The following is a 144,179-nucleotide window of genomic DNA, read 5'->3' on the forward strand; positions in this document are numbered from 1 at the left end:
GTATATCCTCTACACATTACACTCATCGCAAGCATCTTAGAAATAAGATAATGTGGCTAGATATACTGAGAAATGTTAGACGTAACCTTGAGTGCATCACTTGATCGCATAATCCACTTAGTTGTTTAGGAAGTGTTGGTGATAATTCTTCTCAACCCTTTCATCATATATCTGTCATTAGATTCACACTGCTTCATTTGGACATAATTTTCATCGCATAATACTTAGATTTAAAATAGGTCATTCACTCAACCATTTTGAACATTTTAATTTGCACTACGATCATATCTTTACTTTCACCGCACGTTGGCAACAATCCCTGCATTCGACCCTAGACTCACCAGCACTCTGGTTGAATTTGCACTTGGGTTCAACCAGATAAAACTAAGCGTTAAACCACAATAGTCTTATCAATCTATCGCATGTTACTAATGCATCAAGTTTTTGGCATCATTGTCGGGGATTGTGATAACTAAGTGTGTTAAAACTATTCTTATTGATCTTTGCAGACCTTGACTTTATGGAGTATTGTACCTTAATTGCAAGAAAGGCGCAAGTGCTGTATGAGCAAAGGAAATACTCTCGAGCTCGTATACGACCCTGAAATTGAGAAAACTTTTCGCAGAAGACAGAGAGCCAATAGAAGAAGACGATAAAATAGAGCTCGTAGGATGGCCGAATAGCAGAACCACTTAGAGGAACTACAAGAGGAAAATGATCACAATGAAGCACTTGCCAACCCAATTTTGTTGGCAAATGATTGCAATAGACCCATCATGGACTATGTGTCACGTCATGCAACTTGTATGATTTCTCTTCATGAATCATACAACCAGCCTTGGATGGACCAAGATTTGAAATGAAGCCCGTAATGCTTCAAATGATTCAAGTGGCCGGTCAATTCGGAGGAAGACGCAGTGAAGATCCCCATGCTCACCTGAGGGGTTTTATTGAAATATGCAACACCTTTGTATTTCCAAACATCACACCAGAGGAAGTACAACTTACATTATTCCCATTTTCACTATACGACGAAGCTAGAAAATGGGCATACTCACTTGAACCAGGGGAGATAACTTAATGGGAACAAGTAGTAGAGAAGTTTATGAAAAAGTATTTCCCACTAACAGAAAATGTAAAGAGAAGAAGGCTGATTACAAACTTTCAGTAGGGAGAATTAGAAACGCTCAACGATGCGTGGGCGAGATTCAAAAGATTAGTTAGGGATTGTCTGCATTATGGATTTTCTTACTGTCTCCAGATGGAAATCTTTTATTATGGTTTGAACTCAGGATCACAGACCGCTGTGAATGCTGCCGCGGCAGGAGGACTACTGGACAAGACATATACTGAGGCCAAGAATATTTTGGATCGGATCTCGAAGAATCACGAAGATTGGCAGGAAAATGAGTATGGGTCCAGGATGAACAGAACTCATAATAATGACACTATTGAAGGAAATCGAACATGAGGATTTCCATGAGTAGCTGAATATATCATTCCAAATTACAATCATGAATGAACATTAAAAATTAAAGTCGTAAACAAAACAAGCAGTTATGCAATCAATATAGAAATTACAGCATGAAACTACAACTGAACAAGGAGAAAAGCTACGAACGTTTGTCAACTCATCTCCACGCTCCTTGCTCACGAACACTAGAACACAACAACCTCGAACGCTCGAACAACACGACCACTCCGAGCACGAACACCGCGCACTAAAACTCCGCAATCGCCTCGGTCACGAACTACCCAGCAACACAAGCGGCCTCCACAGAACCTCAGCAGTGTCGAGTTGAGTATGACACCACCAAGAAGGCTACCTTGGTATTCTCGGTGTAAGAATCCAGAGGGTGGGCTCTGTGTTGACTTGGTTTGAGGCAAAGGAAGGAGGAATCAACAATCGTGTACACGATTGGGCAAGTGAAAGATGGCTGAAACTTATCGTATAGGTTGATGCCTAATCATTTAGCAAAATTTAAGCAATCATCTAACACAAGCTAAGCGATCGTTGAGCTCATCGTTTACCAGCGTATCTGCCGCTTACAAATACTACACGATCGTTTACCTTTTGTTAAGTTGTCGCTTAGTAAATCTGTATTTACTTGACAAGCTTCGTGAGTTTCTTTTTCCAAGAGAAATCTCAATACATTTTTGCGAAAACTTACTAAAATTAGGAAAAAAAATTTCCTTTTATCTCATGGTTACCATGAACCACCAATAACCTCCCACTCAATTGGTTATTAGAGAAAAAGGTTTATTTATCCAATAATTAATATTATTATAAATATAAATGATAACGAACTTATCATACCATATTTATAACCTATAGTTTTAATATTTCATGTCATCAAACATATAAACCATAGTTCTTTTTCTATTCCATGGTACTTAATGTAAATCTCATTTACATTAATCCTCCACTAGACGTATCTCATACATCATTCTGATCATATCATATATAATCAAAATACCTCTTGTCAATTTGAACATTTCAAATCAACACCAAGAACTGATCCTTATTTGAATCCATTGAGCTACCAAGGGGACCTTATGGACCTGTAGCTCGAAGCTCGACCGGTATATGAATAACTGACTAAACTCTTTAATCATGGGATCCACCATTCGTTAACTGTTAGGCATTCCACTAAAGACCAACAACTGAACTCTCCTTCCCACAAATATATTATGTGTCCATCTTAACCAATCAGAAGTGCGACAACCCTTCACAGATTGCTCGTAAGTACAACTCGGCCAATAACCGTTATGCTCCTGTAGATACATCTAACTCCTTAAGTACCATTGATCCCTCTAATGAACATAAGTCATAGTCCTACTATGACTGAGTACTCTCTTCCAAAGAGAAGTTGTGGCCACTATGTTCAAGCCCCAGAATCAGCCCTTAAGGGAGCAATCTCTCTACTTATCCCTGCTTTGGGAAAGAAGTGAATTCCATCTTGTGGATTGAGTTCCCAGCTCCCAGATCAGACAAGTACCCAAAAAGGTAGGCATGTTGAGTTGGCAATCTGGCCACTCTCACCCATACTAATCAAAGGACTGCCCTCAAATGCAAGAGTTCCCAAAACACTCAAAATTGAGGTCGTGTCACCTATGGTCGTTTAAGTGAGATGTAAGTCTCTAGTATCAACGACGTTATATACAGAGTCTAGTCATCTCGTAGTCCGGGTATTTTACAAACTCTTTGTATAGAATACCCCCGCTCAGACATCTCTGATCCATTTATAAAGGCCCTCACGGCTAAGGTGTTTGAGGGTCACCTGCAGAGTATGGGTCTACAGGACAGGCCACATCTAGTCTAGATCAAATGGGATATTTTGTATTGGGCACATGTCCTAGTTTACTGTTTTGTGTACTTTTATATTATTATGACTTTTATGATGTACACTCCACTAACTTTAGGATAAGTGAGAGACTATTGGGTTTAATGCCTTAAATCTCGTGGGTCCTGTGGTTTGTAATTGTAATGTATAAACGATTTATTTATTTAATAAAATATGAAAGGTTTTATTTGGCATTGAGTAGCATTAACCAATAAACTAACATCCGAGGTTATCTTCTGTAGCATAAACATGTATGTAGAGACATACATGTGGATCATGTTTAAATTATAACCTAAATGGTCTGTAGTAGATGGATAAGATTTGGTACCTTATCCTGGTGACACTATGAATATGACCTGCTTTGTAGATGTTACAATTGTTGTAATGTCACACCCCCTCCCTAGCCTTAGCTCCAAGACTTGGAAGAGAGCATGAAGATATACTAGTAGCATTCCAAGACAACATTTTAATTTAACATTTCCCCTTTTATCTATTAAAAACCTTAACATGTTTACAGTAATCTATTTAAATTTCATACATATAGCTCAATTTCCTATACTCTTCTATTACATGATCTGAGCCGTGCCCTGAGAAATTTTTAAGTCCTGGTGTTTTGGTGGTTGTAGACTCCTTCTTGAACGCTCCGCTTTGTAACCTGGGGGGGGGGGGGGATTGAAGAAAATATTTGAAAGAGTGTGAGCTAATAAGCCCAGTGAGTGGTGCCTTTTAAAATAATAATCACTTTACAAAACATATTTTTGAGAAGTCAATCACATAATCACAATTTTAGTATAATCTATGCATGATCATGTGTAATTTCAGTAAATCATTATCCTCCAGTCTCATGCTATACTTGGCATGTTCACATCATGCATATATTAACAATCATAATAACTTTTTATGGAAACTTTCCTATACCCTGCTTTCCCCGCCATTGTGCACATCGACAATTATTTCCCGCTAGTCATGCTTAGGTATCTTGACTATATTTCTCGTCGGTCGTCACCGACTATCATTTCTCGTCGACTGAAGCCGACTATATTTTCCCGTCAAGTACCCTTTTTAAGCATGCTAACTTATGTATTTCGGTTATAATCTTAGTTTCCATAGAAATTTCACAGACAATATCATGGCAAGCAAAACATCATAATCATGCATCTTGTACGCCATGCATTTACTCATATAGCATTGCATAAAGCTAAATAACCACTCATCATAAGCACGATTTTCTACTAAAATCACTTTGAGAATACCTTCCTGAGAGTTCTTCCATATCAATGAAAATTCCTCAATTAACATTTGTTATTTCAGTAAATAATGCTAAAATAGCCAAAATACCATTATATAATAAAAGTACTAGCTTACCCCACTCCAAACCTAGCCAAAATCCTAAAATCATCCTCTTTTGAGGTTATTTGGACTGTGGCAGACAGCTAGGCGTTTGACTGTGTGTAGGGTTGGCGTGCTGTGTCGCACAGTGGGCTGCTGCATGCATGATGTGTTGCACAGTGGCTGCTGCATGCGTGATGCGTCGCACGGTAGGCTGCTGTGTTGGGCTGGCGTGCGAGGCGCGTTGATCGATGGACGCAACGATGCAAGGCGCAAGACGTGCGCGCTGTGTGCTAGATGTGTTGGCTGGCTATGCGTCCGGGCTGGCTTCAATGTTTCACTAATGCAACCTTAGCTCCTTTGGACCCCAATTAACTTGGCAGCCTAAATACTCAAGCATAACACTCTAAATAAGCTCTCAACACAGAGATTTTGGTGATGGCATGAATAAATTCTTTTCGTCCAACCTCTCTATTTATAGCCATCCCAAAATCACCCCTTTGTGATAACTCAACTCCCATTTGTCCCTTTTTGAAGCTGGAAACACTTAGCCTATTCCAGCACAGCCTTGAGTTGTTCTCACCTTAGTTTACTAGCCAAAATCCCCATTTTTCATGCAACCACCTTCATCCACCTCTTGTTTAGGATGATAAGACCTTTCTTGCATGTAATGTCCTTTGTTCACCTTCTGCTTAGAGCTTTATGTGAACCTCCTTTTGCCACCTCAATCACTTAAATACTTAACATGTTCATCTATCTAATTTGTTAGGCTTATCAACGCATTTCATAAATATTTCCATCTCCTCTTATAATTCTTTTCCCCATCAATTAGCCTTTCTTTTGTCAACAACGCATAGCAAGCAAACTTACTTCCATCGAAATCCCACATAGCCATCGCATAAGTCAGTCATCACCAACGCATAGGGTGGCCGCTCATCCTCGACGCATGGCTCACTATGTATGTTCGCTCAGCTTGCTTGGCATGGACGCATGGCACTTGGCATAGCCGCTGACCATCGACGCATAGGCGTGTTGCATAGGCGCTGATCATCGCTTGCTTGCTCAGCCGCATGGGCGTACTTCGATGTATTAATGCTCGGCAGGGCTCTTCGACGCACGACCATTCAACAATGTGCTTGCAACATATGTTGGCCGCTCAACACCTGGGCTATGTGCTCGGTATAAGGCATCGACGCATGGCTGCTCGGTAGGCTCAATAGCACTCGACGCATAGGCATGGCCACTCGGCAGGCTTGACAGCGTTCGACGCATAGGCATGGGTGTTTGGCATACTTGCTCGATGCATGGGCTGTGCGCTTAACATGTTCGACGCATGCCTCCAACGCATGCCTTGTGTCTGCATGCCCTTGCATTAGTTGCATGCAAGCCTACGACTATTGCCCAAGTCTTCTTGCTTCCATCCTCCCACACACTCTTGCGTTCAATGTGCTTAAGCCTTCCATATGTGTTGGCCCACTTGCCACCTTTTGACATAATTTAGAACTAATGCTTTCTCCCTTGCCCTAATATCTTTATTACTTAAGATTTTCCTTCTCCAAATAACCTTCCACCTTGGATTTAGCGTTAAGGTCTCACATATAAAATGCTATAAATGGTTTGATCCTAATGATTCATTTGGAGACATGTAAGCGAGGGTATTCTATATAAAGAAGTTTGTATAAGATCGAACCACGAAATGACTAGTCTCATTATATAATATCGTTAATAATAGAAACTTACATTTCATTAGGATGACTATAGGCAACATGATCTGAATCTTGAGTGGGTTGTGAACTCCTGCCTATGAAGGCGGTTTTTTGATTTGTATGGGTGAGAATTGCCAGATCGCCAACTCAATAAGCCTACCATTTGGGGGATTCGTCAGATTGGGAAGTTGAGAACACAGCTACACAAGACAGCATTCACTCGTTCCCTAACGTCGATGTAATAGATAAATTGCTCTCTTAGAACTAATTTCGACGCTTGAAGAATGCGGCGTCACACCCTCTTTTAGCCCGATAGGGGTTTTGTCATAGTTGGACTATGACTTATTGTTTACAGATCATGCATTTAATTAAAAAAAAAACATACAACATGCTCGAGAAACTAAGAAGAGAAAAAAGGAATAGAAGACTTACCTTGAAGAACGTAATCTTGACGTTTCCTCTTCACTGTGAAAAATACGAACACCAAAAAGGGCACTACCACAAAAGCAACCTCGGTATTCTCTGGATGAGAATCCAAGAGGAGTAGGCTTTGATTATTTTGGTGAGGGAAGAGATTGAGAGATGAGAAGAAAAGAAAAGTAGAGGAAAGCCTGAGATATCAGAACACCAAAAAAAAAAGGTTTCTTTGTTTCTTTTCTTCACCATACTGAGAAGAAGAAGGTGTAACCAACCCACATACACAATCTAGAGACAAAGAGGAAGGAGGGAGTTACAACTCCCTCCCAAATAACATTAATTCAAAAATAAATAATTAAATTAAATCAAATTAATAAATTATTTAAAATATATTCATATGATAACTACCCTATCATATAATATATATTAAACTATATGTTATATCAAATGTAATATACCTTTCTTTCACCAATGGTTTTTAATATAAATCACATTTATATTAATTTTAACGATATGAATCCAATTCATATAATTAATATTTGAATCATATTCAAATATTTATTCCCTCTCATACATACTTAATATTATAATGTATCAAATATATTACAGTAATTATATCATATATAATAATTAATTCCCTCAATTAATTTGAACAATTCAAATTAATCCAAAAGTTGATTCTCATTAAATCCCATTGAGCTACCGAAGGGACCTCATGGACTTGTAACTTGAAGCTTCAACTGTATGTGAATAATTAATTACTCTTTAATTTAAATTATTCACCATCCATTAACTGACGGGCACTCCACTAAATACCGTCAGCTGCACTCTTCACACTACAAATATATTTCTGTGTCCATTGGATATAACCTATCAACAGTACGATGACTCTTCACAAATTGCTCGTAAGTACAACTAGGCTAAAATTACCGTTTTGCCCTTGTAGTTACATCTAACTCCTTAATTACCACTAATCCCTCTAATGAACAATAAATCATAGTCCAACTATGACCAAACCCCTCTTGGGCCATGAGAGGGTGTGACTCCACATTGTTCAAGCCCCAGAATCAGCCCTTAAGGGAGCAATTTATCGGAAGGAGTGAATTCCTTCTTGTGAAGCTGTGTTCCCAGCTCCCCAATCAGACGAATCCCCAAAATGCTAGGCTTGTTGAGTCGGCGATCTGGCCACTCTCACCCATACAAATCAAAGGATTGCCTTCATAGGCAGGAGTTCATAACTTACTCGGGATTAGGTCATATTACCTATGGTCATCCTTGTGAAATGTAAGTCTCTATTATGAACGGCGTTATATAATAAGACTAAGCATTTCATGGTTCGGTCTTATACAAATTCCTTTGTATAGAATATCCCCGCTCATATGTCTCCACATGAATGATTAGGATCAGATCATTTATAGCACTTTACAACAATTGTAACATCTACAAAATAGGTCATACTCGTAGTGTGACCAGGATAAGGTATTAGGCCTTATCCAACTACTACAGACCATTTAGGTTATCACTTAAACATGATCCGTAACTCTTTACATAGATGTTTAAGCTACAAGATAACCTTGGATGTTAGTTTATTAGTTTGTGGTTAATGCAACTATTTTTGAAATAAAATATAAAATATTTTAGGGTAATTTCAACTGGTAGGTTTTTTAGGAATAATAACAAAGTGTATAACATCATTTTAAAAAAAACTACAAATATAGACAAGTCTATCAGCGATAGACTTCTATCGTTGATAGACTCCCAAGTCTATCAGCATAGACTTCTATCGTTGATAGACTCCCAAGTCTGTCAGCATAGACTTCTATCGTTGGTAGACTCTTACCAGTGATATGGTCTATCACTGATAGACTCCTACCAATAATATGGTTTATCACTGATAGACTAATTAAATTTGGCCATATTTGCAATTTTTTTTACATTATGTTATATCTGCTAATACTTTGGGTCTAATGTCTATATTTGCATCTGTCACAATATTTTATTACATAAATAAAATGTTTATATATTACAATTACAAACTAAAGGACCCTACACGATTTAGGGCAATAACCACAATAATGCAAAGTACACAAAGCAATAAACTAGACCTGAAGCTAGTGAGGTATACAGTGTAAAAGTCAAACTATAATGCAAAGTACACAAAGCAATAAACTAGAGCATAAACTGCCCAGTACAAAATCTCCCACTTGCCCTAGTCTAAACGTGGCTTGTCCCATAGACCCATACTCTGCAGGTGACGCTCAAACACCTTAGCCGTGGGGGCCCTTATAAACAGATCAGAAACATTGTGCTCTGAAGCTACCTGCGTGACGATCACGTCCCCTCGATGCACAATCTCTCGGATGAGATGATATTTTCGCTCTATGGTTTCCCGCGCTTGTGACTCCTAGGTTCTCGGGAATTAACCACATCACCACTATTATCACAATAAAGTGTGATGGGCTTTGACGTTTCTGGAACGACTTCTAGATACGTCAAGAATTTCCTAAGCCAAACAACTTTCTTAGTAGCTTCACAAGCTACTACATACTCAGCCTCTATTATGGAGTCAACGATGCACCCTTACTTGGTGCTCCTTCAGACTACTTCTTCTCTGTTAAAAGTGAACACTGATCCTGAAATGGATTTCCTAGAATCCTTATCAGTCTGAAAATCAGAGTTTGTGTATCCAGTAAGGATCAGATCCTTAGAACCATAAACGAGCATGAAGTCTCTCGTTCTCCACAGATACTTGAGGATATTTTTAATAGTGGTCCAGTGGTCAAATCTTGGATTAGAGTGATATCTATTGACTATCCCCACTAAAATCGCATACATCAGGCTGCCAACAGCCGATGCATAGGAAATTTGTCTTATTTCCTCAGCGTCTTGAGGTGTCTTAGTAGGGTTGGAAACGGGGTCGGGGCGGGGTAGGGGGGGGCGCTGGGGGTATTTCCCTCTATCCCCACGGGGACCTATCTGAAAGAACTCTTAAACAAGAGCATCCCTGAGCACATGCGGATCTTACAGATTTCATTGTGACCGAATTACCCCACATACATTCTAACAAACAAATATGCATTGTAACACTAATTATAGGCATGCTTTAACAATTAAAATACAACAGATTGAGTAAATGTACCACTTGAAGACAATCTTCACTTGAACTCAATCCAGCGAAAGCGAACACCTCTACGCTTCTATCGCTCAACAATCAGTCGCCTAACAGCACCACGATCGTCTACACGAATGGTAATGCACAAACAAACAACAACCGAGGACGACACCACCACTTGAAACCCTCGGTATTCCTGAAGTGAGAATCCAAAGAGTGGACTTTGATGGAATTGGTAGAGGGAGGAGGAAAAGATGATCGTGTAGAACGAACAAGCAAGTGGGAATAGTAGATGACTATCATATAGTCGGGTGCTTGTCGTTTAGGAAAAGGTACACGATCGTATAGGTTTTACTAAGTGATCGTCTAGTAAATAGTAAGCAATCGTTTAGATCAGCTCAAGGCACTAAGCGATCGTTCAGAGAAGGTAAGCGATCGTTTAGAAATCGCATGCGATCGTTTAGTGCGCAAGTGTACGATCGTTTAGGATGATGGGCGCTATCGTATAGGCTCTCAATGCTAAGTGATCGTGAAGTTTTCACACCGTGAGCAAATTTTCGAACCCTTTAGCGAATGAAATCAATTTTCATTTTATTCTTCAGTTACAAGAATCGAAATCAATCTTCCTACTTTCGCACGATTCAGGAGAAATTCTCGGCCCATTATCTCATAACTGCTTATTTAATTAAATAATGAATATAATCATATTATATTCTTAACCTATAGTTTGATATCACATATCTACTATAGTAATTTCTCATCTACTTGATATAAATCATATTTATATCTAATTTCCTCCAAAATAATGTATCTCATACATTTAGTCAGTTATATCATATATAATTAACCAGTTCAATTATATCATATATAATTAACCAGTTCAATTATATCATATATAATCAAACTCCCTCTTGTCAATTTGAACATTTCAAACTGACCCAAAAACTGATTCTCAACTTTATCCAAGCTACCAAGAGGACCTTATGGATCTGTGGCTCGAAGTTCCAACGGTACATTAATAGCATGCTAAACTCATTAGCCACGAGATCCACCATCCGATAACTGTCAAGCATTCCACTAAAGACCAACAACTAAACTCTTCTTACCACAGATATATTTCTGTGTCCATTGGATATAACCAATCATGAGTACAATGACCCTTCACAGATGCTCATAAGTACAGCTGGGTCAATTTACCATTTTGCCCCTGTAGCTACATCTCACTCTTTAAGTACCACTGATCCCTCTAATGACAATACAACATAGTCCAACTATGTGTGAACACCTCTCGGGCCAAGAGAAGGTGTGTGGCGCCATATCGTTCAAGCCTTGGAATTAGCCCTTAAGGGAGCTATCTATCTACTTGCCCCTACTTTGGGGAATGAGTGAATTTCATCTTGTGTAGCTGAGTTCCCAGCTCATAAATCAAACGAATCCCCAAAGTGGTAGGTTTGAGTCGGTGGCCTGGCCACTCACACCCATGCAAATCAAAGGATTGCCCTCAATGGCAGGAGTTCCCAACTCACTCAGGATTGAGGTAATGTTACCTATGGTCATCCTAGTGAAGTAAAGTCTCTGTCATGAACGGTGTTATATAACGAGACATTGACACTTCGTGCTCTGGTCTTATACAAACTCTTTATATAGGACGTCATCGCTCGCATGTCCCCTACAGAATGATCAGGATCAGACCATCTGTGACAAGTCACAACACTTGTGACTATTACACAAAGCGGGTCGCATTCGTAGCGTTGCCAGGATAAGGTTTCCCTCCTATATCCATATACTACAAACCATTTTGGTTATCACTTAAGACATGATTCACTTGTATGTCACCACATACATGCTTAAGTTACATCCAGATAACTAGGGATTTTAGGTTTACTGGTTTGTGGTAAAACAAATAATACAATTAACTGAGTAGAATCAAGAAGTGAACTAAAATATCATATATTATACATCACAAGCGTTCGTACAAACTGTTTACAAACTACAGGACACGAGACTTTAGGGCATCAACCCCAACATTATATATATATATATATATATATATATTAAAAAATAAAAAATTTAATCAAGGACGGGGCGAGGATACCCTCCCCGTCCTCAATCGGGGACCCAATTAGAATCCCCAGTTTGACCCCCTTCCTCAGTCAAATCGAGGATTCCTCGCCCCAATTGGGCCCACCCTATGTCCTAGGACACTGTTCCGTAGACAATATTACTCCATACCTGAAAGGTAGTAAGCCTCTCTTAGAGTTCTGCATCGAATATTTGACAAGCATCTTGTCAATGTATGATGCTTGAGACAAAGCTAGCGTTTTGTTCTTTTGATCTCTAAAGATCTGAATTCCTAGAACAAACTGAGCCTCTCCCAAATCTTTCATTTGGAATTTGGTCACTAGCAAGTTCTTAACTTCAGTTAGTAGACCTGCCTCATTTCCAATGATTAGGATATCATCTACATATAACACTAAGAAAGCTACTGAATTGTTGATGATCCTCTTGTAAACACAAGGCTCATCCACATTTTGATCAAAGCCGTAAGGTTTGATCGTAGTATCAAACCTTATGTTCTAAGATCGAGAAGCTTGCTTCAGTCAATAAATGGACCAATTAAGCTTGCAAACCCTTTGCTTTTGACCTTGGATTATGAATCCTTCGAGCTGCTCTATATAAATGGTCTCATCAAGACTGCCATTCAGAATGTCAAACTTGACATCCATCTGCCACATCTCATAGTCATAATATGAGGCAATGGACAAAAGGATCCGAATAGACTTAAGTATGGTAGCAGGTGAGAAAGTCTTCTCATAGTCAACTCCCCCAACCTGAATATAACCCTCTGGCACCAGTCTAGCCTTAGAGGTTTATACCTTCCCATCAGCACCTCATTTTCTCTTGTAGATCCATTTGCAACCTATAAATTCTACCCCATCAAGTTGATCTACAAGATCCCATACTGAATTGAAGTACATTGACACTATTTCGAGATCCATAGCTTTGATCCATTCATCTTTGTCAACATCCTCCATTGCCTTCTTGTAAGACAATGGATCCTCAACATCTCTGTCAACTACCATAGCTAGGATTTCAGTTAAACTCATTTAACGGACAGGTGGGTTTGCAACCCTCCCATTGCGTCCAGGTTCCCTCAACACTTGAGGTGGATTTGACCTACTAGATGATCCAACTTCAACAATTATTGTTGAGGTATTGGGTTCTTCAACAACTCTTGTTGAAGGTTCAGTAGTTTCTTTGGAAAGATTATTCAAATAATTTTACTGCGGAGCTTTTGCTCCCTTATGTGGTTTTCTTCAAGAAAAGTAGTGTTTGTCAATACAAAAACTTTGTTTTCTTTTGGGTCAAAGAAGTAACCACCTCCCGTTCCTTTGGGGTAGCCTAAAAATAGGTACAATTTTGAACGAGATTCCAGTTTCTTAGGATTTGCCTCAAGAACATATTTTGGGCAACTCCAGATTTTGAAATGAAATAAACTAGCTTTATGATCATTCCATAACTCCAAAGGTGTTCTGATAATACTCTTAGATGGAACACAGTTCAAAATGTACGTTGTAGTCTCCACTGCATAACCCTAAAACGAGTCAGGTAAGCAAGCGTAACTCACATAGACCGAACCATGTTCAACAAGGTTCAATTTCTCATTTTTGATACACCATTCTACTGAGGTGTACCAGGTGCTGAGAGTTGGGATACAATTTCATATTCTATCAAATAGTTTTGGAATGTTAGATCCATAAACTCTCCACCTCGATCAGATTGAAATGTCTATATTGTTTTACTTAATGCATTTTCAACTTCAGCCTTGAATTCTTTGAACTTTTCAAAAAATTTAGACTTATTGCATTAAATTCTTGAATAATCATTAGTAAAGTTGATGAAATATTTGTAACCCCCCCAGCTTTTACATTTAACGGACCATAGAGGTTTGAATGTACTAGCTCTAAAGGTTCTTTGGCCCTATGACCTTTTCGAATGAAGGGTCTCTTAGTCATTTTGCCTCCAAGGTATGACTTGCACACAGGTAAAGAATTTTCTTCTAACTCGTTTAGAAGTCTATTCTTCATCAATCTCTCAATCCTATTGAGATTAATGTATCCTAACCTCAGGTGCCAAAGTTGGGCATTTTCTTTAGGAGAAATTTCAAGCCTTTTATGTTGAGTTACTACAGTTTTAAACATTTCAGTGTTATTGAGGAATTTAGTTGCTAACGACCTTAGCACATATAAATTATTTTCCAGTTCAGCTGAACAAATATTGACATCATTTTTTGAAATAAACACTTTATTTATAGAGAAATTTATACAATATTTTTTGTTCAAATAAACACTTTACAGAAATTAAGTTCCTCTTCAAACCAAGAACTACATATACATTTTCTAGTAAAATGAATTTATTCTATAAAGTCAACTGGAGACCTCCCACTACCACAGCCGAGACGACGTGCCCGATTCTAACCCGCATTGTCATCTCACTTGTATTTAGTTGCCTTCAAGAACTAATTCCTAGAAATGAAGCACAAACATGGTTAGTGGCGCCAGAATCTATAATCCATGCAGAATCATCATTCTCCACTAAACATGTTTCCAATACAAGCAAATAACATTTACCTTGCATGGCCTTCTTCTTTTCTGCGAAGTACTTGGGGCAGTTCCTTTTCCAATGTCCCCTTTGGTTGCAATGGAAATAGATTCCCTTTGCAACCTCGGCTTTCTTTTGAGCAGTTGCTAGTAGGTTAGCTTTCCCCTTTCCATCTTTCTTCTTCTTCCACTTTTTATTGCCAGAGGAAGAAGGTACAGACTTTTTCCCCGAAGTCGTGTTGGGGATGATGCCCTAAAGTCTCGTGTCCTGTAGTTTGTAAATACAGTTTGTACGAATGCTTGTGATGTATAATATATGATATATTCTTCACTACTTGACTTTGCACATTGGATGTTTTATTTGCTTTACCATAAACCAATAAACTAAAATCCCTGGTTGTCATGATGTAACTTAAGCATGTATCTGGTGACATACAAGTGGATCATGTCTTAAGTAATAACCAAAATGGTCTGTAATATATGGATATAAGAGGGAAACCTTATCCTAGTAACACTACGGATGTGACCCAATGGTTACAAATGTTGTGACTTGCCATAGATGGTCTGATCCTGATCATTCGTGTGGGGACATACGAGCGGTGGCGTCCTATACAAAGAGTTTATATAAGACCTGACCAGAAAGTGTTAACGTCTTGTTATATAACGTTGTTAATGACAGAGACTTCACTTCACTAGGATGACTATAGGTAACATGGCCTCAATCTTGAGTGAGTTGGGAACTCCTGCCATTGAGGTCAGTCCTTTGATTTGCATAAGTGCGAGTGGCCAGGACATCGATTCAAACCTACCACATTGGGGATTCGTTTGATTTGGGAGCTGGGAACTCAACTACATAAGATGGAATTCACTCCTTCCCCGGAGCAGGGGTAAGTAGATAGATTGTTCCCTTAAGCGCTGATCCCAGGGCTTGAACGATGTGGCGTCACACACCTTCTCATGACCCGAGAGGTGTTCACACATTGTAGGACTTAAGAAGAAAGATGTAACTACAAAGGCAAAACAGTAAATTGGCCCAGTTGTACTTACGAGCATCTGTGAAGGGTTATCGTACTGATGATCGGTTATATCGGATGGACATAGAAATATATCTATGGTAAGAAGAGTTCAGCTGTCGGTCTTTAGTGGAATGCCTGACAGTTAACGGATGGTGGATCTCGTGGCTAAAGAGTTTAGTCAGCTATTCACGTACCGTTGGAACTTCGAGCCATAGGTCCATAAGGTCCCCTTGGTAGCTTAGATTCAAGTTGCGAATCAGTTTTGGGTCAGTTTGAAATGTTCAAATTGACAAGAGGGAGTTCAATTATATATGATATGATTGAACTAGTTAATTATATATGATATAATTGACTTTATGTATGAGATACATTAATTTGGAGGAAATTGAATATAAATATGATTTATATCTAGTGAAGAAGAAACCACTATGGTTAATATACGATATTAAACTATAGGTTAATGAATATAATATGATTATATTTATTATTTTTTAATTGGACAGTTATGGGATAATTGACCGTCGTTTTCTCCATAACCATGCGTTAGTGGGAAGTTCCATTCGGTTTTCGTAACTGAAAAATAAAATGAAGATTATTTTCATTTTGCAAAAGAACATGGTTAATTAGCTCACGAAGTGTTTGCATTCTATCGCTTAGTGAATGGAGAGAGTATACGATAGCTCAAGTTTACTAGATGTTGATAATTTAGGGAATAACTTTGTTTTATTTTATTTATTAAGGACGGATGAGGTTGTACACGAATTCATGCGTTAGACATGGCTTATGCATTCGCACCCATGCGTCTGAGGTCATGCGTCAGAATGTAGATGTGTTACAGTAATATGCAATGACCACGCGTACCTATCACAAGTTTTCTTACGCTCGCATCAAGTATAACGCAAACGCAAGTTTCTCGGGTAATTCGAGGTCGAACACAGGGACTTGTCACTCAATAATTCTTGTGAAGTAATGCGTTTGAGGCGATGAAAAGAAAAATAAAAAGAAGTTTATTAGATGTACAGACTATTCCTACGCCTAACTAAATAGATTGAGCAATAGAAGACTTGCAATGAGAATAAGTAGAGACACAACAACCATTAACGCATAGTAATGTTTATCATCTTAAATCGCCCGAGTAATCCCAGTTCATTGCACTAATGCGTCCCACACCTCTCGATGGTGAGCCGCATGACTATATCTCTATAGTGCATGGGTGCGTCGAGCATAAGATTTTGCCTATCTCTAGGGACAATGCGAACTTTGCTTGAGTGCGTTCCATCTCTTACCTTCTCAAGTAGTTAGACGCGACTATTTAACTTATAGACAAGCAATGCAACATCCCATAGACAGGCGTTGCTACAGCCTTTCACCAAGCAAAGAGGATTAACTCACTATACTCGCACAATGCACACCTCTCGGTGGGTTGCTTCATCTCTAAGCTACACGATTAAGCATGCGATTGTCTTTGATAAATAAACACAGAAGATAAACTATGATAGAGATGAAGATGATGGAAAAGACAACAATGAAGGAGTTAAGATTTCCATTAATCACAAAATATCTTAATAACTTAAGTTGAAATGTAATACAATACAAAGATTAGAAGAGAAAGGAAGGACTCTGCGTCAAGGCTACCGGTGGTGCCATGATTGAATGGTGGAGATATCTCTCTCAAGCTCTATCTCCAACGAATGCTCTGATCGCCACTCAATCTGGGTTGTGGAGATGAAGAATTCTTACTGAAAATCTCTTTCAAGCTCTCATCTGTGATCACAAACTTCTACCTTGAGGCAGAAACTTGGATGTCTTAAAATGAAGGTCCCAAGGGTTATTTATAGAGTTTGGATGCCAACAGCTATAATGATGATGGTATGGCTCACTGCTGCTTTTGTCGCAGTATGGGCATTGTCACATCGCCTTATCTTGTTGATACTCCTAAGGTATGCGTCCAAACTTGATTTAGCTGAAGCATCAACGCGTTCTACCCATCTTGCAATCTTCTATTATGGCTGTCACCCCATGGCCATAATCTCCATTTGGTCACCGCAATTCCCATGTGTTGGACGCATGCGATTACCGCAACTTCCATGTGTTGGACAAATGCGATTACTGCAACTTCGATATGTTGGACGCATGTGATTACCGTCTGCGATTGCTTAGCTCATGCGTTTGTCTTTTCGATCGCTTGGCTTCAGCACATGCACTCGTCTGCAATAGCTACAAAAATAGACACTTTGGCATGGAGTAATGCATAGTGTTGGGGTCAGTGAGGATTTAGGTGCTAATTGACGCAAAACTCAATTTCTCGAAAATTCTAAGTATTATCACCGCATTTTCTACTTATTAGCCCTCATGATTCTAAATAAAAGGCTTATAATAACTGACATTTCTGCCAGTTATCACTAGATGATTGCTTACACGTGTGCGCTGCTTTCTAAATGATCGCCCATGTTTTATTAAACGATCGCTTAGCGCCGAGCTTTTACTAAACGATTGTATAGACAATCGCTTACCTTTTCATACACAATTGTATATCTCATCTAAACGATCAAGCACTTTGTCTATACGATAGACTTAGCTTTCTCCCACTTGCTTGATCGTTGTATACGATCTTTTTTCTTCCTCCCCTCTACCAAATCCGAACAGAGCCCACTCTTTGGATTCTTACTCCGAGAATACTAAGGGTTCCAAGTGGTGGTGTTATCCCCATTCTTCATATGTTCTTGTGGAGTCTATTTGTGGTAGACGATCGGGTGTTGCTGAATGATAGCTTGTCGTTTCAGCAAGAGCGAGAGCATCCGTACGTAGAGAAAGTGAAATTTGCCTAGAAAAAAGTCTTCAACTGGTAAGTTCTCTTGTTCTCGTATTGGTTTATCTTTAAGCATGTCGGTAATTTTCTATATGATGCATATTTGTATGTTTGAATGTAAATGTGGAAAAATTCTGTCACAATGCTTTTGGAAAGATTCGCTTCCGCTCATAGGTACTCTTGTATAAGAGTTCTTTCAGGTTGAACCTTTGTGGAACTTCTTAGAGGAAGAAGCAACATTTGTTTCACCCTTCAGTCCCTTGCTTTTCATTAAGTACTGGAAGGTCTGTAGCTCATTGAGGAGGATGGTTAGGTTGTAGCAATCCTATTCAGAACAACATTGCTATGAAAATGTAGGAAACTTTCAGGTAAAGATTCCAAAATGAAGCTAACCTGGCTAGCTTCATCGATGATAGACCCATTCATCTCCGCCACGTTGAAATGGATCATCATGTTGAGAATATGTTATCGGACATATGCTTTTTCTTGCATACGGTCATTGAAGATGTGTTTGAGAGCTGAAAGATCTCTAAATATAGAGAACCAATGAGTGGAAGCAGATCGTTCCAAATCCCATTGTGAAAGAAAAAGATATTTACAATCAAATAACAACAATTATGCATAAGGAGTAAATTACAACACGCTATAAAGGTAAACACAAACAAGGGATCGAGTAAACATACCTTTGAAGAACTTTTTCTTCTAATATTTCCTCGATCCAACAGCAAAGCGGCCAACAACACGAACGCAACGCGAGTAATTCCAGCAAATAGCACGAACTGGTAAATACTCGATCACAATCAAGTTAAACTCGATACTCGACCCTCGAATCAAAACTCAATACTACCACGAGAATACCTTGGCATTCTCGGTGTGAGAATCCAAGAAGTGTGGACTCTGTATGGATTTGGTAGAGAGAAGGAGGAACAGGATGATCGAGTAGTCGATCAAGTAAGTGAGAGAAGGAAGAAGTCTATCGTTTAGACTTGGGTACTCGATCGTTTAGCAGCGAGTAGCTATCATATAGGATACTCGTTCAATCGTTTACTCTCACAAAGCTATCGTTTAACTTTTTTCTTTATACGCGTTGGATTGAAAAATGAAAACGATTTTCACTTTTACCATTCGATTGCCATAAACTTACTAAAATCACCCACTAAGGTGGTTATTTGGAGAAAAACTGAAATCAATTATCTTATAATTTATTATCTCATAACTGACTTAATTATAAATAAATATAATAAATAATTTATCATATTATATTTATAACCTATAGTTTTAATATCACATCATATGTAATATATAAACTATAGTTCTTTTTCTCCTTTATGGTATTTAATATAAATCATATTTATATTAATTCCTTCAATCAATTAATATATCAAATACATCAAATCAATTATATCACATATAATTAAATTAAATTAATTATATCATATATATAATCAAGTTCCCTCTTTTTAATTTGACCACTTCAAACTAACCCAAAAAATGATTCTCAACATGAATCCATTGAGCTATCAAGGGGACCTTATGAACCTGTAGCTTGAAGCTCCAACGGTACGTGAATAACTGACTAAACTCTTTAATCACGATATCCACCATCCGTTAACTATTGGGCACTCTACTAAAGACCGACAGCTACACTCTTTGCACTACAGATATATTTCTGTGTCCATCAGATATAACCAATCAACAGTAAGATGACCCTTCACAAATTGCTCGTAAGTACAACTGGGTCAATTTACCGTTTTGTCCTTGTAGTTACATCTAACTTCTTAAGTACCACTGATTTCTCTAATGAACAATACGTCATAGTCCCACTATGAGTAAACCCTTCTCGGGCCAAGAGAAGGTGTGGTGCCACATTGTTCAAGCCCCGAAATCAGCCCTTAAGGGAGCAATTTATCTACTTAGCCCTTCTTCGGGGAAGGAGTGAATTCCGTCTTGTGTAGTTGAGCCAACTCCCCAATCAGACGAATCCTCAAAGTGGTAGGTTTGAGTCCGTGATCTGGTCACTCGCACCCATGCAAATCAAAGAACTTCCCTCATAGGAAGGAGTTTACAACTCACTCAGGATTAAGGTCATGTTATCTATCGTCATCCTAGTGAAATGAAAGTTTCTATCATGAACGACGTTATATAACGAGACTAAACATTTCATGGTTCGGTATTATACAAACTTCTTTGTATAAAGCATCCCCGCTCGCATATATAAAATACGAATGGTTAGGATCAGACTATTTGTAGCACTTTACAACATGTGTAACACCTACAAAGTGGGCCACACTCTTGGCATCACTAGGATAAGGTTTTCCTCCTTTATCCATATACTACAGACCATTTAGATTATCACTTAAAGCACGATCCACTTGTATGTCTCCACATACATGCTTAAGTTACAACAATAATTAAGGATCTTAGTTTATTGGTTTGTGGTTAATGCAACTAAAATATCTCATATTTTATAGACTGAAGTGAATAAAATATCTCATATTATAAATCACAAAACTGTTTATTCATACATATGTTTACAAACTATAGGACCTTACAAGATTTAGGACATCAATCCAAACAAGAGCATCATGCCTAAGTTGTTCGGACGGTTGTCCAAACATTCCCTTCAAGGACTCCATGATCTCATGAGTTGTGAGCATGAGCTCATGCTTCTTGGTTAATACTTCAGAAAGACTCGCAAAGATATATACTTGGGTTTTTTCGTTTGCTCGTGTCCAATGCTCGTATGCTTTTCGAACATTTTGAGCAACATTTGGAGCTAGAATGAGGGACATTCCTCCATTAGGACAATACAAAGGTCATCGATTACTAAAATTGTGTTTGATCATGTTTTTCCATGAAGCGTAGTTTTCGCCCGTTAATTTTTTAGTGGCGAGAAGATTTAAAGTAGCGGTAACCATTGAAACAAATTTGCTGAAACATACAAATTATTTATAATTAGTTTATTTACATTAAACCACTAAGACAACCAATCAGTTTTTAGCAAAATAGTCTAGTGTACCCTAAGTTACATCTATTTTGTAATGATGTTTCAGTGAGGCAGGACAAAAGTCACCGTAGGATGATCAAGTGCCTCTTCACTGAAATGAGACATTCTCAACTATTAGACAGGAACAACACTTTGTCACTGTAACTAACAGTCACCATTGTTCGGTCCAGAATTTGTTAACTTGCTTAAAAATTCTTGTAAGTGTGACCCCTCATTTTAGGTTCTAAAGTACCGCCCCAATGAGCCAACCGTAGGGAAAAAAAACTGATTGAGACATGAAACTAAAGCAACCCAATAATTTCTAGAGATTGAATAAAGCATCATGCAAAAATGTCATCCTTTAGGGGGACACCCACAGTGTCACGAGGCCATGCATGAGACTTTAGTTTAACCTAATGAGAGAGACCGAGGGATGTGTTGTCACACATTCTGCTCCCACTTACTATAAACACTTTCTCCATTCACCTTGATATTGATCTATACAAATGCCACCCGTAGGGGGACACCCATGGTGCCTCAAGGCCGAGTATATACCTTACGGTGTGAATTTTAAGGAGAAACGTGAAGATGATAAAATGAAGTATCATATACCCTATTTTCCTCCCCTGAGTATTTTACCTAAGGTTAATTAACTTAGAAAAAATCAACTACTGGTTTTTAAATAAATGAATGTTTAATTTGCCCAAAAACAATATTTGTCTTTGGATAGTTAAATAATTTTGATTGAATTCTTATTAAACTCTTTAATAAAATTTAATCAAACTTGCATGTATGTAATAAATCTATCTAATTCACTTTTCCAGGTAAGTTCCCAAGTAGGGGTGTTAAGTTTCTGTCAACTTAAATACCCCAGCCTAGATAGAGCTCGCCTTAGACAAAATATCCCTTATAGATATATTTGTTACATTGTTAATCTTTTATTAAGATCAATTTAATCCTATTAAAATGATTTAAAAGATTAAACTAAGATTTTTAATCTCATTAGAATCATGATCTTAGGTCTATGTGAATCATATTTTAAAACAATTTTAAAAGATGATTTTAACCTAAGGTTTGCATGCAAATCTGAATTAGTGATTTTAATTTCTAAATTCATTTAATTATAACGATTATAAAAAAAATGAAACAAAATTAAAACTAATCAATTGCATGAGTGACATACTTAGTAAATTATAACAATTATAAATTACCTAAGGTAATGTCATGCTTCATGCATTTCCATTTCATTACTGACTATATATAACAATTATATAATAATGTAATTAATAACAATCATCCATATATACTCAAAACTATATATTATAACATTTATAATATAAATGATGCATGACAATGTTATTAATGCATGCAAACATATAGTATAACACTTATATTATAAGATGCATGAGCATGTTATATTAATTAAATCATGTAATTATATATATTATAACACTTATAATACAAATGATGCATGAAATTAAATGCATAACCTATGGTAAGATTTTTTTTTTCTTTTTTACTATATGACATACATTATGACATATAATAATAAAAATAAATCATACATCAAATACATAATTAAAAAAATTATTGAAACGGGATTGGACACCTAGACAACTAATTAAATTAATATAACACTTATATTAATTTAATCAACAAAAGTAACTATCTATTACAAGTTAAAAGTCATCCAGTTCGAAACGAGTGAACCGGGCCTTGAGTCGCTCGAACGAACTGTCCACCAACAATTTCTCAGCAACGATCTCATAACAAACCCCGGCTGATCATGTAGCAAATGTTGGCAGATCTCGTAGAAAACGCTACATTATCTCGTAGTAAAAGCTAGCAGATCTTGTAGCAAACACTGGCAGATCTCATAGCAAACGCTACACGATCTCGTAGCAAAACACTGGTAGATCTCATAGCAAACACCGCATGATCTCGTAGAAAACGCTACGCGATCTAGGAAAAGCTATGCGATCTCGTATAAAAAAAAAAGTGTGATCTCTTAGCAAAAGGTTTCTTCCTCATTGTAGAATTACTATGAATTTCCTCCAAAACTCACTGGGAACAACACGAGCGACTCGAAAATTTAAATTATAAACTTGATCGCAAACAAATAAGCCCAAAACAGGGTCCTTACAAATAAATTTGTAAACCAAAACACTGTCAATCCCATAAATTATCCAATAATTTCAAACACCCACATTCTTAAACATTCATCACGTGAAAAAAAATTACAGAATGCTTAAATCCCACAAAAAAACTGTAAAAATTAAAATGAAATTTTTGAAAATTTGGGCCAACCTGGCTATGATACCAATTGAAGGATCCCTGTGAAGGGTCCGCAGCGGAAGCGGATCGTCTCAATTCTAAAAAATTTACAGATCACAATTTTCAGAGAAACAAAACAGATCATGCATTTAATTAAACAAAACATATAGCATGCTTTAGAAACTAAAGAGAGAAAAAGGGAATAGAAGACTTACCCTTGAAAAACGTAATCTTCACATTTCCTCTTCATCGTGAAAAACACAAACACCAAAAAGGGCACTACCACAAAGCAACCTCGGTATTCTCTGGATGAGAATCCAGGAGGAGTGGGCTCTGACTATTTTGGTAAGGGAAGAGAAAAGAAAAGCAGGGGAAAGCCTGAGATATCAGAACACAAAAGAAAAGGTTTCTTTGTTTCTTTTCTTCACCACATTGAGAAGATTAAGGTGTAACCATCCCACATACACAATCTAGAGAGAAAGAGGGGGGAGAGAGTTACAACTCCCTCCCAAATAACATTAATTCAAAAATAAATAAATTAAATTATTTATTTAATAAATTATTTAATATATATTCATATGATAACGACTATCTTATCATATAATATATATTAAACTATATGTTATATCAAATATAACATACCTTTCTCTCACCAATGACTTTTAATATAAATCACATTTATATTAATTATAACCATATGAATCTAATTCATATAATTAATATTTGAATCATATTCAAATATTTGTTTTCTCTCATAAATACTTAATATTATAATGTATCAAATATATTATAGTAATTATATCATATATAATTAAATTTAATTAATTATACCACATATAATTAATTCTCTCAATTAATTTGAACAATCCAAAATAATCCAAAAATTGATTCTCATTAAATCCCGCCGAGCTACCGAGGGGACCTCATGGACCTGTAGCTTGAAGCTCCAACGGTACATGAATAATTAATTAAACTCTTTAATTTAAATTATTCACCATCCGTAACTGACGAACACTCCACTAAGGACCGTCAGCTGCACTATTCGCATTATAGATATATTTCTGTGTTCATTGGATATAACAAATCAATAGTACAATGACCTTTCATAAATTGCTCGTAAGTACAGCTAGGCCAAGATTACCATTTTGTGCCTATAGTTACATCTAAATCCTTAAGTACCACTGATCCCTCGAATGAACAATAAATCATAGTCCAACTATGACCAAACCCCTTTTGGGCCAAGAGATGGTGTGGCGCCATATTGTTCAATCTCGGAATCAGCCCTTAAGGAAGCAATTTATCTACTTACCCCAACGTTAGGGAAGGAGTGAATTCCTTCTTGTGTAGCTGTGTTCCCAACTCCTCAATCAGATGAATCCCCAAAATGGTAGGCTTGTTGAGTCAGCGATCTGGTCACTCTCACCCAACAAATCAAAGGACTGTCTCCACAAGCACGAGTTCATAACTCACTCAGGATTCAGGTCATGTTACCTGTGGTCATCATGGTGAAATGTAAGTCTCTATTATGAACGACGTAGACTAAACATTTCATGGTCCGGTCTTATACAAACTCCTTTGTATAGAATATCCCGGCTTACATGTCTCCACTTGAATGATCAGGATCAGATCATTTGTAGCATTTTACAACAATTGTAACATTTACAAAATAGGCCATACTCATAGTGTCACCAGGATAAGATATCTAGCCTTATCCATCTACTACAGACCATTTAAATCATCACTTAAACATGATTCACCTGTATGTCTCTACATATATGTTTAAGCTACAAGATAACCTTGGATGTTGGTTTATTGGTTTCTGGTTAATGCAACTACTTTTGAAATAAAACATCAAATATTTTATTACATAAATAAAATGTTTGTACATTACAATTACAAACTATAGGACCCTACGAGATTTAGGACATCAACCCCAACAAGATGTAACTACATGGGCAAAACAATAATTTAGGTTCAATTGTACTTACGAGAAATTTGTAAAGGGTCACCGCACTGTTGATTGGTTATATCCAATTGACACATAAATATATCTGTAGTATGAAGAGTGCAGTTGTTGATCTTTAGTGGAGTGACCGACATTTAATAGATGTTGAATAGAGTTTAATTAATTATTCAAGTACAATTGGAGCTTCAATCTACAGGTCCATAAGGTCCCTCTGTAGCTCAACATGGATTATTGATAATTAATTTTGGATTAATTTGAATTGTTCAAATTAATTGAGAGAATTAATTATATGTGATATAATTAATATAATGTATTTGTAGTATAACGTTTATTTATAGAGGAATTAAATTTGAATATAATTCAAATATTAGTTATATGGATGAGCTTCATATAACTGAATTTAGTATAAGTGTAATATATATTAAATACCATGCATTAAGGAGAAAATTAAAAACTATAGATTATATTGTATTTAATACAATATAAAAGCTATAGTTTATGTGTTATATATATATATATATATAGTAAATTAATTATTATATATATAATATATATTTATTTAAATTAAAATCATTTTTAAATTTATTTTTAAAATTAAAGAGAGAGAAATAACTTCTCTCCCCTTATTTCTCTCATCAAATCGTGTTGAGTAGAAAGTTTTCAACCATTGATCTTATTCTTCGCAGAGAAGATTTGAGTTGAATGTGTGTTTTACAATCTCCCTGCAAAAAGATTTTCTCCTTTCTAATTCTACTCTCCCTCTCTCAAAATTCAGAGTCTACACCTCTTGAGAATTTTATACCTAAAAGATAATACAGAGGAAGATCTTGTGGGTGGTGGTCATTCTATTTTTTTTCTTGGTTCAATTTGGAGGAGGGGATGTCGTGAACATGAATTAGATTCTATTTGTCTTCTTTATTCTTAAGAGAACCCCCCACCCGAACATTCAGATTCTTTATTCCCCCCAAGCCGGTTCATCTTTGCTTCCTTGCATGCCGCTTTGTTAACAACCGGCGAGACTCTCCTTCTCAAGCCAACCCCAAGTCGGGACGAGACTTTCTTTGAGCTACTGGGGAGCTACTTTCTACCCTAGATCTTCTCATTGCCTTCAAAGGAATGCTGAATCCCTCTACAACCGCCTAGAATTCGTGAAAAAATCACTTGATTCGCTTATCCAGTTTGCGTTCTATTCTACTCCAGCTTTCCTTGCTAGGTCCAATAGGCTGTTAGAAAGCGTTTGTTTACCCCAGTAAGAGAGGAGGATTTTGTATTATGTGAAATTTAAAATTTGGGATGATCTCGCTTCCGTAATGGAACTTCATCGTTCCTTCACTCCCAAGAAATATTTTAGATGATTAATTGGTTGATTTTTTTATTATTTTATTTTTGGTTAAATATATATCTTGGACTTGGAAGTGACTAAGATAGTCTTCTTTTGCTAAGTAAATTAATGGGGTAACATCACATGTGGCTTAAGTTGATTAGTAGGGGAAAAAAAGTTCATAATTGATGATTGAATTAACAAAAACGAATAAATCACGTGAAATTTATTTTTGAAAATTTCATTTGTTTTTTTTTTTTTTCGAGAATGTACATTCAAGCTATTTCAATATAGTTCAAGCATCAATTACCATTATACAAATCGATTGATTTATACTCATAATTTTATAGCATAAAATTGGAAAATTAAATTTAAAATCATGAAAGTTAAAGAATAAAAATAACAAAGAAGGATGAATAACAACATAATTTAGCATAAAATTGGAAAATTAATTTAAAATCATAAAAGTTAGAGAATAAAGATAACGAAGAAGGATGAACAACAAAATAATTAAAGCCCTATTCGATAACTATTTCGTTTTTTGTTTTTTATTTTTAAAAATTAAATATATTTTCTTCTTATTTCTTATCATGATTTATATATTTTTTAATTATAATTGTTGAATTCTTAATTAAATTCTAAAAATAAAAATAATCTTTTAATTTTTTTTTAATTTTAGATTTTGACTTGGTTTTTTAAACTATCGGTAAAAAGTACATAACAAAGGTAAAAAATTGGAGGGAAAAATAGTGTATATAAACTTAATTTTTTTTAAAAAAAAATTAAAATCAAATAATTACCAAATTAAACCTAAATAATGTTAAATTTCAAATCGATCTTCATAATTTGGGTTAAAGTTTCAATTTGATGCTGATAATTTTGTTATAGTTTTGCTTTTGGACCTTTGGTTAAACTTTCAGAAATTCAAATTAAATAGTTGAAATCAAAACTTTAAAAATCACATCGACCAAATTAAAAATAATGCCTCAAAGTCTAAAATGTGTACCCAAAAAAGTTTATTGAAAGTATGAGTCTTTCAATGTATATTCAACATGAATTTATTTATCTTTTAAAAGTAAAATTTTGCAATCTTCTAATTTGTATCGAATAAGCTTGTAAACTTTAAAACTATCGAATATAATTAAAATCTATTAGATTCAGAAATCGAAAGTTATCTATACATACAAGTTCAAGCATGTGTGAAGTTGAAGAAATTTGAATATGTGATTTTTTGATCAACGATATAAGCCTAATGACGTATTTAGGAGTGATTCTAAAATGGTTAAAAATCACTTTTTGTCATTTTTAAAATAACTCATAAAATGATTTAATCATTCAAAAACAATTTTAATAACATGAAAAATGCGTTTAAAAGTACAAATTTAAACATTAAGTCAATCTTTAGTGATATAATCTATCTTTCAGAGTGATTTTGAGTGTGTTTGGAATATATTGAAGTGTTAATTTAAAAAAATAAGTTATTTTAGAACAAATTGAAGTGCTTGACAACTAGTCAAAATAGCTTTTAAAGTGTATTTTAAAAATTTTGATCAGAAATATTTAAATAAAAATGAATTTTTGAAAAACATTTTTTAAGTTAATCCAAACAGGTCATTTATCTATTTAGGAGTGTTTTTTCTCATATTTAAAATTACTCATAAACATGCATTAAATCAGTCGAGTTATGTTTTTTTAATACAAAATTTGCAGGGGTAGGGAACAAACCTCCAACCTCCGGTGTAAAACGTCATGCCAATTATCATTCAACTAAGTTCAGTTTGGCTCAATTGAGCCATGTTGAAAGTTACAAGAATATAAGAAAAATGTCCATCTTAATAGGTTAAAATATTATTTTAATCTCCATATTTTGAAGTTTGTTCAATTTTAGTGTCAATACTTTTAATCGTCTAATTTGAATCATTGCAATTTAAATATATCTTAAATCTAGTCCTCAAAGCTTTTTTTTTAACAAAAAGTTTTTAAAAAAACCAACAATAAACTAACAGTGATGGCTAAATTTATTATTTTAAAAATCAACGATAAACTAGCAGTGATGACTAAATTTAACATTTTAAAAAATCAACAATAAACCAAAAGTAACAACTAAATTTAAGTTTTATTAAAAGTATATTGATTAAATATGACAATTGAAAGTACTAAGTCTAAGATTGAACTAACTTAAAAAATAAGGATCAAAAGGAAAATTATTTTAAATGACAAAATTGTTGAAAATATTTACAAATAATAATAAAATTTTACTGTCTATCGTGGCTGATCTATCATAAATAGATAATAAAATTTTGCTATATTTATAAATATTATAGTATGTTTTACTACATTTGAAAACAAGCTAGTGAAAATGGTATTTTAACCATCTTAATTAGATTTTGTAAGTGTGAGTATTGCAATGAATCCACAAGAGATGAAGGGAGGAAAAAACAGGTGGAGGAAAAAGGGAAAAGGGTGGGGCTGGCAGCCGGTAGCCGGTGGGAAGGTGGTTTGACCGTTCAAACGGTGGAAATGAAAAATAAAAATAAAATATAAAATAAAAAAACGAAATCAATGACAAAATAGAAAAAGGAAAATGTAAGCCCTTGAGCCAGCTCTCTACAGCAAACCAAACCCAACGACTTCTCTTCTTTCTTTCGTTTCCATTTCAACCCACCCCGAATTTTTCTTCCAATTTCCTTTTCTCCCTCTCTTATGGAAGCTCTGAATCTCTGCATCTTCCCAATTTCATCTCTCTTTCTTCTTCTTCTTCCGCTCTAGCATTTTCCCTTCAATTCTCCTCGGTCCTGTTGCGGTCAACGGGGTTTCCTCACGTTTTGAGCAGCTTCCTCGAAGTTTCCCACAGAATCAATCGGTCAATGAACATGGAGCTTTGATTCGAGGATTCTGTTGGGTTTTTTCATTCATGTCCTTCCAAATCCCCTTCTGCCTCGCTATGTCAAATTGTTTCGACTGTACAATTTAGTGCGGGATTTTGTTCTGCGTTATGTCGGTGATGTTGGGTTCTTCCTATTCTTCTCTATGGATCATTTTCTTGCTGGGTTTTGCTTCCTTGCTCTCTGCTAATCCTGAAGGTCTGCTTCTTGAATTTTCTCATTATTTCTTATCCGCTGTGGCTTATCTTTGATCATTGAGTTTTGTTTCTGTTTCTGTTTTTATGACTTTATGAATGCGACCCATCTGTGTTGTTTCACTTGTTTGATCGCCCGGAAATCTTATTATGTAAATTGGGATGCTTGGGAATTATTTAGCTATTTGGGTATAGCTGAAATGAAACAGCTCTAGATTTTTTCTTTTGGGTTTCATTATTTCCACTCGCCGTTTTTCTTCCCAGCTATGTTGCACATACTTTAATACAAGCCGATCCGTGTGATTACATTTTGGGATAGCACTGAACAGTTTGGAATAAGAAACATGGTTTATGGAGATTTTGAAGTATGTTGCTCATTTATTGGCTAAGCTTTAGCTATATGGGAACTTAATCGAACTTAAAGTTTTGTTTGGCTCGAGACTGGCTTTCTAAAGATTGCAACGTCCACTTTACCTAGTTTATTTGTTTCTCCCCTTACTTTTCATTTCTGATTAAAGTTTTGAATGCATGAACTGGGATGTGGATATGTGCATACTTGTTTCTTGGACTAACTATTATGAACTTCTGTGGGGGCAGGCGATGCTTTGAATGCATTAAAGTCAAATTTACAAGATCCCAATGGTGTACTACAGAGTTGGGATCCTACACTTGTTAATCCTTGCACATGGTTCCATGTCACCTGTGACAGTGAGAATAGTGTCACTCGAGTGTAAGCTTCTATGCCTACTGGGAGCTTCAAACAAATGTTGCTTTTGGGATTTATTATTATGAATGCTGCCCCTCAATCTTTTCCTTTTTATTTGACCAGTGATCTTGGAAATGCCAATCTATCTGGTACGTTGGTTCCACAACTTGGTGATCTTCCGAATTTGCAATATTTGTGAGTCTTCATCAATTTATGCTTATACTGATCTTTTTTATTTTAGATTTTCCATCTTGATTACGTCTCTCTCGTCCGGGTTGGGTTGTAGAAATTCAAGGAATTTATAGATCAAGTTTACTTGTGTTTTGTTTATTTACCTTTTTTTCCCTGATTGATCAAGGTCATATAGTTTCTTATCAAATTTTATGATTTACATTACTCATAAGTGTAACACATCTTAGTCTTTAAGCCTTTACCTAGAGTTGGATTAGAAAGAAATGGTAGAAACTATCTCAAAGATCCAATTGACTGGATTTCTTGTAAAGTAAAAGTGAGGGAGTGCAATTATTTTTTATAGTTATTTTTGTAGCAAATAATTTTAACTGGTATGATATGACAGGGAGCTTTACAGTAACAATATTAGTGGAGAAATTCCGTTGGAGATTGGGCTTTTGACAAACCTGGTGAGCTTGGATCTTTACTTGAACAATTTAACTGGTCCCATACCAATCACACTTGGCGAGCTTCAAAAACTGCGTTTCCTGTATGGTTACACATCCTTAATCTTTTCCCCCTTTAGTAATCTTGTTTAGTGTCTGCTTTAATTTTTCTCTACCGTTTTCCCATGCTTTTGCTACATGGTTTATTTATTTGATAGTCATTTTTTGTATTGCTTAAACATATAGTAGATATTTGCTATTCCAACTATTCATAAAAAAAGATGCGAATAGTTGGAACATCTACTTTATTCTACACATTTTGCCACTTAATGTTTTAAAATTTAGAATGAGGATACTGCACATTGGCGTTCTTTGTAACGAGCTTGCTTCTTCAAGTAGAACCCAACCTATACTTGACAAGGTGCTGCTCCCTTCTTCTCAGCCACAAGTGGCTTATCTTTGACCAGTCGACTTACTTACGTGCTCCCTCCCCATTGCTAAAGATATGTAACGCCCCAAGTTTAGGAGTGGGACATGAATGAACTGAGATCACATCTAAATGAGGGGGACTTTAAGGATATAAAAGTATGGTTAACGAAAGGTTAAAAAAGAATTTAAAGTTACTACCTATATCAATAAGGTACACCTTCCTTTTTTGTGACTCAATGATAAGAACTTCATAGTTAAGCGTGCTTAGCTTGAAGCAATTCTTATGTTGGGTGACTTCCAGGGAATTTTCCTAGGAAGCATGTGAGTGAGGAAAATATATGCTGAAAGGACCCTTGTTGGTTTGTGGGGATAGTCTTCACCCTTGGAAGCATCCAAGACAAGCAATGATGACATCACTAGGTTGCAGGTGATATAGGGAAATGTCGGGGCCATCAAGTGTCGAATCTAGATTCCGAATCCTAGGCTTGGGGCATCACACTTCCTCTCAGCCACTGGTGGCTTATCTTTGACCAGTCGACTTGCGTACATACTCCTTCCCCATTGCTCACCCATTGAAGAAGCAGAAGGTGATCTTTGGATGTTGATGTTTTGATGCTCTGTTCGTGAAGGCTCCTTGGTCTAGGTTATGGATGGATTCAATCAACGGAAGTGCTTCAAACTCAATCATGGTATGACTACTTAGGTTGGTTGATTTTGTAAATAAAAAATAGAAAAGCATTTTAGGAGTGCATTATTTAGTCATCTCCTAGTGTTAGTTGGTTTCGTTTGTTGTCATCCATCTCTGGTTAGCTGGAATGGTTTGGCCATTCCTTTCTATTTAAGAAGAGTCAATTGTCTATGGTCCTTCTTCTTTGCTTTGTTGGATGATGTGATGTTCTCATTCAAATATATGGGCATATTTGTTCTAGTCTTTAAGGATCCAATGTGATAAATTAGGTCGGATATTGATACTACAATTTTTTCCTACAGACGTTTGCAAGATGTTTTTCTTTTGGTGTTGTAGAGGGAGAGAATGATCGGCACAAATAAGATTGATTGGGTAATTACAAGAAGAATTATGAAGTGAGCTCCAATTTGAAGCCAAAAAACCATTTGGGATGTAAATTGATGTTAGGGTGTGTCTTTTGTTCTAGATTTTCCTTTGAGAAGGAATGAAAAGGATGTATTGGTTATGCAACTATTTATCCACAGAACACCAATCGACTTTATCAAAAGCCTTATAGATCCTCTTTTATGATCCTGGTTCCTTGCATTTTACCTTTTCTATTAGTAGGATTTTCAGAAGTCGTTAGTGTAGATGAACTACCTCCACTAAACTAATAGTTAGGGTAGGGGCACTAATGCCTTTAGTAGTCTAATAAGGGCACAAATAAAGTAAAAAATTTCTCGTAACTCAATCCCAAACTTGTGCTTGATGCATACTATGTTGGCTTCCATTGAGTCAAGTGTCTGAAATTGGTAAAGATCCACCCTTTGTTTTAGTTAGAATTAGTTTCTCGGACACTTGTACTATTGGGTCATGCCAACAATAGACTATAAGGATCACATTTGCACATTTCCTACATTATAGCCAGAAACTTATTTAGCTTGTGTTTATGGGATATCAAACAAAACTAAATTTTATCTTTTTGCCAAACTAGAAACAAAAACATAATCAATACAAGGAACTGGGGAATGTTGGATCATATATTCTTATGTCATGATGATCTCACTTGGACTATGGGATCTACTCATATTAGTATAGTATATCAGGATCTTTAATTAAATCCACATGTGTAAGTTACCTTCATTTCTTTATGCCTTTTGAGGCACTAAATTTGACTGTGACTCTACTTGGAGAAAGAAGAAGTAACAAGGCTTGGTTAATTCTTTTTCAAGCCCACCTAAAATTTGATTTAGTAGTTGAGGCAAGCCCTAGGGAAGTAAAGATTGGTTTCTAGCTCCATCTAGGACAGCATCATATTCTTGTGGCAGAGTCTTGGAGCAAACTATTAATTACTTTGTTGCTCCAATCCAAGAAAGTGATTTCAGCACGGAGCATTATTTTTAGGGGAAGGGAAGCATGGTTGACAAGCCAAGTTTGAGGGCTGGTTTGGTGTTTTGAGTGCATTTATCAAATGATGCATGTGGCTCAAGTCATACCTACCTTAAGTGGTGGCCTGATTCAGCCTGGCTGTGAAGAGATTCTCATTGATACTTTTACTATTAGATAATTTCTTTCTATGTTAGCTAGTGGGGGGCAGGCTTGTGTAGTTGAGATTGTTGTACACGACCTCTTTGTAAAAAATGAAAAGAAAAAAAAAAAAGAGAGAGAGATGCTAATAGCTTTTGGTGTAGTGTTGATTTGATATAATTAAATTTATCATAACCTATTAGCTTAAGTTTTTTGGTTAATCGATGATTTAACCTGGTATTAGAGTAGGAGGTCCGATGTTCAAACCCCAGTAATGTCATTTCCTCCCCAATTAATACCGATCTCCACTTGTAGGGTCGTCTACAAATTTTCAAGCCTACAAGCGAGGGGGAGTGTTAGTATGAGTGGAAATCAAAGAGTAGTTACGAGCAAAGGAAAAAAGGATGAATTTATTGTGCCGAGAAGTGAGATCTTCTTTTGTAGTGAATGCATCAAGTAGGCGTTAGGAGGATGTTAGGAACCGAGGTAGTATGGGATGTCTTTGTCCGACATTGGTTAGAATGGGATGACCAAATGTGGTACTTAAGTGGCTTGATTCTCCCACCCCAATAGCTAGCTTTTGGGGTGTGGTTCTCTAAGGTGCTTAAGTACTTAACACGCCTTACCGATGCATTTTTACATCCCATAGCTTTGGAAAATCGCTTAGCCCCGTTCATCTTCGACGCAAGAGCGCTTGAGCTATTACGCACTCTTTCAAGGGTGGCTGCTTCTAGGCAAACCTCTTGGCTGTCTCTACACCCCTACCTCCTTTATCACTGAGCGGTCATTTAGGGGCCTTAGTTGGTGATCTGGGATGTTTCCCTCTTGATGATGAAGCTTATCCCCCATCGTCTCACTGGCCGACCTTGACCCCTGTTATTTTGAGATCATATCTAGTATTTAGAGAGTGCCTCGATTTGGTATGCTCTCGCAGCCCATACCAAAACAGTGCTTTACCTCTAGATGTCCAGTCAACTGCTGCACCTCAAGGCATTTCAGGGAGAACCAGCTAGCTCTGGGTTCGAGTGACATTTCACTCCTAACCACAACTCATCCGCTGATTCTTCAACATCAGTCGGTTTAGATCTCCACTTAGTTTCACCCAAGCTTCATCTTGGTCATGGATAGATCACCTAGATTCGGGTCCATAAACAGTGACAATTGCCCCATGAAGACTCGCTTTCGCTTCGGCTCAGGTGGGTTCACTTAACCAAGCCACTGCCTATGAGTCGCTGGCTCATTCTTCAACAGGCATGCAGTGGGAGGAGACCATGTTAGGTACTTAAGCACCTTGAAGAACCACACCCCAAAAGCTAGCGATTGGGGTGGGAGAGCCAAACCACTTAAGTACCACATTGGTCATCCCATTCTAACCAATGTGGGACAAAGACATCCCATACTACCTCGGTTCCTAACAGAGGAGGTTAGGATTCCTTATTTGTGCTTCGGCCTTCCAAGCAAGGAGACCAAAGAAGAATTTACATTTTGGTATTATCTACATCCGCCTCCACTGCATGCTTTATATGCATATTTGTCTACATCCAAGCAAAGATGTCTATAGCACCTCCGCTTTCTCCTATAAAATGGTTTTTTCATGACAAATATGGAAGGACAGTTCTCTTGATGCATTCTGATTGTTAATGAAAAGAGGGGGGCTTTGTACCCGTTTAGGTTGGAAAACAATTGCTAATACTGGCAGACATATTTTCTGCTATGCTTTAAATTTCTGTTATCCCCAATCTCCCCTTCCCCCACTGTATACTTTATATGCGTATTTGTCTACATCCAGGCAAAGTTGTCTATAGCACCTCCGCTTTCTTCTATGAAATGGTTTTTTTTCATGACAAAAATGGAAGGAGAGTTCTCTTGATGCACTCTGATTGTTAATGAAAAGAGGGGGGCTTTATACCCGTTTAGGTTGGAAAACAATTGCTAATACTGGCAGACATATTTTCTGCTTTGCTTTAAATTTCTGTCATCCCCAATCTCTCCCCTCCCCCCGGTTATATTTATGTGCCTTTTCTGAACTCACTATTAAGTGGTTCTCTAACATGATTTTCTTCTTCATATGTGAATTAGGCGTCTTAACAACAACAGCTTATCGGGAACGATTCCAATGTCATTAACTAATGTTAAATCCTTACAAGTCCTGTGAGTGTTGTGCTTATTAATATTTATCCTAAGGACCAGTAATTCTTGCACTTTTCCTATCATTTTCATTTTTCTGTTTTAGGTAACATTATCATTCAACTTTGCTGTAGGGATCTTTCATACAACAAGCTAACTGGAGATATCCCGGTCAATGGTTCCTTTTCTCTTTTTACCCCTATCAGGTAATAAACTTTGTGTGATTATTATTAGTTCTTTATCTTATTACAATAGCCCAGTAGAGTTGATGACCATCCTTCTACACGCAGTTTTGCCCAAAATCGTCTTAATGAATCTACTGCACATACTCCACCACCTCCTCTACCTTCTTCACCAAGCCCCGTATCAGGTTTGTTAGCTTTTTACCGATTTTCTTGTCTATTTTCGTGTGTTCAAGTTAAGAGAGAACTCCAAGCCTCTCTAAAGCTTAAAGGTCTTCAAATTGTCTGATTGGTTTAGTACATTTTGACTTTATTTTCCCATATTTTCTTGTGGTTGTTTAAGTAACCTTTTAACTTCTATTATTTCTTATTTACTCTGTACAAACTGCCCCTGGATGGGGATGGGGATAGTGTGGTATTTCTTCTGTATTGTAGCATACCTTATGCCTTGTTCATTTTTTAAAATACAATTATTTCCAGTGTTTTTCTAGCTGCCATTTACAGTACTAGACATGTTCAAATAGATATAGCCAATACTAGACTGTTCCATCTTTGGCATTTGAAATAAAGATGATATGGGGAAACATGGTTTTTGGAAATATGGTTGGAAAGAAAGCAGAATATATTTGAAGACAAACATTCTGAGTGGTGTGAGAGAGTGGATGTAGCTAGATATCAATATAAAACTGTTGCGTTGTGTTCTTTATTTTCTTTGTTCAGCAACTACTATACAACATGAAACCTCTTTTTACTTTATTTATTTTTCTAAGTTTTCCAGATAAAGTTGGTTATGAATTGAGGTTTTAAGCTTTATTCTCCCTGTTGAAGATTACTTTCTTGTTTTTGTTGCAACTTCTAAATAATCAATATCAACAAAAAGTTTGTTTCTTAAAAGGACAAAAAAATATATCTGGTCATTTATCACTGTTGGTTAATCTATGACTTTATGACGCAATTATCCCTTTTCAATTTGGTGCATGGCCTTAGGTAATAGTGCCACTGGAGCTATTGCTGGTGGAGTTGCTGCTGCTGCTGCTTTACTGTTTGCTGCTCCTGCTGTTGCTGTTGCTCTGTGGCGTCGGAAGAAACCACAAGATCATTTCTTTGATGTACCTGGTCAGTGTACTGGCAACAAAGTTAAGAAAATGTTATGTTCCTTTGTTATTTTAGAGGATTCCTTATTCCATTTCAATTCTTCTACAGCCGAAGAGGATCCCGAAGTTCATCTTGGTCAGCTCAAGAGGTTCTCTCTTCGGGAACTACAAGTTGCAACAGATCATTTTAGCAACAAACATATTCTAGGTAGAGGTGGTTTTGGCAAGGTCTATAAGGGACGGCTGGCTGATGGATCTCTGGTAGCAGTTAAAAGACTCAAAGAGGAGCGTTCACAGGGTGGGGAGCTGCAATTCCAAACAGAAGTAGAGATGATCAGCATGGCTGTGCATCGTAATCTGCTCCGCTTGCGTGGCTTTTGTATGACACCAACTGAGCGGTTGTTGGTCTACCCATTTATGGTTAACGGAAGTGTAGCATCATGTTTGAGAGGTACTATTTCATAGTATTACATATATTATGGATCTTAAACCACTGTATCCTTGCAGTCGGTAACAAAGGATTACATACTGATCAGGTCTCTCATAAATCCCAATCACATGAAAGGACTGTATGGTTGAACTTTAAAAGTATTGCAAGTAAACATAATGATTAATAGCGATATCAGTGAATGAAAATCAACTGTTATGCACAAGCATAGCACATGCTTAATTTTCACATGACACTCTTGTTTTTGGTTATACATTATTGCAGAACGTCCAGACGCACAACCTCCACTTAATTGGTTGAATCGAAAACGCATTGCTTTGGGAGCGGCAAGGGGGCTTGCTTATCTACATGATCATTGTGATCCTAAGATTATTCATCGTGATGTGAAAGCTGCAAATATTTTGCTTGACGAGGAGTATGAAGCTGTTGTTGGTGATTTTGGGTTGGCTAAACTCATGGACTACAAAGATACTCATGTCACAACTGCAGTACGAGGAACAATTGGGCATATAGCTCCTGAATACCTTTCGACTGGAAAATCTTCTGAAAAGACTGATGTTTTTGGGTATGGGGTAATGCTTCTTGAACTCATAACTGGACAGAGGGCCTTTGATCTTGCCCGGCTTGCAAATGATGACGATGTCATGCTTCTTGATTGGGTATGTTTTGCCTTACCTCAATATGTTTGGATTCTTCTCATTAATATTTTGACACCTAGAAATTATGGTTTAGTCTATTAGTTTAGTATCACTAAAAGTAGTACAATTAATTGAAAAGGGTTTTCATCATGTAGTCTATTAGTATCTCTTGAGGGTGTTTGGAGCAAGAAGTGGAGTCGTGGATTCCAAAGAGTTATGAAATCTGGGGAGTTGTGGACTCGAGCCCACAGTGTAAGAAGTTAATAAGGCATAAAATTGATATTTTTTTTAGTAGTGGGACTCACGAACTCCTAGGGCTAAACAAGGTGTGGAGTTTACAACTTCACACTTCCCAACTACTTGGCCCAAACACCTAATTTTTTTAAAGGTTTGCTTCCTCAACCTGTTAGGACTACATTCTCACGGTGTCATAAGTATTATTTGTTCATCTAATAATGCATATTGGCTTTGTATTTGAATAGACAGGTATGAATTTAGAGGCCTTAAAAGTTTTATGATTCAGGCCTTGCTCGTTACTTGATAATCGATATATACATACAAGGTAGCTTGGACCCTAGGGAATTATTCACTTTTATATTCACGCTGGAAATTATAGGTGAAAGGACTTCTGAAAGACAAGAGGTTGGAAACACTAGTTGATCCCGATCTTGCGGGAAAATATCCCGACGACGAAGTCGAGCAGCTTATACAAGTTGCCTTGTTGTGCACACAAGGGACTCCAACAGAACGGCCTAAGATGTCAGAGGTTGTACGGATGCTTGAGGGTGATGGTTTAGCTGAAAGATGGGAAGAATGGCAAAAAGAGGAGCGGTTTCATCAAGACTTAAGCCGCAATCCCCACCCAAGTACGACTTGGATTCTTGACTCTACTGCTGAAATTCCTCCCGATGAATTGTCCGGTCCAAGATGATTTCTGGAAGTCCCCTCATGTAAGTTAAAAGAGTGATATATGTGTATATCTATCACACATATATACATATATCACATTTGTGCATATAGTTTTCTTTTCTTTTCTTTTTCTTTTTTCGAAAAAAAATAATTTTATCATAATTTTTCTGCTCTGTTCATCTTGTATCACATATCTGAGTTTAAGTAATTTGTAGAGGGGTTGCTAATCAAATTACCAACAAAAACAATATTGCACAATGCAGGAGATTAATAGCAACACCCCCCTCCCCCTCCTTCAGATAACTCTTAAATTTTTGGGAATTCAACTGATTTTTCAAATCTGATCTGATAAAGTGATGTTACATATAAATGTATTGGCTTGAATAATCAAACATCTCTTCTTTCTCTACTAATAAATTTATATTACATCACTTTGGTGGATTAAGTTTGATAAATCGTTGAATTCTCATAATTTGTTTTCCCAGGATTAGATTTTGTCATACAATAACAGTGTTTGTATCTTGATTTCTGGAGAACCCAGAGTACATATTGTTATAATCATGAAGATCATTGGCCTTTCTTCTCTTGTTTCTCTCATCCTTCTTTCCTTTCTAGGAATATTATGCGTGATTAGTTGACACTGAGTTATCTAACTTCCTCCTCCTGCATCTTGAGACATTTTATGCCTTTTGATAAGGAGAAAAATCGGGCTTATAGTGACAATTTTTCTTTACGGATATGTCGTTTGAGAGTAATTTTGAAATAGTTAAAATCACGTTTTTTCATCTAAACACATCTTTAAAATGTCTCTTTTTTTTAAATACTTCTTAAATTTCCGATGATGCATTCGATTATTGAGCCGAATACAGTGCTAAGTCACTGCTATTTTAAGGAGGTTATGGATCAGACTCAAGCAAATTAAGGGCAGAATCGTAAAAGGAAATGGGGCAAATGAATCAAATACTCTAATATCTGTTCTAACTTCAGCCTTTTCTTCATGTACAGATTCTCAAGATGCAGACGAGTTTTAGTTCTGAATCTTCTGTTATAAACTAAGAACAATGTAGAACAAGATTAAGAAATAGTGCTCATTTCTCAACTCATTTCATTAGTATTTATATTCAGGTTAATTAAATGAGATTTATTTATTCTCAATGTTTTCTATGTATTTATAAAAAATATATCGATCAATCTTAGTATTGTTGTTGAACCATCAATTCGTATATATAGAATTTCAATTCTTAATCTTAGTAATGTTATACAAATTTAATCTTGTTTTAAGGGGAAAAAAAAAACTAAACTAAGATTTGGTAGACCCATACAGATTAAAAAAATTACAAATTATGACGACAGTTGTGAAACAATGTAAACAAGGGAAATTAGTGGGGTAATAATCAGTTCGGTTTCGAACTAATTGATTTTATAATCAAATGATGTCTAATAAAGGACAAAACCAATGATTTGGATTGGTTCCATGTTGGTTTGGTTTTCGGTTTTGGACCTAATGGGTTATTTTCCTTATTCTTCTTCTTCTTTTTTCAATTTTATTTTGATTTTTGTTTTGAATTGGTCTTCTATTTTTTTTTTTTTTTTATCTCAAATTAAAATTGGGTGGCCTTTTATTTTTTTTTTAGATTGAAAGTAGATATTTTTTCTTTTCTTTTTAGATAATAATAATTAGATCTTGTCTAAATAGTAAATATATACTTACACCTAAAGTACTAAAAATAAAAGTCATAGTACAATTCATCGGTTAACCAAGAAATGAAATACTAATAGTACATCATCCATTAAAATTTAAGTGTATATATATTATGGTTTGGTTTGATTTTAATTGATTTTCAATTAAAAAACCAAAATCGATCCAATAACTTTTGGTTTTCTTTGAAGACAAATTAATATGTCCAGAACGAGACCAAACCAATGGATCAGTCTGAATTGGTTCGATTTGTCGGTTTTTTTAGTTTTTTTTTGTTGCACTCCTAGAAATTAGAGTCTTTTTAAAAAAAATTATTTTTTAAACAATTATATATATATAAAGGAAATTGCAGCAAATTTGTCCATATCTTATGGAAACATGCAAATCATAATGAGAGTATTTGACTTTATATATTCAATAATTTGTTGGTTATTTTTGTCAAAGAAAGCTAAAGATCAACGCAATTCTAAATATTTAGTGGTACATTAAAATAAAAAGGTTGAAGAATTTTTTAATATATTTTTTTATTCAAAGCAGCAAATGACAAACACAATCACATGTTCATATGACTCCTCATCAAGAATGAAGAGGAGAATACTATCTAGAAAAAAATATATTTTTTCAAATCAAAGAACCTTAAAAAAATAACCAAACTACAATAGCATGTAATATTTTGCATTTTTGTCACATTCCTGGAGAGGAAAATAAATAACCTTGATTCCTATATTAGGGACAAGTGTTTCATATCCTTCATTCGAATGAGGTGAACTTTTTTTGTTTTGGTTCCATCAATGAAGATATTCAAGATTTAACATAATGTTTTAAGTATAACTACTTATTCTTTATTGACGATCTATGAATAGAGTGACGTGTGAGATGGTGAAGTGGTGTATGAATGAAAATATCTATCTACATGCAATATTTTCGTAGATCGAAGGATCCTATATATTGATATTAAATATTCATCGATATCTCTTATATCTTTTCTAAATGTTTGTAAAACATAAAAATATCATTTATTTAATCCAATATGAATATGAATACTAATAACAATATTCATAACTTAGATAGGGAGTTAAAACAACTTAATTAATAATTTAAATAAAATTTATAAAATTTCGAGACTTATAAAAATATATGTCGATATTGATATTCCGTTTGATTTATGTTTCTAAACTATGTGAAAACTCCCTGCTTTATTAATTGGAGGGTTTTAGTTTTCATCATGTTTATGTATTATCCCGTAAAAACAAAGGGAAAAAATATCAATTTACCCTAACTTGGTTGTATAAATTTATGTCATGGACTAATAGTAATATCAATGTAAACTCTAAAATTTTGTAAGTGTATCACTTTACATCCTCCATTATATTTCTTATGGAAAATCTCCCGTGAAACTTATAATTGTATTAATTAAACTCCAAAACTTTCATAAATGAATCAATTTAAGACTCTTAGACAAATTTCTCTTTGAAAATCGCCCATGCATTTAGTATCATCATCCATTTTATAAAACCAATATTTGAAGAAGTTTATACACATTTAAAAATTGATGCATGAATTATTTTTAAAGATAGTCGTAGTGAAAGATCTAAATTGATTGACTTATGAAAATTTAAGAGTTTGATTGACTCAAATTATAAATTAATCAAACTCTTAAATTTGACACGATAATGGTAAAAAAAAATACAGAAGAGGATCTAAATTGATACACTTACGAAAGTTAAACTTAAATTAATATAAACCATAAATTTAGGAATATAAATTTATATTTACTATATAAAAAAAAAAATAGAACATAGTTCCCTTATATCCTTCATAAAGTTGAAATTTTATGTCATCAACTTTATAAATTAAATTCTCATCTTAATCTCTCTCTCTTTTTTTAAGGAAATTTTAATATCTGTGTTCTATGATTGGTTTTAGTGGCTCCTTCAAATTTAGTAAATGCGTCTTTTTAAATATAAAATTTTTTTAAAAATGTTTACATTTTATATCAAAGAGTTCTAAAAATGTAAATATTTTTTGAATTTTTCTATTTATAAGAATTTCTATGTAGTAAAATATCTCAAACTATTCTTTATTTTCATTATCACATATTTAAAAGTTTAGGCAAAATATACTTTTGACTCCTGAGATTTGGATTTAATATCTATTTGGTCTTTCAAGTTTCAAAATTAAATATTTTAGTCCGTAAATTAGTTCTAAATAGGCCCTAGTCTATTTTGACCGTTAATTGATCACTAATGATAGAATGATGTGGCAATGATTATCATAGTTGATTTAGTCATATATAATAATTTAATATATTTTTGTTGAGTAAAAAATTGAATAACCTTTTTTTTTTTTAAGGAAATAAACTTCTCCCATCTCTAGCAAAAGGTTTGCAACTATTGAGTATAGTTTAAGGATAAAACAGTGGTATTAATTTTATTTTGGGTTAAAATACAATTTTGGTCCATATACTTAAGACTATTTTTAAATATAGAAAAATTAGCTAAATTATTTATAAATATAACAAAATATCATTATCTATTAGTGATAGACATCGATAGATATTGACATTTTGCTATGTTTAAAAATATTTCTAACAATTTTACTATTTAAGACAATTACTCTATATTCTTTTAAGTTTGATCCATTTTAGTTTTTGTAATTACAATTTTTATATTCTCAATATAAATCTTACTTTTAGTCTTATTGCTAATTTTCTTAAAACTTTCTTTTTGTTATTTATTAACCTTTTACTATAAATTTTGAAAACATATTAACTTATTGTAATTCTTTTTACATGTGAATTATTATTCTCATTATTATTTGATCAATTATTGAAAATATTAACTTTGAAGGACTACATATAAGATTAATTGAAAGTAGACTAAAATTAGACAATTGAAAGTACAAATACTAAAATTAAACAAAAATTATAATATAGAAACTAAAATGATATTTTAACCTATTATTTTTTTTATAGGCCGGAAGTTCAAAGTCTTATCCTACAATTTTAATATTATATTTTCAAAAGAAAAAAATTGATGTGAAAATTTGACTTGGATTTTCCTTATGGTAAAACATTGCGGGATTTCATCGCATTTAGCGACAAATAATTTATTTAATTTTGTCATATTTTATTTATTTTTAATAATAAATCAATTTTAAAAGCCTATATTAGCAATCATTTTATTCTATTTTATTTTATTTTTTTCCAACTACCTTTCAATTCCGAGGGCTCGGAACCTTTAGTAAAAAAGCAAATTAAAATTTAAAAACTTTTTTTTGAAAGGTAAAAATTTAAAAACTTAAACCTAACTCAACTAGTATAATTTATACTATTAACTAATAAGGTCAAAGAACCCTACTTGTTTCAAACTCGAGCAAAAAAAAAAAAAAAAATCACTTTGGTAAAAAAAATTTTAACAAACAAAATTCATAGATTTCGGATCATATTATTTAAGAACTTATTGATTTTAAATTATATGATTTGAAATCTTTTTTTAAAATTAAATTATAAATTTAGTCCTTATAATTTGAAGAAGTTAAAATTTAATCCTTACAATTTATAATTATAATTTACTCTCCATGGTTTGATAAATCTAGATCAAATAGTCCCAATGTTAAATTTAGTCCCTTTGAACTATTTAGGAGAGTTTTATCCCTATGAATTATTTTGGAGAGTTTTATCAAATCATAGAGATTATACTCAAACTTTTAAAATTATAAAGACTAAGTTCTAACTTTCATCAAACTATAGAGATCAAATTTTTAATTTAATCATTTTTTAACTTGATTTTCAATTGAGTAGACACCTAAACCATTTTACCTTTTGTTTATAGACTTAAGGGATGTTTGTGACACTGAGTTGAGTAGGGTCGACAAAAATCCCCGTGAGGTCGGGTCCCCGCAGGTACCTATCCTTAGGGAGGAATCCTCGATTTGATCCGAGATGGGGGTTAAATCGAAAACACAAAATGGGTTCCCGATCGGGGATAGGGCAGGGACTGGGAGGGTATCCCTACCCCGTCCCCACCCTAAATATATTTTTTAAAAATATTTTTTATATATAACTTATTATTTTATTAATTTTTATTATTCTTTAATATTATTTATTTATATTTATATATGTCTTTTATTATTATTATTTTTTAAAATTTCATTTCTAATATAATTCATGTTAACTTTTTATTAATTTTATGATAAAAAATCTTCAACGTTTTTTAATTATTAATTTAAATAAATACAAATATAAACATGGAATTTTTTATCGGAGACAGGGATGATGAGTGCATCTACGACCCTACTTTGTTCTGTTGCCAACCCTAGAGTTGAGTTATGGAATCTAAATTTAATAGGTTGAAACTAAAAAATTTGTATTTGACGTATAGGAGTTGTAAGATAAAATTTATTGATAAATATGTAAAATAGAAAAAGATGAATGATAGAATTTTTCGATAAATATATAGAATTGAATAATATTTATTATTAAAGTTGAATTATTAATCTTATATAAAGTTGTTTTCTCAACATTTGAGGTAAGAAAGAGATTTCTTTTTTCTTTCTTTTTTTGAATTGAACAATTATGATGGAAGATGAAAGTATAAAAAAAACAATGGATAATTTATTGTTGGGATTGGGTTAAAAAGAAATAATCCATAACCAAAGAAGGGGCCTAATTCCTATAATCCTGCCTCATCCTTGTTTCTCAAATCAGATCTCTATGCCAAAAAAGAAGAAAAAGAAAAAGGGAAAAACTGCCGTCGGTTCTCTTCCTCACCTATCGGACGTCGCCGCCGGCTGAACCTCCGATCACTGCGCCGGTGGTGGTGGTGGTGGGTTTTTTATTGCACGGTCCTGGATTTCTTTGACAGGTATAAGAGGTGGGGGAAAATTTTGGGTCGGGGTTTGATTGGGGTTTTGGAATTAATTCTAGGAAATCACTATTTGTATTTGATTTTTTCAAGAAACGCCCAATTCTGCTAAACCCCTATTTTCTCCGCATTTATGCACGTGAAATTCGACTGATTCTTTCACTCGAGCGCAATTTTGCTTACGAATTCAAGCATTCAACGGCCAGACTTACCCACCCCTGTACCTGAGTTGACTTGCTGGTTTTGGTTAGTCTGGAAGGCACATTTCTGCAGGATTTTTGTTTCAATTTTCTTTTTCTGGGTCTCTGTTGCTGGAATTGTGATCTTCCTCTGCTGAATTGGAGCCATTTTGCAGGAATTCGACCTACCCATTTGTTGTTTTTGAGGTATAATCTCTGCAATTATTCTTCATCCTTGAGGTTTGCTTTTAATTCGTGGTTTTATTTCTCCTCTCTTCAAATCTCTGCGTTCTGCTTGTGTCACTTCGATAAGGAATCGTCTGTTTGATCAATCTAGGTCGTTAGAGCATAGATTATCTTTCAATTTAGTGTATTTTCAGTCCCTGTTTTTTGATTCTCGATGTGCACTTCGTCTAATTCATTTAACTGCCTTCTGGAGCCGGTTTTCTTTTCGATTCCTGAGTTTAGAATCTGGGATAGTAACCCAAGTTGGATCATCAGACGACTTTTCTCATTTCTTCGTAAATCCTGATCGCATTGCTAGATTTATGTGAATGCGATGTGGTCACTCGAATCACCCATTGGCTCTACTGATCAGATACTGGGTTTAAGTGATGATTTTTGCGATTCTTAGATCTGGTGTTGAATAAGATTATACCATCTGCCAATGCATCCATTTTTTTATCTGAATATTTCGACTAACCGGGAATGTCTAAATGAAGCATGAGAAAAGAAATCCTCTATCCTTCATTAGGCTGTATTGTGCCCATTTACCATCTTCTAAGAAGAGAAGAAATGATTAACTTTCTTATTCATATTTAAGTTAGAATGTCCAAAATGAGCATAGCTCGAGTTAGTACTATCAACCTCGATGTTAGAGGTTCGATTCTTCCACCTACGTATAGTAAAAAAAAAAAAGAAGTTAGAATCAAGTAAGAGATGAACAATATTAATGAAAGGCCGAACAGCTATATTTCCATCTTTTTGGATAGTATCCTTTATACAGGTCCTTCTCAGAGAAAAAGTACAGTGAAGCTCAAATGTGTGCTTTCATCTCTCCCTCTTTCTCTCAAGAGATTCTTCCACAATTTATATACGTACCAGCCACCAGTACTGATGCTCGACACATGCTGTTTGCTTAATTTTTCTTGTGTAAAAATAATGTGTTGGTTGATTTCGTGCAATTATTTTGTTCATAATGAGAAGATGGTTTCTATTTTATGTTTCATGTCCTAATTTTTTCCTCTCCTTTTTCCAGGCACTTTTTATAATTCTAGATAATGTTGAAAGATATGAAATTTTTTTCAATATCTCCTCAGTCACTTGCTTCTGAAAAGTGAGCCACGAGGGATTTTGCTCTATCTTCAACGGTGAAGGTTCTTAAAAGCATGCATAGATTTTTTGGTGAAGTATGTTAATGATGAAAATTCCAAAGCGTTATTGGATCGTTCTTTTAACCTTCATCTGTACCTCTGTTTGTTATGTGGAACGTGTTGGCTTCTCAATTGCTTATACCTTTGCAGCTGATGCTGTGGGGGTAGACCAGTCAAGCAAAGGCACTATTCTTTCAACCTTTTACTATGGGTATGCCTGTTCCCAGGTTCCTGGAGGATGGGCAGCTCAAAAAATTGGAGGGAAAAGGGTTCTTTTGATCTCGTTTATTTTATGGTCCCTGACCTGTGCATTGGTCCCACTCAATCCGAGTCGGGTGATGGTCTTGGTAATTGCACGGTTGCTTGTTGGTGTGGCACAAGGCTTTATTTTCCCTTCAATCCACACTGTTTTAGCACAGTGGGTACCTCCTCATGAGAGATCGAGATCTGTTTCTCTTACGACCTCTGGAATGTACCTAGGTGCCGCTGCTGGAATGCTTATCCTTCCGAGCCTGGTGAAGTATAGAGGGCCTCAGTCAGTATTTGCTGCTGAGGCATTGTTAGGTGCCACATGGTCTGTACTTTGGCTCAAGTACGCAAGCGACCCCCCACGTTCTGAACATCCTAAAGCTGCTGCTGCAGGTTTTGGTGAATCTTTGCTGCCAATCAAAGGAAACCAGAAAGTAAAAGTAGAGAATGGAGGAACTTCAACCCGAACTTCAAACATTCCATGGAAGAAAATCTTGTTGAGCTTGCCAGTCTGGGCCATCGTCGTAAACAATTTTACCTTCCATTATGCATTATATGTGTTGATGAACTGGCTTCCTACTTACTTTGAGCTTGGTCTAAAACTTAGCCTTCAGGAGATGGGTTCTTCTAAGATGTTGCCTTACCTTAACATGTTCTTATTTTCGAATATCGGTGGGATAGCTGCTGATCACTTGGTCACAAAAAGAATTTTATCTGTTACTAGAACCCGGAAATTCTTGAATACGATAGGCTTTGCTGTAGCATCACTGGCATTGATGGCTATCCCCATCTTCAGAACTTCTGGTGGGGCTATCTTCTGCTCATCCGTGGCTCTTGGTTTCTTAGCTTTAGGGAGAGCAGGATTTGCTGTTAATCATATGGATATTGCTCCTCGATATGCTGGTATCGTTATGGGAGTCTCCAACACTGCTGGTACGTTAGCTGGTATTATCGGGGTCGATTTGACTGGCAAACTACTGGAAGCTGCGAAGGCTACCAATTCAGATCTCTCAAGTCCAGAAAGCTGGAGAGCAGTTTTCTCCATACCAGGGTTGCTCTGCATTCTTAGCTCTATAATATTTTTGCTCTTCTCAACTGGCGAGAGAATTTTTGACTGAGGTGAGCTTCCTTTTTTCTTCGTGGAACTTCCCTCGCATTCACCATTAATGCCACTGATTTGTGATCATCACACCGATCGGATTTATAAACTTCAAATTGCCACAAAGAGTTTAAAATGGCTGTAGGATTAGGAGGAAATCTTATGATTTCATATGCCACATGTTTCAATTTCTAAGTTAAAGTTTTTTTCATCTTCTGTTAATTAAGAAAAAAAATTGTGTACCATGATTTAGCATCAATGTAGTTGATATTGGTATTTCTTTGTGACATTTGTTTTGTGGATTACTTATACATGAAAATAAAAGTGGGTGGAGTTACAAATTTGTGACTGTGGGGTATGATACATCGTTTCTGATTCCTTCAACTAATTCTGTAGACTTTGATATCAATGATATATGCATAAATAAAGTTTGATCCACTTCCATTATGTTTCATGTCTCTCTCTCCCCTCTCTCTCTCATCTCTCTCACACACAGAAGACAATTTTATATCATTGGATGCATGAGAGAAACCGAAATCTGTTTTTTTCTTCGAGAATATGTGTGGTGGGGAATCAAACCTCTAGTTTCGAGGTTGATAGTTCAAGCATTATGACCATTGAGCTATGTTCGTTTTTGCTTTACAATCTCAATTTTCATCATCTATCAAATGATTAAGAGGAGTTGTGGTTGTTGTTTCTTCGATATATCCTCTTCTTTCCACTCGTTTTCTCTCGGAAAACTGTCTTGTTGATCTCTCTCTCATATCATAGTGGACACATTCCTCTCTTTTCCCATCTCACGTTTCTTTCTCTCCTGAATTTGTCATCCAAAGGAAGAATTCCCTAGCTGCCCTTGCATACACAGCATAACTATCATTCATGATTTATAATTTTATGTAGTTTTAAACATGAAACTACGTTCCTGATTGCAGCTTCTTTTTAACCAATTTAAAAGCTATACTTGCATGTGCTCAACGAGGATCGACCGTGTCATCTATATCACAATCATCTGTTTCACCTCTAAGTTTCACACTGTTTAGTACTTTAATATGCCATTTAAATGTCAACAATACACTTTGGTACATACATGTGTAGTTCCTATCCTATTAAAGCGCTTGCATTACATATAGAAAAGCTAATACTATTCAACATTAATTTTGTACATATACTCAACCATATAGTGCTGCTTCATATTCTTGTATTAATGTGGGGGGAAATTTAATATTTACAAAAGGATGTGAGCTAAAATAAATTAAATTAAAACTGAAGGATTTATTAATTATTGTGGTACATTTTCACACATTAAATAACAAGTAACTGCTTGAAGTTCAACCTCCATAATTGACCTATTACCTATAACTTCCCATTGAATTTGACTCGGTTGAATTTCAAATTCAATGTGCAATTAAAAGACTCAAACAAAAAGGAAAAGAAAACTCACTCAACCCATTTACACTATATATCCCATAAATTTTTGTACTTGAATAGGTAATAAAATTAATATCTACTCAAATAAGTGACAAAATCAATCTCTTACTAAAAATTGTCTAAAGTATAACTTTTTTTTTTTTTAATATAATTAAAATATAACTTCCTAATCTAACCAAAAGAAATACTTGATGCAATTAAAAAAAATAAATACATTAAAAAAAGTAGTCTTGTTTAGATAATCCTACTCACTCCTATAATAACAAAAACTCTTAAAAAGCATTTGAGACAAATAATGAAATTGTGAAATATGAGAAATTGTGAAGCATTTGAGACAAATAATGAAATTGTGAAATATGAGAAATTGTGAAGTTTGGAGAGTTACAAAGTTATAGAACTCACACAGGAAATTAATAAAACACGAAACTAATATTTTTTAGTCAATGAAAATCAAGTACTCCTTGGCTCAACAATGAGTGTCCACTTCCCCAACTCTAACTCCTTGGACTAAGCATCCTCTAAATTCGTAATGGATGATTTTTAATAATTTTAGTAATTATTTAATTTTTCAAGTGCTAAATTGATAAAACAAAAACTTGAAATATGAAAGAAATGAAAATAAATTCTCTCTAAATTTTTTAAAGGAGGTGACTTAAGCATAGTTCGACGGACAATCTCTATCTCTTGAAAGAGTCGTTAATACAACAAATACAAGAGTGAAGATTTGAACTTATGAATCCAACAATAAAGAGATTAATAGATGCCTTAACCACTAAACTATACTAACGGTTCATATTAGCAAATTTCAAACGTTTTACCTTCTTCATTCCTATATTTGTGAAAGAAAATAGTTTAGTAAATTAGTAGATAAGATATCAATTACGATCCAAAAAATCAACTGTTGGATGTCTATCACAGGTCATCAACTGGAAAAAAAGAAAGAAAAAGGGTTGGGGGCAAATTTGAGACTTTGAAAAAGTAGAAGGTCAAATTTGAAAAGAAAAGAGGACTAATCCAAAAGCATGATTCACTTATATGTATTTGTCTCCACGATTGACCCATTGGCTTCGTCGTCCCCCCTGAAAGCAGGGGGCTCAGATCAAAGCCTCCGAACAATAACGCCGTAATGGACTTCCACCGGAATCCCTCCCTCAACAACCGCCATTCCTCTTCCCCCTCCTCCTCCTCCGCCTCCTCAACCACCGCCCCTCATAATCCCTCTGCCTCCGCCACTGCCACCGCCACCGCCTCCGCCGACACCGACCCTATGCACTCCTGGTGGGAGTCCGTTTCCAAAGCCCGCTCTCGTATCCACGCCCTTTCCTCTATTCTTCCCCCTCATTCCGACTCTTTTTTCCTCTCCTCCGTCGCCGATTCCGACCGTCCGGCCCTCTCTCTTTTGTCTTCTCATGATGCTTACTCCGCCATCTCCTCTGCCCTTGCCTCCTCCCTCTCTGGATCTGGTTCTGACCCTCTTTGCCACTGGCTTTACGATACTTTTCTCTCTTCCGATCCCCATCTCCGCCTTGTTGTTCTTTCTTTCCTTCCTCTTCTTTCCTCCTTGTACCTTTCTCGTGTCCATTCTACTTCCTCCGATTCCCCTTCTCTCCCTTCCCTCGCCGGTTTTGAGGCTGTGCTTCTCGCGCTTTATTCCTCTGAGGTTAAGTCTCGGGCGGGGAAGCCTGTTCTTGTCTCCATTCCTGATCTTTCGCTGCCTTCTCTTTATCATTCTCCTCGGAATAAGCCCAATTCTGGTGCCCAAGCTCAACTCAGGCCGTCTGTTGGGGTTCTTTCCCCTTCCCTCGAACCACAGAACGCGGTGAAGTCGACCAAAAGAGCTTGCATTGTTGGGGTTGCTCTTGATTGCTATTACAAGCAGATCTCACAGATGCCGAGCTGGTCGAAGCTTGAATTCTGCCGATCTGCGGCGTCGTGGGCTGGGCAAGATTGTTGCTGCAGGAGAGAGTTTGATAAAGAGGATGGTTTGGATATTGGTGGGTTTTCGGAGAAAAGGGCGTTGGAGTATACGGATGAGATAGAAGATGTTTCGGAAGAAATGGGTAGACTACAAATTGAAAAGTGTGGGAACAATTCCAATGATTCAGAATCTAAGGGGTCCAGAATTCCGCTGCCATGGGAGCTTTTGCAGCCAGTGCTTAGAATTTTAGGACATTGTTTACTGGCTCCTTTGAATTCGCAAGATGTTAAGGATGCAGCTTCCGTTGCTGTCAGGTGTTTATATGCGAGGGCATCTCATGATTTGGTACCACAGGTAATATTGGCCACTCGGAGTCTTATTCAACTTGACAACAGAACTCGTGCGGCTGCAAAGGCTGCAGCAGCAGCAGCAAATTCTTCTTCTAATGCTAATACACCCAGCAAAGATAAGAAACCAGAAATCCTATTAGTCTCAAAATAAACGATCTGAATGTCATTTGGTTTGCAGGTAACAGATGTTGTATAGTGAATCTGAAGCGGTTGAACATTACTTTGTTTAGGACAATACTGTATGGATGTCTGTATTCTTATATGATGGTTAAATCTCTCACCAAGTTACAAGCCTTTTGAGTTGTACTTTCATAGGATTTTATAGTACTTGTGTTTCATGGCTGAGTAGACCTCTTTGGTTAGAATTTCATGTGCTTGCCTATACGTGGAGGGTAATTTTTTGTTCTTTTTCCATTTTTGATTTTTTTTTTTTAATTACGGTTGGTGTGTATTGTCAAGGCTTAAATAACTCAAGTTTTATACTTGTTATGTGCTTCATTTTGATAGTGATGGTTCAGATTTATGCCATATACAATTCACTTGTGTTTGCCTATTCAATTCATACCATACATTAAGGTGAGCAGCTTAAGCTGAATTTCTTTTCTTGACTTTATTTGGGAATTTTGATTGTAGGTTAAACAAATAATCTCCTTTATTGGTAATGGTTGAACATGTTTACGAACCTACCGATTATTTTGTTCCTTAAATAAGATTTGGTGGTCTATTCTGAACTTAATGTTCTAAGGTCCCCTTGCTAATAAGGGGCATGGTATCCTAAGTAGTAGAGTTGTCGATGTAGGTCTTATGTTTTCCTAGACATCTTTGTTTATCTTACCATTTATTGTCTGGTGACTTGCCTTATACGTGATGTTTCTAATAGTTGTAACATTGCCTTCTCTGATGCTCACAGGGCAAGTTATCATTAGTAATTGAGTTCCCATTGTAGATCTTTTGTTTGCCTTCTGTTCATTCTCCTTCCCTGTTTTTGTTTCTCTCTTAAACCACCTTCTCCTCCTCTCAAACTAGAATCTACTATACACTCACTCTGTTTTCTACTTTAGAGATAGAACCTTGCGCGTGTCTATTTGGTTCCTTTTTCTTCCCTCCTTTCAAACCACCATCTACCTAAGAGCGACTCCATTTTTCTTCTTTAGATATAATCTTGTCTATTTGTTTGCCTCCTGTTTCTTCTCTTCTTTACTCTCTACCTTAGACCACTCTGCTTCTCCTTCTAAGAATGCCCTGAGGTTTATCTGGTCGTTTGCCTCCTGTTTTTCTACTTCTTTTTCTCAAATCATTGTACCTTCTTGATAATGTTGAAGTTGGGATGAATGCGTTTGAGCTTCAGTCAAATCATGGTAGGTTTCTTGTTGAAATGTAGGCTGTGCGTGAGGGGAATCTTGGCAGAGAAAAGCACTGGCATAACTTTTACATGATATGCTTGCAAACGATTGTAGAATTTGGAATTTTGAAGATGTTCTCTGGTGTCAAAACATTCTACATAACTGATGAATTTGGAATTTAAACTAGTGATTTCAGATCACTCAGAAACTTAATTCCCCTACACAACTCCCAGTCTCCAAATCCTGTCTTTAAGCCGCTGGATCTGGATATATGCTATTAACTCTGAGTCTCTGACATTGTGATTGAATACGACCTGATCGATTCTATTGGTTTGATAATTGTGTCCTTGAGTTCTAGTAATCTGTTGTGGGTTCTGTCACTATTATTTTGAACCCGCTTCCTCTCCAGCGGATCAACGTTTTTGGTTGCTGTGAAACTTCGATTAATTTTTGTTCCCATTTATTGGGCAGGATAGTAAATTGGTTGATTCAATGAAATGCTTATTTGATTTCATTTGTTTGTGTTATCGATCTAGAGTTGGTATTACAATTTGATTTTAAAGATGTACTCCATCAAAGATAAGGGGTATCTTCTAAAATTGAGTACAACAATTTAAATTTTGAAGTACTTTAATTTTTGACGAGGCTAAATATTTGTTGAAATATTTTACCACTCAATAATTTAACAGTGCAAGCATGTTTTTTAAACCACATATTTTTTAGTCACTAACGTGTGCAGATGAGTTGTTTTTAATTTTTTTTTTTTCTAAGAAAGTAATTACATAAATTTGAAAGAGAGATGTAACAACTTTCTTTCCTATCTTCTATGTGTATCTTGTTGTGTCAAATTACTTTACAAATGTTTGAAGATCATGTTACCTCACCATTAGTTAATATAATAGCATTAGAAACTTTTAAAGATTTAGAAATAGAAATTATAAATAAAAGCTAAACAAATACACTTATTAGAGACTAGTGATTAAATTTATAATAGGGTAAAAAAGAAGAAAAAAAAAGGAACGAAGATTTGAAGGACTTAAACATTGACGGTCATCCAATGATCAATCCTCATTTTCAAGCTTTGTTCTTAAAATGCTACAAGACAAGAAAGCCTACACCTTTAGTAACAGTCAAAAAGTTTAGCAAATTCCTATGCTTATCTTGTCTCATATGCTCGATGTTGTGAGCAGCTTACCTCACATACATTTGGTCTTTGGCCGTGTTTGCAAATATCAGTATTTAAAGTTTAGGATATTTTTTAAACTTTTGGAAGTTTGAGGATATTTTTTATCAAGTATAAAGTCGCAACACATTTATCGGAAACAAATCAAAACATTTGAACTTCCCAAATGTCATCATTAAATACAACTACAAACAGACATGGTTTTAGATGTCTACTTGCCTGTTCTGTTCAAGCTGGATTGGAAACAATGTCGAACAACCAACCTTGTACAATTGCTGGAATATCCATTTTTCAATATAAAAATGAGTGAATCATTCCCTTGTTTTTATCTTTAAGATAAATATAAAAATTCAGATTGGTTAGCTGTAATAGGAACTTAAAACAAAGATGGTTTTGATCTCATCGACATCGTTTAGTAGAAATCTGTTGCCAATGAACATTTGCTCAGAGTTGGACTTTTGAGCATGGAGTTTTCTTTGTTCTTCATTGCAGCAATACTATTGTTTAGATCTGTTGTGGCTCAAGTTGATATTCTTGTTGGCTTTAATGGAGATGAAAGAGATGCTTTGTATGCATTGAAGAAAACTTTCAATGACTCTTTTCTTAACAGAAACTGGACTGGAACTCACTGCCACAACAATCAGCCTCCTCTTTGGTATGGCCTTCAATGTGGCGATGGCCGAGTCACGGCGATATCATTGGATAGTTTGGGATTGGTGGGCAATATGAATATCAATGCATTCAACAAATTCACTGAATTGTCTGCATTAAGCTTGAAGAACAATTCCTTGTCAGGAAATGTATTCAATTTCACTTCCAACAAGAAGATGAAGGCTATAGATCTATCATCCAATGCGTTTGATGGGCCGATTCCGGATTCCCTTGTGAGTTTAAGTTCATTGGAATCATTGCAGCTTCAAAACAACAAGCTTACAGGTTCCATACCTGAACTCAATCAGTCTTCCTTAGCAGTATTTAATGTCTCAAACAACAACATCAAGGGTTTCATTCCAAGAACAAAGGCTCTTCAATCATTTGGGCCGGGGTCGTACCGCGATAATCCGGGACTCTGCGGTCCACCCTCTGATGTCTGCAACTCAATCATAAAAGGGTCAAATAACACAGCAGCACCTCCTGATTCTAATAAAGCCACTAATGATAATTCTTCTTCCAAGGCTCACGTCATTTTGTTGCTGGTTCTTGTTATTGTACTTTTTTTTGTTGCTAATCTATTGCTGCTCCTTCTCTACTTCAAGAAACATCTAGAGCTAAAGGAGCTCATAAAGCAACTAGGCACTAATGAAACAAAAGAGAAGAAAAATGAAAGCGTGACTGAAATCTCAATTCAGAACCAAGAACCTGCAGCAGATGAAGGAGGAAAGCTCATCTTCATGGAGGAGGGAGAAAATTTCCAACTTGGAGATCTTCTAAAAGCTTCAGCTGAGGGACTAGGTAAGGGGATATTTGGAAATAGTTATAAGGCAATGCTTGAAGGCAGGTCGCCTATCGTGGTCAAGCGGCTCAGAGATCTGAAACCGTTAACCGTTGGCGAATTCATGAAGCAAGTACAACTCATTGCTAAGCTAAGGCATCCAAACCTGCTTCCACTTGTTGCCTATTTCTATACAAAAGAAGAAAAGCTTTTGCTCTACAAGTATGCTGAAAAAGGAAACTTGTTTGATAGAATCCATGGTATGCTCTAGCTCTTTAGCTTCTCATTCTCTTCTTCCCTTCTATAAATTGCAACAGATTAGTTAAATCATGTAGTTGAAAACTGTTAAATCACTGGTGAACTTAAAAGCTAAGTTGATGGGTTACAAAAAATTTAATTATTTTAATGCTTCAACCCTCCACAAGTGTGTGGGCTTGAGAATTCGAATTAATCCTAACAACTGGAAATTAATACGAACTGGGGAGGAAAGACATTACAAAGATTTGAACACATGACCTACCTTCTGCTCTAATACTACAAAAATCATTAATCAATCCAAAAGCTTAAGCACATAAATTATGGTAAATATTATTATATAATACTTCAACAAAAACATATATAACTAAGGTAGATTAGATTGTTCTTAACTTGAAAGAATGATTCTTATTGTGTACCACAGGAGGCAGAGGTGTGGGGAGAGTTCCATTCAGATGGAGTTCACGACTGATTGTTGCTCAAGGAGTGGCAAGAGCTTTGGAATTTCTCCATTTCAATAGCAAGCCAAATAGCAGCAGCATCCCACATGGAAACTTAAAATCTTCAAATGTTTTACTTGGAGAGAATGATGAAGTTCTTGTTTCAGATTATGGCTTTGCTTCACTTGTAGCCCTTCCCATTGCAGCTCAATGCATGGTTTCATATAGATCACCTGAATATCAACAAATGAAGAGAGTATCAAGAAAATCAGATGTTTGGAGCTTTGGTTGCCTTCTTATTGAGCTATTGACAGGAAAAATCTCATCTCACTCAGCACCAGAAGAATCTCATGGCATTGATTTATGTGCTTGGGTTAATAGAGCGGTTAGAGAAGAATGGACAGCAGAAATATTTGACTCAGAAATAGCTTCACAAAGGTCTGCTATTCCAGGAATGCTGAATCTATTGCAAATTGCAATACGTTGTTCCAATATTTCACCTGATAAAAGACCCGAGATGAGTGAAGTTGTTAAAGAGGTTGAAAATATCAAACTTATAGAAAATGGAGACGAATATAGCTCTTCATTTGATCGATCTTTGACAGATGATTCAATGTCCACTGTTGGGTCAGGCATTGCAATGGATGAGAGATGAAAGATGCAAACTACTTCAATCCTAGATTTTAAAGATCATCTTAGCATACTGTTATTAAGACTCATATCTTTCATTGTTTTCTTTATGTGATATGAATAATGCAACAAACTATTTGTTATTTCTTAGATTTTGTGGATTGGAAATGCATATATGAGCAAGAATTTCAAAATCATTTGCTTGTACTTTGTTGAAATAAGCTATAGGAATAATGCTCTAATTGGAGCATTTTTCTACTGTGCATTTAAAGAGAAAACATACGCTACTTTTATCATTATATTTCATTAGAATAAATAAATAAATAACTTCGGGACATTTTATGAAAAGCAAAGAAGGCTGGCGCAAGCGCCAAGTATTTTGCATTTGTCTGATTTTTTTTTTAAAAAAATATAATTTAATTAAATATGGACAAAAATAGGGTGAGTGGAAAAGTATTGACAAATTTAGGGTTGTTAAATTGCATATCCCGTACACGATTTAGCGTTAATGTAATTCGGGGTACACGATTCTAGGCCACCCTAGTTAAAAAATCACTCATCGAGCAAAAAAAAAACCAACCAGCAGGCCATTCGCGTCAAAATCATACAAAATTGTGGATCCTGTCCACAATTTGGGGAGAGAAATTTAGAGAATCTAATTTTGGAGAAAATTTGATTTTAGAAGGAAAAAAAATGTTTTTGTTTCCCCTTTTATAGGGTTTTTTTTTTTTTTTTTTAATCTTAGTCTCTATGATCTAATTTTATAGAGAATTTGATGAGACTTTATAAGATTTTTCCACTACTTTAGTCATCATATATGATATGTTGTAATACAGGTCTACTGTTTCAATCCCTCCATATTTCTTTTTTTTTCCCTTCCTTTTCTTCTTTTTCAAATTATGTTGTCTTCAACTTTTTTCGATCAAAACATTTTTGTGTTTTGTTTCAAGGAGTTGAGAGAACTTAGCTTTTGTCTTCCTCATCTTGTAATTTTGAATTAATGAAGTCTTGAAGGTTTTATATAGTTGATGTAGACACGCCAAACATAATTGCTATGTACGTTTCTTCTTCCTTTTCTCTCTTTGAAATCTTGAAGATTTGTGAATGCCTTCTTTTTGTCTCTTAAATAATCGAGAGAGAAGAGAGGGGACTACAATTTGTATTCTTCCTTGATTTGCATGAGTAAAAATATGAATTTGGTAGAGTGATTTAATAAAGAAAATACACTTTCAAGAAAGGGAGATATGTGGCATGAATTGCTAAAACTAAGGTTGGTTATTCTTTATTTATTTTTGAGTATTTATGAATATTTCAAAGAAAAATAAAAGAAAACTCGTGTATCTAGATTTATTAGAACACTAAAATTGAGGATGATTATTCTTTATTTAAATTGAGGATGATTATTCTTTATTTATCTTTTTGTATTTATGAATATTTCAAAAAAAAAAGATAGAAAACTCCGGGTTCCACATGACCAACAACGTGGCAGCAACGTGAAAAGATGTTAGGAAGAGAATGAACCCGTATACCTGGTACACGAGTTTTCTACCAATTTTTCACAAATTTATTATTTCTTTTCAATATTATTAAAATCATTTTTTCATAACTACCCTATATTTATCATTTCTTTTTAAACATACAAAATTCTTGACCTTAACCCCATCATTTTTTATTCTTTTTTAATGTTTGGGTTTCAGTTGAGCACATTTTTAACTTCGGGGGTATTTTTGTCTTTCATAATTACTAATTAATAATTATAAAAATTAACTTTGCGGTTTTTTTTTTTAATTTACAAACTTTTTTACCATTTCTACGAATGAAACTAAAAAATTTGCTATTCTTTAAATCTAACCCTAACGAAGGAGGAGAAGAAAAGGGAGTAATTTGATGGTTTTGGTATTGGACATCGATGTTCATTCATTTGAATAGAATATCTCGCTTCACTTTGATTCATAGGAGTAATTTAATTAAGTTTCATTTTTCTTTTAAATGGGTTAACAAATAGCTCTTTTATTGATTCTGGTTTGACTTGATTCATAAAAGTTGAACAAGTTCAAACATTGGAAATCATAGGGAGCAAAATTTAAACCTAAACTTCATAAAATAGCTACCAGTGTTCACCCACACATCTCATCATCACCAAATATAGATAAAAAGATTCAAACTTTTAACCTTTTGGCTAAACACAATGAATTTACAACAGAATAATTTACCAAAAAAGGGAAGGAAAAAAACTCAAACCAATTGAAATGATGATGAATCTCAAATTCTCAATCACAACCTCCATTAAAACCCAAGTTATACTTGTATAGTAATTTACAAATTGTCAGAAGGAGATGTGGGTGTAACAGGAACTTCTTGTATCTTACATTAAATTTGTTTTTCCCCCCTTGTGTGGTGATATGTGAAAGAGAACTTGATTTTAACCTCTGTTTGGAAATGAATCTAATTCCATGGAATATAAATACTACTTTCAGAACACCCAAATGATGACAGAATTGTATTTTGATTCTAAAATGAAATTTTGCATCAGCTTGATCAAAACTGGTCTAACGTGAAAGGGAGCTGAGACATCAACCAAATTTTCCGATTTCGACTTTCTTCTTCATTTTTCTTTGACCATGATATATGAATGCATCTACAATTCCTGCAACGCTGAAAATACCTGCAAAACAAAGATCGGACTTTAGTCCTATGGCCGAGGGATTGTACCGGGGTACAATTATGTCGTACCAAATGAAGAGTCTTAAAGATAAATCAAGAAATTTTTTTGAAGAATGAATGTTTTCACTAAACAACAGCGATTCAAATAAAAAAACCCTCACGTCCATCTTGTCAAATTGGCATTTTTTGTACCCAATCTAAAAAAAACACTCATTCTTCCATTGTCTTCTCATGTCAGAAACTTTAGTCCTTCAAGAGTTCATTTGGTTGGCTCTTCATTCATTCGACTATATAATGTATTCTCTACGCCCTTGAAGTGAAAGCCCCCAAATTAAGCTTATATCTTGATCATTAGTCCCTTAAGTTGAAACCAAGGATCTTGTGAGATTGTATTCTCTACGCCCTTGAAGTGTGGTTGAAAAAAAAAAACACCCTTTAGACAATTGTATGGAAGAGGCCATCATTTAGAATTCACTTTCGAAATGACTTCTTAGATACGGTAAAGCAAATCTCTTCAATGGGATGATCATTTTGATTTTTGAAGCCACCAGACTCGATGCATCTGCCTGGTATTCTCTTTCTAAGCTTTATGTTTATTTTTCTATTCAAGATATAAGCTTAATTTGGGGGCTTTCATTTTTTCTGTTTAATTTACCTTTCTTTGGGTATTCTTAGTTCATGGCCTTTTTGGTTACTAGTTCGTATCTTTGTATTTTGAATTTTAGTCTTTTTTCATTATATCAATGAAAAGTTTTGTTTTCTTCTAAAAAGATCACTCTCACAAAGCCATCAACCCCCGTGAGTTTGCTGTGAAATTTTGGAGCTTCATTCTACATTGGTTTGGGCGGTTTACGGTCTTACCAGAGGACCCAAAACAGTTGCTGTACTTAACACTTGAGGGACATCAATTCACGTTATTGGAAAAAACTCAGAAAATTAATAGAGCACTCTGCAGAACCATTTGGCAATAGAGGATTTTCCAAGATAAGGAACTTCTGTATCACAGATTTTCTGAAGCTAACGTTAATCTGGTTGTTTCATGGTGCAAACGCTACCCTTTTCCACTACCATAACTTTTCCTCCATTCCCTCCTATTGGAGAGGTCTTTTATTTTCTCCCCCGTTTGAAATTTCACACTAACAAAAAGATATATGGAGAAAGAAACCACTTGTAAACAAACATATAAATATGCACGTGGTTATACTTGGGTTGGGAAGAGAAAAGAGAGCATATGGTACCTCCAATTATGGCACAAATGTGCGTCATGAAGTGTAAAAATGGAACATGCTCCTCTGTATAGGTCACCTGAACAATGAATAGAAAGAGAAGTCAAACACAGCGCCTTGTGGTTCGCTTCTAAAAGAACTTAAATGACATTTAATTTACAGATATCCTTCGTTTCCTACTTTATTTTTACCCCACTAGAAAACTAAAAAATTCATGTTCTTTTATCATTTCACATAAAGATGACCCATTCAAACATCTAAAAGAACTTAAGGTAATATTTAGGCCCCAACCAATAAATGACTTCGTTTTTAGTTTTCTATCCATAGAATTTATTATCCACTCCACCCCCTAAATATTCAACAACAAAACACATTTTTTAGAACTATTATTAGTTTTTAAAATTTGACAAGGAACAAAAAAATAAATTATTTAACAAGAAATAATTTGTAAACAAGTTCAACTAGAAAAACTAATCAAAGGGGTTGAGCATGGAGTGGAGTTGTAAAATCTAGTGAGCATGGACCCAATGTAACATTTTTTTATGATACAGCGTAAGAAGTTAATAAGGCATAAAATTAATTTTTTTGGTCGTGGGACCCATGAACTCCTTGGACCAAATAAGAAATGGAATTCAAAACTTTTACTCTGAACAACCCCAAAATAGTTGTCTGTCAAAGATAACATTCAGTTACCATATCATATTCGTATGATGTTGATTCATTCAATTATTTATGGTAAAATGGTAAAATCATACTTTCTGATAGTTATTTGAGGTGTTAAAACCCTTCAAACACTTTCGATAATCAAGAAATAAGGTGAACTGGGTAAAAAGTATCTGATTATCATCACCCACCAATGACAGCTGAAGTTCCAATATTACAATAAAGAACAATGTAGTTTTTGTTTTCAGATACATTTCGGATGTAGATATATTACCAACCTTAACAGGAGAAAGGTCATAGTAGAAGAAGACTCCAGGTATAGTCTGAGAACTTCCGAACTCCACACTCTTAAAATGCTCCGTGACAGAGTACTGCACAGAATCATCGATATGAAGTTCGAGGCATCATCCAAGTGAAAATATAACATCCATAAGTCCATCTCCAAGTACTTTCAGTAATACCTGATTTGAATGAACAGTACGGCCTTTGATGTTTGTATATATAGTTGGAACCACCTGCGATTTAGATATATTCAGATTTCTTCCTAACAGCTTATAAGTACCAGAGAGAACATTGCACCTATCTAACCAACAAGGCTCACGTGAATGAATGCTGGTTTAACAAGACGGGCAGATCTAAACTCCACACTCATCATACGATAGTGAATGGACCAGCTTTAAATTGTAAAAGCACTTTCCCAAGCCCCCCTGGCCACGAGAAGTGAATTCATGACTTGTCAATTGTATGACAAGAGGAAACGACTTTATAAAAGGAAAATGGGATACTCACTTATTGTAAATCCTTACCCTCTCTATCATTATATATATATATATATAAAGAAACAACTAGAGAAAAAAAATGAAAGAATACAAGGGCAAACCCTCAAATCATCGCATTTAGTCTTAATTCCTACCATTCATTTTTTATTAAAAAATTTGGTACAGAGGTAGATTATGGTGTATCACCGTCCATTAGCATGAAGTCTGATAAGTAAATATGTCAAGTATCCAAACAACATTTATATTCATTTTTTAACAGAAACGGGGTATTAAGATTGTCTATCCCTGAAGCAGGGACACAAAAACCCATTTAAAAAGAGGATTGTGCTTCTTACCTTGACAAAGTATTGGTGCATGACATTCTGTTTATCATATTCCCAATGCACCCTGAATAAGCAACGAAAGCACATCTCTTAGACGGGGTAATTTTGTGAAGTAAAATTGATTTGATTATATGAAGCTTGGAGTTTATGGCATTGAGTATGCACTAGGTTTGAGAGAAAATTTAAATATATATATATATATATATATATATATATATTTATCAGATAATTGACTTGAATGATTCTGGCCAGAAAAATATATCTTTAAAAAAACTAGAAATACAAAGTTAAATAAGAAACCGTCATGCTTCAGCTGAAATTATTAATAGTACTAGAATCATTTTTTACAACTTAAAATCTATAGAGGCAGCGGAAAAAATAATTACCCATCAAGGGGATTTACCAAGCCATCATAGTGGTCGCCAAAAGCTAATCTGTTTATCCTGTGACTTACCTGCATCATGTATGTAGAACTTAAAATGTAAGACAGGATGAAAATATATATCAGAGCAAGAAAGAGAGATTGATTATAAACAATGCTTGGGCTATGCATGCCTTCTGCATTGCATGTTTCAAATTTACACAAGTACAAACCCATACATTATAATCGCTCGTTTGTAAAGCAAGCAGCCCAAGAAAATTGAAACTTGACTGATGAAAGCTTTTTCCAGGCACAAAGTGGAAACTTCCAGCTACTTTATTAACTTCAAGAGATCCTTCGATGTTACACCCTTCACCTTCTTCATCCTTTACCTTCTGTATGAAACCTTCTCGTTGGCACTGAAAATAAAAGGCATAAATCTTAATTGGCGACAAAAACTGACTACACCATTCACTTGTAGTATGGAAACAACACAAATAAACAAAGTGCAGAGAGAATCTTCCTCAGTTTCATGCAATGGTTGGGAACACAAAATTAGCAACAAAATTGAATGACTTTAGGAATAAGGGCATTGAAAAAGTTATATATTTGAAAGAGATTGTTGCACATGTAATCCTGTATGGGCATCTATTATCCCTCGACATTTAAAACCAATGCCTCAATCAAAACTCAATATTTATAATTCCAAATTTAATCCCAAAAGGATATACAAACAAGAAATGGATGCAAATAGATGGTGTCTTCCGTTGACAGCAGCACAGTATCCAACTAGAACTCCTTGGGGCTTTCGTCAATTTCACAAATCATAGAAGTTAAAAGCTGAGGACCTTGAAAAGTGACATATCATCATATCGGTGTTGCATTCTGTTTCATGCCTCTTTGTATAAGCATAATGTCAACCCCCTCCACAAAGACGTGCCCCCAACCTTTAACTAATAATAATAAGTAACTTGTGTAAAACTTTCGGTGACTGAAGGCCAATGTCTGATCTCTCTATCTTTTGTACTCTGCCTTTCACTAATTAATTTTTTCCCTAATCAATTTTAATTTATCTAACGAGGATCATAAAAATCAGAACACACTCAAAGAGTCAAGTTTCCAGGAATCAGATACCACAAACGTTAAAGTACCATTTACCAAAAAAAACAAAGTATCGAAGTAACCAAGTTGGATTTGATTAACTTTTTCTTTCTTTTATATTACTCCATCAAACTACAAGTCATATAAACCTTGTACAAAAATGAATGTTGATGTACATTTTTGCCTTGTATAATCTATTATTTCTCTCCATGAAAGTGTGGTTTCTTAAAAATTTAAAAATAAAAAATAAAAAATCAATGGATATAATTCCAACCTCTAAACATTACATTATAAGGAAAAACATGGCATTTTTCCCTTCTTGGTGGGACTGCACTTAGTGATTAGCCACGTGCGTGCCTCCTATAGTTCTATGCAGCATATAATATCCTATAAATGGCAATTATTACAATCTGACGTACCTGGTCTATCAAATCTTGATTGGTAATAGCCCAACCTTTCTTTCTGTATGCTTCACGAACTTCTTCACATGAATTACAACAATCATCATCAGACTGCAAAGAAAAGAAGGGGGAAAAGCCTTCACATTTCTGATACAATTTCAAGAAATATGTGCAATTTTAAAGGAAAAAAATCAAAAGCAGAAAAACTGTAAATGATTTCTACTTCAGCAATATGCCAGTCACTCGTAAACATTACACTTAGGCAAAAGAATACATAAAATTTAAAAAGAATAACAATGCTCTAAGAAACCAAAATGAATAACAAAATTATATGATAGCTTCATACCAATATGAAGTGCTATAAAGCAAAATAAAGCAATGGAAACCAGAAAGGATATCTTTAATAATCATAATTATTATTATTATTTTAAAAAAAAAAAAAAAAAAAACCCTCTTTTTGGCTCCAGAATCATAATCAAAGCTGCACAAAGAATAAAGCGAAACCCACAGAAGTAAACAAAGGATAACAAATGGTCAAAAGTACCTCTTCTGCTCCAAAACATGAACCACAATACGTTTCATTGTGCTCCAGCCTGCCACCATGCCTCTGCAATGGTTTCTCAATCTAGAGAACGAAAAAAACAAAAATGATTATAGGGAAAGAAATACCAATAGCCAAAAGAAATATTAACAGGGAAAAAAGAAAAAGAACAAGTGGTGGAACTTCTAAAATAAGAAACCAACAGAAGAATCCAAGATAAATCATTGTCTCCACGAAGGGAGCTGGTGAGAAATATTACACAAGTCTCATATTTAACTTCTTTGGTCATCCCTAGGCAACCTCAGAACTTGCACTGTATGATCTATTCTAATAAGAAAATCTATATTCGAGATCTTTATCCTATATGATTATTTTTCCATCAGTCATCAGTTCTCCATTATCAATGAATTCATGGAGGAATCTGATTCCTAAATTATATGCTACTCAGAGGGATATTGTGAGGAGATAGAGAACTGGCCTGGGAATTGGAGAACTCGGGATGTATCCTAGCAATTTATGGGGGCTATTTTCAGTAAGGGTCAAAGTATTCCTTGTGAATTGCCAATATGGTATTTGAATTGATTTATCCAGTAGAAGCCTTGGATGTTCGTTTGACTCCGTTCCCATTTCTTACTTTGGCTTCCCCTAGGGAGGTAATCAAAAGTTTGTGGCCGTATGAGATCTGATTATATGCAGAGGAAGTTAGACATATGGAGAGGGTTGCTTCTTTCAAATGGGGGAGGTTGATTTTAGGCTTTTAGCCTAGGTCCTCCTCAACAGCCTGCCCATCTATCTGTTTTCTCTTCTGAAGGCCCCTTGAAAAGTCATCAACTCCATGGGTAACCAAAAAAAATCATCAGGAACTTCATATGGTCTTGGGAGTCTATAAGCTGGGAGCCACTTGGTGAATTGGAGCCTCTCCTCTCTGCCTTTAAAGAGGAAAGGTTCCGTGGGCTCCTTGTTTCACAGAAACAGAAATGGCTAAGGAGATTTAGTACTGAACAGATGCTTTTTGGAGGAGGTGGTTGTAGCTATTTACGGTGATAGAGGGTGGATGATGAAGCAAATAAATGGGAAAGCGGGGGGGTAGACCATGGAAAGATATTGCCAAGAACAGTAAGTGGTTTGTCCTCTTCACTAAGTTTTTGGCAAAGAATGGCCATAGCATCAGATTGTGAGAAGAGGGTTATACGAATGGGGGTGCCTTTGCACTTTGCAGATAGATTCCCAAAAATCATGTTCTGTCCTCCAAAAATGATGCCCCAATCGCTTCGAGTTGGGTTGCTGATCAACAAGATGTGGAACTTCCTGAATAGTTGGGAGGCCCTAGCAACATTTTGGAGAAACTGTAGCTCGAGGATAGCCTTCTGTGGATCTTAGATTCTGGCGGCAGATTTTCCTCAAAATCTGCATTTCTCTCCCTCACCCAATGTTTGCCAAGTCAGGAACTTTCCATCAAGGCATCAATTGAGCTGATATAATTTGGAGGCAAAATATTCCTCAAAAATTGAATTTTTTTCTTGTGGTCTGTGATGTATATAAGTATTAACACAACTGAGAAGCTTCAGAAGAAGTTAACAAATAGGGCATTATGCCTACGGTTTTCTGCCTCTGCGTGGAAGGAAGAGGAGCTGAATCATTACATCATTTACTGCTGCATTGTCCTTTTACTGCTAGAGGGTGGAGTTAAATTCTTAAGGAGCTCGATCTCTCTATGCCTTCAGGATAAAGTAGATAACTGGTTTTTGGAAGCCCGCTGGAGCATGAATTTTAAAGGGAAAACAAAAATTCTGTGGACTTGCTTGGTGAAGGCTACTCTTTGATTGACGTGGAAGGAGAGAAATTCTATAATTTTTAAAACAAGTGGAATATAGAAGCTTCTTTTGTCTATAGTATACAGCATATGGCCTCTTGCTCGAGTTCAAACCACAAAGACTTTTGTAATTACAGTCTTTTCATGATTATTAGAAATTGATGATAGCTTTCCTTAGGGAGAGAGCACCCTCGGCCCCCAGGTATTCCTAGTGTTCTTTTTATTAGAATATATTCATTTCATAATAAAAAAAATAATAAATAATAACAATCAGATTAACTTATCATAATCAGTAAAAAGAAAACATTTGTGTCTGGCCATTTTCATTAAAACTCTGAAACCTCGCATGGTCAATTATGATGAATAATCATAATAAAACAGATAACACAAGAAATAATTTTTTGTCAGCAAAAACCATCAAAATACAGTCTATTAACCTTGGGTGCACCAATGCCATCTGGTCTGGCTTCTATAACCTTTCCATGATAGTCAATTCTTTTCTTGATTATATTATGTCTCTGAAAGCAAACAATGTATCCAAACATAAGAAAATATGAGACTATATTCAAGTATATGGTAAGATAAGATACTAGCCAAGTTACGAGATAGAATGGCAAGATAATATGAAAAAAAAAAAGGGATACAGTGACAAAGTATTAATATTTGCAGCACATACAATATCAAGATGTTGCTCTCCACTGATATCTATGGCATCAAGACTGAGTATAGAACACGGAATTGCAGGAAAACTCAAATCAAACTGCATCAAGAAGAAAAGAATAAGGTTTAAGTCCATAGAACATAGACAATTGAACTAGGTCAAGAGGGACATAAATTGTAATTCACATCTACATCTATACAGTTCATCAATTTTAAAAAATAATCATATGAACCTATTTCAAAAGTGATATTTCACATTTAGGTAAGATGTCGATTAGTTGAACAAGATTGATAAACAATATCCAGACTACAGACAAAGTTCCTCCCAACCCACGGCTACCAGCATTTAAAACAGATATAAACTTGGCAGTTTTCCTCGTTGGAAACTTAAAATGGTTATCAATCGAAACTTCCTCTCCAGCTCTATATTTTAGTTGAACTGCATGAAACTAAAATGTTTCCAAACCTCAACAATAAAAAGGGAATAGATAATGACTTAAGAGCTTTTAAGGGCGAACGTTAAACCTAAAATGTAATGCATAGACACAAAGAAAGAACAATATAGTATCAATGCCTCAAAAAACTCGTAATTACATTTATGTGTAATTTTCCTCCCCTTGATGTATCTACAACAAGCTTTGTCTCGGTTGTAGCATGGAGGTACATTCCTGCAACCACACATCACAAATGATGGTCATAAAAGGCTTGAAAGCAACAGAAAATGTAAAATACCAAATAATAAAAGGCTTAACATATATTTTCAAACTACATAATAGCTGAACAGCCTGAACTATAGGCTCATACGAAAAGAAGGGAAAAAAATGTATGAAGGTTAATGGGAGTCGAATATCATGGGTCAAACCTGATATGATAAACATAGCTTAAATGGAGAATTAATATCTTTCAATACCCAACAAGAAATTGTTGGCCATAGCCCATTAAAGAGTCCATAAAATGTAAATGAATTGCCTGCATAAAAGACCCTTGCCTTGAAAAGCCAAGTTTGGTAATTAGAAAATTGCTGGAATAGGAATACATCCGATACTTGCAATGAGAACTTGGCAACATTGATGTCACTTGGGGGAGGTGAATAAATCAGGGCATTTTAGTGAGCAACAGTACTCATACGTCTGAAGTTGCATGACTCTTAAAGAACCCGTAGAATGTAGTGTTCCAAGTTACATATGAATGAGGTCCTGTACTTTTTTTTTTTTTCAATCTTAAAAGGTTTTCCACATTAAAACTTCTTTTGCCTGCTGAACAGCCATGAAAGACAAAGAGGAAAGGCAAATCGCATAACAGTAAAAACAACAACATCAAATTGCATCGTCCCATAACTTTCAGATATAAAAACAAATTCAAACTAAAATCAAACCCATTAATCAGATAACCGAAGGAGGGTAGACAATACTTTCAGAAAATTTAAAAAATAATAATAATAATAAAAGAAAGAACAACAGAACATACTTAGCTCAGAGAAGAAGAGGAAGAGCATGATAAAGGAGGAAGCGAGGGTGATTAAACCACCAGAAAAGGTGCGCCTATAGAAATCTTCATTGATTTTAGGGTAGGCATCCAAATTGCGGAGCTTGTTGAAGACGGCATCCATGGATTGAAGGAAGAAAAGCAAGGAACTTTGAAGATTGAAGGCTTCGGAATGCGAATTCCGAACAAATCAGAAGAAGAGTAACATATATAGAAATTGATTTGACTAAATCAAGAAATGTAGGAATGGCGGAATAGTCGGTAATTGCATAGATTTGCGGTACGCGATTTGAGCTTCGGTGTAGATTTGGGTTGCTTCGCCGTATACGGTGAACATACGGAATCCATTCTGAACTTTGTGTTTTACCAAACGACGACGTTTTCTTCCCTATCCATTGATTTCATGATTCATTTAAGATTTGCATTTTTAACTCTATTTTTTTATTAAATAATCACATTTTCGCCTTTAACTTAATTTTTAATTTGAAAAATAAAAAGAACTATAATTGATTAAGTTTCTCTCATTTTTTCAACACAATTAGAAGATGTGTCATTGCCAACTGAGCTATCCTTTTTGGTTGTGTTTACATTATTTTGTTACATAAATATTGTGTTTTGAAAATTCTAATATAAAATCATTTTAGTCCAATTGACTCCATCTTTATTTTTTTGTTTTTAGTACATTCATTTTTAAAAGTTAAAAGATTATGAGAGGTGAATTTTCAAAAATAGAAAAATAAAGAAATTATTTATATTATAAATCTATCGATGTCTATCTATATATATTTTTTTTTTTACTATTTCTATAAATAGTTTGATATTTTTCTATGCGTGAAAATTTCCCATTATGAAAACTATATATAAATATTTTCAAAACTATATATAGTTAATCTTGTTTTTTCTTTAAAAAAATAGATTTAAAAGCTCCGCTAAATAATCATTTAGGTCATATTTGATAATCATTTCGTTTTTTGTTTTTGTTTTTTAAAATTAAGTCTATTTCCTCTCCATTTCTTACCCTATTTCCTCTTCATTTCTTACCATGATTTGCATTTTTACTAAGTATAATGGTTGAATTCTTAAAAAAACATAATGAAATTTGGAGGTAAAAGTAATATCTATAAACTTAATTTTCAAAAGCAAAAACAAAAAACGAAATAATTGTCAAAAGAAGCCTTAGTTTCTTTGTTTTTGAAAATTGTGTTTTTGTGACACAATTTATTGATCATGATCTTCATATTTTTTTATGTAAACGCATGAATCCTTAGCAAAATTCCAAATGCAATTTTTTTAAAATTATTATTTTTAGTTATCAAATTTTAACTTGGATTTTTGAAACACTCTTAAAATATAAATAACAAAATACACAAATCAAATATATGAAAGTGGTTATTATAAGTTTAATTTTTTTTTAAAAAAAACAAACAAACAAAAAATAAAATGATTATTAAACCAGCCAAAGAATCTACTTTTAGTATTAAAATTTTGATTAAGATTGTAAATGAAATTATCGAAATTTAAAGGAGTGTATAGGGCAGATATTAATTAAAAAAGAACATAAACAAAACATATTAATGCAGAATTGAAACATCATCTTCACCCAATCATTTCCATTTTCTTTACAGCATTTCCATTTTTACCAAAAATACATAGTGAATGGAGGAGGAATACAAAGAAAATAACCTGAGTGACAATTGGACTCCTAATATTCACTTTAAATTATAGAACACTGAAGTAAATTGTGTTAGAACTTAGAACTGGATCACCTCAAATACAAGTTGCCAAAACTTGAAAGCAAAACTTTGCTCTATGTGCCCATACATGTTTCCCTAACATAAAAATGAATAAACTGAATCTTGTATATTGTATGTTCTTTCTGAAAATGTCACCAATAATCACCACAGGAACAAACTCCATCTTTGAAATGATGAAATCGGTTCGAATCTCTTACAATGATCTCTCTTTCAGTAATTTTAGATATGAACTTAGTAGCGTTATGGCAGTCTCCACAAACCCGCAAGTTTTTGAAGATCTGAAGAGTTGTTTTTGGCGGCGTACTGATAATCCCAAATGCCATCGCTAATCGCTCACTATGGCTTGTAAGAATGTTTTCTTTTTCATCATCCTCCACATCCTGCAACACAAAATTATAGTCTGGAACATAACCAAGACCCTTCATTTTAGCAGTTAGATTCCTCAATTCATTGTATATCTCCTCACATTTTGGATGTGTTTGATTGCCAGTGTAAAAGACATCAATTTTCTTATCTACTTCAATTGAACTCCACCCAGGAGTCTTCTTCAATCCCCTGTCTCGAGCTAACGATCGCACTTCATTGACTCCTTCCCACTGGCCGTGTTTAGCATAAATATTCGATAACAAAACGTAGTAGCCAACATTTTCTGATTCAACCTCCAACAAATGATCTGAGATAGTTCTGACCAACTCCACATTCTCATGTATCCTACAAGCACCAAGAAGTGCACCCCACACAGAAGCATCAGGTCGTATCGGCATATTTTTTACAAAATTATAAGCTTTTTCGAGATCGCCAGCCCTACCGAACAAATCTACCATGCAACCATAATGCTTCAAGCCAGGCTTTATCCCATGAGTCTTTTCCATCAATTGGAAGCACCACTGACCCTCATCAACCAAACCTGAATGGCTACAAGCAGATAACAAAGATACAAAAGTGATATGGTCTGGCTTCACTCCTTCACTTTGCATTTCCCTAAATAACTCTACAGCTTTTAAACCGTATCCATGGAGTCCGTGACAAGATATGATAGCATTCCAAGAAACCGAACTTTTATGTGGTACTTCATAAAATAAAGACAGTGCATCAGCTAATCTTCCACATTTTCCATACATATCAATAAGACAAGTACCTACAAAGATGTCAAAGTAGAGAAAAAATTTTATCAGCTGACCATGTGTTTTCATCCCTTGTTTTAAGGCTCCTATCTGGGAGTGTGCTGTAAGAATGCTCACCCAAGTGCCTTGGTTAGGAACTGCATCGCTATAATCTTTCATCGAATGATACACATCGATTGCCTTGTTTGCTAACCCATTTTGAGAATATCCTGTTATCAAAGTATTCCATGAGACCACATCTTTGACGGGAAGTCCTTCAAAAACTTTTCGTGCTGAATCTATAAAACCCAACTTTGCATACATGTCTATAATTGCATTACCAATGACAACATCATGTAGAAACCAACCTCTCCTTGTAACAAATCCATGAATAGACCTACTACTTAAAAAATTGCCAAGTTCAGCAGCAACAGAAGCCAAACTCACAAGTGTCAATAAGTCGGGTACAACCCCGATAGAATGCATCTTATTATACACCCCAAGAGCTACCACTGGTTCTTTATTCTGCTCAAATGCAGCAATCAAAGAGTTCCAAGATACAATATCCCTAACTTCCATTTGATTGAAAATGGTTTCCGCACTCCTCAATTCACCAAATTTGGCATACATGTTTATCAATGCATTACGTACAAACAAGTCAAATTCCAACCCGAGCTTGATGGCATAGACATGAATTAGGACGCCGCTTATTATATCATCCAACTGTGCACAAATAGGAAGTAAAGTTGAGATTGTTACAGAATCCATAGTTACACTCTTGAATCGCATCTCATCAAAGACTTCTAATGCTTCTACAACTTTACCATTAAGATAAAACCCTGAAATCATCGCATTCCAAGTACCAATATCTCGAATCATCATGTTATCAAACAAGTTACGAGCTAAACTGACAAAGCCAAACCTAGAATAAAAATGGACTAAAGAAGCCGCAATAAATACATCACATTCAAAACCCAATTTTAGAACCAAGCAATGTATCTTCTTCCCATCATCTAGTTTTCCACATGCCCTTATAACAGGTGGAAATGTGTAATAATCAGGCTGAAGGATGGAAGTTGACAAAAATTTGTAGAAACAATCTACAGCTTCATGGAAGCGACCGATTCGAGCATATGCAGATATCATGGAATTCCATGTGTAGACATCTTTTGTCTGAATTTGGTCAAAAGTATGGCAAGCAAATGATATGTCACCAAGAAAAGCATAGAGATTGACGAGTTTAGCAGAAAGAAAGATGTTCTGGGCCTTCCCAGACACCACAAGTAGTGCATGGAGTCGCTGGGCATGGTGTACTTTTGTGCAGAAAAGGAACAGTCGGTTGAAATCGATCTCCCTTTTCTCATTTTCAACTCCATCCAAGTAATACTTGGGAGCAGTTGTAGTCGCTGAATACAGAGAACAACAAGTTTGGAATGAAGGCCTGAACAAAGAAACCCGTCGCCATTTACATAGCAAAAATCTGAGAACAATACAAAAAGAAAGATATTTTTTTGTCAATAACTTTCAGTAATTGACAAACAACTATCTTGAATCAAAGCAGGATAGGGAAAAAACAAACAAATAAACAAAAAACTGTTGTAAACAATGTTAAGGATCAAGAAGTAAAGATGATTCATAGATTCCATAAAAATAGACACCTTGCTATATGTAATCTTAATTTTAATGCCCCCAATAACATTCCTAATTCTATCCTAATAGCATTCCTGTCAATCTTTTGTCTGGACAGTTTCTTACCCTCCCAATTTTGGTTCTAAGAATCCATAATCAATAACCACAAAGGCAAAAAGAAAAGGTTGAAGTCGATGCACAGAAACATAAGAGATAAAAGTAATTACAATATAAAATGTTGAAAAACAAAACACATCCTTATTAGTTTTCACAACCAATGTCAACAACAGGTTTATCCATGCTTAAACATGTTGAATTGAAACAGGAATTCGCAACATAGAAGTTAAATAACCAAAAGAGCATACACACATATAGAGAGATGTATACCTCATACCGAGACTGATAGTTCTTTATGTAGTGGGGTCTTGTTCACCAAATTTGTATCCTAAAACCAAGTAATAGACCAAAAAAAAAAAAGTCTGATGCATATCCAATGCCCCGTTTTTAAGAATGTTGTTTATAAGAAAGTTAATGCCACTTCAACCTACAAGCCTCCTTCACTCTGAAAAAAAAACAAAAGCTACTACAAAGCTACGAATGACCACCAAACAACAAAAGACTAACAAAGGGCAAACTGAAAACTCTTTAATGATGCACGAACTAAAATTCCGAGTAAAATTGTAACTAGTTTCTCGTAAGCAATTTTTTTACCACTGTTTCCATTTTAATAAGGAAACCTTTGAATTTCTAGTGAAATTGTAATTAGTTTCTCGTAAGCAATTTCTTTACCATGGTTTCCATTTTAATAAGGAAACCTTTGAATTCCTAGTGAAAGTCCAATACACAAACAGTTTTTAAAAACTACTTTTTTTTCCAGTTTTTAAAAATTACTTGTTTTCAAGTTTTCAAAACTTGGCTTGGATTAGAAAGCCTAGGTAAACTCATAGATTAAAGTAGTGTAACCATGGTTATTAAACGGGACCTTAAAATCGCATTGAAATCTACACAGAGCTATAACATATCTCCAGACCACTATAGAGCATTCCCACAAAATCCCACAAATGTTTCATAGAGTTGATTTTAAGGCATACCGGAATTTGACAACAAAGATCGGTGTTTAATCATATCAACACCATAAACACGACTTGATCGAAAAGGGTCTCTTTCTTTCTCCTCGACCACCCGTTCTTCGACCTCGCCTGAGTTATTCCAATGGCTGAAACCTTGCAACTTCAAATATAAAGCTCCACAGCCCGTACTTTCTCGCATTATAATAAACCCCATGAAATTCCTTTCAAGAATCTAAGTTGCATGGATACCTTACTCGCAAAAAAGTTCAGAGATTGCTGAGTGAATCCTCGACTCTAGCTGATACATAAGAGCTCACTCGAAGGAATACAGGGGAGGGCAAAAGGCAAAGTAAAATACAAATTTTGGGTTTGGGTTGATGTTGGGTAAAATCACACAGAAAAATGTGGTTGAAATTGGAAGGATTTAAGTTGTAAGAAGGAGAAGGGAGGGATTGAGTGCAGCAGAGGCGCGAAGAAGACAACAGAGGAAGGAGGGATGCTAATTGGGATCAAATTGCAGATGCAATAAATTAAGATGGAAAAAAGGGAAAATGAGAAAACGACCTAGGGTTTTTCCTTAAAAAAATATAATTAATTAATTATTATTAGTATTATTTTGAGATTTTTTTAGTAATTTTTTTTAAGAATTAGATAGGTATAAACTAACTAGAGTACGATACAAATGCATTCTCACAAATAGGAGGAGAGAACCAAACAGGCAAACTAAAAAAACCTACCAACTTCTTTGGACAAGGAAGAAGAGAAATTTACCAAACTAGTCCTAGAAGTAGAGGAAGGCACTGCCACACGAGCAAGACAATGTGTCGCTCCATTCATCGATCTTGGACACCAGGTGAAGGACACAACTCGGACAACATCGACAAGATTAGCGCAGTCAAGCTCCACAATCGAAGGGAGAAAAGAACCACCGCTAACCAGGAAGAAGAGGAATCGCCCTAGATTTAAAGAAATGTTAACAACAAATTTTATTTTACTTTTGAAAAATGGCAAAAGATTTAGGTCACGTTTTACCCAAATGAAAACATAATAAATCGGTTATAATATAAAAAGTGGGTCTCATTTGATTACCCATGGTGTTATTTACTTGTGTTCTGCACTCGTTTGACATCTGGGGCCACTTCCAAATTTGTAATAAAAGATACAAAATGATTGACAAGTGGATGGTGTTTAACCCAGTTGCGTCTAGACATTACGTTTTATTGTTACCATTACGGTTACCATTATTATAGTTGTTACAACATGAGAATTATGAATTTTGACATCTTTCTGATATCGTACCATTACTATTACCGTTTGACCCTTAGAGGTAACGATAGTGGTAATAGTACCAGTAAATGTGACAAAGTTCATAATTCTAAGTAATTGTGATAAAAAGCAATCCAATTACATTTGCAATTATGACCCATTACAATTGATCTATCAATGAAATTCCATCACGATTACACTAATTTTCATTATAGATTGGCAAACATGGCCTTGTTATAAAAATAGTCATGGTTTTTTAATATTAAATTAAATCTACTAAATGACTAAAATATCCAAATATAACATGCGTATTTTAAATTTCAAACAAATAAAATCAATTATTTCAAATCTCAAATTAAAATTAAACTTTAAAACAAGATCAGTGGGTTTGAATATCAAATTAAAACGGTCAAAATGAGCATCATTCAATTAGATTTTACTATCAACTTCGAAGTTAGAGGTTGATTCCCCCCAGCCCACATATTGTCAAAAAATTGTGTCAAATTAAAGTTAAATTTTAAAACAATATACTATAAAATCTTTAGAAAAAAGTATAAATTAATTTTCATGTGTAGAATTATCGTGTTTAAAAAAAAAACATATAAATTGATAAATACATTTGGGAAAAAAATATTTTGGAAGAATTGCACAGAGGGCCCTGGGGGAATTTTGTATGGTTGACCCAAAATCTGTGGCCCAAATGAAATTTGGCCTCTTCCCGAATTGTTTTCAATGATATATGGCATTTTGCTTGTGTCAGTGGCATGTGAATTTACAGTATCACCCTCGCAGAAGAGATGGACAGGCATCTATGCATACCACTCTCGCTTCTCGCTCTCGGTTCTCTACTCAGACTTTGGTTCTTGTTCTCGTTCCACTTCAATCAAATATTTTGAGTTTTTATCCATCACTCGCTCTCGGTTCTTGTATACACTTCTTGTCTCTCGATCTTGCCTCTCATCAACACAAACTCAACCATTAAAATAAATTTCAAAAGTGTGATGGTGTATATAGTTCGACGGACCCCACTGGCTCTCTCTCTCTTTCTCTCTCGATTCTCATTTCTCTCACTATTTTTCTCTTGACGAACGCCTACCATATGATCGATCGACGGTTTGCGTTGCTCCCTCATAATTTCAAAAGTTCATCTCCAAAGGCAATGCCTTTATTTCTATTTCGTCTTCTTTTGTTTCGGTTGGAATTTTTGTTTCCGATTTTCACATTTAAGGTTTCTTTTTCTGTTGCATGCCCTGATGTTGAGGTCTATAGAATGTTGTAGTGTTTGAATTGTATGATAGATAAGGACGAAAGGGACAAAGAGGATAGAATAAAACGAAAAACGAGTGTAGGAAACGTGAGAAAGAAACAATACCTGTAGGAAATAATTGAGACTGAGTTGTTATGTAATGTTGAGGGTTATAGGGTGTTGTCGATGGATTATCTAGAATCGATATGCTAGAGTCAAGTTAGGGTTTCGATAATCAAGAGTCGTGTGAAATAAGAGAAACCATAGAAAGAGAATCGAGAGAGGTAACTGAGAACAAGAATGAGAATCGAGAGGCACGTACGAGAGAGAGACTACAAGAGATGTAAACGAGAGCGAGTGACGAGAGAGAGAAACGAGAGTTTTTTTATAGAATGCTATATTTTGATATCTCTATTTTTTCCTTCCTCTAATTCTGTTTCTTACTTGCACTGGTAGATGGAAAACTTCAAGATTGGTCCTGAAGACCATTTTTCTGCCCAATCTATGTTTGTCATCTCATATTGAGGTTGTGAACCCGTTAATCAAATAAAAGCTTACTGATAGGCAGCTCCACATGTTTAGGAGGACTGTTTTTGGTAGGTTTATGGACATAAACATAGTCTTCAATTAACCCTTAGTCCACTGCATCCTACTGAGGGAGGTGCACCGGAGGGTGGTGGTGATGAGCCCATGTACTTTGGCATGAATGGACATACTATAAAGTTCTCCAAGGATTAGTTCCTATTGGTGACTAGATTATGGAGGTCACCTGTGATTGTTCCTTGTACCGTTAAAGTGACAAAGTGGTCATTTCAAACGAAGTATTTCCAAAATATACGCAATCGGAAGACCCACCCGACCACCTTTAAATAACATTATAAGGGACTACAGTTTGAGAATGACCTAGATGCAATGAAGGTCAGTCTTGTCTACATGTATGGACTTGGGTTGATAGGCAATGATAAGACAAAGAGTAACCTCTTGTGCTCGCTTCTCGCTTTCGACTCCCAATCTCAGATCGGGCTCTCACTTCTCGCTAACGCTCCCCGTACCCTCGTATTATACTCTCATTTGTCGTTGTTGTGCCTTGCTCTTAGTCATTAACATTATAGCTAAACTATCTCTATCTTGTGTCACCCTCTTGGTACTTGTGTTAACAATGTAGACACCAAAAAAAATCATTACGTTAACAATGTATAAAAGAAGGATTGCACATGTGAAGACCTACTTGGCATTTGAAGCTAAACTACTATAATATCAATTTTGTACTTCTTGTTGATCATTTTTCACAGTTAGGTTGTATAGATTTTTCACAAATTTTGGATATGAGGTTTTCTCTTTGGTTTGAAAATCTTGTGTTTGGTTTAATTTCTAAAGTTAACCAAATCGAAATTTGTTAAACAATTTATTAATATTTTACTCAAATTGATTTGAATGGAATGAGTGCATTTTCATATTGATTGATGTGCAGTGCGCATTAATTATCAAAAAAGTACTGACAGTGAGCGAGACACAAGAAGGGTATAAGAGGAGCGAGAGCGAGAGACGAGAAGTGTATATGAGAATCGAGAGCGAGTGGAGGATAAAAAATCAAAATATTTGACTGAAGTGGAACGAGAACGAGAACCAAGAGTCCGAGTGGAGAAGCGAGAGTGGTATGCGTGGGGTCTATCCATCTTTATTATGTGGGCAATACGTAAATTTACACGTCGTTGACGCAAGCAAAATACCATATTCATTGGAAATCTGGGAAGAGGCCAGATTTCATTTGGGTCATCCATATAAAATTCCTAATTATAAGGGCCCAAATGAAAATTAAACCCAATTTTAAAAACCAATGAATTTTGGCCCTTTGTTTATGTTAGCACCATGAGAAATTACCACTTTAATCCCTAATGCACTTCCTTCTTTTTTCTTCTTTTTCTAGTTGCTCAATCTGGAAAAAAAAAAAAAATATGCATTTTTTATGCATTCGTCTTCTTTTTTCTCTTCTATGTTCTTCTTATTTCGTTTTTTCTTTTTCTTTCATTTCTTATTGGTTCTAAGTCGTCATTTTTTTTCTTCTTCCATTTTTTTCCTGTGTTTTTCTTCTTCTTTTTCTTCTTTCCCTATGTTTTCTTTTTCTTCATTCTCTAAATTTTTTTCTCTTCCTTATTTGTTCTATAGTTTTTTTATAAGAAAAAATTGCATTTATGTCTGATGAGGAACAAGAGGGAGAAGTAAGAAGCTAGAACAATAAGCTAGAGGAAAAAGTGAGAGGAAGAATTTGAAGAAAGGAAGAAAAAATTGAAGAAAAGAATTACAGTTGTGCCTGATGAAGAATAAGAAGTAGGATCAAGAAACGAGAGTAAGAATCTGAACAAAGGAAAACATTGAAGAAAAAAGTTGAAATTGTGTCTGGTAAGGAACAAAAGGAAGGAGTGAAAAACAAGAAGAAGGAAAATTCGCTTGAGCGCCAGGCTCTCGCATGCGGTCTAGGTACAAGATGATACTTTCACACACAACTCACGCAAGTAGAGCCCATTTTTCGAGCAAATTTGAATCTTGAGCCAAATTTCATTTTGGCTCCTAAAAAGAGCCTTCGGTATAAAAACCCCAATTATTTACAACAATGATTTCTTTATTTGGTTTATTAAAAAATAGAAATATTACATAAAAATGTATGAAGAAAGAAATATTAAAAGAAAATAAAGAAAATCATTTTAAGTTTAAAAACAATGAATTTTCAATTCAGATTTTGGCTAGAACTCATAATTTTCGATTGAGATTGTGACCAAGAATCATAAATTCTAGTTAAAGTTAAATAAAATAAAATAAAACCAAAAACCATGATTTCTAGCAACTGTTTCTAAAACTTTACCCCTTCTTTTTAAACTTTCTTTCTTTAGTGGAGTACACCTTCCTATTACCCTCCATATCACCAATGATTTAATTGTATAGAACGCCCCTTATGAAAACTAATCCCAAATTTAAAAACCAATGAGATTTGACATTTTGCTGATGTTATCACCCTGTGAAATTACTATTTTAACCCTTCTGAAACGTACGAACGTTGGGTGTCTCAAATTTCGTTTTACAAACTTAAGAAAAACAAAGGAGACGAAACCCATGGATAAACATATGTAAATCTAAGCATGCTTTCTACAGAATTACAGAGAAGAAAAGGAGAAATGATATACATACCCTTGAAAAACCTATTGTTTATGATTTCCTTTCTCTGGATGATCACGAATAAGATCTCTGTCACTTCTCCTGAACATAACTTCATAGCAAGGCAGCAATGAGACACTAGCACAAGAGTTATCTTGTTATTCTCAAGGTGAGAATCAAGGAGACTTGTAGGCTCCTTTTTCAATTTTAGTGAAAGGAGATAGAGATCTTGAAAGTAAAATGGCAGAGAAGGAAGATGAAGTTAAGAGATAATATCCAGAATTAAAGGAATCCTCTACCACTTTCCACATATGCGAGATGGGAGGAAGTTATTTCCTATTTTAATATTAATCTAATTATATTACATATATATAATTAAATGCAACCATATACTATATCTCATATAATATATATAACCTATAGTTAACTTCTCTTATATAATCTATAGTGTTAATATGAATTATATTCACATTATTATTTTAACGTATAGTTTTTATATGAATCATGTTCATATAACTAAAATTTAAATCATATTCAAATATTTATTTCTCTCATTAAACTTTATATTATAATGTATCAACATATATTATATTAATTGTATCTCATACAATTAATTCTCTTTAATTAATTTGAACAATTCAAATTAATCCACAATTAATTTGATACTCATTAATCCTTATTGAGCTAACAAGGGAACATTATGGACCTACAGATTGAAGCTTTAACAATACGAAATTAACTAATTAAGCTCTTTAATTAAATTAATCCTCATTTATTAACTGTCTGTTACTCTATTAAAGATTGACAATTACACTCTTCGCACTGTAGATATATTTATGTGTCCATTGGATATAAATGTGCGTTGACACTTCATAAATTGCTCGTAACTATAGCTGAGTGAAAATTGTCGTTTTATCCCTGTAGTTAAATCTAATTACTTAAGTACCATTGATCCCTCTAATGAATAATTAGTCATAGTCCAACTATAACTAAACCCCTCTCGGCCCAGGAGAGTGTTGGGGTTGGTGCCCTAAATCTCGTAGGGTTATGTAGTTTGTATTGTATTGTACAGACATTTTATTTATTTAATAAAATATTAGATTTTTATTTGACATTTAGTAGCATTAAACCCACAAATCAATAAACTAACATCCAATGTTATCTTATATAGCTTAAACATGTATATAGAGACATACAAGTGGATCATGTTTAAGTAATAACCTAAATGGTCTGTAGTAGATGGATAAGACTGAATACCTTATTCTGGTGATAATGCGAGTACAACCTATTTTGTAGATGTTATAATTGTTATAAAGTGCTACAAATGATCTGATCATTATAATTCATGTAGAGACATGTGAGCGGGAGTATTTCATATAAAGGAGTTTGTATAAGACCGGACCACGAAATGACTAGTCTCGTTATATAACACCATTCATAATAGAGACTTACATTTCACCAAGATAACCATAGATGACATGACCTGAATCCTGAGTGAGTTATGAGCTTCTATCATGAAGGAGGTCTTTTGATTTACATGGGTGAGAGTGGTCAGATCGCTGACTCAACAAGCCTACCATTTTAGGAATTCGTCTGATTGAGGAGTTGGGAACACATCTACACAAGATGAAATTCACTCATTCCCCGAGGTCGAGGTAAGTAGATAAATTGCTCCTTAAAAACTTATTACAGGGCTTGAAAAATATGGTGTCACATCTCCTCTTAGCCTAAGAGGGGTTTAGTCATAGTTGGACATGAGCAATTTATGAAAGGTCATCGCCTTGTTAACTGGTTATATCCAATTGATACAGAATATATCTATAGTGTGAATAGTGCAACTGTGGTCTTTAGTGGAGTGTCTGTTAATTAATGGATGTTGGATAATTTAATTAAAGAGTTTAATTAATTATTCAAGTACCATTAGAGTTTTAATCTACAGGTCCATGAGGTCCCCTCTGTAGTTCAACAGGGATTAAATGAGAATCAATTTTGGATTAATTTGAATTATTCAAATTAATTGAGGGAGTTAATTATATGTGATATAATTAATTTCACTTAATTCTATATGATATAATTACTATAATGTATTTGATACATTATTTGAGAGGAAATAAATATTTGAATTTGATTCAAATATTAATTATGTAAATTGGATTCATATAATTAAGTTTAATATAAATATGATTTATATTAAATATCATGCATTGTTGAGAGAATGAAAACTATAGGTTATGTGTTATATTAGATATAACATATAATTTAATATATATTATATGATAAGGTAGTTATCATATATTTATATATTAAGTTATTTTAATTTATTTTGAAAATGGTTTTGGGAGGGAGTTGTTTCCCCTATTTATCTCTATTTAATGCATGTGTGGATGTAGTGCTCTATAGACTTACACAATTCCAAAAAGATACATAAGTTTTTCTCTGCAAAAAAAGTTTTTCCTCTCAATCACTTCCTTTCTTCCAAAAACCCAAGAGCCCACAACTCCTTAGTGGTTCTCATTCTATTAGAGAATACAGGAGGCTCTTTTCGTGGTGATGACTATTTGGATCGAGTTTGTTCATGGTAGGTCCGGAGAAAAAAAAATATGTGAAGAAGGGTTCTTCAAGGGTTAGTTTCTGTCTCCTTATTTCTTTTTCTTAATTGTTTTTCAGCATGTTGTATTTTGTCATTAAAATGCATAATGTGTACATTTCTATGAAAATTTTGAACCTGTAAAATTTGGGATTTTGGACCGTTCTCCGTTTCCACTCAAGGACCTTCACCGGTTCTTTCAAAGAGGGTGAGACGTTTCATTGTTCAAGACCGGGAATCAACCCTTTAGGGAGTAATTTATTTACTTGTCCTGACCACAGGAAGGAGTAAATTCCTTCTTATTTAGCTGTGTTCCAGCTTTCCAATCAAACGAATCCCTAAAATGGTAGGCATATTGAGTCGGAAAATCTGGCCACTCTCACCTACTCAAATCAAAGGACTGTCCTCATAGACAGGAGTTCACAACTCACCCAGGATTAAGATTAAGTCAACTATGGTCATTCAGCTGAAATGTAAGTCTTTCTAGTAACAACATTATAAAGAGAGACTAATCATTTCGCGGTTCAGATCATTTGTAACATTTTACAACAATTGTAACAATTACAAAGCGTGTCATTTTCGTAATGTCACCAAGATAAGGTACCCAGCCTTATCCATCTACTACAGACCGTTTTGGTTATTACTTAAACATGATCCACATGTATGTCACCACATACATGTTTAAACTACATTGAATAACCTTGAATCTTAGTTTATTGGTTTTGGGTTAATGTAAAAAAAATGTCAAATAAAATAAGACTTATTTTATGAAATAAATAATCTGTTTATTCAAATAAAGTTTACAAAATCCAAGACCACGAGGTTTAGGACATCAATCCCAACACCTATATCCTTCTCCCTTTTGCAATTTTTTTTTTGTTTCTTCTTCCTTTTCTCTGTTTTTTTTTCTTCATTCTTCTTTTTCATCTTTCTATTGGTTCCTCTTCATTTGCGTTCATCTTCATCTTTGCATCTGTGTGTATTCGTCTTTGTCTTCGTACCTTCATCTTCACTTCAAGTTGGTTCTATGCTCATCTTCTTCGTCTTTGTCTTCTTCTTCCAAAGAGAGAGTGAGAATCAGCAAGCGAGAGCGAGATTATCCGCATACCCAAAATTTGTATTAAAAAAAATAAAAAAAGTAGAAAAAAGTTCTACTGTAAAGTGGAAATTTGAGATGACTGTTTCAACTTAACACGATGTACTTTGCAACACCTTCAAGTTTAAGACAAAGAGTACAATTCTTATACAAGGTTCAAAATATCGATGTCGATGGAAATATCGAGATTCCAATTTTATGGAAATATCGATATTAATAGAAAATTTAGGAAGAATTATGAAGATGGATAGTAATTGTTATAATTAGTTAATGAAACTTTAATTGTGACTTAATTAGACTATAATTAACCATTTTTAATCACAATTAAAAGTAAAATAACATTTAGATGTCTATTATAAATATATGTGTAAATGTTGACGCGAGAGCAGAAATTTAAAGAGAAATGAAAAAATAATTATAAAACAATATAAAGTTTAGGAATATTTTGAGGTGAAATGATGTGAAAATTATGATATTTTAGAAGGTAAAAGAAAGAACTCACATCAATTTAATTTTGAGGTAAAATGACGTGAAAACTTAATTAAAAAAGTTTAAATGAAGTTAAAAATAAATATAGGTTATTATTTGTGAATTTTTCAAATTCAATTTCTTTATAAATGAAAGTTTGGGTAAAAAATAAAGCTAAAAATTGAGAAAGATTAGAAATTAGAAAAAGTAGCACATAAAAAGACTTGATTACTTGTCGAAAATAATATTGATGTATGAAACTATAAAATTGTGTTTAACCAAGACTATAAAATTGAAAATTTTGAACTAAATTGAAAAAATCGAATTTTTCTCAAAATATCAAAATTTCGTTGAAAGGGAGGAAATCATAATATTCTCAAAATTTTGTCAAAATTGTGGGAAAAAACAAAATTTCAAGCCCTTCCAAATCGCAAAATTTCAAGATGACGGTGGAAATCTTAGACGATGTTCTCATCTATTGTGCAATCTAATAAAATTGAGAATTTATGGGGAAAAAAATGGACAGACCTCAAAATATGGAGGTGAATTTTACTCTTCTTTTTTCCCTAAATCATGTAGGACTGATTCTTGAAAAAGAAAAATAGAACATTGCAATTTATAAGTTAAATGACTTCGAAAGTTGAAAGACAATTGACTTTTCTTTCTCTCGTGATTAGGCCATATGCTACTAAATAAAAGGTAAACCAGCATGTTGAAACATTAGTAACATTTCTTAAAATGTGTATTACAGCAGTTAGCTCTAAAAATTATTCATAGAATTATTGCCATTGTTACCATCACATATATATTTTTCCATTACAATGAAAATTCAGCCTTAAGAATCCAAAGAAAACTAGCCCCAAAGTAGAGATAATTCATCAAATTGTATTCATTGGAAACCCCGCATAAAATTATACTTGAAAAAGGAAAAGAAAAAGAACTTTACATGTAACCCACTATTTGTTCATCTAAATAAAGAGGTATATACTACATATAATCTAAACTTTGAACTCAATTAGATCACTAAAACATACAAACAGGAATAATTTAAATTTCCAAAAAATCATGGCCAGACCATTTCCTAAAAGTACCACAGGGACAAAAAATTGCAAACAACAAATATAACCAAGAAGAGAGGAGCCTCCACCAGCTGACTGTATAAACAAGACCTGTGAATTGTGATTAGCCTATCAAAGCAATAACTAATGCACATGACAATTTTGTAATCAGCATATTAAAACAGGCTCTTAATACATTAGCCAAAGACAAGTAGAATTATAGCCTACTTAGCTTTTCAAGGTAAGGATTTGAAGGAGCTGGACCAACAAGGATGCATGGAGGAATTGGGAACACATATCACAGAGCTTAAGGTAGGTTATAAAGGAGTATTGGAATCACTCCATGCATCGATGGCGGGCCTCACGCGTGTTATTACACAATATTTTACAGAGCTTACTGCTCATAGTTTTTTCCCATTCGACAGTGGCTTTTGATCTGCTGCACAAGCTGCAGCTGCACCGGTTTCGTCCTGGAAATTTTGTTTTTCGGCTGACACCTGCAGATTGATGACAGACCAGTGAATCTCTTGACAGGAAATAAGTCTGCTGGTAAGGGAAATGGAAATTTGAATGGATCATCATCTCCATTTCTTCAGTCCATGTTATATCATCTTGATATTTTATGCAAAATATAACAACGTGTCAAGATAACATGGCAAGACGAATGACATTGAACAGATAAATAGGTCAATCTTGAGTTTCTCAAACTGGAGGTGATTCTATTCCATACAGTACAGGAAGAAAACTGAAAGGTTAAAGAGCTAACCAGTTTGTGAGATTTCAGTGGCAAGGTGTTACCACCAGCAGGCATTAATGATGGATCTGAAGGCCTGTGAAACAGCAAGTGGGCCACTGACCGGTCTATAGGATTGGTATCAGTTTCCAAATCCAGAAAACCTCCACTCCTGTTAAAACCAAAATCCACAGTAAGAAAGTTGGATAACTCCATAGACGGAAAAAGGCACCCGCGGGGTGGGGGGTGGGAGGGGGGACAATAACCGCCGATAACCATCCAGCCATACTGGCCAATTTTCGGAGACATTGAGCAAGTTAGCATAGTTTTCTTGAACGTAATATAGAATTTTTATTTCCATTCTATAATTTTTCTTTTCAGTACGCATTCATTCCAGCTTTCCATCATCCTCATTTAGATTAAGTAAACGAGGCCTAAGAATATACCCATGCTAAATGGTAGAAAAGAAAAAAAATACAATAAGGTCAGAAAACAGCAAGAACTTGCCTATTTGGATCTTGATCAATTGACGAAGCAACTCTAACAAATTTATCTTCACCAATATTCTCATTGAGATTTGCACAGTTATGTCTCTGCTCTGCACTTCTTGCCAGGCGATAGAGGCTGTCTCTTATGCATAGTTTTGTCCTGATATCCAACTGAATTAATTGGTCCAAAAAGTTAGTTGCAAGAAGAATATCACGATATTCACATACACATATACTAGTAAACACATCTAAAAGCTTATTGTCAAAGAATTTTCTGAATCTTGGCTAATCTTTAGTTTCCAATGTATGAACCACGTAAATGTTTGCTCAAGAGTATGGACATGCAAAATGCTCACCTGTGTAGTGAGTTGTTAAAAGAATCAAAGAGGTTAAGGATGAATAAACAATGAAACATGCATTAAAAAATAAAATAAAATAAAATAAAGATAAAAGTTCACATAATCCGCACTTTAACAAGTGCAAGCTAAAAAAAGCTAGTTAGCTAAAAGTACGTAACGTAACAAAAATATTATAAGTTCGTTAGTTTCTAGATTTTTTTAAATTGGAAATACATGACCAGTTTCTTTTAAGTACTTGAGCTGTTGAATATTTAATCACTTCTATAATGCTATCTTTTAAAATAGATACCATAAACTTACACATATTTAAAGTGAAATCAATGAAACTTAATGCAATTGTTCAATTCAAATATAACTAAAATATGCATACCGATGTCATATTGTGCCAGTGTTTCCTCAAGATGATGTTGATTAAGATATACAGACAATTTTTTACTAGTGGAATTTCAAGACATAAAAGCAATGAACACCATAAGTTGTAGGGAATGAAGAAAAGCGCCAAATATTATTTTTATGGCCATGGTCAGACTGTTGGCTATGGTTAGTTGGCAAAAAGCAACATGCTAACTGCGAACAGGAAGTATAACTATTATGCTTGCAAATTACATTTTCCATGCAAAATGGACAATAAAGACTATTTTGTGATGTGAAAAGCAAGGAAAGTACTACTACCTGCTCCATTACTTGTTGAAGCTGGCGAAAACTAGTTGCTTCCAGTGAGATTCCATCCAGCCTAGTGCTCCTGCAAGACTTATCTTGAGCATTTGAAGAATCTAATTCTGCTCTACTTCCTCGGCTAACTACTCCAGTTTCGCTGTGACCATCATCAATTTCACTTTCAGACCTTGAAGCCTGCTTCCTAACTGGAAACGAAGTATTGAATGTTTCCGAACTTGGCACAGACATAAAAGTGAAATTCTTATTGAATGAGGCTGGTAAATCCTGGTGGTACAGTTTCTCTCTATTTTCATTTGCTGCAATTGTTGGAGCGTCAAAGGAAGGATAATGAGAGCTATGTAGTTGATTAGATGCATAAGATGACTCCTGCAGAAAATAGGTGGTCGTTACTTGTAGATTTTGTACAAGAAAGAGCTAAAGACACCAAAATTTGCTAATATGCATCATTATAATCGAGGTGCAAACATAAACTTTTTGTAACATACCACTCAACAAATCAGATCTAGATCTCTATTTAAACCTTCAAAACCAAAGGGGAAAATTTTCCCTAGTATTATGTATTGCTCTTCATTTATGCCTTGAAAAACTTTGAACATTATTTACATTTCAGTCATAAGTTTATAATTTGACGAGTTCCAGAAAATTATGCTTGGACATTTTTTACATTATCCTATAATGGCCCTAGAAGTTTATGCTAAAATCTTCAGTAAATGAAACTCTATACGTTTCCTTCCATAATGACTTCTTCAAGGTTGGGGAGTGAAGGCCTCACTTACAAATAAAATGAGAAAGGTTTTATTTTATTCTTGGTTAGAGGTTGAATAAAGATCCAGAAAAGTAAATTTTAAACAGAAAATTAGAAGAATAATAACAAACCTGTTTTTTAGGTATCAAGTCACCTCTAGAATCGCCTTTTCTATCTGCCATGTCAGCAGCTGACAAGTGACTCATAGCAGCAGAGTCACCAATGTCGGTAATCCCATCATTCATCTTGCAACCATTTAAAATGTTATTTCTGTTCAAACCATCAGATGAAGGCTCTGAATTCACGGGATTAGACTCTTCATTAAATTCAGATGCATCATTTATTGTACTTCCTTCACAGCATGAAAATTTAAAGTTTGACTTTGATGGATCTTCAAGTTTTTCCGAGCCATGGGATGGGGAAAACCAACGTAGATCATCTTCATTGCTTAGATTCCCAAGCCCAAATGTTGAATCACAATTTCTGTATCATCACAGTGGGATCAAAGAATTCAGCCTTCATATTATGAAAAATAAACAAATGGAAAAACAAGTTATGAGGAATGCAGAAGGTTACCTAAACATCCTATCAACATCCTCAAAGCTTCCTATATCTTGCCACCCATAATACAGAAGATCGTTATTTTCTTCGTTTTCACGATCATCATCCAGAAAACTAATATCATTATCTGTTTGGGAAATGTGACTGACTGAATATTGATACATGTCATTCTCGTCTGCAGCACTATTGTCAGTTACAATATGATCATCTGTGCAGTAATCAAGATCTGTACCCACGTCTGTTTTAAAGCAATTGTTTGACATAGTAAGACTACTAGATTCCATTTTCGTATCTTTGAATGAGTCACTTTTTAATGAAGAAGGGACACCATCAGGCATATGAGACCATGAATCTTTTTCCAGCACCGTACTCTTCATGATTGATGTTTGTGTTTTTACTTTCTCCTTACCAAGAAAACTGAACTTAGTTGCACTGTAAGCATCGTTTATAAAGCCAACTCTGCAATTAGAATTCCCGAGACTATCACTCTGTACTTCAAGTAGATCCCAAAGTTCATCACCAAGATGAGGCACTATATAATCATCATTCTCAGTGAAGTCCTTCCAAATATTATCCTTGAGCTGCAACACAATTACAAGGTATAAAGCTATAATGCTTTAAATTTTAAAATAAAAGGCAAAGATATATATTTTTTTTATTTTTCCCACTTACATTAAAAAGATTTGGATAAATTGTTACATCTCGGAAAATACAAAACCTAATTGAACACTCATCATGCAGGTGAACTAAATCCAAAATACCAGCACTGCGTGCAATAGCAAAATTGTTACATTTAAACTTGATGTAAACATCGGTAACCCCTTATTCTAGCCAATCGAATTAGTTTTCTTTGATAGCACAACTTCAAACCGTTTCTTTATACAAAACATAAATATTTTGATAGCTACAAAGTTCAAAGAGATAAAGAAAAGAAAAGCTATGGGAGCCAGTATATCTTTGCACCAAAAAAAACCGTATGAATGATAGTATCAATAATACCCTTCTTTGGTTCTTAAACTTTCAAATGTTCTCTTTCAGTTCTCAAAAAACCATTCAAGTCATTTTTATTAATATTTTATAAATTATTTGATTGAAACTTGGTGTGACATACTTTGTGCATTACATGATGAGTACTAGAGTAGATGTCTATGTGGACGAGTCATTAAAGCTATAAATAGCAAGTTAGACGTAAAGTCTGAAAATGAATTTGAAATTCTGTTAGAACTATTAATAAAAAGTGAACATGGATCATCAAGTTTATGAACTTAAACAAAACATTTGAAAGTTCAATGAGTGAGAAAAAAACAATTCAAAAGTAAAAAGTTTAGGACTACAATAAAATATGTATAAATGTGACTTTTTCAATCTTATAGAGAAATAAAAGAATGGATATAACATCCATCCATAAATTATTGTTCCCAAAAAATACACTCAATTGATGATCCTTAATGGAGAAATGGCTGCTAAGTGCCAGAATCCTGCCCTCACCCATCATCTCAAACATCATGTTCATCAGCGTAATAAAAGGTAGGAGGATTTCCCCGCACAGTGTTCAGTTTATTGCTTCTTTAGTCTTTAGTTTCAGAAAATTAACAATTACACATACCCACTTTAGTTAATAGTTTTAGTCTTAGATTTACTTGTATGACTTTTCAATTTTGTTTTCTTCTTTTCCCTAACAAATAATTTGATACTTATTGGAAGACTAAAGAATAATAAATAGCCCATCTAAGCTAGAGCTTTGCATAGACTATTGCCATAAGTTTCTTGTACACAACCACGTGAGATTGTTAGAGTGATAGTCTTCTGCTTACAATTCGGATTAAGAAGCCAGAAACAATCTCCTTTTAACTGTAAAACTGAAAATATGCAGAGACATGTTGATTCAGAACGAAAATTTAAGGATTTCAGAATACCAGTTACTAGTGATGTCGCCTTCATCTCAATGGCAACATCAGCTACACCAACTTATGACCGACCACAAGATCAGCAAATACCAGTGATATCTTATTATACTACGACATCCATTTCATGGTCCTTAGCTTGAACTTGAATTGCAAAAGTCCTGTTAATAAGATGATATTATATGGACGGATCTAGAGTTGGAACTAGAAAAAAAGGGCATTCAGTTGGAAGCCAAATTGGCAATCAAAACAGATACATACCTCTGAAGACACATTAGTTACAGAGAAGGGCTACTGCTAAGTAAATCTACAAGAATAGTTTGCTTTGCACCAACAATTTGGCCTTCTAGCCAAATGCATATAAGTTAAATATACATGCATGCATGTGCACACACACACCACATGAGTCTAGATTATAAGATTAACTCAAATCATTAGAGACAAGTAAAGATATTCAAATTTCAAACAAATAGAAGATAAATTAAATTGAAAAAAAGAAAGCTAGTATAATCTCTAGAAAACAATTGGATGCTAAGGTGGAAAAGTAAGGGAAGATGTCGTTTAAATCCTATAAAAGGAATAAGATTGATCATCCTGGTAAATATGAAATTCTCTCATGTTACAACGTTAGTATTAGCACTGCTTCAAGGACATCTAAAAATTGCATATCAGATATCATAAGCAACCAAAATATTGTGTTTCCAGGGCACAAGGCAATGAACTTCTTGTTTCCTAGTTTGGTAGTATTAATGACAAGATCAATGTGTGTGGATAAAAAATAACTCATTATGAACATCAAGGTGGAAAATGGGTTAATAGTGCTTTTGGGGAACCTAGCCAAATCCACCTTAATAACTTGTCTTTGAAAAGCTTCAAGGTGACGGGAACTCCAACTTGACGTATCTTTTCATTATGAATATATTTTCACAAAAATTAACAAGAAATATAAAAAAAGCTCATTCATTCCGTTCCAAATGTGCTCTAGTAGTAGTGGACCACAGCATTCTTGCTTTATCCTCAACCACCAACCCGAAAGTAACACAGGGAGCCATTTGTTAACATCCTTAATAAGAACACCAGACCAAACCAAAACGTTTGATTGATAAACTTCCAAGCTTTAGAGGCAAACTGGTAGTTAAAAAAAGGAAGGTTACTGAGGATCTCTTCACTCCCCTTACACGTGACATAACCTAAGAGAATAAAGGAGTTCTCCTTTGCACCTTGTCTTGCGTGTTCGTACTGTTAAGAACTAGCATCCACAGAAAGAGTTTTGCTTCTTAAGAACTCATGGTTCCTAAATTGGCGTACTGACCTACGGAATAAGGAATCAGATCAGCTTGCTATCCTTGTCTTGGGCGTCAACAATCTCTAATCTAGTTTTTCCAGTTAATAAAAAGGATGGAAGTTGCCGTTTTCTATAAATTATGAACCATAATCAAAAGACAATCCAAACTACATCCCAAACTTGATTGCTAAATAACTCTCAGATGAACACCATGAGCTATCTTTTTCAGCATTGATTTGAAGTCCGGTCATTTCCAAAGACACTTCAAACAAGAAGACATCCAAAAAACTGTTTTGCATTGGCATTGGCACCGGAAACCTTACAAAAGCCTTCCCTCTAAGTTATTACCATAAGGCAATTTATGAAAGAGAAGTAATTACTGTTGTGTTGGCAGTGAAGAAATGGAGGCCTGATTTATGAGGCTTATTGTTAAAACCAATAAAGGTGCCTCAAATTCTTGTTCAGCCAATGTACAGCGAGGGATGTATATGTGAATAATGTATCACCAAGCTAATCACACAGTAATTTGGCATTCAATACAACCAAGATTCATAAATAAACACCTGGACGAGCTGTCATGGGTGCTAGAGGAAACATAATTCAGCCAGTTATCTAACCTATGGAGGCTAACTGAATCGATGATCATCAAGCCGAAAAGATTGCAACTAAACCATATTTAAACTACTTTGCAAAACAAGAACGCACTACATGTGGAGTACATGTTAAAACAAAATTTCTAGTTAACCACGTGATCCAGCAAGCATCCTTTACTTTTCTTATGAGTTTTGTGACAGCACTAACACTAGACAAGGGGTGTACTAAAAACATATGATTAATAGCCAAAGAAAATTTACGACCTTACTCAAATTGGATATTTTTCATAGGTAGTCTGTGTCTTTGAATTCTAAAAATAGTCGAAGAAAATTTATTAGTGAACAGACTAGGTTGTGGAAATTAAAATACTTAGATATATCCCCGTTGGTCTTTTATAGCCATTTTTAAGTGGGTGGGATGACATTTCAATGGCCGTTAGATTTTTTACACTAAATAATGCTACAAAATCAATGATAGTTGAAAATTTGAAATTTTGGATAAACTAACAATTCTCGGTATGGTAGTAACATCAATAAACGGACAACCATGCAAAGCCAGGAACGTGAGAGATATTTAGCGTCTCTATTAGGAAAAACAACCAACATCAGTTCATATTAATAATTAAAAAATAGATAAAAACGGGGAAGTAAACTCTACCTTATACATACACAAGTCAGACATTCCTTCGAGATCCTCTATCCACCATCTAAGAAGCAAAAAATTGTTTGATATGATCTCATATCTCAATCACGAACTTGCCCAGCAATAAAATCTGAATAAAGAATAGAAGAAAAAATGACACGAGTTCCTCAGATTCATACATACTTGCGTTCTAAACCGACCCATTGGAGACTGTAAAGGGAAAAACAGTAGAAACATGCTATCGGATACGGAAGTATTAAGAAGGAACGGTAGAAAGATTTCTTTTACTTATTCCGGTAATATTATTTTCCCGGGGGTGTAAGTTATTAAAGGAATTTTGGTTATTCATTATTTTTTTCCCCCCTTTTGTAATACTGTCCAAACAAACATACAAAATTATTAAATTTACTCTTCTTAGATCTAATATTTCCCGTCCATCAAATTAACCCAAAAGTGATCTGAAAAGACGAATTGATCCAAAAAGTTCCCGGATGAAAAGAAAAATGAGTTCATCAACCAATTTATAATGAAAAAAAGTTGAAAATTAATATGAAAAAAAAGAAAACAACCCCTTTGAACCAGAAACATGAAATAATAAAAAAAAAAAATTACAGCTTCAAAGAATAAGCATCCCCTCTTTTTATTAACTCATCCGCTAAAACACTCAGAAACTCATCAATTTCACTTCCTTTCGATGAAACCAATTCCCATAAACAAAATTCAAGAAAGGCTTTTCTCAATCCAACCCATTTTCTTCAACAACCAAACAGCTCAAACCCCATAAACACCTCAGGAATCGAATCACCAAGCCAGAAGACAAACAACAAAACCAACAACGATCCACCCAGAAAAAAGAACGGAAAAAAAAAAATACAAAACTCACCTGGATTCCAAAATTGTAGTGAGAGAATCCGAAAGGCTTTAAAGAAAAACCAAGGATTTGGAATCGAAGAAGAAAAAAATACAGCTAGGACAAAAGGAAAGATAAGCCCTAGGTGGGTTTTGTTTCTTCAGTCAGGTTTGCAAAGGAGCTGGTTTGTTTCGACTTCTCTCTTTTTTTCTTTTCTTTTTTTTTTTTTTTGGAGGAAGAATATTTTACTATTCCTTAATTATAAAACTAGTAGCGGAAAATTGGACACGTGTCGTGAGGAAAGAAAGAAGAGAGATGGGATATCAGAATTCGTGGACGAGAGCTCGAGAAGAGATCCGATCAGTTTCGGCAGCGTGATTGGTTCAATTTTGTAGCAATCGCTCGATTTGCGACACGTGGCATACTGCTGGAAGATTCCTTTTAAGACAGTGGGTTCTAAAAGTTGGGCGTTGGCTGACGTATTATTGTACACATATATATTTATTTATAACTTCAGTGGTCTCTTTCTTTTTTTTTTTTTTTCGGGTGGGTATTTCTTTTTATAATTTTTTCTTTTATTATTTTAAATATTATTTTTTTCTTATTTTTTTATTTCTCCAACCGACTATGTTGTACAAAATATTATTAATTTATGTAGTTTTTTTCAGTGCATTGTTGTTTGTGTTTTAAAAGGTTTGGCTTTATTTAAAATTATTTTAATTTAAGGTACATGAAGGGCAAGGTGGATTAAAGGTTGATGTCCATAGGTATTTTTTAAAATTTTATAAAAATAAAAAATTGAAAAATATACTTAAATTAGTAAATAAATATTTTAGGACTTTTAGCTAAGTTAATGTATTTATTACTTTTGCAATCGTGATATTTTAATATTTTTTTATGTTCTTGAATTTTTCTACAGTATAATAAAAATGTTGATTCATCTATCACGTTGGTATTGGAAATAGAATACTATGATAACTTTTTTATTTTATTTTTCTTCTTTTGAGTTGTGGCTTCTATTATCTTGATCATCAATATTTAAAATGAGATATATTTTGTTCAATATCTTTTTTGAAAGTGCATACATTACAAGAACTAGCTCTTGACCCATTGGGGTAATTAGAGTTTTGGAGTAAAACTAAATATATTATGACCCAACTTTAATTTTTTTAGGAATGATAGTAGATCTAAACCTCATTGACAAATTGTGATATTCACTAAAACAAATTCGTTACAATTATTATTGTGACTCAATCGGATCTCTTTATAGCTAGGTTCAACCCATGCCAATGAGCATCGATCTCAAACATCTTGAAATTTGATAACTCAAATCTAGCTCTTGAAAGTTGATTTTAGGCCACATTTACCCCAATTAAAATGTAATCTACAAATGGTAAAGGAATGAAGGGTGCGTAATTGAAGGAACTCTTATTGAAGAGTACCTACGAGTGGAAACGGATCTTTCTAATTCATTGTGACAAAATTACCGCATATACATTCAAACATACTTTCATAATGCTAAAGGGATCAAGAAATCATACCAGATGAAGATTTCTCGAGTCTGAAGCCCAACCGTCTACCTCGAATATTCACCACTCAAACAAAAGGAATCGGAGAAGACAACACCATTTAGAGCCCTCAGTATTCTTGGAGTGAGAATCCAAAGTGTAGGCTTTGTTCGGATTTGATAGAGGGAAGGAGGAAGAGCGACCGTACACAATGATCAAGCAAGTGGGAGATGTGGTCGTCTATCGCATAGACAATATATTTTATCGTTTAGGTAAAGTGTACGATCGTGTAGTAAAAGTAAGCGATCGTCTAAATGATCATGTAGGAAAATGTAAACGATCGTCTATATGATCGTGTAGGAAAAGGGTGAGCGATCGTCCAAAACGATCGCGTATGAAAATCTAAGCGATCGTCTATACGATTGTTTAGTAAATACCGAGAGCTAAACGATCACATAGTAAAAAGGTAAACAATCGTTTATATAATAGCGCGCGACGATGTAATTGGTATGCGATCGCTTAGCAATTTCGTATATGTAAGCGATTGTGCAGTCCTATCGTATAGGCACTGATTTTCTAAACGATGACACTATCTTTTTCACAATACTCATGTACCCCGAGATCAACATACAATCTGCTATTTATAATGCACTCATCCGTTATTTTAAACGAAGAGGCACCTTCCCATTTCCTTTATAACCGTCCAATTAATGTGATCTTATCACATTCATAACTTATAAATTAATATCAAATATTAATTATAATATTTTTTCCTCTACTAGATATAAATCATATTTATATCCAATTTCCTCCAAATTAATGTATTTCATACATAAAGTTAATTATATCATATTTAATTAACTCGTTCAATTATATCATATATAATCGAACTCCCTCTTGTCAATTTGAACATTTCAAATTGACCCAAAAACTGACTCTTAACTTGTATCCAAGCTACTAAGGGGACCTTATGGACCTATGGCTTGAAGCTCCAACGGTATGTGAATAGCTGACTAAACTCTTTAGTCATGATATCCACCATCCGTTAATTGCCAGGCATTCCAAAGACCGACAGTTGAACTCTTCTTGCCATAGATATATTTCTATGTCCATTGAATATAACCAATCATTAGTACGATGACCCTTCACAGATGCTTGCAATTACAACAGGCCAATTTACCGTTTTGCCCCTGTAATTATATCTTTCTCCTTAAGTACAAACTGATCCCTCTAATGAACAATACAACATAGTCCTACTATGTGTGCACACCTCTCGAGCCATGAGAAGGTGTGTGGCGCCACATCGTTCAAGCCCTGGAATCAATCCTTAAGGGAGCTATCTATCTACTTACCCCTACCTCGGGGAAGGAGTGAATTCTATCTTGTGTAACTGAGTTTCTAGCTCCCAAATCAGACGAATCCCCAAAATGGTAGGTTTGATTCGGCGTTCTGGCCACTCGCACCCATGCAAATCAAAGGACCGCCCTCAATGGCAGGAGTTCCCAACTCACTCAGGATTGAGGTCATGTTACCTATGGTCATCCTAGTGAAGTGAAGTCTCAGTTATAAACGGTGTTATATAACGAGACGTTAACATTTCATGGTCAGGTCTTATACAAAATCTTTGTTTATGACGCCTCCGCTCGCATGTCCCCTACACAAATGATCAGGACCAGATCATCTGTGACAAGTCATAACACTTGTGACCATTCCACAAAGCGGGCCGCATCCGTTACCAGGATAAGGTTTCCCTCCTATATCCACATACTACAGACCATTTTGGTTATCACTCAAGACATGATCCACTTGTATGTCACCATATACATGCTTGAGTTACATATAGATAACCAGGGATTTTATGTTTATTGGTTTGTGGTAAAATCTAAATGTGCAAAGTCAAGTAGTGAAGAAAATATCATTTATATTATACATCACAAGTGTCTGTACAAAGTTGTTTACAAACTACTGGACATGAGACTTTAGAGCACAAACCTCAACAATTTCCCACTTGTTCTAAAGCAAAGTGGGGAGTACAAGTAAACAGGCACAAAACAATAAACTAGGGCATAAAAACCCAGTGCAACAAATCTCCCACTTGCTCTAGTCCAGTTGCGGGCGGTCCCATAGACCCATGCTCTAATGGTGACTCTCAAGCACTATAGCCGTGAGAACCTTCGTAAATGAATCAACAACGTTTTTCTCTGAGGTGATCTTCGTGACGATCACGTCACCTCGATGCACTATCATACAGATCGACTTTAACATGGCAACAGGTGAGAAAGTCTCCTCATAGTTGACTCCCTCCATCTAGATATAACCCTTTGTCACAAGTCGAGCCTTGAAGGTTTGCACCTTCCCATCAGCACCCCGTTTGCACTTGTAGATCCATTTACAACCTATAGGTCTTACCTCATCAGGCTGATCTACAAGTTCCCATACCGAGTTGAAGTACATCAACTCCATCTCGAGATTCATGGCTTTGACCCATTCATCCCAGTCAACATCCTCCATTGCCTTTTTATAGGACAACAGATCCTCAACGTCGCCATCTATCACCATAGCTAAGATTTCTGTGAAACCCAAATAACGATCAAGCGGGTTCATAATCCTCACACTGAGTCGAGGTTCCCTCAACTCTTGAGGTGGAACCGACCTACCAGATGAACTATCATCAATAATTCTGTTTGATGAATCAGGTTCTTCAACAACTCAGGTTGAAGTTTCAGTAGTTTCTTTGGAAAGCTCACTTAATACGACTTTACTACGTGGACTGTGCTCCCTGATATGATCCTCCTCCAGGAAAGTAGCATTCGTGGAAACAAACACCTTATTTTTGAATGGATCATAAAAGTAACCTCCTCGTGTACCTTTGCAGTAGCCTACAAAGAGGCACAACTTCGATCGTGATTCCAACTTCTTGGGATTTTCCTTAAGCACATGTGCTGAGCAACCCCATATGCGAAAGTGACGCAAAGTAGCTTTACGCCCGTTCCACAACTCCAGAGGTGTTCTTGCAACACTCTTAGAAGGAACACAATTGAGAATGTATACTGTAGTCCCCACTGCAAAACCCCAAAATGCGTCTAGTAAGGAAGCGTAATTCATCATCGAACAAACCATGTCCAACAAGGTTTTGGAGAAATTCGTTGGCATTTAGATTGAGTTACGACAGTTTTAAACATCTCTATGTTATGGAGGGAACTTACGGCAAAAGTTCTTAGCACATACAAGTTATTTCCAGTTTAGATGTACAAATTTCAACACCATCCTTATGAATAAACACTTTATTCAATAGTATAATTTTATTGTAACAGACACTTTACATAAATAAGGTTCCTTTTAAGTTCAGGTACTACAAAGATATCTTTTAATATAAGAAATCTATTCTGTAAAGTAAACTGGATATCTCCCACTGCCACAGCTGAGACGACGTGCCCTGCTGCCTATTCGCATCGTCATCTCACCATCCTCCAACTGTCTCCAGGATCTAATCCTCTGAAAAGAAGATCATACATGATTAGTGGCGCCCGAATCTAATATCCAAGCAGAATCATCATTCTCCATTAAACAAGTTTCTAATACAAACAAATCATATTTACCTCTGTCTGCCCTGGCCTTAGCCTTGGCAGCCTTCTTTTCCTTCAGATAACGAGGAAAATTCCTCTTCTAGTGTCCATCCTGGTTACAGTGGAAACATTTTCCTTTTTTAACCGGTGGTGGATGCTTTTTCTAGGCGACAGGTGGCAGAACAGATGCATTCCCTTTCCCTTTACCACCCTTCTTCTTCTTCCCCTTTCTAGAGTTAGAAGTGGAAGGTGTAGACTTTGTTCCTGAAGTTGAACCTCGATAGAACTTTTTAGAGGACGAGACAACATTTGCCTCACCTCCCCTTTTTCCTTAATTTTAAAAAATGATTGGTTAGTCTGCAACTCGTTGAGGAGAGTGGTAAGGGAATATTCCACTTTGTTAAGAATCGCATTGCTGACAAAGTGGAGGAAGCTCTCCGGCAATGAATGCAGGATAATGTTAACCTGACTACCCTCATCGATTTTAGAACCATTCATTTCTGCCACGTTAAAGTGGACCATCATATTCAACACATGTTCACGAACAGAGGTGCCTTCCTCCATTTTGGAGCTGAAGATGTGTTTCAGAGCCTAATGCTTGAGCTGTCCAGATGGCTGTCCGAATATTCCCCACAGGGATGTGATGATCTCACAAGCTGAGACTTTGAACTCGTGTTTCTTGGCCAAAATGTCACTTAGACTGACCAGAATATCGGCTCGGGCCTTCTCATTTGCCCGTATCCAATGCTCGTACACTGTCCGAACATTTCGAGTAGCGTCCTGAGGTGGAATAGGAGGACATTCCTCCGTAAGGAAAAACTTCAGATCTTCGATGATGAGTATCGTCGTGAGCATATGTTTCCAACTTGAATAGTTTTGGCCATTTAGTTTTTCGATGCTAAGCAAATTAATAGTGGCTGATGCCATTAAAAAACAACCGTTGTTGAAAAAAAATGAATAACCTTTTATAAGACTTTGCAAAAACCACTTTTTAATTAACCAATTAATTTTTAGCAAAACAGATTCCAAGTACCCTTAGTAAAAAAGACTTCTATTTTGCAATGATGCCCCAGTGAGGCAGGACAAACATCACCGGTGGGGTGATCGGATGGCCCTTCACTGGGATGAGACAATCTCAACCTTAGGCAGAATCAACTCTTGGAACTAAACCTAATAGCCACCATTTGTCGATCCAGAATAGTTAACCCTTAACAATACTGCGTAAGTGTACCCCCTCGTTTTCGGCCCCAGAGTCCCGTTCTAATGCGCTTACCATAGGGTAAAGACAGATTAGGACAAGAGACTAAGTAACTTTATCCTCTTACTGGAGATCAAATAAAGAAACGCGCAAAACAACCATCCTTTAGGGGGACACACCTATGGTACCACGAGGCAATGCGCAAAAACTTTATTCAATCCAACGAGGGAGACCGAAGGATATGCTGTCGCACTTCCTGCTCCCACTTACTATGAACACTCTCTCCATCCACCTTGATATTGACCTACCTAAACACCATCCGTTGGGCGGACACGCCAAAGGTGCCTCAAGGCCGAGGGTAGATCTCACGGTGTGGACTATGAGGGAGAAACGCAAGAGGTGAAAATGAAAATGCCCCAATAACCTCCCACTGAATGTTCTACCTAGGGGTTTATTAACCTAGACAATCCGGCTACTGATTTTGATCTAAGACATTTATAAAGTTTGCTCAAAAACAACTTTTGTCTTTGAAAAAAAAAGCAAGTACTTATATTAAACTCTTTAATGGACTGGCCTTAGTTTGCATGCATCAAATCTATCTAATTTACCTTTCCAGGTAGGGGTGTTTCGTTGCCGTCATCTTAAATACCACAACCTAGACAGAACTCGCCTTCGACAAAAGGTTTACTATAGATAGACTTGCTACATATGGATCTTTTACTAATTATTTTAGTTCTAATTTCATTTTCTAACCATTTATAAAATAAACAACTAAAACACTAATCCCACATAACAAAGTATTTATAACGCTTATAAATATAACGAAAAAAAATTGAATAAAGCATATATAAATATAACCCTTATATTATATGATGCATGAGCATGCATTTATGTAAATTAAAGCATGCTTATCTAAATTATAACACTTATAATAAAGAAAATATGGATGACCTAAGGTAGGGTTTATCTATATGTGCATACCATATGACATATTAAAAAACATTTATCACATGTAAAAAATAAAGGATTTATGGACCGGGTTGAGCCTTTACAAAACCGGAATGAAATAACCCTATCTATTACATTTTTCATTGTGACAGAATTACCACATGTACATTCAAACATACTTTCATAATGCTAAAGGGATTAAGAAATCATACCAGATGAAGATTTCTCGAGTCTAAAGCCCAACCATCTACCTCGAATATTCACCACTCGAACAGAAGGAATCGGAGAAGACAACACCACTTAGAGCCCTTAGTATTCTTGGAGTGAAAATCCAAAGTGTGGGCTTTGTTCAGATTTGATAGAGAGAAGGAGGAAGAGCGACCGTACACAATAATCAAGCAAGTGGGAGATGCGGTCGTCTATCACATAGACAATATGCTTGATCGTTTAGGTAAAGTGTACGATCGTGTAGTAAAAGTAAGCGATCGTCTAAACGATCGTGTAGGAAAAGGTAAACGATCGTGTAGGAAAAGGTAAACGATCGTCTATACGATCATTTAGGAAAATGGTGAGCGATCGTCCAAAACGATCGTGTAGGAAAAACTAAGCGATCGTCTATACGATCGTTTAGTAAATATCGGGAACTAAACGATCACTTAGTAAAAAGGTAAACGATCGTTTATATAATAGCGTGCGGTGGTGTAATTGGTATGTGATCTCTTAGCAATATCGTATATGTAAGCGATCATGCAGTCCTATCGTATAGGAACTGATTTTCTAAACGATGACACTATCTTTTTCACAATACCCGCGCACCCCGAGATCAACATACCGTCTGCTATTTATAATGCACTCATCCGTTATTTTAAACGAAGAGGCGCCTTCCCATTTCCTTTATAACCGTCCAATTGATGTGATCTTATCACATTCATAACTTATAAATTAATATCAAATATTAGTTATAATATTTTTTCCTCTACTAGATATAAATCATATTTATATCCAATTTCCTCCAAATTAATATATCTCATACATAAAGTTAATTATATCATATTTAATTAACTCGTCAATTATATCATATATAATCGAACTCCTTCTTGTCAATTTGAACATTTTAAATTGACCCAAAAACTGACTCTCAACTTGTATCCAAGCTACTAAGGGGACCTTATGGACCTATGGCTCGAAGCTCCAACGGTACTTGAATAGCTGACTAAACTTTTTAGTCATGATATTCACCATCTGTTAACTCCCAGGCATTCTACTAAAGACCGAAAGTTGAACTCTTCTTTTCGTAGATATATTTCTATGTCCATTGAATATAACCAATCATCAATACGATGACCCTTCACAGATGCTCGTAATTACAACATGCCAATTTACCATTTTGCCCCTGTAATTACATCTTCCTCCTTAAGTACCACTGATCCCTCTAATGAACAATACAACATAGTTCTACTATGTGTGAACACCTCTCGGGCCATGAGAAGGTGCATGGCGCCACATCGTTCAAGTCCTGGAATCAGCCCTTAAGGGAGTTATCTATCTACTTACCCCTGCCTCGGGGAAGGAGTGAATTCCATCTTATGTAGTTGAGTTCTCAGCTCTTAAATTAGACGAATCCTCAAAATGATAGGTTTGATTCGACGTTTTGGCCACTTGCACTCATACAAATCAAAGGACCGACCTCAATAGCAGGAGTTCCCAACTCATTCAGGATTGAGGTCATGTTACCTATGGTCATCCTAGTGAAGTGAAGTCTCAGTTATGAACTGTGTTATATAACGAGACGTTAACACTTCGTGGTCAGGTTTTATACAAACTTTTTGTATAGGACGCCCCTGTTCGCATGTCCCTTACACGAATGATAAAGACCAGATCATCTGTGACAAGTCACAACACTTGTGACCATTCCACAAAGCGGGCCGCATCTGTTACCAGGATAAGGTTTCCCTCCTATATCCATATACTACAGACCATTTTGGTTATCACTCAAGACATGATCCACTTGTATGTCACCACATACATGCTTGAGTCACATACAGATAACCAGAGATTTTATGTTTATTGGTTTGCGGTAAAATCTAAATGTGCAAAGTCAAGTAGTGAAGTAAATATCAATTATATTATACATCACAAGTGTCTGTACAAAGTTTTTTTTATAGATTACTGGACACGAGACTTTAGGGAAAAACCCTAACAGTAATCTAGTTGTGTTTGAAAATTACGTGGAACTCACTATCTTTACCATTACCATTATTGTTATAGATATTTTTACTATAACAATATGAGAATTTTGAATCTATCATATTTACTGTTACCTTTACTGTTATCATTACCGTTATGGTCAAACAGTGACGGTGACATTAGTAGTGTTAACAGTAGGTGTGACAAATTTGTAATTCTAAGTAACGCGATAAAAAACAATTGTGGCGTTGCAAAAGTTTAATGTAAGTTCAATTTGTTTTATTTTGGGTTTGTTGAGGATTTTGTTATTGAGAGGAAGTATATATATAGAGAAAGGGAGAGTTATTTATATTTATTTCTTTTATTTGACAATCTGGTTTGGAAGAAATATAGTCATGTTTTAGTTTTGTTAAAGGGTATCGAAGATTTGAATCTAGAGTTGTTTGGTTGAGAGATTTAGGGAGATTTTCCATTTTATGGAAAAGAAGAAAAATAATAAATATATAAATATATTTACATTTATATTTACATTTATTTATTTTATGGGGAGTTATGATTAAAGGAATTAAATTATATATATAATTACATAGGTTGCCTTAGGAAGCGTGCCAGAGAAAAAAATTTCTTCACTTTCTCTTCTAGCCACTTGACGCGAGAGCCCTCTCCCTCTGTCTTCGTTCGCCGTTACCTAAAGATGTCAATGACTCACAACCATGCCATCCAGATTCGTGCCCAGTCGCTGATGCTTCGTCCAACCAGCTGTCGTTGCGTCGCCGTCAAGATCCTCTACGCGCCATGCCAGCCGTTGTCGATTAGGCGAGCTGTGGTTGTTCCACTGTTGCTCACCGCCATCAGTAGCCACATGTTCGTCATCAGTCAGCCCCCAGTTGTCGTGTTCTCACCGCACTCTTGAGGTTTGGGTATGTTTTGTGGTGTTTTTGAAATACCCATTAAGATTGGTTAGGTTTGACCAATATTTGACCTATCCATAGTGTTTTTGAAGGTTAAACTGAAGTTTCGAAGGTGTTCTTGTCACTATCCAACAACTTCAGCAAGGGTTGCAGATGGTTTCATATACTTTTGGGTAAATTGTTGTTGATCGTTAGTGTGGGTTCCTTTTAATCTTGAATACCCACTAGGATTGGGCTTTAATTTTGGATTTTTATGGTGATTTAGAAGGTGAAAGTGAAGATTTAAGTTGTTGTGCATTTTAGTTAAGAGCTAATTTTGGTAAGTTACTTACTGCCAGTTCGCCCATGAACTCAAGTGTGTGTTAAGTATTGGTTCTGTTGGGATTGGTATCCTAATTCTCCCAGAGTCTCGTAGTTTGTAATCTATACACATTGTTATAAACAAAATAAGAGTTATTTTATTTGGCATTTACTCATATCCAAGAAACAAACCTCCATGGTTATTGTATGTAAACTTAAGCATGTATATGAGATATACAAGTGGATCATGCCTTAAGAGATAACCTAAATATGTCTGTAGTATAAGGATTAAGGAGGAATACCTGATTCTGGTGACACTATGGATACGACATGCTTTGTAGAGGTTTACAAGTGTTGTGAACTACTCAGATGGTAGATCCTGACCATTCATGTGGAGACATGCGAGTGGGGGTGTTCTATATAAAGAGTTTATATAAGACCGGGCCACGAGATGACTAGTCTTTGTATATAACGCCGTTGATATTTGAGACTTACATCTCACCTAAATGACCATAGGTGACATGACCTCAATCCTGAGTGTTTTGGGAACTCCTGCCTTTGAGGGCAGTCCCTTTGATTAATATGGGTGAGAGTGGCCAGATTGCCAACTCAACATGCCTATCTTTTTGGGGATTTGTCTGATTTGGGAGTTGGGAACTCAGTTACATAAAATGGAATCACTCCTTCCCCGAAGTAGGGATAAATAGATAGATTGCTCCCTTAAGGGCTAATTTCGGGTCTTGAACATAATGGCAACAACTTCTCTTTGGAAGAGAGGACTCAGTTATAGTAGGACTATGACTTATGTTCATTAGAGGGATCAGTGGTACTTAAGAAGTTAGATGTAACTACAAGGTCGTAACGATTATTGGCCCAACTGTACTTACGAGTGATCTGTGAAGGATCATCGCACTATTGATTGGTTGATATAGACACATAATATATCTATAGTAAGAAGAGTTTAACTATCGGTCTTTAGTGGAGTGCTTGGTAGTTAACGGATGGTGGATCCTGTGACTAAAGATTTTAGTTAGTTATACACATACCATTGGAGCTTCGAGCTACAGGTCCATAAGGTCCCATTGGTAGCTCAATAGATTCAAGTTGAGAATCAGTTCTTGGTGTTGATTTGAAATGTTCAAATTGACAAGAGGAAATTCAATTATATATGATATGATCGGTGTGATGTATGAGATACATCAAGTAGAAGATTAATGTAAATGAGATTTACATTAAGTACCATGAAATAGAAAAAGAGGTATGGTTTATATGTTTCATGAGATGAAATATTAAAACTATAGGTAATAAATATAGTATGGTAAGTTGGTTATCATATATATTTATAATAATATTAATTATTGGATAATTATCTCTTTTTCTCTATAACTAATTGAGTGGGAGGTTATTGGTGGTTTCATGGTAACCGTGAGATAAAAGAAAAAATGTTTTCCTAACTTTAGTAGTTGTTGAATTGAGATTTTCTGTTTTGGAAAGTTCTCACGGTTGGCTGTCAAGTGGATTAGATTCACTAAACAATAGCTGAAGAGAGACTAAACGATCGTGGAGTGACACTACATAATAGTTCACTCAGTTGGCCATTAGCTAAATGATCGCTGAGCTTTTGCTAAACGATCGCATAACATTTGTTAAATGATTGGGCATCGTCTATACGATAGACGTCTGTCATCTCCCACTTGCTCAATCATTTACACGATTGTTCTTCCTCCAGGTCTATTCCTCTAACCAAGTCCACCAGAGCCCACACTTTTGGATTCTCACACCGAGAATACCAAAGTAGCCATTGTGGTGGTGTCGTACTCAACTCGATATAGTTCGAGGTTTTTGGAGGTCGTTCGCTGTATTCGTGATCTTGGAGATCATTGTGTTCGTGTTTGCTGTAATCCTGCTGTGTTGCAGTCGTAGTGTTTGAGCATTCGGGATTGCAGTCTTAGAGTTTGCATGAGCGTTCATGATTGAGGGAGTTTGGAGATGAGTCTTCAAAGGTATGTTTATTCTATCCCTTGATCGTTTTAAAAAGCATGTTGTAATTTCATATGTTGCATACCAATTAGTTTCCATTTGTAGATTGTAATTGTGTATGTTCAAATATGAAGGGAATTTGGAACGATCATTCCACTGCTCATGGAAATCCTCATAGCCGATTTCCTTCAGGTTGCTATATGGGCTTGGATTATTGATTGTTGGCAGTTGGAATTATGGAAGCTTATATTTATGCCATGGAACTTCGATATTACGTACTGTTGTAGTGTTTGATTGATGCATAAATAGTGAGGCTGTTCTGAAGCCGAAGCATGATTTATGACTATGATTGTATGCTTATGTCTATGTGAGACTGATAGTGACTGTTAACGTTTTTATCGTGTTATGCACATCGCATGTTGTGAGCCTTCAGGTTCACACCTTATGCTTGTGTTACAGTGTTTCCTTGGGTTCACCACTTATGTTTATGACTGTGTCCCTCCAGGATCACTACCTATGAAAGCATGCCTTCGAGTTTGCCTCTTATGCTTATACCCATGCTTATGTCTACAATGCATTTGTGTACTTGATTCTTGATAGGAAGGCTATCAGTTCACTTAGTGGGCATAATAGTAGGTCGCTTATTGGGTATATTTATATACTCATCCTTTTCTCTTCATGATTTTTAGGTAAAGGCAGAAATAAACTGGCGAATGACATGAGGGATCCGTAAGTTAGCCATTGCGACATGTTATCACTTCCACACTTATGTTATATTTGATAGAACCTGGTTTAGAAGTCTAACATTTTCAAACTCTGTGTTATTTCATTTATTCGTTTGTTAATTCATTTGTTTGCTCAATTCATTCTAAATGTGGGTCAGGGGTATCCCGCACGATATTTTCAAGATTTTGTTATCTGAGCTTTATTTAATGAAATATAAGTTTTATCTCTTTTTTTAATTTTTCTTCGAGAAATTTGTTGTCAAGCCTACGCATGCATATAGTAGCGTCCTAGAAGTATAATAGAAAGTTGGGTCGTTACAGTTGGTATGAGAGCCTAAGTTTTAGGTTATGTAGACTGACTTATTAGGTGAGTCCAGATTGTCCCCATGGGGCTCAAATGGATTCTTTGTCATCGCTAGGTATGTCCCTTAATGGAAAAGAAAAAAAATTCCTTAGGATTATGTGCACCAAATTTTACTTGAATTATGGATGCACTCGACAAATTTCTTGTTAGGGTTTTTGATAAAGCTATATATGTGGTTTTAGGAGATTGCACCACGAACTGATAGAGTAAACATGCATAAAACGGAAGCTAACATAATCATTAGGTACTCTAATTACACTTAATTTGAGTCACAAGCATGCTAAAACACAAGGTGAAGTAAAAAGGGTTTTAGATGTACAACCTTTGTAGATTTCTTTCAATTCCTTGCTAATCTCTACGAATTTGAACTTCAAATCTTCAGTAGACCACCAAGAGAATCTTCTCTACCATTTTCAGCCTTGGATTTGAGTGGTGGAACTCTAAATTGGAAAAAAATTGGACAAGTCTTTTTTAGAGAAAATTGTCTGCATAATTTTCTCTTAAAATTCAATTTGCATACCTTGAATCTTAGAAAGATTAAAGTATTTAATCACTTCATTCATGCAAGCATTTAGTTAATCAGCCTAATGACACTTCAAAAGGCATTAACTTAATGGGCTAGGTGTTAACTTGTGAAAAAATCCACTATCAAGATGAATAATTGGATAAATCCACTTTCACGATTATTTTTTAATTTTAAAATCAAATTTAATTTAAAATTAAATCTAATTTAAATTCAATTTCTAAAACTGAATTTCTTCTTTTAAAAATCGAATCGAATTTAATTAATTTAATTAATTACATAATAATAATTTAATATCAAATATTAAATTAATAAAACACCTAATTTAAACATGAATCCTATTCATGTAATCAATATTTAAATCATTATTTAAATATTTTGACACTCTTCAATTACGTTTAATTTCAATAAATTTAAATGTTAATTATATTGAATATAATTATCCAAACCTTAAAATTGAATTTGAACTTTTCAAATACACTCAATATTTTAATCTAAGGTTTAATCTTTTGCGAGCTAATAGAGGGACCTTATGGACCTACAGATCATGAGCTCCAACGATTTGAGATTAATCGGTTAAACTCTTTAATCCGAATTAATCAATATTCGTTAACTATCGAGATATACCACTATAGCTCAATAACTGCATTCTCCTCACTATACATATATTTCTGTCTATTTGATTTAACCACGATCAGTAAGTCGATCTTCACATGTCGTTCGTATTTATAGGTAGGTCAAAATTACCATTTTATCCCTATCAATACATCTTGCTCCTTAAGTCACTATCGATCCTCTGTTGGACAATTGGTTTATAGTTCAACTAATAAACCATGTCCCTTTCTATCATGAGAAGATAGAGCCTCTTTGTTCAAGACCAGGAATCAGTACTTAAGAGAACAACCTATTTGCTAACCCTAAATTGGGTAGGAGTGAATTTCATCTTGCAGGACTATGTCTCCAGCTATCTATCCGATTTTATCCCCAAATGGGTGGTTTATTTAGCATTACTGTTGAACTACTCTCACCTATGTAGATCAAAGGATAATCTCGAATAAACAGGAGTTCATAGTTAGCTCAAGATTAAGATCGAGTTACTCTAGGTCATCAAATTGAAATAGTCAGTTTTGATAGTAAAGGATTGTTATAAAAAAAAAGTGACTATTTTGTGGCCCGGTCTTATGCAAAAGTCTTTTGCATAGGATGCCACCACTCATATGTCTCCACATGAACAATTTCGGGATCACATCATTGTATCAGTATATAAAGTGGGCCGCATCCATAATGTCCTCAAGAGGAGGTACCCAATCTCATCCATATACTTATGGACCTTTTAGGCTATATACTATAACTTGATCATCTTTTATGTCTCTACATAAAGTTAAAGTATTCATACTATAGCCATGGGTTTGTTTATTGGATTTTATAACAGAGTGCAATTGCAATAATACTTTTATTGAAAAATAGAATATGTTTCATATAGTACGAACTGCGAGTTTTGGGACATTCCCAATAATCTCCCACTTGGACTAAAACTCCAGTGGGTTACAAATATATACAAATATACACTGTTGAGAAAAAAAAAGAGAAAATTACAAAAAACTAGGGCATTTATATACCCTTGACATTCTCCCACTTGCCCTAGATTTGTGAATTGTAGTCTCAGTCCTATCAGGTGAACCTCGAACACTTTAACTATGAGGGCTTTCGTAAATGGATCAATAAGATTATACTCAGAGGCTATTTTCGTGAGTATCACGTCTCCTCTATGTACTATCTCCCTGATGAGATGGTACTTTCGCTCGATTGTTTTCTGCGTTTGTGGCTCCTATGTTCCTTTTAATTGGCAACTACTCCACTATTATCACAATACAGGGTGATCGACATATGCATATTTGGAACCACTTCCAAATATGTCAGGAATTTTCTGAGTCATACGACTTCTTTAGTTGCTTCACATGCAGCTACATATTCAGCTTCCATAGTAGAATTAGTGATACAACTCTGTTTGATGCTTCTCCACACTATAGCTCCTCCGTTCAGAGTGAATACTGATCCTGAAGTAGATTTCATATAATCTATATCAGTCTGAAAATCAGAACCAGTGTATCTCGTAAGGATAAAATCTATAGGCTGACACGAGCATATAGTCCCTTGTTCTTCGATACTTTAGGATGTTCTTAACTGTAGTCCAATAGCTATGTCCAGAGTTGGACTGAAACCTACTAACTATTCCATCTGCAAAGCATATGTTGGGACCTATACATAACATAGCATACATCAAGCTCCCGACTGCAGATGCATAAGGAATTCTTTTCATTTTCTCAACTTCTTAAGGTTTCTTAGGACACTGATCCGTAAACAAATGAATTCCGTGTCTAGAAGGTAACATACCCTTTTTGAAATTTTACATGTTAAATCTTGACAACATTTTGTCCATATAAGATGCTTGAGATAGCGCTAGCATTCTATTTTTACAATTCTGAACAATTTGGATTCCAAGAACATATTGTGCATCTCCCAAATCTTTCATTTGAAATTTTGATGCTAGCCATCTCTTTACGTCAGCAAAGAATCACGTCTCATTCCCAATGAGTAGGATATCATCAACACAAAGTACCAAGAAAGCTACAGTCTTGTTGGCTATTCTCTTGTAAACACAAGATTCATCAACATTCTGTTCAAAGTCATAAGATTTGATCGCGGTGTCAAATCTTATATTCTAGGATCGAGATGCCTGTTTTAATCCATGAATGGATCTATTAAGCTTGCAAATTTTTGCTCCTGACTCTGTTTAATAAACCTTTCTGGTTGAGACATATAAACACTTTCGTCAAGATGACCATTCAAAAAGGTTGTCTTGACATCCATTTTCCATATTTCATAATCATAGAAAGTAGCAATGGATAAAAGTATTCTAATAGATTTAATCATGGCAACAGGAGAGAAGATTTCTTCATAGTCTACTCCCTCTCTTTGGGTAAAACCTTTTGCCACGAGTCTGGCTTTGTAGGTTTGCACCTTACCAGTTTGGTATTGCTTCCTCTTGTAGATCCACTTACAACAAATAGGTTTTATCCCATCTGGTTGATCTACAAGTTTTCAGACAGAATTGAAGTACATCGACTCCATTTTAAGGTCCATGGCTTTTATCTATTAATTTCTATCTACATCTTTCATTGCATGTTTAAAAGTAAATGAATCCTCTAAGCCATCATCAAATATGATGACTTGAGTTTCTGTTAAACCCATATAGGAGTCAGGCTGTTGAACAACCCTCCCACTACGTCGAGGCATTCTCAACCCATGAGAAGGATGTGATGGATCAACAACTTTCGTTGAACGACCAGCTTGTTCAACAACTTTTGTTGATTTATCTGTAGATTCTTTGGACATCTCATCTAATACTAGTTTACTGTGAGGTTGATGATTTCTTATGTGATCTTCCTCCAAGAATGTAGCATTTGTCGATATAAATAATTTATCTTCTTAAAAATCATAAAATAGACCACCTTTTATTTCTTTAGGGTATCCTACAAATAAGTATATTTTTTAACGTCGTTCCAATTTCTTAAGGTTTTGCACCAACACGTGTGCTGGGCATTTCCAAATTCTGAAGTGATGTAAACTACCTTTACGTCCTCTCCATAACTCATACGGTATTTCTGAAACACTTTTTTAGAGAACCATGTTCAAAATATACATGGCTACTTGCACTATATACCCCCAAAAGGATTGAGGTAACTGGGCATAACTCATCATTAAACAAACCATGTCTAACAAGGTTCAATTTCTCCTTTCTGCTACATCATTCTGTTGTGGTGTACCGGGTGCTGTGAGTTGGGATTGAATTCCATGGTCTACTAATAGTTCTAGAATTATAAATCCATATACTCACCACCTCGATCTGATCGACGTGTTTTAATTCTTTTACCTAATAGGTTCTCAACCTCAGTCTTATACTCTTTGAACTTTTCAAGAGTCTTAGACTTATGATGCATTAGGTAAACATAGCCAAATATGGAATAATCATCAATAAAACTGACGTATTATTTAGATCCTCCCCCAGCTTTAACATTCATCAGACCACAAAGATCTAAATGTATAAGTTCTAGAGGTTCTTTGGCTCTAAGATCTTTTCCTGAAAAAGATCTTTTAGTCATTTTTCCTTTATGGAACAAACTTAGTTTTAGAGGATAAACCCTTATGGAACTCTTATGGAACTTTTGGAATGGGCAACATTTGCCTCCCTTTCTACTAGTCCCTTACCTTTCATAAGGGACTCAAAAGTCTGTAACCCGTTTAAAAGGGTAGTCAGATTATACTGTATTTTGTTAATAATCACATTATTACAAAATTGAAGAAAACTCTTCAGAAGAGATCCTAAAGTAAAGGATATTTGACTCTGTTCGTCAATGATCGAACCGTTCATTACTGCAGCATTAAATTGGACCATCAGGTCGAGAACATGTTCTCTCACTAATTGGCTTTCTTTCATGCGCACATGGTAAATGTACATGAGGGCCTTGTGCCGGATTTGAATGGACGGTTGTCCAAACTGTTGGGGTTGATGCCCTAAATTTTGTAGGGTCCTGTAGATTGTAATTGTATTGTACAAACATTTTATTTATTTAATAAAATATGAGATGTTTTATTTGACATTTAGTAGTATTAAACACACAAACAAATAAAATAAACATCCAAGATTATCTTTTGTAGCTTAAACATATATGTAGAGACATACAGATGGATCATATTTAAGTGATAATCTAAATAGTCTGTAGTAGATGGATAAGCCTGGATACCTTATCTTGGTGACACTATGCGTATGACCCGCTTTGTAGATGCTACAATTGTTGTAAAGTGTTACAAATGAAATGATCTTGATCTTTCATGTGGGGATATGTAAGCAGGGGTTTTCTATACAAAGGAGTTTGTATAATACCGGACAACGAAATACTAGTCTCACTATTTAATACCATTTATAATAGAGACTTACATTTCACCAGGATGACCATTGGTGACATGATCTGAATCCTGAGTGAGTTGTGAACTCTTGCCTATGAAGGTGGTCCTTTGATTTGTATGGGTGAGAGCGGCCAGATCGCCGACTCAACAAGCCTACCATTTTGGGGATTCGTTTGATTGGGGCATTAGGAACATAACTACACAATACGAAATTCACTCATTCTTTGAGATAGGAGAAAGTAGATAAATTGCTCCCTTAAGGGCTTATTTTGGGGCTTGAACAATGTGGCACCATACCCTCTCCTAACTCGATAGGGTTTATTCATAGTTGGACTATGATTTATTGTTCATAAGAGGGATCTGTAGTATTTAAGGAGTTAGATGTAACTATAGGGGCAAAACGATAATTTTGGCCTAGTCGTACTTACGAGCAATTTATGAAGGGTCATTGAATTATTGATTGGTTATATCTAATGGACACATAAATATATCTGTAGTACGAAATGTGCAGGTGTCGATTTTTAGTGGAGTGCCCAACAGTTAATGGATGTTGAGTAAATTAATTAAAGAGTTTAATTAATTATTCAAGTAGCGTTAGAGCTTCAAGCTACAGGTTCATTAGGTCCCCTCTAATGCTAATAACTCCTAAAAAGAGTTATTATTCCTAGCTTAATTCGGGCTCATTATCGGATTTTTTGTGTTTATTTCCCTATTTTGTAGGTACCAAGCAATCAAGAGGTAGAATTAATCATTTGGTGAAGAATGGGGTTAATTTGAATCAATTTGGAGGTGATTTGAGCTTCTGGGCTTCAAATGAGTCAAAAAGACCAAAATGCCTCTGCTTTAGCATCGCAACGCTCATCTTAAATGAAGCCCTGATGCTCGTTTGATGCTGAAAGGCAGTAGCCTAGTGTGTAAGGGAGCGTTGCAACGCTACTCCTCGTTGCAACACTCCGAGTTGGCAGCAACGCCAGCGTTGCAACATTTCCTTAATGCTCGTGGCCTTTTTTGTCGTTGCAACACTGCGATGATTTCTATACATACCTCCCTTCGTCTTTAGGTCAAAAAATGCTAACTTTTGGAGGCTAAACTGATGAAGGCTGAAGTCTTTAGATTTTAGTATCTTTAGGTTAGTTTTTCTTTTTTATTTTGGGTTGTAATCGACAGATTGGATGTGTATCTCAAATTTGTCTATGAATTAAGAGGTAACTCCTATCTAATTTCTTTTGAGCAAGAACCTTGTGTTTATTTTCTTGAAGGTTTTCTAATTAATTAACTTAATTGTTATGAACTCTTTGGGATGATTTGATTGAATTTTGATGGAGTTTTTATAAATTGACCTGACAAATTGATTTATCAAAGTTCTTGTTTGCAATATCGTCATAGCCTATGCAATATTGGTTGATTTAGTTGCATGAATTAGGATCACATGTTTAGGGTTTAGACTTTTTCTGATCAAATGTATGTATGCCCTAATATAATATTTTCCACATAAATCATGCTATAAGATATGACTTTTTCGGCTTGTAATATGTCTCAACAATTGAACCCTTTCGTAATGCAATTCAATTTTAACTTATATGTCGCTAAGAAGGGAGAGTTGTAAATTGAATTAGGGCTAATTTGGTTTAATATCAAATTTGGCTAATTGGGCTATTAGACTTTCTAATAGGTTGAGGGGTTGACAAATTCAGTGTAATTAAATGATGCCTAATGAATGAAATTGTATAGGAAACGCTCTATTGCTCTAGAAATTAGATAGACTTCTATTATAGATAACATTTATCTTTTTATTTTAATTTACGCATATATCTCTTCCACACAAAACCCCCCATTTACTGCTCTAGTTAGAAAATTAACTTAATGAAACAAATTGCACTTCCCTGCGGGTCGACTCGGATTTACCATTGTTGCTACGTCTTTGTAGTGATAGGAATAGTTTGGTATTTACAAATTTTCTTTTGATCAAGTTTGAAACTTATTAACAACGTAAGTTTTGGGTTTGTCAAAGATGGCGCCATTGCCGGGGAAGAGTTTTGGGTTGTCAAAAATGGCGCCATAGTTGTGGAAGCCATTGACGTTTCGTTAGTTAAATTTCTAATTAGAGTATACTTTTGCTTTTGATTTGTTTTCCATTTTGTGTTAGTATTTTAAGCATGAACGGATATCATCAACAAGGATGGGAATAATTGAATGGAGCATCTCAGCTTAGTGATGAGGTTCGTGACCTCCGAGGTCAACTTGCTGAGTTAACTTTTTTGGTTAGTCAGTTGGTTGCAGGTAACTTGCAGTAGGTGCAAGCGTGTAGGATTGATCACCCTGAGCAAGCATGCCCAAGTCTGTAGTGGAGCCTTATGGCATGGGACTACTTCATGGAAGGGTATCCTAGTAATATAGATGATGATTTTCATCAGCCTAGATGGGAGGAGTCTTATGGCTATGGAAACCTAGGATGGGACTAGTTCCACTATGATTCACACCCCGCCACATCTAACATGACGATGGATGCTCAACCCGCCGACTCAGGTATGTCATTAGAAGATGTGATTAGACAACTTACTTTAACAATATTTTTTTTTAGTAGGAGATCCTCGACCTCCAGGAGAGCTTTAGTTTTCAAACTGAGGTTGGAGCTGGTCTTCAGAGTTTGACAGACTCAGCCACTCAACCTTCTGATTCAGTTGAGAGAGGGGAACCTCTGTTACACACACCTTGACATCACCGAGGCGTGCAACAATGAGGTAATCTATGTCGACGTTGAGGATGAGTTGAAGGATAACATGCCATGCTTAAAACTAGTTTGTGAGGACTATGGAGAATTTGAGCCTAAACCCGTTGATTTCTAGGTGATAGAGTTAGAGGTTGAACAACCTCGCCCTATTCTGCCGTTTGGTATATCATATATTTTTTAGTTTTGTTCTTCTTGTTCTCAAAAGTTAGTTGAGTCAGAGTATTTATTTTCAATTGAATCAGTCTTTGAGTCTTTTGATTTTGATTTTTCCTTTTTTTTCCTAACAAAATTAAAAATATCAAATTCGACCTGTATGGTTCTCTTCAAAAGATGAAGAGCCTTATAGCCTTATTGGGCTATATCGATTCATCTAAGAAGGGACCAGAGAAATATGAGAATTTCTTTGTGCCTTGATAGGGGACAAGTCACGTCGAGCAATCGATGTTAAAAATTTGCCTTCCCTAGAGGGAGCCAAGTGACAAATTTACTGCTTTCTTTATTTGTTTTCTAGATTAGCCTTATTTATATTTTTGTGTTGTAGGTACGACCTAGAGGAAAGAAGCATCTTTTTGAGAGGCGAGCCTAACCACCACCATCCTGTGCGCGACAATATTTTCAGGGGAGGTTTTCTGTTCCCTTGAACTTTCTTTTATTGAGCTTTACCTGAGATACATTGGGGGCAATATATTATTTTAAGTTGGGGGTGGGGTACCTGTCGGGTAGTTTTTATATTAGCTTGGGGTCTTAAGCATTGTGCTCGGACAATAATTGTGTGCTTTGATTGCCTTGCTTGTTATTTTCTCTATTGTTATCATGATAGTTTATGATGCACTCTTCCTGCAATAAAGGTTGCATGAAAGAACATTAGGAAAGCATGATCATGATTTTAGCCCAATTTTGAAAACTTTTCTTATCTCCCATGCATTTTTAAGCCATTGTCTTGTGAAATTAAAGTCTTGCATGCTTAGAATTGAGTTATCTTGTTTGTACTTCTGTTGTCACCCTGAAAGGTCCACCTTTGACTTAGAAGTATCCATACTTTTCGTAGAGCAAAACTAGACAAAGTGGATAAAATAGGGCCTACGATGAATAAAGAAAAAAAAGAAGAGAGAAAGTCGGTTGAAAAAATAAAATAAAAAATGAGGCATAAGTCGGTGTGCCTGCAAAAAATAGTGTGCGTGTGTGCATGGATAGAGGTGAGAAAAACTACCTCCGCTGTGTCTAGTTAGGGCCCGCGAGAAAAGATTGGATAGGTTCTTGGTGATGGGGTGTGAAAGCTAGCCCTTTAGGTAAAATAAATACTTTTTATGTTTTTTGTTTGTGTGTTTAGGCATCCTTGTCTTAGTGTTTCCCTCACTTTGCAAGTTTGGTATGTCCAGGGTTGATAACTGAGCTAGTGTAGGGGAAAAACGGGATGAGGACCTTATAAAACTTTTTCGGGCCGTGCAAGCTTAACTAGCAAGACTCTAGATGTTGGGATTGGTGTTCTAATTCTCCCGGAGGAGTCTTGTAGTTTGTAATCTATACACATTGTTATGAATAAAATAAGAGTTATTTTATTTGACATTTACTCATATCCAATAAATATGAGATATACAAGTGAATCATGCCTTAAGTGATAACCTAAATAGGTCTGCAGTATAAGGATTAAGAAGGGATACCATCCTAGTGATACTACGGATACAACCAGCTTTATAGAGGTCTGCAAGTGTTGTGAATTACTCAGATGGTAGATCTTGAGCGTTCATGTGGAGACATACGAGTGGGAGTGTCCTATACAAAGAGTTTGTATAAGACCGGACCATGAAATGATTCGTCTCTGTATATAATGCCATTGATACTTGAGATTTACATCTCACCTAAGCGACCATAGGTGACATGACCTCAATCCTAAGTGTTTGGGGAACTCTTGCCTTTGAGGGCAGTCCTTTGATTAGTATGGGCGAGAGTGGCCAGATTACCAACTCAACATGCCTACCTTTTTGGGGATTTGCCTGATTTGGGAGTTGGGAACTCAGTTACATAAGATGGAATTCACTCCTTCCCCGAAGCAGGAGTAAGTAGATAGATTGCTCGCTTAAGGGATGATTTCGGGTCTTGAACATAGTGGCCACAACTTCTCTTTGGAAGAGAGGATTTAGTCATAGTAGGACTATGACTTATGTTCATTAAAAGGATCAATGGTACTCTATAAAGTACAAATACTTCATGTGAGGCAAAGAATCAGTATCAGACACGTATCGGATACTGATTCTTCCAGATACTTCCCAGATATGTATCTGACACGCGATTTGACGTATCTATACTTTCAGATACGATACATATCTGACACGCGATTTGACGTATCTATACTTTCAGATACGATACATATCTGACATGCGATTTGACGTATCTATTTCTATGCGTACTTTTTTTTTTTAAGAAAAAAGACAAGTAACTCATCTAACCTTTCCCAATCTAAAATTAGACAACCTATTTTAAAAGCTCACTACTCGAGTCCAAAACTAAAAGGAAAAAAAAAATCGGACCAAACCTTAGACTAAAATCATCTAATCTCCATCTTCACATTTGAGTCCCCACAAAGTCCACCAAAATATAAACCATTTGGATATCTTCAACAATAAGTTCTTCATTTATCTTCATACTTCTCCCTCTAATCTTCTTCTTATTCTTCTTTGCAATATGGGTCACTTTTCTATTGCATTTTATTAACTATTGTTTTTTTTTTTTTTGTATTGTATTTCAGTGTTTGTATTCTATTTTGTGCTATTGTTATTAACTTATATGCTAAATTTATCTACATCCTAGATTTTTTTAAAGAAAAAGAAAATGTATCCTCAACATATCAGTATCCTCATTTTTTTTAGAAATATATATATTAAAAAATATATTAAAAAAAATGACGCATCCTTAGACGTATCCGTATCTTAGTTTTTTTAGAAATTGACGAATCGCCGTATCCAATCATATCCATTTCGTATAGCCATATCTGTGTCTGTGCTTCATAAATGGTACTTAAGGAGTTAGATGTAACTACAGGGGCATAACGGTTATTGGTCCAACTGTACTTACGAGCGATCTATGAAGGGTTATCGCATTGTTGATTGGTTGATATGGACACATAATATATTTGTGATAAGGAGAGTTCAGCTATCAGTCTTTAGTGGAGTGCCTAGTAGTTAACGGATGATGGATCTCGTGACTAAAGAGTTTATTTAGTTATTCATGTACTGTTGGAGCTTCGAGCTACAGGTCCATAAGGTCCCATTGGAAGCTCAATGGATTCAAGTTAAGAATCAGTTCTTGGTGGGGATTTGAAATGTTCAAGTTGACAAGAGAAAATTCGATTATATATTATATGATCGGTGTGATGTATGAGATACATCAAGTGGAGGATTAATGTAAATGAGATTTACATTAAGTACCATGAAATAGAAAAAGAACTATGGTTTATATGTTTCATGAGATGAAATATTAAAACTATAGGTTATAATATAATATGGTAAGTTAGTTATCATATTTATTTATAATAATATTAATTATTGGATAATTATATATTTTTCTCTAACCAATTGAGTGGGAGGTTATTGGTGATTTCATGGTAACCGTGAGATAAAAGGAAAAATATTATCCTAAATTTAGTAGTTGTTGAATTGAGATTTTCTATTATCAGAAATTACTCATGGAAAGGTTGTCAAGTGTATTAGATTTACTAAACGATAACTAAAGAGAGACTAAATGATCGGGAGTGACACTACACGATAGTTCACTCAGCTGGCTATTAGCTAAACGATCTCGGAGCATTTGCTATACGATCGCAGAGCTTTTTCTAAACTATTGGGCATCGTCTATAAGATAGACTTTGTCATCTCTCACTTGCTCAACCATTTATACGATTGTTCTTCCTACGGTCTCTTCCACTAACTAAGTCCACACAGAGCTCACACTTCTGGATTCTCACATCAAGAATACCAAGGTAGCCATTGTGGTTGTGTCGTACTCAACTCAACATAGTTCAAGGTTTTTTGGAGGCCATTCATTGAGTTCGCGGTGTTCTATGATGGTCACTATGATCGTGCTGTGTTGCGGTCGCTGTGTTCGAGTATTTATGATCAAGGGAGTTTGAAGATGAGTCTTCAAATGTATGTTTATTCTTTCCCTTGATCTTACTAAAAGCATGCTGTAATTTTGTATTTTGCATGACCAGTTAGTTTCCGTTAGTTGATTGTAATTGTGTATGTTCAAATATGAATGGAATTTGGAACGAACATTTCACTGCTCATGAAAATCCTCACATCCGATTTCCTTCAATTGGTATCAGAGCTAGATTGTTCTGATATTCCAAATTTCACTTCTGTTTTGAACTTCTTTTATAGTTGTGGTGGTTTTTTTACATTTGCTTTTACTTGTTAAATGCGTTTGTGGATGACGTTGATGAATGTTTATGGGTTAATTGCCTATGTTTAAAGCTTTCTTTAAATTACAAAGTGTTAATTTGTAAGGGCCCATTTGTTTTTAGGCATAATTTGTTGCTGTGTTCGAGCATTCGTGATCAAGGAGTGCGGAGATGAGTCCACAAATGTGGGTAGCATATTTCCTTTATTATTTGTAGTATCATGCTGCAATTTCTGTAATTAATGCATAACTGTATGTTTTTTTGTTTATGGCTGTAATTGTAAAGTTCATATATGATTGTAATTTAGAATGATCTTTCCGCTGCTCATGGAAATCCTTGTGTTCGATTTCCTTCAATTGGTATCAGAGCCAGGTTATTTTAATATTCCAAATTACAAGTCTGTTTTGAACTTCTTTTACAGTCTCGGTGGGTTTCTGCATTTGTATTTAATTGTTAAGTGCATTTGTGGTTGGAGTTGATGAATGTTTTCGGGTTTAATTGCCTTTAGTTAAAACTTTCTTCAATTACAAAGTGTTAATTTGTAAAGGCCCCTGTGTTTTTTGGGCGTAATTAACTTGCAATCGAGTCTGTAATTCAAAGAGTTTGAGTTAGTTGAGTTGTTCGAGATGAAGTTTCGAAGCATGGAGATGCAGTTCTCAACGAGGAAGAAGACCAAACGTTGGTCGTATCATGTAGCCTAAGGTAAACGATCGTTGGGATTTATCAAAGTGATCGTGTAGATTTTTCTATACAGTCGTGTAGTATTTACTAAACGATCATTTAGCTAATGCTAAGCGATGGGGTAAATCGTTTACTCTATCGTGTAGTGTTGGTTGCCCGATCGCGTAGGCCCTGGAGATAGACGATCATAGTGGGAGCATGTGATGCTCATCGTTTAGTAAAAGGCGCGCGCTAGACGATCGTGTAATTAACAAGCCCCATCGCTTAGTTACTACATACACGATCGCGCGGTATACGATACGGAGGTGCTAGCTAAGCGATCATTTAGGCGATAATGCTTTGCCGCATCGTAGTCGTTTAGATGATCGCGTAAGGTGGGCGTTGTGCAGAGCGCGCTAAGCGATCGCATACCTCAGGCTTCATCGCTTAGTAAAAGGTACATGATCATGTAGTATTTGCTAAACGATCATTTAGCTCTGGGATCGTTGTTAAGCGATAGAGCAAAGTGTTTGTTTTATCGTGTATACGATCGTGGGGATTTTAGTACATGATGGTTGGAGACGCGCTACTTCGCCTGAGCGGTTCAAGTCCTAGTTCGCCTGTTTGAACCGAAGACTTTTTGGTTTTGTAATAGGTAGCTTTAATTTTGTGATTTTAAGGCAATTTTACCCGGTTTATCAACATTTATTTATTATACATGTGATGTATGGTGCTTATAGGCCAAAGTGTTTGACATATAGTTTAAAACCCACCTTAGGTTGTGCAATTATCCATGCATCATGTATTATAAATGTTATAATATAGCATGAAGAAATTACTTAAAACCATGTACATGCATCATGAAATATAAGAGTTATATTTTGCATGTAGTGAGCATTATCATGCATCATCTTTTTATTATAAGTGTTATAGTCTAAGAGTGAATGGAAGCATGTTGTACTTGTTTCATTGCTGTTTTGTATAAGTTTTATATAAAAGAAGTAGCAATGAATGAACAATACATTAAGCATGACACTTAGGCTGTTTATAAGCGTTATGAATGCCTTGCATGTGTTAGCTTAGCATTGTGGTGTTGTTTCCGTTTATAAGTTTATAAAGGAAATTAGACCTAAAACCAATAAGAAAGATTCACATGTGGACTTAGGGTGAACTCAAGTTTTTTAAAAGGGTTTTAAAACATGGATTGAGATAGACCTAAGTTCAAATGGTTCTAAAGAGTTTAGTAACCTGGATTAATCTTTTAAAATCGATTTAAAAGGATTAAATTTGTTTTAAATCTATCTATAAGGGACCTTTTATTTAAGGCGGGTTCTGGCTAGGCTGAGGTTCTTAAGTTGATGGAAATGTAACACCCCTACCTGGGAACCTACCTGGAAAGGTGAATTAGATAGATTTTCAACAAGCAGGCGACAATTTGATCAAAGACTCTGTTAAAGAGTTTAATGGATGATGATCAAAAAGTTGTTTAACTATCCAAGGTAAAAGTTACTCTTGGGCAAACCTAAAAGTCACTTAGCTAAAATCCTTAGCCGTGTTTTTTCTAAGTAAGCTAAACCCTAGGTTATAAAATACTCAGTGCGAGGAAGAGATGTATCTGATATGTCTATGATTCCACTCACTTTCTCCCTGTATGTTCACACCGTGAGATTCATGCTTGGCCTCGTGGTGTCCTGGAAGCATCCCCCTTCGGATGGTATTTGCATGAGTCAATATCAAGGTGGACGGAGAGCGTGTTTATAGTAAGTGGGTGAAGGGTGTATGTCAACACGTCCTATGGTCTCTGTCATTGGTTCACACCATGAGATCATTCTGTACCCCCTTTTGGCGTCCTGGGAGCGTCCCCCTTTGGATGGGTTTTGTGCAGTTGGTCAAGATCAAAGTGAACTCCAGAAATGGATAGTGTCGCTTTAGGTTTTACCCCAATTGGATTTTTTCCCTTCGGATTGGCTTTTTGGGGCAGATCTTTAGGGCCTAAAATGGCGGGTCACATTTACAGGAGATTGTTAAATAAGTTAATGACCTCTTGGCCAAATCAATGATGGCTAGTCATTATAGGAGCAAGAATTGTTATGGTATTAATGACTAGTTGAGAACTTCTCAATTCAGAGAAAGGATAACTGATCTCCCTTCAGCGGCTTTTTTCCTAAACCTTTGAAGCGTCATTGCGAAACTAGATGTCACACGGGGTTCATATTAGTTTTGCTAAAACCTTATTGGATGTTGTTTTTTTGTACAACGAGTATTTTCTTAAAACCTAATGTAGGTCAATGTGTTTTTCTTTTTAGCAATTCGTTAATATTTCCATTTAATGTTTTTAATATGACCGACTACATACAGTGGAAAGAATCGTGTGAAACATATTTCATGGAAAACGACCTCGTATTTGTCATGGTTGAGGAGTGTCCTCAAGTCCCGACCCTTGATGCACAGCGAAGTGTTTGCAATGCATATGAAGTGTGGATGAAGGCTAATTCGTTGGCCTGACTTCACATTTTGGCTAACATACCCGATGTTTTGGCCAAAAGGGCTGAGAACATGGTCATTGCACGCGAGATCATGGACTCATTGCAAGATTTGTTTGAACGTCAGTTCTTACTTTTCGAGCATAAAGGGATGGATGACAAAACCAATAATGTCAGTTGTTCTGACATTGATCCCATTACTCTCCAAAAGAGGAGACCAGACAATAAATCTAATTTATTGGTCTTGAAGACGTGTTAGGTAGAGAATGATGATTCTTCCTGGATCTTAGATTCGGGTGCTACCAATCATGTCAGTTCCTCTTACCAAGGATTCAGTTCCTAGCAAACGTTGCCACAGGGAGAGATGACTATTCGAGTCGGCACTGGTGAGGTTGTTTCAGCTGTTATTGTAGGCAGGCTGAAGTTATTTGTTGATAAGAAATGTTATCTGTTACTAGATAATATTTTTGTACTACCTCATATTAAGAGGAACTTAATCTCGATTTCTTGTCTCATTGAACAAGGCTATATCGTCTTCTTTTCTGAGAATAAAGTGTTTATTTTCAAGAATGGAATGGAGATTGGTTTTTGGTTCAACGGAAAGTAACTTATATGTACTAAGGCTATTAGTCATAAAAGCCTTTTTTAACACTGAAATGTTGTGTATGACAACAACAGCTAAAAGGCCAAAGGTTTCTCCTAGGGAAAACGCCCATATTTGGCATCTTAGGTTAGATCACATCAACCTCAATAGGATTAAGAAGTTGGTGAAAAGTGGACTTCTAAAGAGTTTAGAAGCAAACTCCTTACCAGTATGTGAATCATGCCTCGAAGGCAAGATGACCAAATGACGTTTTACTGAAAAAGGTTACAGAGCGAAGGAAGCCTTGAAGCTTGTACATTCAGACCTCTGTGGTTCGATGAATGTTAGAGCTCGTGGTGGGTATGAATATTTCATCTCTTTCATAGATGATTATTCAAGGTACGAGTATCTCCACCTAATGCACGCAAGTCTGAAGCCCTTGACAAGTTCAAGGAGTATAAGACTAAAGTTGAAAACTTGTTAGGTAAAAAGATAAAAACACTATGATCTGATCGTGGGGGAGAGTTATGGACCTCCAATTCCAGAACTATATGATAGAAAATGGGATTGTGTCCCAACTCTCGGCCCCTGGTACACCTCAGCAGAATGGTGTATCAGAAAGGAGAAACAGAACCTTGTTGGACATGGTTTGGTCTATGATGAGTTATGCTCATCTTCTAGACTCGTTTTGGGGTTTTGCAATGGAGACTACATGTTATATCCTAAACAACGTTCCCTCGAAAAGTGTTTTTGAAACAACTTTTGAGTTATGGAGAGGCCGTAAAGGTAGTTTACGCCACTTCAGGATTTGGGGTTGTCCGACACATGTACTAGTGACTAACCCAAAGAAGTTGAAATCGCGTTCAAAGGTTTGCCTCTTTGTAGGCTACCCTAGGGAAACAAGGGGTGGAAACTTCTTTGATCCGAGTGAGAACAAAGTGTTTGTTTCAATAAATGTTATTTTCTTGGAAGAAGACCCCACATGTGGGATCATAAGCCATGGAGTAAGCTCGTTTTGCGTGAGATCTCTAGTGAGAATGAGACTGCTGAGGGTTTAACAAGAGTTTTTGAATAGACCGACAGATCAACAAGAGTTATTGAGGTCGGAACGTGTAGTCAACCAACTCAAGAGTTGAGACTATCTTGACATAGTGGGAGGGTTATGAACCCACCGGATTGCTACATGGGTTTTACTGAAGCCCAAAACGTCATTTCGAATGATGGGGTCGAGGATCCGTTGTCTTTTAAGAAAGCAAAGATGTTGACAAAGATGAATGGGTTAACGCCATGAACCAGGAAATGGAGTCTACTTCAATAACGTCTGGGAGTTTGTTGATCCACCTGATAGGTTAAGACCTATTGAGTGTAAGTGGATCTATACGCGAAAGCGAGGTGTAAATGGAAAGGTGCAAACCTTTAAGGCTAGACTCGTGGCAAAGGGTTATACCCAGATCGAGGGAGTTGACTATGAGGAAACTTTCTCACTTGTTGTCATGCTCAAGTCTATCAGGATTCTTCTTTCCATAGCCACATTTTATGATTATGAAATATGGAAAATGAACGTCAAGACTGCCTTTCTTAATGGTAATCTTGAGGAGACCATCTATATGACTCAATCAGAGGGGTTCATAGTTCTAGATCAAAAGCAAAAAAGTTTGTAAGCTAAATAGATCCATTTATGGGCTGAACAAGCATCTAGATCTTGAAACATCAGATTTGACACTGCAGTCAAGTCGTTTGGCTTTGATCAAAATGTTGATGAGCCTTGTGTTTACAAGAAGATCATCAACTCACTAGCTTTTCTGGTATTGTATGTGGATGATATCTTACTCATTGGGAATGATGTGGGGTATCTGACTGACATTAAGAAATGGTTAGATGCCCAGTTCCAAATGAAAGATTTGGATAAGGTATAGTATGTTCTTGGAATCCAAATCATTCGGGATCATAAGAATAAACGGTTAGCCCTATCTCAGGCATCGTACATTAATCAAATGTTGATCAGGTACAGGATGCAGGATTCCAAGAGGGGTTTGTTACCTTTTAGGCATGGAATCGTTTTATCTAAGGATCAATGTCCTAAGACACCTCAAGAGGTTGAGAAGATGAGATGGATTCTTTATGCTTCAGCTGTAGAAAGCTTGATGTATACAATGTTGTGTACCAGATCCGACATTTGCTATGCAGTAGTGATTGTCGGTCGGTATCAAATCACTAGACGGTGGTCAAGATGATCCTCAAGTATTTTCGGAGAATGAAGGACTACATGCTCGTGTATGAAGATTAGGATTTGATCCTTACAGGATACACGGACTCTGACTTTCAGACCGATAGAGATTCTCGCAAATCGACATCGGGTTCAGTTTTCACTCTAAATGGAAGGGCTGTAGTCTGGCGAAATCCCTCTTTCCTATAAATATCGATTTTCCTTTTCCCGGTCTTTTGTCCTGTAACAGCAGTCACATCTGGAAGTTGAATACGTAGTGACTTGTGAAGCAGCTAAGGAGTCTGTTTGGCTGAGAAAATTCCTTTCAAATTTGGAAGTTGTTCTAAATATGGATTTGTCTATCACACTTTATTGTGATAACAGCGGGGCTGTGGCAAATTCAAAGGAGCCTCAGAGTCATCGTCGAGGTAAGCACATAAAGCGAAAATAACACTTGATCAGGGAGATTGTGCATCACATTGATGTGATAGTCACTAAGATTGTATTGGAGCACAACGTTGTTGATTCTTTTACAAAGGCCCTCACAACTAAAGCGTTCGAGGGTCACCTGGAGAGTCTGGGTCTGGGACATGCGACATCTTGTCTAAGTGGAAGATGATATTGGGGTATGCCCTAGTTTATTGTACATTGTACATAATTTATATTGTATGTACATAGTTTATATTGTATTGTACATTAGTCTCCCGAGGCATTAGAACAAGTGGAAGATTGTTGAGATTGGTGTCCTAATTCTCTCGGAGTCTTGTTGTTTGTAATGATACACATTGTTGATGAATAAAATAATTATTATTTCATTCTGACATTTACTTATATCCAATAAATAAAGCTCCTTGGTTTTCTTATGTAAACTTAAGCATGTATATGTGATATACAAGTGGATCATGACTTAAGTGATAATTAAATAGGTCTGTAGTATAAGGATTAAGGTGGGATACCTAATCTTGGTGACACTACAGATACGACCTGCTTTGTACAGGTTTGCAAGTGTTGTAAACTACTATAGATGGTAGATCCTAACCATTCATGTGGAGATGTGCGAGCGGGGGTGTCCTATAGAAAGAGTTTGTATAAGACCAGACCACTAGATGACTAGACTCTGTATATAACGCCATTGATACTAGAGACTTACAGCTCACCTAAAGAACCGTAGGAGATACGATCTCAATCCTGAGTGTTTTGGGAACTCCTACCTTTGAGGGCGGTCCTTTGATTGGTATGGGTGAGAGTGTCTAGATTGCCAACTCAACACGCCTACCTTTTTGGGGACTTGTCTGATCTGGAAGCTGAGAACTCAATATACAAGATGAAATTCACTCCTTTCTCAAAGCAGGGATAAGTATAGAGATGCTTCTTTAAGGGAAGATTCCGAGGCTTGAACATAGTGGCCATAGCTTCTCTTTGGAAGAGAAGACTCAATTATAGTAGAACTATGACTTATGTTCATTAAAGAATTCAGTGGTACTTAAAGAGTTAGATGTAACTATAGGGGCATAACAGTTATTGGCCGAGCTGTACTTATGAGTGATCTGTGAAGGGTTATTGCACTGCTGATTCGTTAAGATGGACACATAATATATTTATGGTAAGGAAAGTTCAACTGTCGGTCTTTAGTGAAGTGTCTAGCAGTTAATGGATGGTGGACTCCTTGACTAAAGAGTTTAGTTAGTTATTAACGTACTGTTGGAACTTCGAGTTACAGGTCCATAAGGTCCCTTGGTAGCTCAATGGATTCAGTTAAGGATCAGTTCTTGGTGTTGATTTGAAATGTTCAAATTGACAAGAGGTATTTTGATTATATATGATATAATTGGTATGGTGTATGAGATACATCTAGTCGAGGATTAATGTAAATGAGATTTACATTAAGTGCCTTAGAAAAATAGTTATGTTTTATGTGTTTCATGAGATGAAATATTAAAACTATAGGTTATAAATATAGTATGATGAGTTGGTTATCATTTATATTTATAATAATATTAATTATTGGATAATTAACTTTTTTTCTCTAATAACCAATTGAGTGGGAGGCTATTGGTGGTTTCATGGTAACCGTGAGATAAAAGGAAAAATGTTTTCCTAATTTTAGTAATGTTAAAATTTTGTGAATATTGAGATTTTTCTCTCTCGAAATCTCACGGAAGTTGTCAAGAAAATAGGATTCACTAAGTGACAACTTGGAGCAAGCTAAACGATCGTGTAGTATTTTGTAGGCGACAGACATGCAACTAAGCGATGAGCTAAACGATTGCTTAGCTTTTTCTAGATGACCGCTTAGCTTTTGCTAAACGATTGGGCATCGACCTATACAATAGGTTCTGCCATCTCCCACTTGCTCAATCGAGGAAAATGGGGTATATGATTCTTCATTTTTCCTCTTCATGTTTCTTCTTAAATGTTCACACCGTGAGATCTATACTCGACCTCCAGATATTTTGAGTGTCCCCCTATAGATGAAATCAATACCAAGGTGAATGGAGAGAGAGTGTTTATAGTAAATGGGAGTGGGACAAGTTTCAACTGAACCCTCGGTCTCTCCCATTATTTTGAAGTAAAGCTTCATGCTCGGCCTCTAGTTACCTTGAGTGTCACCCTATGGATGGCATTTTGCATGACATTTTATTCAAACTTCAGAAATGGATAAGGGTTACTTTAGTTTTTGCCCCAATTGATTTTTCTCTACAGTTGGCTCATTAGGGTAGAACTCTATAATCTAAGATGAGGGGTTACACTTACAAGAAATGTTAAGCGAGTTTAACTATTTCTAGACCGAACAATGGTGACTGATAGTTGCAATAACAAAGAGTTGTTCTGTCTATTTGTTGAGATAGTCTCATTTCAGTGAAGGGGCACCCGATCACCCTACAACGGCTTTTGTTCTGTCTCACTGAAGCATCGTTTCAAAATAGATGTCACTTAGGGTGCATTAGATTATTTTATTAAAATTGATTGGTTTTTCTAAATAGGTTAATGCAAGATATACTAATATAAATAATTTATATGGTTTCAACAATTTAATTATGACTTCCGCAATTCTAAATCTACTTGTCGTTGACAAACTAACGGGAAAAATCTATACAACCTTGAAAAATACAATCAACACTATACTAATCATCGATGACCTTCATTTTTTCCTAATGGAGGATTGTCCTCCATTCCTGCTCCAAATGCCACTCGAAATGTTTGAGAGGCATATGAGTTTTGAACACGGACAAATGAGAATAACCTAAGAAAACCCTATCCATTGTTGGAGTTTGCATTGTTTTTACCCTTATGATCAGGCCCTCTGAAGAGATGGTCGTTCCAAGACGACACGCAGGCGAACCATAGGAATCTCACAGTGCAACCTAATAAAGGAGACCGTAGGATACGTTGACATGCGTCCCTTTCCCACTTACTATGAACACTTTCCCTATTCATCTTGTTATTGATCCATGCAAATACTTTCCGAAGAGAGGCTGTGCCAGGGCGACAGAAGCCGAACATGAATCTCACGGTGTGAATTCTTAAGAACGTGAAAGTTGAAATTTGATATATCACATATACCAATATCCTCCTACTAAAGTATTTTAATATTTTTAGGATTTTATTATACTTAGTTAAAACCCGACTAATGAATTTATCTGAATCCTTTTAATTTGCTCAATATAGCATTTATATTGAATAATTTAACAATACTTGATTTCATTTATTAAACTCTTTTAATCTCAATCATTTATTGCATGCTTATAAAATATTTGCCCAATTCACCTTCCATGTCAGTTCCAAGGTGAGGTATTTCATTTCCGTCAGCTTAATACCCCCTCCTAGATAGAACCTTCCTTAGACAAAGGTCCCTTAAAGAAAATTATTTTATAAATCTAATCTTTTAATTAAATTCATTTTAATCCTATTAAAACAAATTAAGAATTTTAATCTATTCCTAATCCCATTAGAATAATATAAGTCTAGGTTGATCAATTTTAGAATATTTAAAATTTATTTGGACCTATGTTTGCATGCAACTCTTGATTATAGATTCTAGTCTATCTCATTAAAACTATAACTCTTATATTTTAATGCTTTATTAAAATCTATAAATTTGCATTTATTGACATTGATTAAATACAACATTTATATTTATGTGTAATGTCATGCTTAATGCAAATTCTATTTTCATTTGATAAATATAACACTTATATAAATCATACATGAAAAGCAAGCATCCACATACATCATTCCACTATTTATTATAAATATTTTAATATATAGTATGATGCATGGACATGCTTAGTGTAATCATACATCATCAACATAACATTTACATCATGATACATGGACATGCTAATTTAATCATGCATCCATAAAATATAACCCTTGTATTTAGTTATGATCCATTTAAATTTTATTCTAAGGTGGACATTTTTTAATCTATATGACATACAAATATGTAATACGAATATAAATATTAATTTAAACATCCATCCAATGCGTAATTAAATTAATTTAAACAGTAAAAATTGGACCAATTTTGGCACCCTAATGCAAAATTGATTAATTCAATATAACTATTATATTAGTTTAATTAATTAATAATAAATTAAATAATACAAAAGAATTAGGTCAAAAACAGCTGCAGTCGAAGGTCCTCACACGCACTACCTGCACTCCGTCAAACTTGGAGCGTTGTAACGTTACGACTACTGCTCGATGCATCTACCTTTCAGCGTTGCAACACAATGCTGCAATAGCAACATCGTGATGCTGACGACAAAATGCTCATATGCTGCATGTTTTTGGCTCCGAACTTACCCTAAATACCTCCGTTTCTTCCTTATCTCCTCAGCAATCGTTCCTGTTTCGATCGACACAGACTTACAGACTCGAAGCAAGAATTAAATTGCCCAAAAAAAAAAAAATACACCGTGTCCTTACATTTTAATCAAAATTAAAAGTAATCTTGAAAGAACCTTGTTAAGGTTCTTGAGTGGAAAACATGGATCATCCCATTTTTCAAAATTTTCACATAACAAAATAGAGAGAAAGATCAAAGATATGTATTTAATTAAGCAAAAAGTCAGCATGCATCTTAAAACAAAATACGGAAGAATAAATTGGGTTCGAAACCCTTACCTTTGAAGAACGATTCTTCAATTGAATTCCCTCAAACTCCAATTGGGCATTACCACAAAGGTGACCTTAGTATTCTCTGGATGAGAATCCAGGAGGAGTAGGGCTCTGGCTATTTGGGTTGAGAGGGAATTGAGAGAAAGGATGGAAGAGGGAAAAAATTTATGAGTTCACAAAACTCTCTGTAATTTTCAGGAAGAAGAAGACTGAAACTTACTCCTTCCACTCTTGCACGTTGTGGAGAGTAAGGGTGTACATAAAAGCACCGAAACAGACCCGACCGACCAAAACCAACCGAATAAAGGTTGATCGTCGAGGCCACGGGCTGGTTGGTTGGTTTTCGATTTTCCTGAAAAAAATTTGAAAATCGACCAACCGACCGACGTATATATATATCTGTTTTTTTTTAAATAAATATAAAAGCAAGCCCATTACTACCAACCCAAGCTCAAGCCTACTATTTTAGTATTGATTTATTATTATTTTTTATGTTACCTAATTTTCAAACCATTACATGATTTATTTAAATATTTTCATAAAAAAAATGATTGATTTAAAATTTAAAAAGTTCCTAATTTTATTAACCTAACAATAATACATTATCAATTCATATTTCATTTTTATTCACCTTGGCTTTTTTTTAGGAAAAAAAAAAAACCAAACCAACCAAACCGATTGACTGACCCGATCGATGTATGGGCGAATTTCACAATCTTTTTTTGTTGGTTTTCGGTACCGATTTTCTCCCAAAACCGACACCGACCTACCGATGTACACCCTTAGTGGAGAGAAAAAGGGGAGGGAGTTGTAAAACTGTTTTTTTAAATAAAATTAATTTTCATAATAAGCCTTAATATATATATATATATATATATATATATATATATATATATATATATACACACGTTATCATATAAATATATTAAACTATATGTTATATCAAGTATAACATATAACCTATATTTTATTGTGATTTTATACTTTATTTATTGTACATTAGACTCCCTAAGTTTTAGGACAAGTGAGAGATTATTGGGATTGTGTCCTAAATCTTCTTGTAATCTCGTTTGTAAACTTTGTATAAACATATTGTTGTTAATAAAATAAGTGTTATTTTTATAAGCATATACTCAATCCAATAAAATAAAATCCTAGGTTATTTTATGCAATTTAAACAAGTATGTAGAGACATACAAGTGGATCTTGTTTAAATAATAACTTAAGCGGTCTGTAGTAGATGGATAAGGCTGGGTACCTGATCCTGGTAATACTACAGATATGGCCTGCTTTGTAGGTGTTACAAGTGTTATAAAGTGCTACAAATGATTTAATACTGATCATTCATGTAGAGACATGTGAGTGGAGGTATCCTATACAAAGAGTTTGTATAAGACCAGACTACGAAATGGTTAGTCTCTTATATAACGCCGTTAATAATAAAGACTTACATTTCACTAGGATGACCATAGGTGACATGACCTAAATCCTGAGTGAGTTGTGAACTCCTGGTCATAAAGGCGGTCATTTGATTTGTATGGGTGAGAATGGCCAGATTTCCAACTCGATAAGCCTACCATTTTGGGGATTGGTCTGACTGGGAGCTAGAAACACAACTACACGAGATGAAATTTACTCCTTCCCCGATGCAAGGGCAAGTAGATAAATTGCTCCCTTAAGGGTTGATTCCGGGGCTTGAACATAATGGTCACCCTCTCTTGGACCGAGAGGGATTTGGTTATATTTGGACTATGACTTATTGTTCATTAGAGAAATCAATGGTACTTAAGGAGTTAGATGTAACTACATGAGCAAAACGGTAATTTTGGCCCAACTATACTTACGAGCAATTTGTATAGAGTCATCGCACTGTTGATTGGTTATATCCAATGGACACATAAATATATCTGTAGTGCGAAGAATGCAACTGTCGGTTTTTAGTGGAATGACCAGCATGTCGGGTTGTATGTCCTAAAACTCGCAGTTTGTAAAGTTAAATATATTCTATCATCAATAAAGATGTTATTCAACATTTCTTCAATAAAGTTGTTATTTAATCTATAAATTTTACTTATTAAATCTAAATCCAATAAACTAAGATGCATGGCTATTATATGAGTATTTGAACTTTATGTAGAGACAAAAAGATGGATCAAGTTCGAGTAAATAGCCAAAACAGTCTATAGTATACGAATAATGTTGGGTGCCTTATTTTGGTAATACTATTGGATGTGACCCACTCTGTAGTTGTTACAATCTGTTGTAAAGGTACTACAAACAAAGTTATCCTGATTCATTCATGTATCCAATGAGAAGTGGGGGTGTCTTATGCAATGAGTTTGCATAAGATCATACCAAGAAATAAGTCACTCTTACTTTATAACACTATTTACTGTTTAAGATTGACTATTTCGCTTAGATGACCTAGGTAGCTTGATCTTAATCCTGAGCTAACTATGAAATCCTATTTATTCAGGATTATCCTTAGATTTGCATAGGTGGCAGTTGGCTCAACAGTGCAGCTCAATAAGCCTCCCATTTCAGGGGTAAGACCGGGTAGATAGTTGGGGATATAGGGTCAAGACAGAATTCACGCCTACCGATTTAGGGATTGGAGAAAGGTTGTTCTCTTAAGTACTGAATCCAGGTCTTAAATAAGGGGCCCCACCCTCTCATTGACTCGAGGGGGATCCGGTTTAGTGATTGGATCACAAACCAATTGTTCATTAGAGGATCAGTGGAACTTAAAGAGCAAGATGTAATATCGGAGGTAAAACAACATATTGACCTAGCCATTATTACGAACAATCTGTGAAAGGTCAACTTACTGACTATGGTTAAATCAAGTTGACACAAATATAACTACAGTGAGGAGAGTGCAACTATCGAGCTATAGTGGTGTGACTTAATAATTAACGAATACTGATTAATTTGGTCTAAAGAGTTTTAGCCAATTAATCTTAAATCGTTGGAGCTCATGATTTGTAGGTCCATAAGGCCCCTCTACTAGCTCGTAAAAGATGAACACCTTGAATTAATAAATTGAGTGAATTTTGAATGATGTCAATTTGAATTGTTCAAATTTAATTTCAAATCGAAATGTTCAAATTGAAATTAGGGTTTGAATTTGAATAGTTCAAATTCAAATTAGGGTTTGTATAATTATATTCGATATAATTTATTGAAATTAAACGAAATTGGAAAATTTATAATATTTAAATATTGATTACATGAATAGGATTTATGTTTAAAATTAGATGTATGATTAATTTAATAATTGATATTAAATTATTATTTAATTAATTAAATATGTTTAATTAATTAAAATCAAAATAATTTCTAATTTTTAAATCAATTTTAGAAATTGGTTTTTTATCTTTTGAATTGAATTAGTTTTGAATTAATTAAATAAATTTTAGTTATTTTTTAAAATAATTAAAATAAAAATTTAAATTTAAATTTAAAAATTCAAAGTGGAAACACCCCACTTCTTGAAGTAAATGATGCTTCCACTTTAATCAACCACATTTCCCATTAAAATTAGCGAATTGAAGTGACAATGTGACATTTACTTCAGTGCTTGCATGTTAATGGAGGATAAAAGCTCTCTAATTTGGTTGATAAACTGATTGAAGTGGCTAAAATTCTGTTTTTTAGTAGTGTTCTTCCTCCTCTATAAATCCATTTTTTCCTTCAAAAAATTCACTATAATCTAAGTTTCACCATTCAAATTCAAGACTAAAAATAGTAGAGAAGATCTTTTGATGGTTCATTAAAGAATTGGAATAGGATAAACGTGAAAAGCAGCATGGATTTAGAGGAATTCATCAAAGATATGTAATAATGAAACCCTCTTCTAAATTTTTTGTATTGCATGCTTTTAGAACTCAAATTAAATGTAATTAGAGTGCTTATTGATTCTGTTTGCTTCTATTGCATGTTAATATATCCTATCAATTGATATCAAAGCGTGATTTAAGTACTCAATTAACGTTAATTTGAGTTTGGTGGGTGAATTTTTAAGATTGCATGTTTTGTGGACTGATCTGGTGTTTTTCAATTTTGGTATTAGATTTCTCTTTGATTCATAAATTAAATTTATAATTGGCTCTTATTTGATGAGCTTATATATATATATTCTAGAATCTGTAATTTATTTGGAGTCATTAGAGTCGAAATTAAGTTGTAATTTGGAGGCTGAAGCAAGCAAGGTCGAAGAGAAAAAAAAACTGGAAATGAGCTTCTGTCTAGCAGTGTTGCAATGTTGTTCATCAAGCGTTGCAACGCTGTTCTTCATAGCAGCCAAGAAACAAGGATTCACCCTGCAGCGTCGTAACGTTGGGTGAGAGCGTTGCAGCGCTACTCACCCTAGCCTAGTTTCTAGGTGCACGCTCAAGTCGGTTCACACGCGAAACTTCCGATTCGATCGGTTTACTTCCCATTCGGTCTGGTTCAATCCTCATTGGACTAGTTCAACACTTTTAGAAGTTTTGGAGATCCTATTTAAGTGGTTCGGGATCGGTTCAGGTTAGTTCAAGCGGTTCTACATCAAATTGGAGTTGTTTTTGTACCTAATTTGTAATAAATTAGTTATTTCTGCTTGCTTAGGATGCCAAAGTTGAACCATATTAGTATTATTTAAATAATTATGCATGTGATGTATGTTGTACTTAAATTTAAACATGTTAGTGCATATAGTATGCCATTTAGATTTAAAGTCCCACCATAGTGAGCATGTTACATGCATTATATATATGTTATAAATTGTTATAATGTATAGTATGCATGTTTAGGGATTCTTTTATTTAATATAAGTGTTATATTAAGTATTGAATGCCTTTGATGTATGTTATGGATGCAAAGCATGTCTACTTTATAAGTTGTGATAAATTTGATTTAGACATTAAAATCCATAAAGTTAAGTTGCATGCTCACGTAGGTTAAACACTTATTTTAGTAGTTAAAATAGGTCGCTATCTTATAAATCACTTTACAAACTCAACTGGTATATAATCCTGTCTAAGGCTGGAGGTTTTTAAGTTGACAGTCTACAGAACACCTCCTACCTAAGGATTATGGTCGAATAATTGAGCATTGTTAACTGGTTTTATAAGCGTATGTGAGTGGTGTGAGGTAATAAAACGGTTTCACCTAGACATCGTAGATTAAAATCCATTTACAAGTGTTATATTTGGATAAACCACATAGACTTAGGGTTGTTTAATTAATTGAAATAAACCTGAGTATTGATATACCCAAACAAATTAGTAAAACATTTCAGTGGGAGTTTAATAACATATATGATAAAGTTAATAAGACAATTCAGTGAGAGATTAATAACATATATGATACGTATTTTTAGCTCTCATGTCCCTAAGAGTTCACAATCAAGATTCATGCGATACTTTGTGTCACCCTGGAAGTGACCTCCATTCGGAAAGTATTTGCATAAATCAAGATTCAGGTGAATAAGGGGAAGTCATTCAAATAAAAATCAAATATATTATATGATATATTGATTTCAACTTTCACGTCCCTAAAAAATTCACACTGTGAGATTCATATGACACTTATGTCACCCTAGGAGAAACCTCGATGCGGAAAGTGTTTATATGAGTCAAGATCAAGATGAATGGGGGAAGTAGTTCAAAGTAAGTGGGTGAAGGATATGTGTCAACATATCCTACAATCTCTTCCATTAGTTTGGATCGTGAGATTCCTATGTTGCGCCTGCTGGTTAGCTTTAGGCGGCCCTTGCTAGTTGTTTAACAACAGCTATCCCCTCGGAGGGTTGTAACATAGGATTCAGAACAACTCAAACTCCAAAAATAGATAGGATTTCTTAGGTCCATTCCTAATCTTGACTTTCCAATTTGGTAGCATTGTTGGGGCTGACTTCTGAAGTTTGAAAACAGAAGGTTACACTTACAAAATTACTAAAGTGTTAGTAATTTCTGACAAAAAACGGTAACTCAACAACTATAGGAATAAGAGTTATTCTAGAGATAGTGTTTAGTCAAAATTGTCTTGCTTAGTGAAGGAGTATTTGACCTCCCCTCGGTAGCACTTATTCTGACTCACTATAGTATTGCTGCAAATAAATAATGGTTATGGATACATTATTACCTTTTGTTAACTTGATTTTGGGTTTAGTTGCACTTTGCTAATTAGAATTTGTTTAAAAATTTCAACATATTGAATTCTTCTAAAATACTCGCTTCCGAATTAGTTAACGGTAAAATCAATTCAATATACAAATTACTAGTAATTGATGATTCAAAACAAGTTTTAACAGAGCATTTTCCTCTATCTCCTAACTCACCTAAAGTTTTGAACTATATAGATGAGAATACAAAAATCGAACGACAAAATAAATATGATTTACTTGTCATCGAAAAATGCTTAGTGGAAAACTATAAAACCTGGATAATAGATTCAGGTGCCACTAATCATATTTGTACTTTCTCTCAGGAAACAAGTTCCTGGAGATAGTTTACAGAAGGTGAAGCAATCTTTAATGTAGAGATCGAAGAAGTTGTTTAAGCTAAAGCAATGGGAGATATGAAGTTATTTATAAGAGATAAATACATTTTACTTAAAAATATTTGTTACATTCCTTCTATGAAAAGGAATCTAATATCTGTCTCTTGTTTGCTGAAACAAAGTTATAAAGTTTCTTTCAAAAATGATGAAGTGTTCATTACTTCAAGAAATATCAAAATTTGTTTCGCAAAATTAGAAAATAACTTGTACTTGTTAAAACCGACTGAGGTAAAGGCCATTTCGAACATAGCGATGTTTAAAATAGTTGAGACTCAAAATAAGAAAAGAAAAGTTACTCTAAATGCCTATCTTTGGCACTTGAGACTTGGTCACATAAATCTCAACAGGATTGAGTGATTGGTTAAGAACGGTCATCTAAATCAGTAAGAAGATAATTCATTACCACCATGTGAATCTTGTCTTGAGGGTAAAATAACTAAAAGATCTTTTTCTGCAAAAGGTCTTAGAGCCAAAAAACCCTTAGAGCTGGTACATTCAGACCTTTGTGGTCCTATGAATGTTAGAGCTAGGGGAGGATATGAATATTTCATTAGCTTCATTGATGACTATTCATGGTATGCATATTTACCTAATGCATCATAAGTCCAAAACATTTGAAAAGTTCAAAGATTATAAGACCGAGGTTGAGAACCAATTAGGTAAAAAGCTTAAAACACTTCGATCAGATCGAGGTGGTGAATATATGGACTTGGAGTTCTAGGACTATTTGATAAAGCATGGAATCCACTCTCAACTCACAGCCCCGGGCACACCTCAACAAAATGGTGTGGTAGAAAGGAGAAATATAACCTTATTGGACATGGTTCATTCCATGATGAGTTATGCCCAATTACCAAGTTCTTTTTGGGGACACGCGGTCAAGACTGCGGTGTATATATTGGACGTGGTCCCTTCAAAAAGTGTTTTTGAAACACCTTACGAGCTCTAAAGATGACATAAAGGAAGTTTACATCACTTCAATATCTGCGGATGTCCAGCACACGTGTTGGTGCAAAATCCAAAGAAGTTGGAATGTTGTTCAAAAGTATGCCTATTTGTAAGCTACCCTAAAGAGACGAAAGGTGATTACTTTTATGATCCTCAGGAAGATAAGGATCGACAAATGCAACTTTCCTGGAGGAGGACCACATAAAGAATCATCAACCTCGCAATAGGCTAGTAATAGAAGAATTGTTTAGAGGAACGACAAATCCATCAACAAAAGTTGTTGATAGAGTTGGTCCATCAATAAGAGTAGTTGATGAATCTACTACCAGATGATGGCTTAAATGATACATTAACTTTCAAACAAGCAATGTATGATGTGGAGAAAGACCAATGGGTTAAAGTTATGGACTTGAGATGGTATTTCAATTCAGTCTAGGATCTTGTAGATCAACCTGAAGGGGTAAAACCCATCAATTTCAAATGGATCTATAAAAGAAAATGAGACCAAGCTGGTAAGGTATAGACCTACAAAACTAGACTTGTGGCAAAAAGATTTACCCAAAGAGAGGGGGTAGACTATGAAGAAACCTTCTCTCCAGTTGTCATGATAACGTCAATTAGAATACTCTTATCCATAGCTACATTTTATGATTATGAAATATGACAAATGGATGTCAAGACAGACTTCCTAAATGGCTATCTTGAAGAGAGTATCTATATGTCTCAACTAGAAGGGTTTATAGAATAGGGTCAAGAGCAAAAATTTTGTAAGCTTAATCGATCCATTTATGGGTTAAAACAAGCATCTAGATCCTGGAATATGAGATTTGACACTGCGATCAAATCTTATGGCTTTGAACAAAATGTTGACGAACCTTGTGTATACAAAAAATCGTTAATAAAACTATCGCTTTTCTGGTATTGTATGTTGATGATATTCTACGCATAGGAAACGAAGTAGAATTTATAGCTGATGTTAAGAGATGGCTTGCTATGCAATTCCAAATGAAAGATTTAGGAGGAGCACACTATGTTCTTGGGATCCAAATAGTTTGGAACCATAAGAATAGAACTTTAGCATTATCTCAAACATCTTATATAGACAAGATGTTGTCTAGATATAAAATGCTAAATTCTAAGAAAGGAACGCTGCCTTTCAGACATGGGATTCATTTTTCTAAGGAAAAAAGTCCTAAGACACCTCAAAAGGTTGAGGTAATGAAACGAATTCCTTATGCATCAGCAGTAGGGAGTTTAATGTATGCCATGTTGTGTACTTATCTCGACATATGCTATATAGTTGGAATAGTTAGAAGGTTTTAGTCCAATCCTAGATATGATCATTGGACTGTCGTTAAAAACATCCTCAAATATCTTCGGAGAACAAGGAATTATATGCTTGTGTATGGTGCTAAGGATCTGATCCCTACTGGATACACTGATTCTGACTCAGACCGATATAGATTCAAGAAAATCAACTTCGGGGTCAGTATTCACTCTAGATGGAGAAGTAGTAGTGTGGAGAATTATTAAACAAAGATGTATTGTTGATTCCACAATAGAAGATGAGTATATAGTTGCAATTGAAGTGGCAAAAGAAGCAGTATGGCTCAAAAAGTTCCTGACTAATTTGGAAGTGGTTCCAAATATGCACTTGCCAGTCACTCTATATTGTGATAACGGTGGAGCGGTTGCAAATTCAAATGAACTTCAAAGCCATAAATGTGGAAAGCACATCGAGCGAAAGTACCATCTCATCAGAGAGATTGTACACAGAGGAGACGTGATCATCACACAGATAACCTCGCAAGATAACTTAGTTGATCCGTTTATGAAGGCCCTCTCAGCTAAAGTGTTCGAGGGTCACCTAATAGGACTAGGTCTACGAGATACTTACAACTAGGACAAGTGGAAGAATTTATGGGTATTAGATGCCCTAGTCTATTGTATTTATTCTATCATTGTATTCTACATTGTATATATATATATATATATATTATATATATATATATATATATATATAGTTATTTATATATTATTTATATTATATTTATTTATATATATATATTAATTCACTAGAGTTTTAGTCCAAGTGAGAGTATTGTTGGGTTGTATATCCTAAAACTCGCAGTTTATAAAGTTAAACATATTCTATTATCAATAAAGATGTTATTCAACATTTGTTCAATAAAGTTATTATTGAATCTATAAATTATACTTATTAAGTCTAAATCCAATAAACTAAGATCCATGGCTATTATATGAGTACTTGAACTTTATGTAGATACAAAAAGATGGATCAAGTTCGAGTAAATAGCTAAAACGGTCTATAGTATACGAATAAGTTGGGTGCCTTATTCTGGTAACACTATTGGATGCGGCCCACTCTGTAGTTGTTACAATCTGTTGTAAATGTACTACAAACGAAGTGATCCTAATTCGTTCATGTATTGACATGAGGTGTGGGGGTGTCCTATGCAATGAGTTTGCATAAGATCGGACCAAAAAATAAGTCACTCTTACTTTATAACATTGTTTACTGTTTAAAACGGACTATTTCGCTTAGATGACCTAGGTAACTCGATCTTATTCCTGAGCTAACTATGAACTTCTGTTTATTCGGGATTATCCTTAGATTTACATAGGTGAGGGTTGGCTTAACAACGCCGACTCAATAAGCCTCCCATTTTAGGGGTAAGACCGGGTAGATAGCTGGGGACATAGGATGCAAGATGGAATTCACGCCTACCCGATTTAGGGATAGGAGAAAGGTTGTTCTCTTAAGTACTGAATCCAGGTCTTGAACAAGGGGCCCCTGTTGGGAATGGTGTCCTAAATCTCCTTGTAGTCTCGTAGTTTATAAACTTTGTATAAACATATTGTTAATAATAAAATAAGTGTTATTTTATAAACATTTACTCAATCCAATAAACTAAGATCCGAGGTTATTTCATGTAAATTTAAACAAGTATGTAGAGACATACAGGTGGATCTTGTTTAAATATAACCTACATGGTCTGTAATAGATGGATAAGGTTGGGTACCTTATCCTTGTGACACTATGGATACAACCCACTTTGTAGGTATAACAAGTGTTGTATAAGACCAGACCACGAAATAATTAGTCTCTTTATATACCATCGTTGATAATAGAGACTTACATTTCACTAGGATGACCATAGATGACATGACCTGAATCCTAAGTGAGTTGGGAACTCCTGCTCATGAAAGCGATTCTTTGATTTGTATGAAAGAGAGTGGCCAGATTGTCAACTCAACAAGCTAACCATTTTGAGGATTTGTCTGTTTGGGAAGCTGGGAACTCAGCTTCACAAGACAGAATTCACTCCTTCTCCGATGCAGGGGTAAGTAGATAAATTGCTCCCTTTAAGGCTGATTCTGGGTCTTGAACATAGTGGCCACACGCTCTCTTGAGAAAAGAAGACTTAGTCATAGTGGGATTATATTAAATACCATAATTAATCATAATTCAATTATGACCAAACCCCTATCGGGCCAGGAGAAAGTGTAGCACCACATTGTTCAAGACCAGGAATCAGCTCTTAAGGGAGCAATTTATCTACTTGCCCCGACATTGGGGGAGGAATGAATTCCCTCTTGTATAGTTGTGTTCCCAACTCCCTAATCAGATGAATCCCCAAAATGGTAGACTTATTGAGTCGACGATTTGGCGACTCACACTCATAAAAATCAAAGAACTGCCCTCATGGACAGGAGTTCACAATTCGCGAAAGCTTCAGGTCATGTCACCTATGGTCATTCTGTTGAAATGTAAGTCTCTATTTTGAACGATGTTAAATAATGAGACTAGTCATTTTGTGGTCCAGTCTTATACAAACTTCTTTGGAATATCCCTGCTCACATGTCTCTCCATGAATGATCAGGATCAGGTTATTTGCAGTACTTTACAACAATTGTAACATCTACAAAGCGGGCCATACTCGTAGTGTCACCAGGATAAGGTATCCAGCCTTATCCATCTACTACAGATTATTTAGGTTGTCACTTAAACATGATCCACCCGTATGTCTCTACATACATGTTTAAGCTACAAGATAACCTTGAATGTTAGTTTATTGGTTTGTGGTTAATGCAATTAATTTTGAAATAAAACATCACATATTTTATTACATAAATAAAATGTTTATTCAATATAATTACAAACTATAGAACCCTACGAGATTTAAGGCATCAGTCCCAATAAATCTATGTGCCAAAATCGCAAACATCCAATTTTGAAAACCTCCATTCAAACATTCCAAATGTACAATATTAA

At 35.3% G+C, this 144,179-nt stretch overlaps 7 protein-coding genes across 12 annotated transcripts; 4 read left to right on the top strand and 3 right to left on the bottom strand.

Annotated features, from left to right (window-relative positions):
- The first annotated feature begins 29,436 nt into the window (after positions 1-29,436).
- Positions 29,437-39,888, top strand: LOC120090415 (BRASSINOSTEROID INSENSITIVE 1-associated receptor kinase 1-like). The gene is made up of 11 exons (XM_039048055.2): positions 29,437-29,964; positions 30,558-30,690; positions 30,790-30,861; positions 31,244-31,387; positions 35,986-36,057; positions 36,168-36,239; positions 36,324-36,403; positions 37,203-37,331; positions 37,419-37,760; positions 38,022-38,416; positions 39,012-39,888. The coding sequence occupies exons 1-11, from the start codon at positions 29,877-29,879 to the stop codon at positions 39,324-39,326; spliced, it is 1,842 nt and encodes a 613-aa protein (XP_038903983.1). The 5' UTR covers positions 29,437-29,876; the 3' UTR covers positions 39,327-39,888.
- A 5,777-nt stretch (positions 39,889-45,665) lies between these two features.
- On the top strand, positions 45,666-49,111 carry PHT4;6 (phosphate transporter 4;6). The gene is made up of 3 exons (XM_090307257.1): positions 45,666-45,868; positions 45,962-46,254; positions 47,306-49,111. Exon 3 carries the CDS (start codon positions 47,459-47,461, stop codon positions 48,785-48,787), a length of 1,329 nt encoding a protein of 442 aa, XP_090163383.1. The 5' UTR covers positions 45,666-45,868; positions 45,962-46,254; positions 47,306-47,458; the 3' UTR covers positions 48,788-49,111.
- A 2,063-nt stretch (positions 49,112-51,174) lies between these two features.
- On the top strand, positions 51,175-52,999 carry LOC120091307 (hyccin). The gene has a single exon (XM_039049282.2). It carries the CDS (start codon positions 51,323-51,325, stop codon positions 52,613-52,615), a length of 1,293 nt encoding a protein of 430 aa, XP_038905210.1. The 5' UTR covers positions 51,175-51,322; the 3' UTR covers positions 52,616-52,999.
- A 2,339-nt stretch (positions 53,000-55,338) lies between these two features.
- LOC120091306 (inactive leucine-rich repeat receptor-like serine/threonine-protein kinase At1g60630) lies at positions 55,339-57,944 on the top strand. Its single transcript, XM_039049281.2, has 2 exons — positions 55,339-56,682; positions 57,102-57,944. Exons 1-2 carry the CDS (start codon positions 55,455-55,457, stop codon positions 57,770-57,772), a joined length of 1,899 nt encoding a protein of 632 aa, XP_038905209.1. The 5' UTR covers positions 55,339-55,454; the 3' UTR covers positions 57,773-57,944.
- A 2,059-nt stretch (positions 57,945-60,003) lies between these two features.
- LOC120091856 (uncharacterized) lies at positions 60,004-70,185 on the bottom strand. The gene is made up of 13 exons (XM_039050005.2): positions 69,747-70,185; positions 68,874-68,947; positions 68,296-68,379; positions 68,057-68,137; positions 65,810-65,890; positions 65,284-65,376; positions 64,003-64,182; positions 63,789-63,856; positions 63,415-63,466; positions 62,762-62,815; positions 62,579-62,671; positions 61,650-61,716; positions 60,004-60,412 (listed from the first exon to the last, which is right to left on the bottom strand). The coding sequence occupies exons 1-13, from the start codon at positions 69,886-69,888 to the stop codon at positions 60,321-60,323; spliced, it is 1,161 nt and encodes a 386-aa protein (XP_038905933.1). The 5' UTR covers positions 69,889-70,185; the 3' UTR covers positions 60,004-60,320.
- A 1,150-nt stretch (positions 70,186-71,335) lies between these two features.
- On the bottom strand, positions 71,336-75,873 carry EMB2758 (Tetratricopeptide repeat (TPR)-like superfamily protein). Of its 3 annotated transcripts, none has more exons than XM_039048012.2 (3): positions 75,342-75,873; positions 74,638-74,695; positions 71,336-74,101 (listed from the first exon to the last, which is right to left on the bottom strand). In XM_039048012.2, the coding sequence occupies exons 2-3, from the start codon at positions 74,640-74,642 to the stop codon at positions 71,650-71,652; spliced, it is 2,457 nt and encodes an 818-aa protein (XP_038903940.1). In that variant the 5' UTR covers positions 74,643-74,695; positions 75,342-75,873; the 3' UTR covers positions 71,336-71,649. The 3 variants fall into 3 exon arrangements, with proteins under 3 accessions (XP_038903940.1, XP_038903941.1, XP_090163384.1); XM_039048013.2 differs by having other exon boundaries at positions 74,638-74,812; positions 75,342-75,821; XM_090307258.1 differs by lacking the exon at positions 74,638-74,695 and having other exon boundaries at positions 75,342-75,844.
- Positions 75,874-86,255: 10,382 nt separating this feature from the next.
- On the bottom strand, positions 86,256-95,362 carry LOC120090406 (dentin sialophosphoprotein-like protein). Of its 4 annotated transcripts, none has more exons than XM_039048042.2 (9): positions 95,064-95,261; positions 94,196-94,310; positions 91,672-91,820; positions 89,771-90,336; positions 89,326-89,677; positions 88,444-88,815; positions 87,432-87,583; positions 86,958-87,096; positions 86,256-86,688 (listed from the first exon to the last, which is right to left on the bottom strand). In XM_039048042.2, exons 4-9 carry the CDS (start codon positions 90,130-90,132, stop codon positions 86,593-86,595), a joined length of 1,473 nt encoding a protein of 490 aa, XP_038903970.1. In that variant the 5' UTR covers positions 90,133-90,336; positions 91,672-91,820; positions 94,196-94,310; positions 95,064-95,261; the 3' UTR covers positions 86,256-86,592. The 4 variants fall into 4 exon arrangements, with proteins under 4 accessions (XP_038903970.1, XP_090163385.1, XP_038903969.1 ...); XM_090307259.1 differs by having other exon boundaries at positions 86,256-86,802; positions 95,064-95,234; XM_039048041.2 differs by lacking the exon at positions 91,672-91,820 and having other exon boundaries at positions 86,256-86,802; positions 95,064-95,362.
- Between the last annotated feature and the right edge of the window lie 48,817 nt (positions 95,363-144,179).

This window comes from Benincasa hispida, chromosome 11 (genome assembly GCF_027475165.1).
Source record: "Benincasa hispida cultivar pf3 chromosome 11, pf3_genome.v1.1, whole genome shotgun sequence".
NCBI classification, from domain to species: Eukaryota; Viridiplantae; Streptophyta; class Magnoliopsida; order Cucurbitales; family Cucurbitaceae; genus Benincasa; species Benincasa hispida.

Coding starts and splice junctions, on each gene's coding strand:
- LOC120090415 (XM_039048055.2), top strand. CDS start 29,877: ATGTCGGTGATGTTGGGTTCTTCCTATTCTTCTCTATGGATCATTTTC. Junction 36,404..37,202: donor TTCACCAAGCCCCGTATCAG/GTTTGTTAGCTT, acceptor GCATGGCCTTAG/GTAATAGTGCCACTGGAGCT. Junction 38,417..39,011: donor ATGTCATGCTTCTTGATTGG/GTATGTTTTGCC, acceptor TGGAAATTATAG/GTGAAAGGACTTCTGAAAGA.
- LOC120091307 (XM_039049282.2), top strand. CDS start 51,323: ATGGACTTCCACCGGAATCCCTCCCTCAACAACCGCCATTCCTCTTCC.
- LOC120091306 (XM_039049281.2), top strand. CDS start 55,455: ATGGAGTTTTCTTTGTTCTTCATTGCAGCAATACTATTGTTTAGATCT. Junction 56,683..57,101: donor CTTGTTTGATAGAATCCATG/GTATGCTCTAGC, acceptor TGTGTACCACAG/GAGGCAGAGGTGTGGGGAGA.
- LOC120091856 (XM_039050005.2), bottom strand. CDS start 69,888: ATGGATGCCGTCTTCAACAAGCTCCGCAATTTGGATGCCTACCCTAAA. Junction 68,138..68,295: donor GAGAGCAACATCTTGATATT/GTATGTGCTGCA, acceptor GTTTGCTTTCAG/AGACATAATATAATCAAGAA. Junction 63,467..63,788: donor TTGGTAAATCCCCTTGATGG/GTAATTATTTTT, acceptor TTGCTTATTCAG/GGTGCATTGGGAATATGATA.
- LOC120090406 (XM_039048040.2), bottom strand. CDS start 94,219: ATGTCTGACTTGTGTATGTATAAG. Junction 88,816..89,325: donor ACTTGATACCTAAAAAACAG/GTTTGTTATTAT, acceptor TATTTTCTGCAG/GAGTCATCTTATGCATCTAA. Junction 87,097..87,431: donor ATTGATCAAGATCCAAATAG/GCAAGTTCTTGC, acceptor TGGTTTTAACAG/GAGTGGAGGTTTTCTGGATT.